At 40.5% G+C, this 144,179-nt stretch overlaps 1 non-coding gene across 1 annotated transcript; it reads left to right on the top strand.

Moving 5' to 3' along the window:
* The first annotated feature begins 98,708 nt into the window (after positions 1-98,708).
* On the top strand, positions 98,709-98,781 carry TRNAG-CCC (transfer RNA glycine (anticodon CCC)). The gene has a single exon. It is a non-coding gene; the product is annotated as a tRNA-Gly (tRNA).
* Positions 98,782-144,179: the final 45,398 nt, after the last annotated feature.

The following is a 144,179-nucleotide window of genomic DNA, read 5'->3' as shown; positions in this document are numbered from 1 at the left end:
ATGAGCAACATCAATCCAGCCTGAAAAAGTTTACTGAACCCCAAGCAGGACCTATTCAAGTCACATTGTAGGACAACTTAATCTGCAGGAAATCTTAATTAATAGCCGCAACATAAGAAAAATACATTATTTTTAAAGAAGCAGCAAGCCTGAAGCTTACTTTTAAAATAATGGAAGCCAGAAATTGATGGCATGGCATTTTTAAAGTGCTAAAAGAATATGACTAAAATTCTGTATCTAGTGGGAAAAAGCTTTTATAAATGAAATTTAAATTTTTAAAAAAGTGTTTTTCAAGAAATAAAAATTGTTTATGTTATGTAATGAATCTATTAGAAAGGCGTCTGAACAATGTTGATGCATCCATCTCAGGAAATTAAAGAAACACAGTAATTCAAATCTCAAAAATATGTAGATTGTGTATGAAAACATTAATTAAATCTATAAATACTTGCAACACTGATCAATGAGAGAATGAAAAATCAAGATGCCTAGAGTAGAAATGCAAAGAGTATTCATCACTGTGAGCATTCAGACCTCAGAAAGTATTGACATTATTAACCACTTAATGCCAACTCATGTATAAAGTTATATGAAATGGAGTTTGGGGAGGAAATAAATAGCACATTGAAAATCTTAATAGTTTCATATCTATTGAAGAACTTGAATCTGTTATTCGAATCACTCCCACACAGAAAACCCTAGACGTACATGGCCTCAACTTGAGTTCACTCGAATATTCAAGAAGGAAATAATACTAGTATTAAACTAACTTATCCAGAGAGTATCAAAAAAGAGGGAACACCTCCCAAATCTTTTCTAAGACCCAGGGAAACCCAGCACCAAAACTTCACAAGGACGTTAAAGGAATGGAAAATTACAGACTAATTTCTTTCAGTCCTATAAATGCAGCGATCCTAAACCCAATCCTAGAAAATCAGATCCAGAAACATATAAATAGGATAATATATCACGAAGCATGTGGTTTATTCCAGGCATATAAGGTCAATTTAACATTTGGAAAAATGCATACATATGTTCACCAAAAGACGGGCCCATGAATATTCATAGCAGCAGCATTCATCAAGCCAACCTGGAAACTACCCAAAGGCCTATCAACAGTTGAATGAATAAATAAATCCTGGGATATTCACACAATGCAATACTACAGCAATGAGAATGAACAAAATATAGCCACTCTCAAATATAGTGTTGAGGGAAACAAGCCAGAAAGAGAAAAGTACCTATTTAAGCTGCAATTTGCATAGTACAAAAAAATAGGCAAAATCATCCCTGGTGTTAAAAGTCTGGATAATGCCTCCCCCGAGGTGGCAGAAAGATCAGGATTAGGAAGAAGCATTGTGGGGTGAGGGGTGGCATCCGTGTGTGTGGCACATTGTGTGTGAAGCTTGTTTGCTGCTGCTGCTGCTGCTGCTAAGTCACTTTTCACCTTAGTGTATGTATAGACAGTTATTAGTAGATGAAGGAATAAATGGGTTCTATATGGGAAAGATGTCTCGCTTCAGCACTGAAGGTCTAAAAACAAAGATTGTTTAGTCCCTTCTGCCACCCCACTGCTCCGCCCATCATGTTTGTTATTCTAGTGACAATACTCAAGAAAAAAAAATAGGTGTGGGATGAGACTAGTATTTGAAGTATTGCACTCTGTTTATGATTCATTTACTTGATCAAGGACTGCCTTTGCTTTTCACAAATGATTATAGGTTTACATTTTCAGCAGGTAGAATCATTCACAGCAGGATGTGATAGAAGATATCCATTGATCAAAAGTAAGAAAAGATATGGCTGTGGAAAAAAAAAAATCTCCTCTAACAAGTCCATTATAGAAGTAGTTTAACTTTGTACAGCATCATTTACAGAATCAATCTTATAATTTTCTCTTTTGGCAGATTTTCAAAGTTTTCAAAATATAGCTAGTTCTGTAATTTAAGTCCCACAGCTGTGGTGCTGAGTTAATTTTCTAATTTCTTAGGAAGAGAGTCAATCTGCATAATCAGTTTCTGAAACAATGGTGGATATTTCCCTGTAAAATATCTGCTTAAAGGGAAATATTCTTTGATCTGTGACTTATAAGGGAGAAAGATAATGAAATTGAATACAGTTCATTCAGAGTGACACATATTCAAGAGCTTATAAAGTGTGCTGAATCCAAGCACTGGAAATGTGGTAGTATTTTATTAACATATTAACATGGGCTACTAATTTGTATATAAATCAATTAACGCACAGAGTAATAATTGAAACCAATTAAGTGAAGAAAGCTGATCACCGAAGAATTGATGCTTTTGAACTGTGGTGCTGGAGAAGACTCTTGAGAGTCCCTTGGACTGCAAGCAGATCCAACCAGTCCATTCTAGAGGAGATCAATCCTGGGTGTTCATTGGAAGGACTGATGCTGAAGCTGAAACTGCAATACTTTGGCCACCTCACTGGAAAAGAGTCTGATGCTGGGAGGGATTGGGGGTGGGAGGAGATGGGGACAACAGAGAATGAGATGGCTGGATGGTATCACCGACTTGATGGACATGAGTTTGAGTGAACTCCAGGAGTTAGTGATGGACAGGGAGGCCTGGCGTGCTGTGATTCATGGGGTCCCAAAGAGTAGGACACAACTGAGTGACTGAACTGAACTGAACTGAAGTACAGAATATATAGACAGAGAAGCAAGAATTTAAGTTCATATTATAGAATCCAATCAGGAAATATATTCATATACATTCTTTGAAAAGAAAAATTAAGAGTTGCCAACCTAGAAGAAACATGTTGAAAACTGTTGTGTTCTCATGAAAATGTGAAAAGAATGTATTTATTGGCCAGTGAAGCAGTTAGGAATACATTGTCAAAGCACTTTGACTTTATTTACTTCTTTATTATTTATTTAACATTTAGGCTGCTTGGAATTTTTAGTTGCACCACATGGGACCTAGTTCCTTGATCAGGAATCGAACCCTGGCTCCCTGCATTGGGAGCATGAAATCTTAGCCACTGGACCACCAGGGAACACTCTGACTTTCTTTAATGTGTCATCTGTATCAGCAGATTCTCAGCCTCGGGCACAGCGTAGGCTAGATCCATTATACCTTTGCATGCAATGACTCAGCAATAGATCTGAGTTGGGGTGGAGGTAATCAGGAGTAGTGGCAGTGAATAAATAGAGGATGACCACAATGCAGTGTCCATGGGGTCACAAAGAGTCGGACACAACTGAGCGATTAAACTGAACTGAACACAATGCAATGCACAGTAGAGTAATACATTAGGCAAAGTCTAGATGCCAAGTTCTCAGTCATATTTGTGTGTTTGTGTGTGTGTGTTGTTTCCATTCGCTTTACTGGTTGACAAAGTATGGAGTCCTAGTTTCAGATCTGGGAGTAAAAATATCTGGAAATCCTTCCAATATAGCTGTAATATACTATATTTAAAAATATTTCCTGAAAATGAATATATTACCCAAAGTAATTTATAGGTTCAATGCAATCCCTATCAAGCTACCAACAGTATTTTTCACAGAGCTAGAACAAATAATTTCACAATTTGTATGGAAATACAAAAATCCTCAAATAGCCAAAGCAATCCTGAGGAAGAAGAATGAAACTGGGGGAATCAACCTGCTGGACTTCAGGCTCTACTACAAAGCCACAGTCATCAAGACAGTATGGTACTGGCATAAAGACAGAAATATAGATCAATGAAACAAAATAGAAAGCCTAGAGATAAATCCACGCACCTATGGACACCTTATCTTTGACAAAGAGGCAAGAATATTCAATGGAGAAAAGACAATCTCTTTAACAAGTGGTGCTGGGAAAACTAGTCAACTACTTGTAAAAGAATGAAACTAGAACACTCCCTAACACCATACACAAAAATAAACTCAAAATGGATTAAAGATCTAAATGTAAGACCAGAAACTATAAAACTCCTAGAGGAGAACATAGGCAAAACACTCTCCGACATAAATCACAGCAGGGTCCTCCATGATCTACCTCCCAGAATATTGGAAATAAAAGAAAAAAGAAACAAATGGGACCTAATTAAAATTAAAAGCTTCTGCACAGCAAAGGAAACTATAAGCAAGGTGAAAAGACAGCCTTCAGAATGGGAGAAAATAATAGCTAATGAAGCAACTGACAAAGAATTAACGTCAAAAGTATACAAGCAACTCCTGCAGCTCAATTCTGGAAAAATAAACGACCCAATCAAAAAATGGGCCAAAGAACTAAACAGACATTTCTCCAAAGAAGACATACAGATGGCTAACAAATACATGAAAAGATGCTCAACATCACTCGTAATCAGAGAAATGCAAATCAAAACCACAATGAGGTACCATTGCACACCAGTCAGAATGGCTGCTGTCCAAGGGTCTATGAGCAATAAATGCTGGAGAGGGTGTGGAGAAAAGGGAACCCTCTTACACTGTTGGTGGGAATGCAAACTAGTACAACCACTATGGAGAACAGTGTGGAGATTCCTCAAAAAACTGGAAATAGAACTGCCATACGACCCAGCAATGTCACTCCTGGGCATACACACTGAGGAAACCAGAATTGAAAGAGACACATGTACTCCAGTGTTCATTGCAGCACTGTTTATAATAGCCAGGACATGGAAGCAACCTAGATGTCCATCTGCAGACGAATGGATAAGAAAGCTGTGGTACATATACACAATGGAGTATTACTCAGCAATTAAAAAGAATACATTTGAATCAGTTCTAATGAGATGGATGAAACTGGAGCCTATTATACAGAGTGAAGTAAGCCAGAAAGAAAAACACCAATACAGTATACTAACGCATATATATGGAATTTAGAAAGATGGAAATGATAACCCTGTATACGAGACAGCAAAAGAGACACAGATGTGTAGAACAGTCTTCTGGACTCTGTGGAAGAGGGTAAGGGTGGGATGATATGGGAGAATGGCATTGAAACATGTATATTATCATATGTGAAACGAATCGCCAGTCCAGGTTCAATGCATGATACAGGATGCTCGGGGCTGGTGCACTGTGATGAACCAGAGGGCTGGGATGGGGAGGGAGGTGGGAGGGGGGTTCAGGATGGGGAACACATGTACACCCATGGCAGATTCATGTCAATGTATGGCAAAACCAATACAATAATGTAAAGTAATTAGCCTCCAATTAAAATAAATTAATTAAAAAATAAATTAAAATGAAAAAAAAAAGAGATTCAAGGGTGTATTGGACAACATGAGGAAACAGCCAACGTTTATAATGGCAAATGGAGAGTAATCTTTAAAAATGCATTTTATAAAAATAGTATTTAAAAAAGTATATATTCCCAATCCTCAGTGTTTCTGATGTGCTGTGTAAACATTCACATGAGACTCCTGTACGTTGTGGTAGACAGTATGGATGTGCATTGCTATGCATCCTAAGATAACTGACCCCTTGCTTTTTGTGCCATAATTATGGAAATTATGTGCATGCCCCAAAAGGAATGAACCATTACTGTCTTGGCTTGTGACTCTGTTCCACTGGACATAAAGTAATCTTTCAAGATAATATGCAGTCACTGCTTTGGCCCTCCTTGCTACCAGTTCTTATGCATTGATATAACATCATTTAACACAAGTTGAAGAAACTTGCTGCATTCACCTTTTAAAAATTTTATTGAAATATAGTTGATTTAGAATGTTGTATTAGTTTCCGCTATACAGCAGAGTGAATCAGTTATACGAATACACAATCTACTCTGTTTTTGATTTTTACCCCCATAGGCCTTTACAGAGTATTTCCCTGTGCTTTACAGTAGGTATTATTCGTTATGTATTTCATATATAGTGATGTGTATTTGTCAGTCCCGACCTTCTAATTTACCCCTCTCCTGCCCTTACCTCCTAATAACTATAAGTTTTTCTGCATTTGTAACTCTGTTTCTGTTTCGCAGATAAGTTCATTTGTACCCTTTTTCTTTATATTCCACATTCAAGTGATATCATATGATATTTGCCTTTCTCTGTCTGACTTAACTTCACTCAGTATGATCATCTCTAGGTCCATCCATGCTGATGCAAATGACATTATTTTGTTCTTTTATGACTAATATTCCATTGCATATATATATACCACATCTTCTCTATCCATTCCTTTTGCTGAACATTTAGGTTGTTTCCATGTCCTGGCTATTGTAAATAGTGCTGCAATGAACACTGGGGCACTTTTCAAATTATGGTTTTCTCTGGATATATGCCTGAATGCAGAGTTCCAAAGAATAGCAAGAAGAGATAAGAAAGCCTTCCTCAGTGATCAATGCAAAGAAATAGAGGAAAACAACAGAATAGGAAAAACAAGAGACCTCTTCAAGAAAATTAGAGATTCCAAGGGAACATTTCATGCAAAGATGGGCGCGATAAAGGACAGAAATGGTATGGACCTAACAGAAGCAGAAGATATTAAGAAGAGGTGGCAGGAATACACAGAAGAACTGTACAAAAAAGATCTTCACGACCAAGATAGTCACGATAATGTGATCACCGACCTAGAGCCAGACATCTTGGAATGTGAAGTCAAGTGGGCCTTAGAAAGCATCACTACGAACAAAGCTAGTGGAGGTGATGGAATTCCAGTTGAGCTATTTCAAGTCTTGAAAGATGATGCTGTGAAAGTGCTGCACTCAATATGCCAGCAGATTTGGAAAACTCAGCAGTGGCCACAGGACTGGAAGAGGTCAGTCTTCATTCCAATCCCAAAGAAAGGCAATGCCAAAGAATGCTCAAACTACCGCACAATTGCACTCATGTCACACGCTAGTAAAGTCATGCTCAAAATTCTCCAAGCCAGGCTTCAGCAGTATGTAAACCGTGAACTCCCAGATGTTCAAGCAGGTTTTAGAAAAGGCAGAGGCACCAGAGATCAAATTGCCAACATCCGCTGGATCATGGAGAAAGCAAGAGAGTTTCAGAAAAACATCTATTTGTGCTTCATTGACTATGCCAAAGCCTTTGACTGTGTGGATCACAATAAACTGTGGAACATTCTGAAAGAGATGGGAATCCCAGACCACCTGACCTGCCTCTTGAGAAACCTGTATGCAGGTCAGGAAGCAACAGTCAGAACTGGACATGGAACAACCGACTGGTTCCAAATAGGAAAAGGTGTACGTCAAGGCTGTATATTGTCACCTTGCTTATTTAACTTATATGCAGAGTACATCATGAGGAACGCTGGGCTGGAAGAAGCACAAGCTGGAATCAAGATTGCCGGGAGAAATATCAATAACCTCAGATATGCAGATGACACCACCCTTATGGCAGAAAGTGAAGAGGAACTCAAAGGCCTCTTGATGAAAGTGAAAGAGGAAAGTGAAAAGGTTGGCTTGAAGCTCAACATTCAGAGAACAAAGATCATGGCATCTGGTCCCATCACTTCATGGGAAATAGATGGAAAAACAGTGGAAACAGTGTCAGACTTTGTTTTTTTGGGCTCCAAAATCACTGCAGATGCTGATTGCAGCCATGAAATTAAAAGACGCTTGCTCCTTGGAAGGAAAGTTATGACCAACCTTGATAGTATATTAAAAAGCAGAGACATTACTTTGCCAACCAAGGTCCGTCTAGTCAAGGCAATGGTTTTTCCCGTGGTCATGTATGGATGTGAGAGTTGGACTGTGAAGAAAGCTGATCGCCGAAGAATCGATGCTTTTGAACTGTGGTGTTGGAGAAGACTCTTGAGAGTCCCTTATACTGCAAGGAGATCCAACCAGTCCATTCTAAAGGAGATCAATCCTGGATGTTCATTGGAGGGACTGATGCTAAAGCTGAAACTGCAATACTTTGGCCACCTCATGCGACGAGTTGACTCAGTGGAAAAGACTCTGATGCTGGGAAAGGTTGGGGGCGGGAAGAGAAGGGGACGACGGAGAATGAGATGGCTGGATGGCATCACCGACTCTGTGGACATGAGTTTGAGTGTACTACGGGAGTTGGTGATGGACAGGGAGGCCTGGCGTGCTGTGATTCATGGGGTCGCGGAGAGTCGGACACGACTGAGCGACTGAACTGAACTGAACTGAACTGAACTGGATATATGCCCAGGAATAGGGTTGCTGGATCATATGATAGTTCTATTTTAGGGAACCTCCGTACTGTTCTCTGTATAGGCTCTTCCAGTTTACATTCCCACCAACACTGTAGGAGGGCTCCCTTTTCTCCATTCCCTGTCCAACATTTATTGTTTGCAGATTTTTTGATGATGGCCATTCAGTAGGTATGAGGTGATACCCCATTAGTTTTGATTTGAATTTCTCTAACAACAATGTTGAGCCTCTTTTCATGTGCTTTTCTTCTTTGTAGAAAAGTCTATTTATATCTTCCTCCCATTTTTTGATAAGGTTGTTTGTTTTGTTGATATTGAGCTGCATGAGTTGTTTGTATGTTTTGGAGATTAATCCCTTGTTGTTCTCATTGTTTGCAAATATTTTCTCCCATTCTGTGGGTTTTCTTTTCTGTTTCTGGTTTCCTGCCTATGTTTTCTTCTTAGAGTTTTATAGTCTCCAGCCTTACATGTAGATCTTTAAACCATTTTGAGCATTCTGTTAGTAAGATAGAGAAGCTGAAACAAATACAAGTTGGACTATTATCTTAGACTATGAGCTCAGTCTCCTAAGAATCTGTTGTGAGGCTAGTCACAGAGCAGAGGGCGTACTTACTGAACTAAACTGCCTAGCAGAACCTGTATCATTTAACATATCAGAAGTGTTTTTGGCATAGGAACTAGAAGTACTCTAGGGGCCTACTTCCTGCAAATTGGCCAACAGCTAGTCCTATTCTGATGTTCATGTCATCATGCTTTCCGTCAACTTAAGTTATTAAGGCCTGGTCATTGATTGACTGAACTTCACAGGGAGCAGTTTTGTCACAGTGAAGTACACTATCATACAGGGATATGAAAATCAGAATTTTATACCTCAGTCTATTCATGTCCTAGGTTAAGTCACTGGCTTTTTAGACCCTTAGATTTGCCATTTAGAAATGTCATTCTCCTCACTGAACTACTTTTTACCTAGAGATTTCTGTGAAGGGTGGTATGGTTGTTGGTAAGATCCTTTGAGATTCCTTACAGAAAAGATCTGCCATGTGAAGCCCTATTGTTTTCTGAAATCAGAGAGTCAGTCGGAAGATTCTAGTTCAAGAAATTATCAGCAAAGTAATGCTCGGCAAGATTCACAGAGCAAATGTCTAAGAATGATGCATGTGAAGCAAACTTTCCCCCATTTTTCACACTTCCTCTCATGTAGGCAGCAGTAAAAAAAAAAAAAAAAGTCAGCACTAGCAAGAAAAACCTCCCTTAAAAATTGTCCTATTTGCAAAATTAGAGTTTCATCTAGATCATTAAGAAAGCCATCAGAGAGTTGGGTTTTGGTAATGATGAACATTAAACACTGAAGACTAATTTCTTTAGTCTATTTTGCATTTTTTTCAAAAAATCACAGAAAAAATGCTTTATTTTTCTAATTCTGTGGAAGTCTTCTTTATAAAAATATTCTCCTTTCAAATCACTCTTGAGATATTAGTTTAATTGCATCAAATAATTGAATGATTTCGCATACACAAGTAGCATTTTATTACTTGGCTGTGATGTGGCTTCTATCCTTTGTTGAAAAAAATATCCATTATCATCTAATTGAAACAGAAATTAGATAAATGAATGTTAGTTCCGAGTTTTAAAATACAAGGCACTATTAGTACTTTTTAGATCTAATATTGGTAGGCCTACTAAATATTCATTACTTTCCTGGCATCTGATCCATCTGGAAGTTCATTGCACTGTTTCCCTTTCCTCCTTGTTGCAGCCTAGGGCCATTGTAACAGTTGCTGTCCCTGACGATGGAGTTTTGGTCAACTGCCTACTCCTTATGCTGCTCTGCAGGAGTGTCTGTTGAGTTTCCCTTTAAAATACAAGGGAGTTGAAAGTGCAGGAAAAGAGAAAGGAGTGGAATTCAGTAGCTAGCCAGTAACACACCATGTAGTTGGGTTGTATTGGTATTCTAGAATTGCTTTGTTATTCAGTCTCTTAGTTGCACCGGACTCTTTACAACCTCGTGAACTGCAGCATGCCAGGCTTCCCTGTCCTTCATTGTCTCCCAGAGTTTGTCCAAACTCATGTCCATTGAGTCAATGATGCCATCCAACCATCTCATCCTCTGTCGCCCCCTTCTCTTTCTGTCCTCAATCTTTCCCAACATCAGGGTCTTTTCCAGTGAATCAGCTGCAGAATTGCTACCTGTCCTCAAATTCTCTTGAGCTGAGATTTGCCAAAGGAGATAAGCCACTGGCTATACTATTGATTTTGCTGACCACGTTAATTTTTACCTTAGTATCCCAAATGTCCAATATCACATATCATCTGTGGTCCCTGATACAGATGACACGCACCATGGGAAAAAGCTTAAAAATATCATTGGTGGCAACACAGTGATAGTGGCAGTGATGATGACAGTGATGATATTGATGACGGAGAAGAAAAGCTTACATCACTGAAAGAGTTCCCAGCAAAAATATTCATTTAACAATAGCTTCTTGAAAATATATATGCACCAAAAGATTTCACCCATTAAGGAAGACTGAGTCTGGGGTACAAACAGTGGTAAAAATCACAGCACAGTTCATGTCACATGAGAAATGTGTAACTACAACTCAATCTAATCTATCTGTAAATATAATTTGGCTTTCAACTGCTGTTATTGATTATTTAAGTGTCCTCTGAGTATCTGCAAGCTGCAAGGCTTCAGAAATGGAATGTGGTGGGTTGTCTGTACTTCGATGTCCTGTCAAGATAACAATTTTGATCTGCCGTCAACAAAAGGGGTCTGCAGATGAAGCAATGGTAGCATCTGGAAGTCAGTTGATAGTGTGTTGCTGATCATTGGATGAGCTTCTTATTTTGAAGAGCTACTGCCAATCTCTCTTCCCACAACCAAGCTGTCAGGAGCCTTTTGTAATCGTGTTTAAACTAGTACATTTAGGGATGTGTCTGCCCGGCTGTTTGGATGATGAGGTCTCAGGCCTCAGTGTAACCTGAGTGAGACTACTGGAAAACAGTCCGACCTTGCTAAGTGTTAAATAACAGAAGTGGTTAGGGAGCTACTGAAAGAAAAAAAAAAAGTTAAAAGGGAAAAGAGGAAGGGAGGGAGGAGGAAAGATATTGCATGACTGTATATCAGACTTCCTTGGCTAAAAAAGTCCAGATTAGCATTTTAAAGCTGATAAAAATAAATGCAAAGCATTTATGCAATGAAAATTTTTCTGGTAGTCACATTGAAAGTGTAAAACAAAATGGGTGGGATTTTTTGAAGAATATATTTTAGTTAATCCAAAATGTTACCCTTTCTACACATAATCAATGAAAAAGTATTTGTCAGGCATTTTACCCTTTTTTATTTTTTTGGCACTTTGTCTGGGAAAGTGAAAACATTAGTCCCTTAGCTGAGGCCACCTATTTGTGACCCCATAGATTGTAGCCCACCAGGAGTGGGTTGCTATTCCCTTCTCCAGGGGACCTCCCCAACCCGGGGATCAAACTCGTGTCTCCTGCATTGCAAGCAGATTCTTTACCAACTGAGTCAGCGGCATTTTATACTTGCAGTACATCTCAGCTCAGGTTGCTCACATTTCTGGTGTTCTGTTGCTGCATGTAGCCAGCAGGTGCTGTAATGGACTCTACACCTCTACAGCTCCTTATAAGATCCCGCTAAACGCGTTCTCCAGCTGAGCCTCATCATTGCTTAGCTTCTACCCCTGTCTTTTCTGCTTTTCTTATCGATTTTTCTCCAAACACGTCTATACAGAAATCTCAGGCTCTGCTTCTAGAGAAATAGACTTAAACCAATGCTTTATTAAAAGTTAGTACTTCTTACTTAATGAGGGATCAAATAGACTTCTTCTTGATGCTATTTCATCCTTGCCATACCTCCTATCTCTTTTTTCCTCAGTGTCTTCTCATTTCTTTCCATATCCCACTTGGATCAGAGAATGTATATGTGGCAGGAATTTCTAGAGTCAACAGCAGTTACCTCATCAGTTCAGTTCAGTCGTTCAGTCGTGTCCAACTCTTTGCAACCCCATGGACCACAGCACGCCAGGCCTCCCTGTCCATCACCAACTCCCGGAGTTCACTCAAACTCATGTCCATCGAGTCGGTGATGCCATCCATCCATCTCATTCTCTGTCGTCCCCTTCTCCTCCTGCCCCCAGTCCCTCCCAGCATCAGAGTCTTTTAACTCTTCACACGAGGTGGCCAAAGTATTGGAAGTTTCAGCTTCAGCATCAGTCCTTCCAATGAACACCCAGGATTGATCTCCTTTAGAATGGACTGGTTGGATCTCCTTGCAGTCCAAGGGACTCTCAAGAGTCTTCTCCAGCACCACAGTTCAAAAGCATCAATTCTTCAGCGCTCAGCTTTCTTCACAGTCCAACTCTCACATCCATACATGACCACTGTATCAGTTCAGTTCAGTCACTCTGTTGTGTCCGACTCTTTGCGACCCCATGAATCACAGCATAGTATCCATTAAAAAGCAAATTCTTAATCTCTTAGTAAAGTAACACACAGTCAAAACAAACAACCAGAATTCCTGATTTGGACTTTGACTTCCAGTTTGGAACAAACTAATCTGCAAAGTGTTTGCCACACTTCTGCTTGTGGAGTGCACTTTGTCTGTTCTTAATTTCTCAAGATCAGATCCCAGGGTCAATCATTGTGTTTGGAATGAGTGACAAATGCACTCAGGGAAAATGTCAAAACAAAAACCCTTTTCAAAAGACAAGTGTCAAAAAGAGAAAGAGATTTTGACAACGCCTTGTGAGAAGTATTTGAATATAGTCCTTTAGTTGATTCCTTTTTTTATTGTTCACTCAAACTCCATTAAGAGGAACAACAGGCATTTGGTTTCTCTCATCATTTCTGGACAAAATAAAAGATCTTTATAACCATTCTCTTGTTTATGCTACCCAGGCATAGTGATGTATGGGTGGCTAAGTGTTTCCAAGATGGCAGAAAATTGGCTAACTAGGAAAAATGTTATGCTCCCTCAGACAGCAACTGATTCTGGGATAACATTAAAGCTGTCTGTCTGTTAAGTAGCTATTCAATTTTATTTTATTATACTTTTTTTTTTTGCTTGTTTTTTGTTTGTTTATTTTTTAGGTTTAAGCAGAAACAAACTGGCAAGTTGCAAACTCGCTAACTGGCAAGTTGTTGAGGACATTGACAGCATTTTAAAATCAGTTTAGTTCAAAAGAAGTGAACAATAGAAAGGAAACTCTTTTGGCTGTCTGTGAATTTAAGTCCAAATAGGCCTGTAGTTTGTCCTAATCCATTTTAACTCATAGTAATCTGATGTGTACTTTTACTAAGGAATTGTTCAGACTTGCTTATATGGGGAGAAAGGAAGGTTGATGAATTCACATTTTTGTAGTCTGTCTTCTCTTGTACTTTTTTAGTGGATCGGAGCACATCAGGTTGTGACAGTTATTATTTTTGCATGATTTACCTGAATAGATAGAGATATTTTATAGGACAACTTACCGTTATGTCTAATATCACCCATTCGATATGTCCAGAAATATAGCTTTTTTAAGTATTTATTCATTTGCTTGTGCCAAGTCTTAGCTGTGGCACACAACACCTTGGATCTTCATGCTCCATGAAGGATCTGTAGTTGGGGGCATGTGGAATCTAGTTCCTCAATCAGGGATTGAACCCAGGCTCTTGGCATTGAGAACATGAAAGACAGTTTTTAGTTTTTGTGGGTTTTTTTTTTTTTTTTTGAGAAATTTACCTTATAACAAAGTGGAATATTTTTATGGATAATAATCAATTAAAATAGAGGGTAAAGATCATAATACAAAATAGGGGGGAAAAAAAGAAACTAAATTAAAACAAACCAGACTATTAAGTGGGAGGTAGAATATCAGTCTCAATGAGTGTCTTAATTTGTTCAGGCTTCTCTACTAAAATGCCACCCAGGCTTATAAAGAACAGAAATGTTTTCCTCACAGTTCTAGAAGCTGAAAGTCCAAGATCAGGGCACAGATGAATTCAGTGTCTAGTGAAGGTCAATTCCTGATGCGCAGAAGATCAGCAGTCTTTTCCCAATGTCCTTATACAGTAGAAGGGTCATGAGAGCTCTTGTGAGCCTCCTTTATAAGAGACCCCCCTCCTATGAGTAAATCACTCCCCAAAGGCCCCACATCCTTATATCACCACACTCTGGATTAGATTTCAGCATGTGAATTTTAAGGAGACCCAAATATTAAGTCTATAGCAATCAATTGCAAACTAGGAATTAGAAGATTGGCCCTCTTGTCATATATGTGGCCTTGTGTGAAGCACTGGGTCTCTGGGAGCCATGGTTCTCATCCTTAAGTGAGGCAGTTGGATTAAATGTTCCTTCAACATCCCTTCCCAGTAATCCTACAGAACCTTGTGCCATGTCAGCTCGTATAAAGATGCTTGGCATTGTACTGCTTGCTTTGCTCTGATTGGAGGCATATTCCTGGGTCAATAGGTATGGTGGAAAGAGTTTTGAGAACAGATAAATCAAAGTTTAAATTCTACACCTACCACTTAACTATATGACCTTGAGCAAATTACTGGCTCATCTGAAAAACAGAGATAATAATACCTACTTCCCAGAGTTTTGCTGATGCCCTTGAACAATGTCTGGAACAAAATAGGCTGGTGAAAAATCTTTTTTTTTTTCTTTTCAGTTACTGAGAGGCCATTTTTTTCTGACACGTCTCCCCAGTATATGAGAAAAATAGTTCTCCACAGGAAACTGGCCTTTCCCTGAGCCTGTGCAGAGAGGATTGGTAGAAAAGCAGAAACTGGGTCTTGATCTGAGAAACAACTTCCATTCCCCCAGGGAAAACCAGGCCTTACGAAAGATCTCCCTGGAAACCCAGGGACCCCAAGAGGACCCAATGACTGTTTAGGTAAATAAGTAGAGAGATACAAAGAAATGGTTCTTAAGACTCAATCTATAGCAAAAGAGATCTGGAGAAATGATACAGGACACTGCAGGGGTGGAGTAGGAGAGAGAAGAGGGGAAAAACCAATGCATGGATCTGTCTGACTCTTCAGCAGAAATCTTGGCAGCTTTTTCACGTGGGATTAGGACACAAGCGACTTGCAGCAAGGTTGGCATTTTGATCCACTGGCAGAAGAAAAGATTTGTGACTTTTCCATGTCAAGATTGCAAAAAGAATATTGCTTTTTCTTTCTTATCATGTAAAATAAAGCCACTGGCATTGTAGTCTGTCTTCTTCGGCAAGTTTTTAGTGGATCATCAGCACCATCCGGTTGTGATGGTTATATTTTTGCATGATTCATCTGAATAAATGAAGATATCTTACATGTCAAATTATCTACTGTTATGTCTAATATCTCCCATTTAATGTGTCCAAGATGATAGGCTTTTTGTTTGTTTGTTTGAGCAATTTGCCTATGCATATTGTCTCATTGTCTTAATACAATACTGTTTGGGAGGCTGATTCCTAAATACATGATAGGAATACAATTACCCTGATGAGGTCTGGTTTAAATGATCAGAAAACTTTCTAAATGTGTTTACATACTGGTTTGTATAAAATAGTCATTAAAACAAGATTTAAGGATTGCGCAGAAAGGTTGTATGGCTTCTTAACTAGGTTTTCTTATTTTTCCTTTTACACGTGTAATGGCAGAATGTTCTCTATTAACTGTGCATTATGTCTAGACTACTAATGCTCTGTCAGGGAAGGTAAAGAAAGGGAAAGCAAGAGAAACCTGATATTTAGGAGAATTACTTCAAGGCAGAAAAATTTTTTGTTTGTTTTTGAGAAAATCAGATTTTTGCTAAACATCAATACTAAATATAATCTCATTATTTTAGCAAAATTTATTTAGCATGAAGCTCTCCATTTTAGGGCTTTCCAGGTGGTGCTAGTGGTAAAGAACCTACCTGCCAAAGCAGGAGATGTAAGAGACACAGGTTCAATCCCTGGGTTGGAAACATCCCCTGGAGGAGGGCATGACAACCCACTCCAGTATTCCTGCCTTTAGAATTCCATGGGCAGAGGAGCCAGGCAGGCTACAGTCCATGGGGTTGCAAAGAGTCAGACAAAACTGAAGCAACTTAGCACAGACACATGCACTGCTTATAGAATGAGTCTTAGCACAGATGTTCCATGTGTATTACAGATTACTTGAGGACTAATAATCAGTGCAGACTAAAGGAACATAGATTGTTCATCACCTTATAGAATCATTTTTTCATGTAAGTATTCATTCATTCAAGAGAACATTTACTGGGGACTTCTCTGGTGGTCCAGGGGCTGAAACTGTGCTCCCAATGTAAGCAGCCTGAGTTCAACCCCTGGCCAGGGGACTAGATCCCTCATACCGCAACTAAAGACCCCACGTGCTGAAGCAAAGATCAGAGATCCCATGTGCTGCAAGGAAGACCCGATACAGCCAAATAAATAAATAAAAACAAATGTTTAAAAAGAGAAAGAGGATGTTTTCTGAGCGCATGCTATGGACCACACATAGAGCCAGAAGCCAGGCAGGCAGTGGTAGTGATGCACAGCCTGTGCCCTGCAGGAGTCCCCAGCGTAGCAGGACAGGCAGATACAGGAACAGTTCCCATTGACTTCTGCGTGGCTCAAAGTTGAAGAGCACGCCTTCTGCTAAAAGCCACCATGTTCTCCTGGTCATAATTAACATGCCTTGTTTCTCTTACCAAATGCATACCAGTGTTGGTGATTTAAGACCTTCTTATATTCATAAAGGTGCTTCCCTAGTGGCTCAGATTGTAAAGAATCCTCCAGCAAAGCAGGAGACGTAGATACAATCCCTGGGTCGAGAAGATCCCCTGGAAAAGGGAATAGCTACCCACTCCAGTATTCTTGCCTGGGGAATTCCATCGACAGAGGATCCTGGTGGGCTACAGTCCAGGGGATCGCAAAAATCCAGACTCGACTGAGCAACTAACACACACACATACACATTCATAAAGACGTGACAGTGATTCACTGTCACCAGGGTTTGTCTTGTACAGCCTGTATCCAGTCAGTGTTGCTCCTTTTCTGTACAAACACTGAATAAAACTTCAGGGAAGCGAGGAAGGAAAAGGCTGGGGAGAGGAGGAGGGAGGATCCTTCTCCTGTTATACATAATTAGAATGTACGGAGCTTGGTGTCGGTAACATCTAAGATTTAGTTCTCTCTCATCAATTTCTGGGAGAAGGAAATGAGAACCCACTCCAGTATTCTTGCCTGGAGAATCCCAGGGACAGAGGAGCCTGGTGGGCTGCTGTCTATGGGATCGCACAGAGTCGGACACGACAGAAGTGGCTTAGCAGCAGCAGCAGCAACATCATCAATTTCTTTGAAGAAAAAGCATTTCAGCTTTCAGAGGCTCTTTCCTTGTTCCCACTATGAAAAGGGAGATAGCTATGCCTAGTGTTGCTGTAAGGAGTGGGAAAGGTAGCATGTGTAAGTAAGGAAGGCGTGGAAGACTGAGATACAGCAGAGGCAGGAGTTCTGTCTAAAAAAGGCAGAACTGGACAGCATCTGATCTGTCTGAACTGCATGGGCCACAGAACTGAGTCAGAATCCCAGTCTCCCTCCCCTCAAGAAGTCTTCTTGGAACTTCCCATCCATCCAGCCTACTGAAATTTCCAGACGCAGCTTTGACTCCATTCTATCACGAACGATGCCCTTTAACACCCCATCCTCCCACAAGCTCCTCTTCTCTGAACAACCCCAGGTGAGCAGTACGTCATCTGTGAGATGAACAAATCCATACCCAGGAGGAAAGGTGACAGCTTAACAGAAGAAACACAAACTAGACTCAGAAAGGTAAATGCTGTGTGACATCACTTATATTTATGCCTTTACATATACTTATTTTTCTAACGAAGTGTCTTCTCTTCCCTTGGCTTATATGTTATGTGTTCAGTCCAGTTCAGTTCAGTCGCTCAGTCATGTCCAACTCTTTGCGACCCCACGAATCGCAGCACGCCAGGCCTCCCTGTCCATCACCATCTCCCGGATTTCACTCAAACTCATGTCCATTGAGTCAGTGATGCCATCCAGCCATCTCATTCTCTGTCGTCCCCTTCTCCTCCCGCCCCCAATCCTTCCCAGCATCAGAGTCTTTTCCAGTGAGTCAACTCGTTGCATGAGGTGGCCAAAGTATTGCAGTTTCAGCTTTAGCATCAGTCCTTCCAATGAACACCCAGGACTGATCTCCTTTAGAGTGGACTGGTTGGATCTCCTTGCAGTCCAAGGGACTCTCAAGAGTCTTCTCCAACACCACAGTTCAAAAGCATCAGTTCTTCGGCCATCAGCTTTCTTCACAGTCCAACTCTCACATCCATACATGACCACGGGAAAAACCATAGCCTTGACTAGTTATGTGTAGTGAAAGGTATATGCGTTTCCAGGGAAAATGAAATCTGTATGATGTTTCTTCTCATCTTACCCTTGTCATCATGGTCCCCTTTCCTATAGTGCCTTTCCCTTTTTATCTACTTGATAAACTTACTCCTCTTTTAAAATATAATTGTTATCTCCCAATTGGCCTATCTGTGCTCGATCATTCCCTTCTATGAAAATAACTGTAGGTGAAACAATTATGTCAGTCTCCATGGTTGCTCACATCCTTGTGTATCCATCAGTATTGATTGTGGGTTTTAGTATCTGATAATACATGAAGACAGTAGAAATAGCTCTGCTGAATTGATTGATAATAACACATTTATCCAAGCTAAATTGATGCCATTAATAAGAAATACTTTATAAGAATACCCCAAACAATGATATGCTGTCTCTGTTCAACTGATACAGAAACATGCTGGAAGGATCACTGAACCCCTCGGATCATTTTTTGACACTGGTTGATGAGGTAGTTGGTTTACTGGAAACCAGAAAGTTGTGATTCTCATCTCACGCCTTAGATTTAAAGGACCTGTGACCATGAGAAAATTTAACTGTTCTAAAGTTTTCCCAATTGTGAGATTACCTGGCTCACATACAATCACATGAGATAACACAGGTGACATGTATGTTGTAAACAGTGTAATAAAGATATTGCCATTGTAATGATGATTGCTTCCTGGTTTATCTGTTCAGTAAATAGTTTCTGAAAATCTGTCCTTTTTCTGTCCTGTTAGGTACAAAGATTATCATCCCTTCCAACTTGTACAACTTAGTAGACACATGAATAGAAGTTTACATTTCAGGAATATGTTCAGATACTCATTTTTAAAAGATGAAGTGTTTAGTGTGTAGCAACCTGAATGACAAATTAATGTGACATAGAAGGTTAGTCCCTTATATTACTGCTCAATAAACATGCTGAAAATTATGCATGCATTCTCTATTCATATAAAATCTTCAAATCATCCTTAACCATATAATGTTCTTTACTTTCAGAGTATCAATATATTAACTTCATCCTTTCCCCTCAGATACTGCTACAACTCTTTTATCATTTCTCATCAAGATTACAATGTTTTTGATGGATTTCTTATGATTTCTCCTTCTGATCCACTTTCCATGATTTTTCCTGGATGGAATGCTCTTTCTAAGATTCAAATATGTCATCATTTTTCTCCATGAACACTTCCATCCTGCCTTAAGGACTGTGGGTCATTTCCTTTCTTCACTGGCTTGCATGATCATGATCCTACAACTCACTTCTAAATCTATTCTCCCCAACTCTTGCATTGTGATAGCCAGCCCATCCATGTGTCCAATTACCCTATGTAGAAAGTTTGTTTAGATATTCTACTTCCTCTTTACAAGTATCCATTATGACCTCTTTTGACTGAGGCTAAACTTTTGTCATCAAGGCTAAACCGAACCTAACCTCAAGTTTTACTGAGCCTTCACAAATAAGGACTAACCCATTAGTCTTACAGGATTCTCTTCAATGCGATCTTTGTTCTTTTTTTTTTTAATGTATTGGAGTATAGCTGACTTAAAATGTCTTAGTTTTTACTGTACAGCAAAGTGAATCAGTTTTACATATACATATGTCCACTCTTGAAAATTCTTTTCCCATGTCGGCCATTACAGAATACTGATTCGGTTCCTATGCTATACAGTAGGTCCTTATTGGTTATTTATTTTATATATAGTAGTGTGTATATGTTATTTCCAAACTCCTAATTTATCTCTACCCTCCTATCCCTCCTGGTAACCATAAGCTTGTTTTCTACATCTGTGATTCTGATTCTGTTTTGTAAATAGGTTTATTTGTACTATTTTCTTAAATTACACATATAAGCAATATCATGTATTTGTCTTTCTCTGTATGACTTACTTCATTCAATAAAATAATCCTGAAGTCCATCCGTGTTGCTGCAAATGATGTCAGTTCATTCTTTTTATGGGTGAGCAGTGTTCCATTGTATATATGTACTACACCTTCTTTATCCACTCCTCTGTTGATGGATAGTTAGGTTGCTTCCATGTTCTGGCTGTTGTAAATAGTGCTGCAATGAACATTGGAGTACATGCATCTTTTTGAGCTATTGTTTTCTCTGGATATATGCCCAGCAGTGGAATTTCTGGGTCTCGTGGTAGTTTTATTTTCAGTTTCTTAAGGAACCCCCATGCTGCTCGCCATAGTGGCTGTTACCAATTTACATTCCTACCAACAGTGTAGGAGGGTTCCCTTTTCTCTACACACTCCCCAGCATTTATTATTTGTAGACTTATTGAGGATGGCCATTATGACTGGTGTGAGTTTATACCTCCTTGTAGTTTTGACTTGCATTTCTCTAATAATTAGTGATGTTGAGCACCTTTTTATATGCTTTTTGGCCATCTGTATGTCTTCTTTGGAGAAATGTCTGTTTAGATCTTTGGCCCATTTGTTTTAATTGAGCTGCATGCGCCGTTAGTAATTTTATAAATTAATCCCTTGTTAGTCACTTTGTTTGCAAGTATTTTCTCCCATTCGGTAGGTTTTCTTTTTGTTTTGTTTATGGTTTCCTTTCCTGTGATCTTAGTTCTTAATATTGAGAACTTCCCAGGGACCTGAATGTCCGCAAATGACTGCAAAAACCTCAACATGCAAAGGACTTAAGCTTTAGTAACAAGAGACAACACACTTGGTATTTGGGAGCAGAAGGTCCTAATGCACATTATTGAATTACCCTTTCCTAGTTCTCCTGGCTAATCATAATTTAAGGCACTAGTAATCCCCTATGAGATGCCAGGTGACTTCTTTATAAATATTTCGCAGGGGTCAACTAGGGATTTGTTTCAGAATACTGAGTCTGTCTTTTTTTTTTCCCCTATCTTCATGTATGGGATGAAGCAGTGAATGGCATCATCCTAGGGTTGCAATGATTAGGAGTTTCAATTTTTAGCAAAAGTAGTACTTTGAATTTCACCAAAAGTTTGACCCACTGCTTCTCAAGTAGGATAAATAAAATTCAGATTTGCAGTTTTATATCCAACTGTATTTGCCTATACCAAATAAAAGGATAGAACGACTTTTTTCAAACAGAGCTGAAAAACCTACACATCTCTTCAAAGGCTTGTGACTTAAAACATGCTTCTAAATTTCAGTCAAAGTTTTGTAAAAAGAATTTTTCTTTTGGCAAGAGATTTTACAAGAAAATGTTCACATGGGGGAAAAAAAGAAAAAGCTTTTAACAGAAAGTTAATAGGGTGGCCTAAATGGAAACTTAGATGGAAGTGTTCACCCCACTAATGTGTCTCTCCATGAAACTTCAAAAGAAAAGACAGCAGGATAGCCCTTCACTAAATGCAACAGTAAGGGTGGGCTGCCATGTCATTAGCTGAGGATGGTCACTTCTTTTCTGAATGTATTTTCTCTGCACCTAAAGCAGTTGCCCACAGTATTTAGATTATTTAGGCACCAAAATAGTCTTTGGCTGAAAAATTAGTATTCCTTTCTGTGGACTTCGTTCTCTGCTTGGTGGAGAGAATATTCATGTCGAGCTGTCATTTTTCATCATAAAGAAAAGGTACTCTGAAAAAAACCACAAGCTATTAGAGACACAGTCTTGTACTCTTAGAAAAATACCTGATAGTGTGACATTTTCCATTCTGTTCCCAATCTTTGTCATGATGATGAGTGCCCCAAATGTGGATATGGGTTATCTAAATGCCAGCAGTGGTCTCCTACATTTATCAGAATGAATGTGGATGGAATATCTACTTGTTGTGCGAACAGTGTAGCTCTTGGCTTGGTGGGAGGTGACACTTTGAATATTCTTCAACCTGAATTAGAATTCATCCTCAGTCTTGCCCGAAGTCTAATATATGAAATACCATTGTGCTGTGTGCTGTGCTTAGTTGCTCAGTCATGTCCAACTATTTACAACCCCATGGACTGCAGCCCTCTGTCCATGGAGGTTCTCCAGGCAAGAATACTGGAGTGGGTTGTCATGCCCTCTTCCAGGGGATCTTCCCAACCAAGGGATAGATCCCAGGTCTCCCGCATTGCAGGTAGATTCTTTACCATCTGAGCCACCAGGGAAGCCCAAAATACCTTTGAGTATCTACGTTATTGAATCTACCTGTTCTGGGTTTTTAAAATTTTGGCTTCAACTCCATTCATAATTGAATGATTTCATATTGGAACACAAAATACAAAATTTAATAACCCGATATAGTTTCCACTCAGAATAATGTTTATCAGCACTTGATGCACATCCAAATGCTTAATAAGGAATGTTTAATAAGGAATGTTTAATAAGCTCTTGTTGCTATACTCCTCAGTCAGTTCAGCCGCTCAGTCATGTCCAGCTCTTTGCGACCCCATGAACCGCAGCACGCCAGGCCTCCCTGTCCATCAACAACTCCCGGAGTTCACCCAAACCCATGTCCATTGAGTCAGTGATGCCATCCAACCATCTCATCCTCTGTCATCCCCTTCTCCTCCTGCCCTCAATCTTTCCCAGCATCAGGGTCTTTTCACATGAGTCAGTTCTTCCCATCAGGTGGCCAAAGTATTGGAGCTTCAGCTTCAGCATCAGTCCTTCCAATGAATATTCAGGACTGATTTCCTTTAGGAAGGACTGGTTGGATCTCATTCTTACCCAAATTCCTCCTAATCAAAAAAGAAAGAGCAAAACTTAAGATGAGCTCTCAGGGCCAAGGAAAGGGCATTCCACTGACCAAGACAACCAGATAAAGAGGCTCAGTGAGATGTATCATGAGAGAAACACAAGTGAAACCCTTGCTTTGTCCAAAGGAAAGCACGGGGTTCGGTCAGGAGGGCTCACAGCCAAATGGAACCAGGAACACAGACATTTATAAAGAGCAGTGCACAGTCAGGAAAAACTATAAGGTTATTCATCTTATTGGTGTCAGTAGAATGCTGTAGGGTATGCTGGACAGTACTATCTGAAAAGGCACAGAGATAGAGCAGATATGGACTCCTTTATTCAAACAACTTTTTGCAAAAGAAACAGCCATACCTGAGTGTATGGGGGACAAAATGACTGAGATATGCACAAGATATATTTTACTAACAGTTATAGTGTCCAAACACAGAAAGCAACTTCCCTAGGGAAGTCTTTCTTCCAAGTGAGCTTGTTCCACTGATTTCAGAGTGTGAACTTCATGTGAGCTACTTACTAGTTGAACGACCGTGGACATTGGTGTTTGTTTTAACATCTCTGCCTTAGTTTCCTCATTTCCAAAACTGGGACAGAAATAGTGCGTCTCTCACAATGTTGTCATTAATATTAAATGGGTCAACATATGTAAATGATAATAGCATAGCATTATCATTTGATATGATAGGTGGACTCCGACTGCTTGATGCTCCAAAGCCAATAAAGAGCCAAGGTTGGAGGAGAGGAAAGTTTTCCTCTTTTTGGAGGCTGGCAACCAGGTGGTAGGGTAGACTCATGTCCAAAGGCCAGTTCCCTCCGCTGACAAGCAGGGGTCAAGCACTTTAAAAGGGGAGTTTAAGTAGAGTACCCTGGATGAGGAAACGTCAGCCAACTCCAGTATTCTTGCCAGGAGAATCCCATGGGCAGAGGAGCCTGGAAGGCTACAGTCCGTGGGGTCATAAAGAGTTGGGCACTGAGCAACTGACCACACGTGGAGTATAGCAGAGGAAGGGGGCTATATGTGGAGACAGTCAGCTCTGGCAATTGTCTTGAAATTGGTCATTGGTGTTCTGGTCAGCATCACCTTGATTGCTTTAAGTTCAATTAATCTTCGGTTCCAGAATTGGTTTGTTCCCATTTCTTTGAGGAGAGTTTTCAAAATTGTGGAAGCTTATGTCATGGCTACAGGCTAGTCATCATGTAGTTAACTTCCACCACTGTGTGAGGGTTTCAGTATCTATAAGACAGCTCACAGGATATGGCTCAGAATATTATCCATAGCCTTCAAGAAGAGAAAAATTTAGCAGACAAAAATGAAACAGAAATAAATTTATAGAAATGTTATATATATAACATAGGATGTTATAGGAATGCTGCTACATACCATACATATAAATATATATGAGAAAAACTATAAAACCGTAATAAGAGAAATCAAAGAACAAAACCCATGGGGAGATAGTCTATGTGCATGTTTGGGAAGATTCAACATTGTGAAGATATCTCTTCTTACCAAATTAATCTATAGATTCACAACCCTAATCAAAATTCCAGAAAGTTACTTTGTAGATACTGAAACTCTGATTCTAACGATTAAATGGAAAGGAAGACCAAGATATACATAGTCTTTTTTCCTCCTTGTGCTCCATATGTACGAAAAGGAAAGACTGAAAAGAGCTCGTTCACCAGTCTTTGTGTGGCTCCTTTTGTAAAAAGAGACACTGATGTAATACATACAAAGTTCCCTTGGTGTCTTATTTCTTAGCTGCCTACTGTAGCTTTCTTTCTCATACACCCATTCACCTTTTTTTAATGTGTCTCTTTGTCTCTTACATTTGTCATCTTTGGAGTATTTTTAGCCAGATTTATTAACCAAGAAAAAAAAAGACAGTAACAAATGTCTCACTAGGCATGTGTGGTTTAGCTTCAGATGTGAGAGAGCAATGCAGTTTAATAACACTTTTCCTAGAGTCCCTCCTGCTGAGGGAGAGATCCACTCCATCACTTTAACCCTCCAGACAGTTCTATATCCAGACTCTAAATTTACTATTAAGAAGGCCAAGGCACTTAGATCACAAAATAAAGAAAACACATTTATAAGGAAAGTTGACCTGCATTCATGATTTCTTTTTCTGCTCAGAGAGGTGGCCTAGTGGCAGCCCACCGTGGACTCTGGGCCTGCCAAGAGCCAGGCCTTGACCATGGCAGTGCCAGTCCCTTAATGTCTGAGTCTCAGTTTCCTTCCCTGTGAAGTGCAAAGGCAAGACCTACCTCTCAAGGCATATGGGATTAATTGCAGTGCTTATTAAGCACTTGACAGGTAGAAAATGCTCAGTGAACCATAGTTTGCACTGTTACACTTGTTGCAATAATTACTGCTACAGAAAAGGGAATTTGTCACTGTTGAGAATCACATATTTTTGGTACTGGCTAGGCTTCTGTCAAGCACAAATTACAAACAAAATCCCTTCTCCAGGGATATTTCCAACCCAGGAATCAAACCTAGGTCTCCCACATTGCAGGCAGACCCTTTACTGTCTGAGCCACCCCACCAGGGAAACCCTGACTAACATACAAGCTTCTGTCAAACACAAATTACATATCATTCTTGGAACTGAGAAGGAGTAGGTGGGTAACGTGTTTACTGTAACCATTTAATGCTTTCAAAACTTCAGACTCTCTCAAGACACTTGGTGAAAATTTAAGTTTCTGTGTTCCAACCACAGAGCTTTTGATTCAAAAGGTCTGCCATGGGACCTGGGAATCTATGTTGTAAAAAGCAGTCTTCTCCTATAGGTGATTGCTGGAACATATTTGGGGATATGCAGATTTATTTCTACAATGTGCCCTGTAGTCTACATTTGTTATTTAATCTTAACAATAAGCTTGCTGCTGCTGCTGCTGCTGCTAAGTCACTTCAGTCGTGTCCGACTCTGTGTGACCCCATAGACAGAAGCCCACCAGGCTCCCCCGTCCCTGGGATTCTCCAGGCAAGAACACTGGAGTGGGTCGCCATTTCCTTCTCCTATGTGTGAAAGTGAAAAGTGAAAGTGAAGTCGCTCAGTCGTGTCCGACCCTTAGCGACCCCACGGACTGCAGCCTACCAGGCTCCTCCATCCATGGGATTTTCTAGGCAAGAGTACTGGAGTGGCTTGCCATTGCCTTCTTAGGAGGTACAAAAATTTTTGAATTAAATATATCCATCAAAGGGCTTCCCTGGTGGCTCAACCGGTAAAGAATCCACCTGCAGTGCAGGAGACCTGGGTTTGATCCCTGGGTTGGGAAGATCCCTGGAGAAGGGAACTGCTACCCACGCCAGTATTCTGGCCTGGAGAATTCCACAGGCTATATAGTCTGTGGGGTCACAAAGAGTCGGACATGACTGAGCAACTTTTCACTTTCATATCCATAAAAAAGGGCCTGTTTCACATCATTGCATAACCCACTCAGGGCAGTTCTGTAACAGAGCAGTATGAGGCCTGCCAGGCCTAGGCAGAGGGTCACGCATCCACTCGGGTTTTTCTCGATCTGGGTCCTCGAGCAAAACCTACCAGGTTCACAGACATTGATGATCCAGCAGATCCTGAAGCACTGAGCAGGCTTCATGGGCATAGGATCTGCACAGCCCCCAGTACTTTGCCCTAAGAAGTGTCCTGTGTTCACAAGAGTCCTGTGCTTGGGTTAATTCTCTGCCACTGCCATCTTGAAATTTTCAATAATTTATGCACAAGGGGCTCTCACACTTCATTTATCACTGTGTCCCAACAGTGTGTAACTTGATCCTGCTGAGAAGATCAGTCATATCAAAGAACTAAATTATTCTCAGGTGCTAAATGAGGTGACAGAGTCTCAGATACAGATTCATTTGCCCCCAAATCATACTGATCAAACTGAATAGAACCAGGATTTAAATTCAGGTTGGTGATTGTTCATGAGACCCTCATTTTGCGGGTAACTGCAGAGCACCTGGGGAAACTTCCACATTCAGGCGAGGACAGCAGGCAGCTCTAGAGTCAAAGGTCCTCAGCCCAGCGGGCAGGGACCCTTCTGTAGGTTGGAGTAACTTGTCCTAGAAAAGCACAGCTAGCAACCCTGGCCTTCCTTCCTGGTGGAATCCATCTCAAATCTTTCCAGCTGTCATTTTAAGCCTGTTTTCCTGGGCTGCTGCCTCAGGAGAGAGAAAGATATCCAACTATATTGGGTTTTTTTTGTTGTTGTTGTCTGCATTCTTATCTTATTATTTTTTGAGTAAGAACAAAACAATTTGATTCATATTTCCCTCATAAGTGCAGATTCTGATCAGAAAAGAGAGATAAAAATGGTTTCATGAGTCTATTCCAAAAAGATAATGTGGGTTCACTCTATGTCATTCATATAGATTCTCATACTAGAATCTTTCTCACCACTTGGACTCCTGACCTTGACTTCAGTTGGCACACCCTTATTTTAAATTTAAAAATATTAATTAATGCTTGTCCTACTCCCATGTTGATTAAAGCAGAAAAAAAAATAGGTTTTTCTCCTTTATATGTGCCACTGTCCTCTTTTGTTTTACATTTGACCTGCAAAGCCTGCCAGGATAAACCCCATCTTTCTCTTCTTCCTTCATCTTCAATGGCATTTCCCAAGGGCATTTTTAAAGTGCAGATGAAAAAGTAACACTGCCCTCTGTGAAAGAAGAGGATATAAATGCCAAGTGATTAAGAACTGTTTTACCTTTTTTTTCCATGATCTGTGTCTGAAACAATAGCACCAGTTATGTTTCGGTTATAAATAGAACTAAGCAAACTCAGCAACGCCTATAACTTTAAAGCCCTAAATTTCTGTCCCTGCAAAGCAGAAGTACAGTACAGACCTTACAGACAAAACAGGAGGCTGACACACCTGAGGGAGTGTGGTGTGGGATGAGCAAGAAGAAATTTGCAGGCGGGTAAAAATTGGGTTGGTTTCCACATCAAGCATTTGAGAATTATGTCACCTTGGGACTTGTTTGTCGTGAGCTTCTCTCAGTCTGTTTCTTCATTTCTTCCAGAAATGGCAGCTGTGTTAGATATATTGGAAGATATCAATCTGTAAGTTTACAGATTGAGAGTAGACAGAACAGTGCTAATTACCCTCCCCAGGGAATGCTGGCCTCTTAGGGCTTTTGCGGATTCAGGGCTTGTTTCATCCTGAGACCTGATAGAAAGAGTAATGGGAGAAGGCAAGGTTGAGAACAAACCAAAACACCAAGGTAGCTAGGAGAACCAGTGGGAGAAGGGGATTTGGGCTGGTCACCCAGTGAGGGTGAGGCCCGAAGCAGGTCTAGGAGCTGGAGAAGCAGAGCCATAGAGATTCCAGTAACGAGTAGTCTCATATAGATGGAGATCAAGGTCCCCAGGTGGGGCGGACTTGGGGTTATTTGCCAAATATCAAACTTTGCCCTCACTCTCAGTCCCTGATACTTTAGACATTTCTGCCAGTCCTTTTCAGTTTTATATGGACAGTGTTCAGTTACCCAGAGGAATATTTTACACAGAGGAAATGGAGACATCCGGAGGGAGAGTAGGATGCCTGTGACCTTGGATGACGTTCCTCCTGGGAAGATGCTCGGAAATAGTGTTCTTTAAATGCAATATGCATCAGAAAGTTCATTAAAACTGACTGCAGGGCCCCCCGCTCAGAGTTTTGGATTCAGTAGATAGGGCCTGAGAATGAACTTTTCTAATGGCTCCCAAGTGATATTGTTTCTGATAGTTCAGGGACCATGCTTGCAAGAAACAACCACTTCTTGAAGAGATTTATTGAAAGTGAAAGTCACTCAGTCGTGTCCAATTCTTTGCAACCTCATGGACTATACAGTCCATGGAATTCTCCAGGGCAGAATACTGGAGTGGGTAGCCATTCCCTTCTCCAGGGGATCTTCCCAATCCAGGGATTGAACCCAGGTCTCCTGCATTGCAGGCAGATTCTTTACCAGCTGAGCCACCAGGGAAGCCCCAGTTTAGCTGAAATTGGAAGCAATTGTTAGAGCTCCAAGGATTATCAATATTGGTGAATGTCAATGATCTGCAATACTGGCAGTATTGTAAGTGACCTGTCTGCAAGTGTCCTATTTTCAGTGTCCAGCTCCAAGAGTCATCAAATTGCTGTCAGAACTTGCTGGACATTCTGGTCCCCAAAAATGCCATCCTAAAGTTGGTATTAATCTTCAGAATTTGAAATCTTCCCTTTTTATGTCTTAAGTGTTTGTTTTTTTCCCCTACTTCAAAGGCCTATTTTGTTTTGCTTTCAGCAAAAGTTGCTTAGAGAAAAATGGGTGAATCTTTCTATGGGAGTAGAACCTTTCAAAACCCATTACAGAACAGAGCAGAGCCTCTGAAAGGTGCATTAGGAGGACAGCTGTGGGAGAGGCATTTTTGAGGAGATCTCTAAGCCTGCAATTTGAAGGCCCTTTTAACCACCTCCTGTGTCCAAAAGACCTCAAGCTTTCATTATTACAGATAAAATAATGTTTCCAGGTTTTTCCTTTGGTTGCCTTAAACTTTAACATACCAACACATGAACCCTTGTTTACTTTTTTTATTCTTTTTAGTTCTCACTCCTGGAATTGTACTTAGAGTTAGCTCCAGGCAGTCTGTATATAAGGATGGTCAGCAGACCCTAACCATCTTCCAAAAATATAAAATAGCATTCATGTGACATTAAGAATAAAGTCAAAGGGTAAAGCCTGAAACAAGAAAGTGTTATCTTGAGTAAAGTTGATATTTGCATCTCATCTCAATGGATTAATTTGGCAGGTGTTTGTGGGAATGGCTTGCTCAAGTTGGGACAGTATAGAAATTAGGCTTTGTCATGATTAATAACTCAAAGTGGGGGGAAACAGTGAATCTTTTTGTGGTTCTGTTGGCTGGAAACCAAGGCTTAGTAATATGTCAGTGAAAGATTTATTTTGCTCTAGTATACTTACACTGCATCTTGTTTCCTATCCAATGGATGGGAACATTCTCCTCGGACTCTTTAATAGATTCCTGTAGCAAATAGAGAACAAGATATTGGCGACTGTGCCAATTTGAAAAACAGCAAGAACTTCCAAAGTATTAATTTCTTACCAACTTTTCCAAGCTGTCAGATTATTCTTAGTGTACCTTGCAAGCAGATAACTATGATCCTTACATTGTTTAACAGAACACGTAGCATGGGCAGGAACCAATCAAAATGGGCGCTGTAGCTATCCTGGCACACATGAGCTGAATAGCCATTCTGATTAGAGTGATAACAGACAAAAAGAAAGCATCCTCTTACCACCATCTTTATCACAATAGCTAGTATATTTTATGCTTATACATTTTGCAGTACTGGTTTAGGAGAAATATATATGGCTAAGCATTATCTCTTTTTTTTTTAATTTACTTATTTTAATTGGAGGCTAATTACTTTACAGTATTGTAGTGGTTTTTGCCATACATTGACATGAATCCACCCTGGGTGTAGTGTGTTCCCCATCCTGAACCCCCATCCCATCCCTCAGGGTCATCCAAGTGCACCCACCCTGATCACCCTCTCTCATGCATGGAATGTGGACTGGCAATCTGTTTCACATATGATAATGTACAAGTTTCAGTGCTGTTCTTTCAGATCATCCAAGCCTCGCCTTCTCCCACAGTGTCCAAAAGACTGTTCTATACATCTGTGTTTCTTTTGCTGTCTCACATATAGGGTCATTGTTACCATCTTTCTAAATTCCATATATATGCATTAGTATACTGTATTGGCAGAGAAGGCAATGGCAAGCCACTCCAGTACTATTGCCTAGAAAATCCCATGGAAGGAGGAGCCTGGTAGGCTGCAGTCCATGGGGTCGCTAAGGGTCGGACACGACTGAGCGACTTCACTTTCACTTTTCACTTTCACACATTGGAGAAGGAAATGGCAACCCACTCCAGTGTTCTTGCCTGGAGAATCCCAGGGACGGGGGAGCCTGGTGGGCTTCCGTCTATGGGGTCACACAGAGTCGGATACGACTGAAGTGACTTAGCAGCAGCAGCAGCATACTGTATTGGTGTTTTTCTTTCTGACTTACTTCACTCTGTATAAAAGGCTCCAGTTTCATCCACCTCATTAGAACTGATTCAAATGCATTCTTTCTAATGGCTGAGTAATATTATGTTTGTGTACCACAGCTTAAGCGTTATCTCTTGCCTCCTCATCTTCTAACCCTTAAAACATGTCAAAGTTGAAGTACATTGACCTAATACAAATAGAATGTGTCAGCTAGTTCTCCAGCAATGATGGAATTATTCAGGATCAGTAGAGAATTGCAATTCAAGATCTGTATTCTTGGTGAGTCATATGCAAGTTCCCACATAGGAAGGAAAGGAGAACCCTTTTATACAGAGGAAAAGGAAGTTGGGAGGGCTGGAGTAAACAGAGAGCCCATGGATTTTCATTGGCTGAGCCCTTCCCAGGAAAGAAGAAGGGTTTTCTTTTTGCTGTTGGGCTCCACCCTCATTACAGGGCATGAAAGCTCCCTTTTCTGGTCTCCCAACTCTATTTAATTAAGGTTTCAGTTTATTAATGTTTTACAAGTATAGATACTTAAAGACTCTAAAAGATGAAACTTTGATAGGACTCAACTGATTAAGGAAGCAACATCATAAAACACACAAAGAGTACTTCCGTGAAAAATGACAGTAAAAGGAGATAGTGATACCATTTGTGTTTTCAGTCTGGATATTACAGAGACCAGGGATAGGATGAGTTAACTTGTATTTAGCTCAATAATTGGTCCCATACTGATTCTATTCAGTCAGAGCAGTGAGAGCAGCACTGAGACCAGTGAGGCAAACAAAAAGTCCATGTAGAAAACAAAACAAAAAAGCAAAAGGATAAGAAAACACACATACCCAGATGTGAGCTACTTGTGAGTACCCATATGAAGCATGTCTTTTGTTTTTCCCCGATTGCTGAAGGTAGATCAAACTGCATGTGCAGGAGAATCTCGAATAGAAAGATGAATGCATAACTAATGCAATTAAAAAAAAATAGAACAATAGCAGCATACAGAATAAATGACAAAGGAACCAGAGTTTTTCCTCTTAGATGAGGAAAAAGACAGATTTGCCCATTCTCACTAGTAATGGCAGTCTTAACCAGAGCAATCAGGCAAGAAAATGAAATCAGTTCAGTCGCTCAGTCGTGTCCGACTCTCCGCGACCCCATGAATCACAGCACGCCAGGCCTCCCTGTCTATCACCAACTCCCGGAGTACACTCAAACTCATGTCCACAGAGTCGGTGATGCCATCCAGCCATCTCATTCTCCGCCGTCCCCTTCTCCTCCCGCCCCCAACCTTTTCCAGCATCAGAGTCTTTTCCAGTGAGTCAACTCGTCGCATGAGGTGGCCAAAGTATTGCAGTTTCAGCTTTAGCATCAGTCCTTCCAATGAACACCCAGGATTGATCTCCTTTAGAATGGACTGGTTGGATCTCCTTGCAGTCCAAGGGACTCTCAAGAGTCTTCTCCAACACCACAGTTCAAAAGCATCAATTCTTCGGCCATCAGCTTTCTTCACAGTCCAACTCTCACATCCATACATGACCACGGAAAAACCATAGCCTTGACTAGACGGACCTTTGTTGGCAAAGTAATGTCTCTGCTTTTTAATATACTGTCTTGGTTGGTCATAACTAGTACTGGCCTAAAAAGAAGCAGAAACAAGTGGAACAGAATACAGAACCCAGAAATAAATCTATACTATGTAGATTTATAAATAAATCTACACTTATGTAGTCAACTAATATTCAACAAGGAAGTAAAGCATACTCAATAGGGAAGATATAGTCTGTTTAATGATGGCGATAAGAAAACTGAATATTCATAGGCAAAAGAATGAAACTGGACCCATTTTTCCACCACTTACAAAATTAACTAAAAAATGTATTAAAGACTTAGACAAAGACAAATATTGTGTGTTTTCACTTATATGTGAATCTAAAAAATTAAACAAATGAATAAATAAAATAGAAGTAAAGGCCCGGATTCAGAGAACAAGCTAGAGGCTACCACAGAGATACAAACTACTAGATATAAATAAGCTATAAAAATTTAAAATACAGCACAAGGAATAGGGTCAATATGTTATAATAAGTTAGTATGAAATATACTCTATAAAAATATCAAATCACTATGTACACCTGAATGTAATATAATACTATTAAGATTAGTCAACTCTGTTTCAGGTTTTTAAAAAAAGACTTAAATGTAAGGCGAAACTCCTTATCATTGGTCTTGGTAATGATTTTTTTATATATGGTACCAAAAATACAAGCAAGAGCAGAAAAAATAAACATAAGAGATTAAAATCTGGTTACTATTTTCCAGCCACATCCTTTGGAGAGTTGGAGAAGAGAAGGAGGGATACAGAAATTTGTCAACATTTAAGTAGAGACCAGTTGAGAAGAACTCTGAATTACCTCAATTTGTTTATCTCATTTTTAAAATGATTTTTAGAGCTAAAGAGGCCAGATTTTAACATCCAAAATAAAATTTTTATCCAGGAGTTTACAGAAATTTTATGTATCCAACAAGGTGCAGTTTTTATAATGCTTAAAGTCTAAAAGAGATTATGGAAAATCATTATCTCTGGAGAGGATGAGTTTTGGGGTAGAGGTGGGACATATATCTTCTCTGTGCCATTTGATTGATAACCACACCAGCTGAAATAACTTGAATTAGAAATACACCTGATCTCCAGAGTGAAGCATCTACAAACCCTCAGGACCCATGTCCTTGCTCTCCTCCTCGGGTTCATTTTCTGGTTCTCCTTGGCTTTCATGGATGCCTTAAATTTTTTAAGTGTCCTGATCTCATAGGCATTATTTTTCTCAGATCAGATGCCTGGAATCACAGTCATTGGAAACCCCGAGGATGGGTTTCCTGGGACCAACCTCCCATTTGGTGGCATCCTATTGAAATGCCAATCAAAGTTCTAGGCAGCAGGGGAAGAAGGCTTCCCTGGGGCATTTATATTCTGAAATGTAAATTATAGTTTGCCTTAACTTCCACTGCAGTCTTTAAGATGTCCTCCTCCCTTTGTTCAGAAAACATTCTCAGTGCAGCTGGGAATACTATTTCCAATTAACAGACAAATCTGCATGTAAGGAAAGGAAGACTATTAAATTATTGGAGTTAAACTTAGAGGCTTTTTTGTTTGTTTGTTTTTCTCTCATAGGCCATGTCAGCTTTGCAGTATCTTGAAAGAATCAGGTTTTGGGTGGAATATGATCAATTCAGAATGAAATGAAAATTTACTTGGAATCATGCTTACTAGTGTTTAGGAATCACCAACAAGCAACTCTTGCCAACTTATTCAGTTTTGTCTACATTCATAATTAAAGAGTGTTTTATAAGTAGAAATTGATAATCTATTTTGTAATTCAAATTGTCTATTTTAAATATTTATTTTTCACAAGGAAATGTTAGAAATAATGAGTGATAGTTGCTTCTGAGGAAAATCAAAGCTATCTGTACTTACTTGTGTATGGAAACACTGACTTCCCTGTCCACCTGGCTTTTGTGCCATTCCCTAACTGTGGTAGGTTGAACTGTTAGCTTCCACAATCCATCCCATTGTGCCATCAGTTTGTTACTGAGTCCGAGCTCACTCTGCTCACCACAGGAGAGGCCAATAAATACAAAGGATGAGGTGCTGAGACGAGGACTATCACTTTATTCAGCAAGCTGGCTGACTGAGAAGATGGCAGACTAATATAACAAAATAACTGCCTTGTTACCAAAGTAGCCAGAATGAACCAAAACCTAGCCAGCTGGAAAGTCACACTGTGACTTCCCAGTCCCATTAGACCTGTGACCTTTGTCCAAAGTGCCTTATAAACAAAGTTTCCCTTCATAGGGAAAACACTCCAAATTGGAGCCAAAGCCTCCTACCCCAAGATGGGAGCCAAAGCTCTCCATATAGGATAAGGTCAAAAAGGCCCCAGTAGGACCCTGATATCAAGCTATTCTGGGTAAAAGGTTATTTGAACATTTAATTTACAAAGGAGAGTAATATCCATTAGAGAATCAATCAACTTGTTCCCTACTGTCAAAGTTACCCAGAACTCCAGTAGGGGAAATTAGAATTGTATGCTTCAAGTCCAAGGAAACCCCCAGGCCTGCTTATTATCAGAATGTCCCTCTCCTTTGAAGGTTCTTCTAACTATGAGATTGTGTAACTGTGAACCATTCAGGGTCCATTGCTCTTCTGAACTTAATATGCACCCCAAAGAGCTTTCCTTCAGGATAGATGAAATTGCCTTTTTAAAATAAGTTTGATAACACCAAAACACAAAAAACATACGTAAATTTCAACAGAAATGCCTCAAACAGATTGTATCGATGCACAGATGAGCTGACTTCCAACTCAGGTAAATAAATTTACCCTACAAACAAATGAACTAATTCCAACTAGGCAGCCTACCCCATGAAAACTTGTTCCCCAATGAACTAGTTCCAACTGAACCAGCTCCCAATTCACGTAAATAAATCTACCCTACAAAATAAATCTATCCTACAAAACAAATGAGCTAATTCCAACTAGGTAGCTCACCCCACAAAAACTAGCTCCCCAATGAACCAGTTCCCAGAGTCCAACAGCATCTACGCCCTCTGACAGGGTACCTCAACCAAATTGACTTGTCAATTGGCTAAAGGAAAAGCCCAAATTGAGGAGGGGGCCATGTTCCCCGTGTGCACACCAGAGTGGCTTATGCTACAAAATTGAGCCATTGACTCATAACACAAAAAGGCACACAAAACCACAAGTGAACCAGCTATCAAACTGGGTGGACTTAGCCTAAAAATACGTTTTGCCGGTTCTTTGCCTCAACTGCCAAGTGCTAAGGCAGTCAGTGCCACTTCGGGGAAACTTGAAAGGAAGACCCTCAGGACAAATGGTCCCAGCAACTGCTTAGGGCCTTGTCTTAATATTCCCTCATCGGGGCTGGCCAGACACAAGCAGCAAGGCTCCTGCACTGGCTCACCAGATCTGTTACTGAGTCCAAGCTCACTCTGCTCACCACACGAGAGGCCAATAAATCCAAAGGACTAGGTATTGAGGCAAGGGAAATGACTTTATTTGGAAAGCTGTCTGACCAAGAAGATGGCAGTGGATGGCATCTTGTCAGGGCCTGAATGCCAGGTTTTTTATGGATCAGAGATGGAGGGAGGGGATAAAAAAGACCATTTAATTCTTGCAAATATTTGCTAGAATGGCAAGTCTCAGGCAGGGGGATGTGTTATTTTCATTTCCTTACATTCACAGGTGGTCAGGGTCAGATTATCTCCATGTGAGCTAAACAGAACCATGTTAGTTTAAGGGTCAGGCATAGCGGGCAGAATTCTCTGAGGCAGGCTATTATGTATGATTATAATAACAGAAACGGCAAAAACCAGGGTTAAAGTCACAGAAATAGATCCAGCATGAAGTGAGAATTAACCCTTCCAGGTTACATTCTGACTGAAGGTGGAATGTGTTTTATTACTGCCTGATTTTGGGCAATGCAGTATTTGCAGACCTAATGCAAGAAAAGACTCAAAGTGAATGTTCTCCTTGAAAATGTTCAGCAACCAGCTCTCAACTTGTTAAACAATGTAGGTGAAAAATCAATTGCTAAAAACGTGAGGAAAAATGTTTTGATTTGTAGCATTGGCTATTTCCCGTGGTATCAGTATTCCCACGACTGCCAGCTTTAAGCTACCGGGAGACAGTGGTGAATGCAATGCTGGGAAGAGACATACGGGCACACACCATTTATAGTATTTCTGCTGTACAAAGAGAATAGACCTAAACCACCTTAAGATTCTAGATGCTAAGGGAGTGTAGAAACATACTGAGAAAGTGATTGTTAAATATTTATTTTGTTGTTAATGTATTATACTTCAGTTCAGTTCAGTTCAGTTCAGTTGCTCAGTCGTGTCCGACTCTTTGTGACCCCATGAATCACAGCACGCCAGGCCTCCCTGTCCACCACCAAATCCCGGAGTTCACTCAGACTCATGTCCATCGAGTCGGTGATGCCATCCAGCCATCTCATTCTCTGTCGTCCCCTTCTCCTCCTGCCCCCAATCCTTCCCAGCATCAGACTCTTTTCCAGTGAGTCAGCTCGTCGCATGAGGTGGCCAAAGTATTGGAGTTTCAGCTTTAGCATCAGTCCTTCCAATGAACACCCAGGATTGATCTCCTTTAGAATGGACTGGTTAGATCTCCTTGCAGTATAAGGGACTCTCAAGAGCCTTCTCCAGCACCCACCACAGTTCAAACAAGTTACTTACTTGTAACTTATTATAATATAGCTTTTAATAATGGCTGTTTTTTATATTTTATTTATTTTTAAAATTTATTTATCTTTTATTGAAGGATAATTTCTTTACAGAATTTTGTTGTTTCCTGTCAAACCTCAACATGAATCAGCCATAGGTACACATATATCCCCTCCCTTTTGAACCTTCCCTCCCATCTCCCTCCCCATCCCACCCCTCTAGGTTGATACAGAACCCCTGTTTGAGTTTCCTGAGCCATACAGCAAATTCCCGTTGGCTATCTGTTTTACACGTGGTAATGTAAGTTTCCATGTTACTCTTTCCATACATCTCACCCTCTCCTGCCCTCTCCCCATGTTCATAAGTCTATCCTCTATGTCTATTTCTCGATAATGGCTGTTTTTAAACAACCAACTCACAAAACACTAAGATAAAGCAGTCAACTCTTGTAAATTAGTACAGTTAACTGTAGATGGTTGGATGGCATCACTGACTCGATGGACATGGATTTGGGTGGACTCTGGGAGTTGGTGATGGACATGGAGGCCTGGCATGCTGCGGTTCATGGGGTCGCAAAGAGTTGGACACAACTGAGAGACTGAACTGAACTGAGCTGAACTGTAGCCCATCCCTTCATGAACTTTTCAGGTTGGCCATCTCTTCTGCACTCCTGCCATCACTGAAAAGGGCATGCCTCTTAACCAGCCCCCTCTTCAAGGAGGATAAACACTCAGGGAACAGCTTCTCCTTGACCTGCACCTTGAAGCAGAGCCTCCTTACTAATCCCTGCCAAGGGGAACAGACCCAATAATGCTGCAAATCCATGGAAATGAATGATTGCTTCTTTAAGCTACTGAGTTAGGAGGTAATTTGTTACATAGTACGTTTGGAGTACTATATGACTAATATAGCTACTTCTTTCTGAGAAGAATCATAACAAAATATCATACTGTTTTTATTACTATAAGAGCCAGTAGGGTGTTTATTATTATTATCTGAACTTAGTGCTATTTTTATATTTTCTGTGGAATTTAGTCTAAAAAGATATAAACTGTATCCTTGATCATGTGACTAGCCAGTTTGCTACCAGGGATGACCTCATAACTCTAACAACTACATTTTATTGATATTTGTGATTATTTTGATGCCCAGTGAATATCCATGCTTCCTTGGTAGCTCAGTTGCTAGTAACATTTATCTATTAAAGTGTTGGTAAACAAGGCTAGGGGCTTCCTTGGTGGCTGAGCAATAAAAAAAAAAAAAATCTGCCTGCAATGCAGGAGACATAGGTTTGATCCCTGGGTCAGGAAGACCCCCTGGAAAAGGAAATGGCAATCCACTGCGGTATTCTTGCCTGGGAAATCCTATGGACAGAGGAACCTGGAGGGCTATAGTCCATGGGGTGGTGAAAGAGTCGGACACGACTTAGTGACTAAACAACAAGGACAGTGACAAAACAAACCTAACTGACACTAGCATGGCATGTTTTAATGTCAGTTTGATAAAATTCACCCCAGATCTATAACTGTATTAAATTATCAGCAGTGTACTTCTCTTTGTGCAGTGATGGTTCAAAATGGAAAGATAGTACCACAGGATCAGACTTTCATGTTTAACATCTTTCATCTTTAACTACATGAGACACTGTCTTGACACTGTAAAAATGGCAGTGTAACCAACCATTAGAAGTAATTTTATTGCAGTTGTCTAAAGAGAAAAAGAACGGGAAAGAATTTGTTTTCTATTCTATATGCAACAAATGGAGGTCATTGCATGTAGGGTAGCCATAGCATGTGGAACAATGGTGGTTTCCCAGTGGTCTAAAAAGAGAAAAAGAATACTTATGCATCAGAAAGGACCTTAAAATTGCCTCAGCCTCAAAATCACATATGCATTAACAAGTAAATTGCATATTCACATCACAACCAAAACATTTTGTGCCAGAAAAATATCATTTCTTCCAGCTTCCACAGCTCCAACCCTGGTCTAAGTCACCAGCAACTCCCACCTGCCCCCTCCCTGGGCACCTCTATGTCTGCCCTTGTTTCCTGTACTGATCTTGCCAAAATAGAACTCAAATCAGGACACTTTTCTGCTCAGAGCCTGATGGAACCTTCCTATCTCACTAAAATTAAAGGCAGCATTTCCTGAAAGGGCTTCCTAGTTTCCTCTTCCCTCCCCTCCCCTTCCTCTCCAAGCCCATTTCTTACTCCTCTCCCTGCCCTGATAGTACAGGTCACACCCCAGACAATCAGGCTCCATCCTATTGAGATGTCTGCTTTCATTCTTACCATTCCCTTTGCTGTGAGTTTGCTCCCACATCATTATTACCACTGACTTTCTTCCCTCCTCCATGCTTTAATCAAATCGGCAACATGGTGAGACTTTCTCTGATCGTCCTACTTAAAATTAAATACCACCCTCATGAACTTTCAGCTCCTTTCCTTCATTGTTTATGTCAACACAAATACAACAAAACTGTATGTTATATTATACTAATGTATTTTATTTATGCTCTCTCCTCCCACAAAAAGGTAAACTCTGGGCAAGAATTTGGATCTGTTTGGTTCACTGTTGTATTTTCAGCACCTAGGACAGTGTCTGTGCTCACTAGAAGCAAATTGCTTAAAAAGTAGTTGTGGATTAAATAAGTCCTTGATCATAAATGAGGTCATCTATGTACAAGTTTTGTGTCTTTCTTGTCATATAGAAACATCCCAACACATACTAGCGACAATCATAGTTTTCTTTATCTTTTTGAAAGTCAAACATAGGTGATAATGTGCAGAAGAGGAAAGAATAGCTGAAACTTAAGAGACAGGCACATTTGAAAGTGTTCTAAATAAATCTCTAACAGACCTGATGATTTTTCAAAACTATTTAGAAGTTCTGGACCTAACATTATAAAATAGCAAATTTCAAATTCACTCAGATCTATCTCCATTTAAATTCTCAAGGGAAAGTAAATACAGTGACAGATGAAACAAATGTGATGAAAGGCTTACATTCTGGGGTACTTCTCCTTATGTTCGAACTCAATAAAAAGCTGACGTCTCTGGAGCCTTTGCCAACAAATAAACACACTTTTCCTTTGCTCACTCTCCTTTCTACCAGGCTCACTAACTCTGCAGCGTTTCAAGGCCCTTTGGTTTTTTTTTTTTCCCTCCTGTCCCTCAGTGAACTCACTGCTCACATGTTTTCAGCTATTGCCTGTGCTCAGATTATCTCCAATTTTCTTTCAACACTTATGTGTTTCTTGCTGTCGCTAAGCTATCTTTATATCTAAACATCATAACTCTACTCGGAAATATGAAACACTGTCTCCAAGATGTCAGTTGCTTAAGTGCTTCTACTGTCTCCATTCGTCTGTGCTTTTGTTGACCTGAAGTGCCTCATTAAAGATCTCAACTCCTTTTTTCCCTTATATTACTTTGTGGATCTTTTCTTTCCCTTTCTACCGGCAGCTGCATTTGCAGTAGAATATATTAAAATACATTTCCCATTGCTTTCTATTTATTATTATTACTATCATATATGTCTGTGCTATACAGCACATTGAGAATGAGTGCCTAATATGCCCACCCGCCAGGGTAAGAAATAAAATATTGGGGGAAAAAAGACTTATGCATACTTTTACAAGCATATTCTTTCTTTTTCTATAAACAACTGATCTCCTAAATTTATGGTTTATCTTTCTCATGAATGACTTTTCAACAGTAAAGTTAAGTGCTTGTTCCTATTTGTTTCCTTCAAAAATAGCTAATTTTTTTTCATATTTTACATTTTATGTACATGTAGTCATGCTGTTTTTGCTCTCAGAATCACTCTTCGGCAGTTCATCCATGGTGATTAGATTAGATAGTTTCATTTCTTTTTCTTTTTCATTGCTCTATAGTATTCTGTCATATATATACACCACAATTTATTGTTACAGTATGCAATAGGTTCTTGTCTACTCTCTTAGTTCCTATCATCTTTAATGTCTGATCTACCCAACAGCTGCTTAATAATCTTTCTTAATTGCCTTCTTAGTCAATCTCCTGCCTGGTGCAAGAGTGTAAGTGGCTCCATATTGCCTGTAATATCAACAGTTATTCTCCTTGGCTAATATTTAAGATACTTCACCACATGGTTATTTCAATACCACCATTCTTCCAAATATGTTCTCTATACCTTGGTAAAATAAACCTTATTTCCATGCCCAAAAGCAAGCTTGCAAATACCTTGTGGAAAACTAGACTGCAGAATGTTAGTTTTCTCTTTCTTTCCTTTGTTTCTTGTTATTTTAAAATGACTCAAAAATACAATTTTTCATGACTTTTTCCTGGTTTAAACTTGTTCCTCTACTTTCATCCCCAGCTCTTTTTCTTTCCTACCCCTTCCAACATGCTCTTTACACTAATGCTCAGTCATATTTACCATGTAAATATTCTTTTTCATGAATATGCAGGAAAGTGCCCATTCTATTCAATGAGTATTTAGTGGGCATTTGCTGGAAATGGGTGGAATACAAATGTAGATACAGAGTAAAACGTAGTCCCTTCCTTTTAAGACTCAGACTAGTCATGTGTCCATAAAAGACAATGAGAGTTCAGCATGCGAATATCATGTTCAGCTTTTATCTGAACTGTTATGGAATTTTAGACAAAGGTTCTTTTCCCACATTTGGAAGAAAGGGAAGAACAGGTTTTGAGGGACTAATAATACATCTAAAATGAGTTGTCAATGATGAGTAGTCAGTTAAGAAGATAAAATAGGAAGCAGATGGAAGTCATACCAAGCAGAGGAAGAAATATGAATAAAATCTCATGATCTATAAACCATATATATACATTATATAGTGAGAATGGCAAGTTTTGAAATTTGAAAGTAAGACAGTAATGAAATAATACTTTCTAAGAGTGTGATGAGAATGAATGAGTTATTATGTCTAAAGCACTTAGAACAGTCCCTGACACCCAGTAAATAATAACTGATATTTAAATAATGGATATAATTATCTATTATCTATTTCTCTAATTGTTAGTCAAATAATAGAAAGCTTTGAATGCCAGGTAATAGAACTTAAATTATGGAGGGTCTTTGATGGGTTTTAAATAAGAAAATGGCATGGTAAACTTTAATTTTTAGAGAAAGTACTCTGAAGACACTGAAAGAATAAGACAGGAGGCAGAAAAATTAATAAAGATGATATTGCAGTTTCCACCAAAAGATGGCAAGGCAATGGAAGAAGTAGTAGTGACGGAGATGAGGAGGAAGTGGATTCAGTGGTCTTTTAAGCAGTTGACTGTGGTCGTTGAGGAAGAAGGAGGAAATCCCGTGATGATAGATTGTATGGCTGAGAAAAGAAGGTGTCATCCACTGAAATGAAGACATTCTCTCTAAGAGACTGCGTTCCTCACTAAACTATGTCATACATCATCCCCAGTCGTGTGTATTTTCAACATGGCCGATTATGACTGAGACTTTGAAACCGTGTTCCCTAACAAGGTGTATTATGACATATGACATTAATGGATCATGTGCATTAAAAGCAATCACAGTGGAGCCCATCAGTAGAATGAGTGTGGTGTTTGCTGCTTAAAGAAAAGCAGGCATTAATCTTCAAAAACAAAAACATGCGTCTGACGGTGATTAAGGATTGAGACTGAAAGCCATTTGTTCTCTGACCGGAAAAAAAATTTTGTCTCCAGAGTGTTATACTAATTGTGGCTGTCAGGATTGAGTTTTTTAATTGTTCTGTGAGATGAATATGTGCTTTATAATGGCAATTTCATAATTAGACTTAAAATACAATAGGGAACGTTTCATGGCAACTTCCTAACATGAAGTCCGGGATCTAACTAGCCATTTTAATTCAGTAGCTGTTAATGCAACTTTCTTTTCTTTTTTCTTTGTTGACTATGAGTAAGGAAATATTTTAGGAAATGGAGAAACAAGCACAAAAAAGCAAAAATTCTGTCTGGCATTAGGTCACAGTTAAACCAGGATAGACAGACAATTAAAGCAGAGAAAAACCTAATTGTGATAGGAGTATGCCTAAGACGTGAGCACAGTCTGCTAAAGGTATGGGATCCAGAAAAGGATGGAGAAGTTCTGTATTTTAAGTGGAAGTGATAAAGACCTGAGGTCCATTTTTAAGAGCGTCTTTTGGCTGCAGTGTGGAGAGCAGATTAAGCAAACCCAGTGGGAGGGGCAGAGGGATACGACTTGTTGCCATTTGACTGCCCAGGTGAGAGAGAATTAGGACCTAAACTAAGACAGTGATGGAATATGGGGAAGAAAAGATGGTGGCCAAAGGCATTTTGGAGAAAGGCAGAATAACACAGAAGTGGTGGCCTGTTGAACAAGTGGTGATCTAGCAGTATAACCGCCATCTAGTGTCAATTGGATGGACAGTTACATGTCAATGAGGTGATAAGGCATGCTAAGAGCAAGCTCTGCTTGACTATAAATCCTAGAATTGCCACTTTTATAGCAGAGTGTCCATGGGCTGGTTAGCTGATACATACAAGCCCACCGTTTTTCATGACACAACAGTCATCAGAGACGTTAGTCTCTATAGGGGATAAAACCAGCCAAGTTGGCCATCTATTTTGCATATGGTGATGTAAGTTTCCATGTTACTCTTTCCATACATCTCACTCTCCCCTCCCCTCTCCCCATGTCTATGTCTATTTTGCTGTATGGCTCAGGAAACTCAAACAGGGGCTCTGAATCAACCTAGAGGGGTGGGATGGGGAGGAACATGGGAGGGAAGTTCAAAAGGGAGGGGAAATATGTATACCTATGGCTGATGCATGTTGAGGTTTGGCAGAAAACAGCAAAATTCTGTAAAGCAATCATCCTTCAGTAAAAAATAAATTAATTAAAAAAAAAAAAACACAGCCAAGTTGCACCAGTTGCCATCCTTGAAATGTTCCCTCTCTAGTACCTACCTCATTGAGTCACTGTAAGGATTTGGAGAGTTAAAATACAAAAGTGCTAAAAATAGTGTCTGACACATAGGAAGCGCAATGTGAATGCTGATGATCATTATGATATCCCACTATTCAGGTACATGGTTCTGGGAACAGCCTGTTGCAGTTCTGGAAATTCACAGAGGATATTCACATCCTAAATGTGGATGGATGATGCTTTCCTGCCAGAAGGAGAAAGTGATCCCCAGGGAGAGGCTGGCACTTTGCACGGCTCTCAACACCCCAACCTTGCTCCCACTCACCAGAACTTCTTCCTCCCTCTTAATTAAGGCCTTGCTCAGCATCATTCAGAAAAGTACCTCATGCTTAATATGTGACTCATAGTCCAACCATTTGAACAGCACAAATGTTTCCTCTGCAAGAAGGAGCAGATGCTCTGGTGGAAAACAAGTAGAGAGAAATTAAGCAGGGAGCCTCAAAAATGCGGTGAAAGTTGGGGCTGAAAAAAATCACAAGTTTCCATAGACATGTTAGCTTATAGAGGCCCCTTATTTTTTAAGACACACCCATCATCAGAGACCTTTGTCTCCCAAGAAAATAAAACCAGCTAGAGTTGCATCAGCCGCCATCCCTGGGGTGTTGATCTGCCAGAGGAAGCTACACAGGGCAGAAAGGCTTCTCTCTAGGTAGCAATAAAAGAGTTATCATCTCACTCTGGTACTCCTTTGGGACCCAGAAAGGAAAAAAAAATAATCTAAGTCTGGCACCTAGGTACTTTCCTAAGTGGGTTGTCATGGCAACAGGGTATAGCAACTATTTTCAGGATTCTAGGACTTTGGCAATCCTCATGCGTTTCTCTGCCTCGGCTTCTATGTATGCAGAGACATATGGGTACCAGAATTGGTGCCAGAATGGAGAGGAGGATTTGAAATCCATGCCAGGATTCCTCCGGGTTACATGGGACCTCAGCCGACCTCACAGAGTTTAGCTTGCTCGGCACCACGGCCGATAGCATGACCCATCTGGTCGCACTGCCTGCTGGGGCTTCATCGTTCCAGCTGTAAAATAAGGAGACTGGACTCAGCAAGTGCAGAGGTTGATGTCAGCTCCAGAATGCTTAGAATCTCAGTAATTTATAGAATTTACTTTTGGAGTTCTCCATGGTTGAGCTTGAATATGCTGTTGTAAAGAAAAAAATCACCTTCATTGGTATCATTGTGTAATTACCTCCTCTTGATCAAGAACTTTATTTTTATTCAAAGAAAGCAGTTAGCTCATTGTGTATAACATACATAGTTAAGAAGGCAAGATTTATATGTATTGTGCACATATGTGTGTGTACTCACAGAAGCCTGTTTGCAAGGGTATGCGTGTCACTAGTTTTTCTTATGAAAATAATTTTAGATTTGTTAAAAGGCCCCAAAATAGGACCTCTGAGAGAGTAGAGAGACATCCCGATGTTCACGTATTTTCACTTTTTCATTAAATTTCATTTCTTTGATTTATGACTCTATGACATGCAATACCGTATGAACTGTATGTGAGTGTGTCTTTGTGTATGTGTGTGTGTTTGTGTGTGACACTGTGTATATACTGTGAGAGGCTGCAGCTCTGAGTCAAACTATTTCCCTCAAATTGAGAAATGACTGTGCTATTTATGAGCTCAGTAATGCACAACATTTTATCCTTGCACTTTGGACAGCATTTGACAAATAGCACATAATTAATAAATATTTGGAGGGGTAAATAAATGAATATAGGAATGAAATAGAGTAGGCCTACTTGAGTTTCTTGGCATCTGCTAAGAATACTCTGGGTGTCCCAGTTATCTGTTCCTGTGTAACAATCTTAAAACACAGTGGCAAAAAAATCATTTAAAATTTTATGCTCATGGACTCTATAGGTTAGGAATTCAAGAAAATACAGTGAAGGCAGATCTTTTGTGTCCCATAGTGTCTGGAGCCTCATTTGGGATGACCCTAGCATCTGCGGATGATTTTAAGGGCTGGAGATGACCCTAACAGCTGGAGATGACCGCAGTAACTGGGGATGCCCCTTGCAGCTGGGGGCTGGAAGATCTGGGGCTGAGGGAGCCAAGCTGGGTTCTTCACTCGTAATTTTGGTGCCTTGAGGGATTGCTTGAAGGCTTGGCTTACCTGGAACTCCTGTCCAGAGCTCCTACATGGGGATGGAGTTTCTGTGGGGACTGGCTTTGGAGAGGGAGGACCTGGAGCATCATCAGAACAGAAGCTGCTGGACTTCTTTTGACTTAGTGTTGGAAGAAACAGTGTCACCTCTGCCACCTTTCATTGGTTGTAAGTCACTGAAATCAGCTCAGATTCAAGAGGAAGTGAGAGTGCACAGCAGTGGCCAGAGGCGGCAGGCAGGGTGGGCGGCAGAGCACAAAGGACTCTGGTGAAGAATATGGTGCCTCGCTAACTTTGGGTTCTTGGCACTTGGTCTGCACCTTTTCAGAAAGCTGGTAGAGTGTACTTTTTGTCTTTATTATGGGATTACACTTCATTATGTTGAAGTGTGGATTTCTCCTTATTAGCCTTGGTGAATATCCCACAGTCAATTGAATCTTCCTTTTTTTTTTTTTTTAATGTCTCTTTAATTATGGGAAATTTTATTTTAATCAGATATTTTATACCTTCCATTTTTTGGCTCCTGGAACATTGTTTAGCTTTTGGCACTTCTGCTTCCACTCTCCCTGGCTTTCCTTTGATCGTGAATGCTATCTTCTTTCATCTCGTCTTTCACTTTCACTTTAATAACCAAAGTTGCAGCTGTGTCTTTCTGGTATTTACACCATCTGTTGACTGTTCTATTTTATTTGCTAAGTATTTGATACCAAATTATTTCTACTTGTTTCTTTCATTGTTTTAAGTTACTTTTATTGGAATATAGTTACTTTACAGAGTTGGGTTAACTCCTTTGCTGAGTTCTTCCCATCTTCCTGAGTCTTAGGACCAATTCTTTTCGGTATCTTCTGCATTGCAAAAGGCTTCTCTGGCAAAGATGCACTCTATAGAAATTGGATTAACAACTAAAACTTTCTCTTTGGTAAATCAAAGGAGGAGGACATCTCTGAATAATTCCTCATTAATGTGTTTCCATCACACACGTATGGTCTCATTTAGGTCGCTAGACACTGTGTGTTTGATATAATAACTATATTTTTCATGAGGACAGTCAGTCTCAGAGAGGTCAGGTTGCTTGCCCAGGGTTGTCGCAGACTGTCTTGGGAGTGAAGAAGTGGGGATTTAGAGGTAGATTATCTGATGTTGATGCCAGTGCTTTGATTGTGTGTGCTCAGTCGCTCAGTCTTGTCTGACTCTTTCCAACCCAGTGGACTGTAGCCTGCCAGGCTCCTCTGTTCATGGGATTTTCCAGGCGGGAATACTAGAGTGGGTTATCATTTCCTTCTCCGAGGGATCTTCCAGACCCAGGGATTGAACCCACGTCCCTTGCATCTCCTGCATTGGCAGTCGTGTTTACCACTGCACCACCTACAGTATTGCAACACTACATTCCCGAAAGTACATCAAGGTCCAGACTCTCATATAAACTTTGATCTTCATTTGAGCACTCTGACAAGGAAGATAATGTATTTAAGAGAACCTATCTGAGCACTGTGATTTTGCTTCTGCTTGCTCGAGTGTATCTCCTTTCCCAGAGAGCTGCTCACCTGAGGTCACCAAAGCAGTTTCTGTCTACATAGTTTAATAGACCTGTGACCAGCGTAACAGCTATTAACAGCCTGTTAGTAATTATTCACTCATCTCACATGCTAGTAAAGTCATGCACAAAATTCTCCAGCCAGGCGTCAGCAGTATGTGAACCGTGAACTTCCAGATGTTCAAGCAGGTTTTAGAAAAGGCAGAGGAACTAGAGATCAAATTGCCAACATCTGCTGGATCATGGAGAAAGCAAGAGAGTTCCAGAAAAACATCTATTTCTGCTTCATTGACTATGCCAAAGCCTTTGACTGTGTGGATCACAATAAACTGTGGAACATTCTGAAAGAGATGGGAATACCAGACCACCTGACCTGCCTCTTGAGAAACCTGTATGCAGGTCAGGAAGCAACAGTCAGAACTGTCCATGGAAAAACAGACTGATTCCAAATAGGAAAAGGAGTACGTCAAGGTTGTATATTGTCACCCTGCTTATTTAACTTATATGCAGAGTACATCATGAGGAATGCTGGGCTGGAAGAAGCACAAGCTGGAATCAAGATTGCTGGTGGTGCAGATGACACCACCCTTATGGCAGAAAGTGAAGAGGAACTCAAAAGCCTCTTGATGAAAGTGAAAGAGGAGAGTGAAAAGATTGGCTTGAAGCTCAACATTCAGAAAACGAAGATCATGGCATCTGGTCCCATCACTTCATGGGAAATAGATGGGGAAACAGTGGAAACAGTGTCAGACTTTATTTTTTGGGGGTTCCAAAATCACTGCAGATGCTGATTGCAGCCAGGAAATTAAAAGACGCTTACTCCTTGGAAGGAAAGTTATGACCAACCTAGATAGCATATTAAAAAGCAGAGACATTACTTTGCCAAGAAAGGTCCATCTAGTCAAGGCTATGGTTTTTCCCATGGTCATGTATGGATGTGAGAGTTGGACTGTGAAGAAAGCTGAGCGCCGAAGAATTGATGCTTTTGAACTGTGGTGCTGGAGAAGACTCTTGAGAGTCCCTTGGCCTGCAAGGAGATCCAACCAGTCCATTCTAAAGGAGATCAATCCAGGGTCTTCATTGGAAGGACTGATGCTAAAGCTGAAACTCCAATACTTTGGCCACCTCATGCGAAGAGTTGACTCACTGGAAAAGAGTCTGATGCTAGGATGGATTGGGGGTGGGAGGAGACGGGGACGGCAGAGAATGAGATGGCTGGATGGCATCACCGACTCGATGGACATGAGTTTGAGTGAACTCCGGGATTTGGTGATGGACAGGGAGGCCTGGCGTACTGTGTTTCATGGGGTCGCAAAGAGTCAGACACGACTGAGCAACTGAACTGAACTGAACTAACTGAGTAATTATTCAGGCAGAGCTAGACAATCTCTTGTACCAAGGCTTTTATCATGAATTTTAAGTCATTAGATTAATAAATAATAAGCTACCTACCAGCAATATTCACTATAAAATTCCACACTTCAAATGTGCTGGCATATGTCATTAAATATATTTATGTTCTCCAACTGAAGATCTGAAGCAGCTTTCTCGGAATACTGCCATGCCCTTGAACTTAAAACAAGCTCAGGGAACACAGTACTCTTCTTCTGACACCAGGATTCAATGTCCAGTTGCCTTGAGGTCGAGAATGAAGCGTGTGTACTCATTCAAGAAACACTGCTGCAGAATATCAAGTCTCCCTCCCTTTACACGTCTTACTATATTCAGTAAGCTGAGGAACCAAGAGAAAAAAGGGGGGGCCTTCTTAAGTAAGATGCTTTATTTGGACCTGTGGGCCAAATTTCTAACAGCAGAGGAGAAGCAGAAATTTGGACAGTTACCTAGAGAATAGTTGGCCTACCTTCATAAGCAATTCTAGATAGTATATACCAGGAAAACAAATCAGCTCCATTTTCATTTCTGATATGAAGTACAAGGATTGAGAACTCTTAAGTCAAGTGTTTAAAACCTGCAAATCTATGAAAACTTTAAGACCAGATATCAGGCTCTTTTTATTTTCTTTTTTTTGTCCTCTTCAGTATTTCACATCAAAATAGTCGACTTCCTGGTATTCAGTAAGTAGCTAATGCATGAATGAAAAAATAAATGAACTTTATATCTCCATAGTGTTTTTGTAGTTAACAGAGTAAATGTACTTTATGTACATTATGCCCTAATAAAAGTGGCAGAAATTAGTGCTTTTGTCTCCTCACAAATAAGCAGGGCACAAATATGGAGGGGAAAAAAAGAGTTTTGGAGCAAAGCAGGCCTATTGTAAATTTTACCTCTCTCCCTATATTAGCTTTTAGTTTGCAGTTTGTTCTCCAAGCTCTGTTTCCCTTTGATAAAAATATAAAATTCTATAGTAAAACATAAATAACAAGTATCCATCCTGTAAATCCCCCCAAAAATCCTGTAAATCTCTCTGTCCCAAATGCTCTCTTAACGTATGGAAATCTTGGTCTTGTCTTAAGACAATTGAAAGGGTGTTTAGTTACTGTTTTTGCTGTTAGATACAGATTAGAGTCTGTCAAGCTTGAGGCATGTAAGAGAGTCTGGTCAGTTCAGTCGCTCAATCGTGTCTGACTTTGCGACCCCATGGATGCAGCACGCCAGGCTTCCCTGTCCATCACCAACTCCTGGAGCTTGCTCAAATTCATGTCCATCAAGTCAGTGATGCCATCCAACCATCTCATCCTCTGTCTTCCCCTTCTCCGCCCACCTTCAATCTTTCCCAGCATCAGGGTCTTTTCCAGTGAGTCAGCTCTTTGCATCAGGAGGCCAAAGTATTGGAGCTTCAGTATTGGAGCTTTTTTGGAGCTTCAATATTGGAGCTTTATTTTGGAAAGACTGACAGGTTTCTTCAGGGAAGTTTCCCCTTTTAATTGAATTACAAAAGATATATCATCGAAAATTTGGAAAAGGAAATTTTAAATAAACCACAACCCCATTGATTTTAACACAGAAATTTTATTTTCTGTGTACTATATTCATTTTAATGAGCATTATAGCAAAAGCCTCTTATCCTTCTCCATCAGAAAGCAGACAGAATAAAAACCACAGCCACAGAAAGCTGCTGCTGCTGTTGCTAAGTCACTTCAGTCGTGTCCGACTCTGTGTGACCCCATAGACGGCAGCCCACCAGGCTCCCCCGTCCCTGGGATTCTCCAGGCAAGAACACTGGAGTGGGTTGCCATTTCCTTCTTCAATGTGTGAAAGTGAAAAGTGAAAGTGAAGTCGCTCAGTCACATCAGACTCATAGCGACCCCATGGACTGCAGCCTACCAGGCTCCTCCCTCCATGGGATGTTCTAGGCAAGAGTACTGGAGTGGCTTGCATTGCCTTCTCCGCACAGAAAGCTAACCCTAACCAAACTGATCACACGGACCACAGCCTTGTCTAACTCAATGAAACTATGAGCCATGCTGTGTAGTGCCACCCAAGACGGACGGGTCATGGTGGAGAGTTCTGACAAAACGTGGTCCACTGGAAAAGAGAATGGCAAACCACTTCAGTATTCTTGCCTTGAGAACCCCATGAACAGTATGAAAAGAGAATCTAATGGAAACTGTTAATTCATCTTCCTTGCTGACCTAACCTTTCCTTATTACTCATGTATTCCTACTGAAGGGCTGCGTTGAGTCAATCAGAGTTCAAGACAAAAGCAAATTTCAGTAATGCTGATCTTAACTTAAAATTTTGATATGTGTTTTAACATAAATTTTTTGCATTAATTGTTATGCTTGAAAATATTACATTAAAATTATTTACTTTATTTATTTTTCTCATTTGACCTCCCTGGTCTTTGTTGAGGCACACAGGCTTAGTTGCCCTGTGGCATGAAGGATCTTTGTTCTCCAACCAGGGACCGAACCCACGTCCTGTGCATCTGAAGGAGGGTTCTTAACCACTGGACCACTACGGAAGTCCTTGTTTATTGTTTTTTTGCACTCTTAAATTTTATACCTAAGGTGACTGCCTCACTTGACTCACCCAATCCAGGCCCTGCCATCCCACTTTCTCCTCTAATATGTTCAGTCTCATTTTTCATCTAGTATAATGTCAATCTAAATCTGCCTTCAGCTAGCAGATACCAGAATTATTCTAAGAATAGGTGAGACTTCTCCCATTGGCTCTTACAAGCCCTGGCAATAGAATCTCCTACTTTTTCGTGACATTGAAAATCTCCAGGCAGAAATTAAGGACTGCTAAACCCAGAGTTTACACTGGGAAGCTTTTTTTTTTTTAAATTATTGTATAGTTGATTTACAATGTTATGTTAGTTTCTGCTTACAGCAAAGTGAGTCAAGTGTATGTGTGTGTTTGTGTGTTTATATATCTCCCCTCTTTTTTAGATTCTGTTCCCATATAGGTCATTACAGAGTATTGAGTAGAGTTCCCTGCTGTGCTGTACAGTAAGTCCTTATTAGTTATCTGTTTTATATATAGTAGTGAGTATACGTCAGTCCCAATCTTCTAATTTGTCCGTCCTTTCACCATTTCTAAGGGGCTTCCCAGGTGGCTCAGTGGTAAAGAATCCGCCTTCCAATGCAGGAGATGAGAGAGATGCAGGTTGGATCCCAGGGTCGGGAAGATCCCCTGGAGGAGGAAATAACAACCCACTGCAGTATTCTTGCCTGGAAAATCCCAAGGACAGAGGAGCCTGGCAAACTACAGTCCATGGGATCACAAAGATTCAGATGCAACTGAGCACATGTGCCCACCAACCTTTCTAAAATGGGAGTCTTTTGCTTGCTTTGATTATTTGCAAGGGATTTTTTTTTGGGGGGGGGAGGGGAGTTGTTTGTTTGCTTTTTGTTTTTATTACTTTTGCAACAAGCTCTGGGCTGTCTCAGTTAGGGGTTCAGGATTCCCTTCCCTCAAAGCAGCCATGTATTGTTGTGCTAATCACTCCCCAGAGATGGGGCTTATAAGACAACAGACGCAACAAGTCTCATGTCTCCTTACCCTTTATCTTGGGGCAGCAAGATTCAAGATTCTCAGGGTTGTCCAGAGCCCTAGACATCCCCTCCTCCATTTTTCCAAGAGTATCAACTGAAAATGCAAGTCAAGTAGACAGGAACCCAGCGACACTGCATGAGCTCAGCTCTGTGCTTCTTGCCCAGGATCAGCACAGCCAGAGTCAGAGCTTGATAGATTTATAGCTGGGATCACAGAGGGTCACTTCATTGGCTACCTTGCTGACAAAGAAATTAAATGCTGGGCTTAATACTGATAATAGAACTCATTTTGGCAGAGGCTTAAAAATGAGAAACCAAAATTGACTCAGTAAGGGAAAAAAAAAAACTGAAGTATGACCAGTAAGAATAATTTGGTGGTAATTCACAATAATTAGCATTCATTACCTACTTATGAGGAGTCTAGTACCGCTCTGAGTTGTTTTGATATAGTTGACTGTTGCAGTGACCTTAAAAAATAGTCACTATTTTTAGATTTGCTGGAGGTCAGTCTTTTGGATCATGAGCTCTGGTGACTCCAGAATCTTTGCTCTAGTCACTGTGATATATACCCCTAAAGATATTAAGGAAAAGGTGCTTTAGGAAAATTCCAACAAGCATTGTTAGCATAGAATTTTGGTTAATGGATACTATTATGGAATGAATGTTTATGTCCCCCCACAACTCATATGTCCCAGTCCTTAATTGCAAACATGGTGGTTTTGGAGGCAAGGATTTTGGGAAGAAATTAGGGTTAGATGAGGTCATGGAGGCAGGGCCCATGGGATGGGATTAGCGCCCTTATAAGAGGAAATACAGGCACTCTGTCTCCACCAGATGAGAACACATTTATAATAGAAGGCAGGTGTCTGCGAGCCTGAAGAGGACCCTCCACAGAAACGGGATCTGCCAGCATCTTGACCCTGGGTTTCCCAGCCTCCAGACTATGAGAAGTCAGTCTGTTGTTCCATCCCCCTTGTCTATACTGTTCTCTTATTGCAGCCTGAGCTGACAAAGACATGTTTGGGTATCTATCTGAGGACAGTGGAGAGTTCCAAGGTCAAGATTTTGGAGGACAATGTCAAGCAAAGTTAAAGATCATTAGCCTTTTAATTGCAAATCTTATCAGAGCCTTTAATAGGCTTTTTAAAAAGTCAAAATGTTAGTCACTCAGTTGTGTCCGACTCCTTGCAACCCCACAGGCTATAGCCCAGGTCCTCTGTTCATGGGATTCTCCAGGCAATAATGCTGGGGTGGGTTGCCATTCCCTTCTCCAGGGCATCTTCTTGAGTCAGGGCTCGAACCCAGGTCTTCCACACTGCAGGCATATTGTTTACTGCCTGCACCAACAGGGAAGCCCAGGTGAACCATTATTCTTTAAAACAGGGGTTTTGAGTGCAGTCAAAAGGTATTTGACTTGGAATATCCCTCTGAGATGGATCGCTCCTTCTAGGTTGCAATTCAGTTTGCTCTGGCACCTTACGGTTTAACTCCCACTCACTGGATGGCAACCAGAAGGTCACTACCAAGGACAGTGGTACACAAGTGCAGTGTGGAATTCAGCCTAATTCCAGGGTGTCACACCAGCCTCTGTGTGCATGAGGGATGTTTGACTAAGTTGGGCACATGCACCAGCCTCAGCCAGAAAGAGAGAACCATGAGGTAGGGTGGGGGTAGCAGCTGAAGGAGCAGGTGATGGCTCAGAGGAGCACACAGAATCACTGGAGTTTCCGAATGGGCTCTCGCTGCCCCCAGCAAAAGGAAAGGAGAGATTAAATGGAGCCCGCTGTGTCTGTGGCTAAGTCCCATCTTCAAGGAGATGACTGCCAGGGTGATATCACAGGTCAGTGGTGTAGAAATTTGGCAGAGGTGGCATCGCTGTGTTTACCAGCATGCAAGCTACGAGCGGAAATCCCAATATGTAAATGTGGGAGTGTGTGCAGATGGGTGTGCGTGTGTGCACATGCTGTTTGTTAGATCCGCTACCCACGAAGCAGGAACAGAGTTTAAAAGGTGAGACTTAACATGACATTCAATGCACTAGGATGTAGTTTAATTCTTGCAATCACATTTATTAAGCGAAATCCCCACATGCACAGTCTTCTCACACATACGTGAAAGAAATCAAATTGCCCATGGCACCCATGGGAGAGCAGTGCTATAACTCAACTTCCAAAGCAGTTGTCAGATCTCTGGTAATATCTCAGACCAGAGCCTTGCCTTTTATGTGACAAGAACTCTTAAAAGCCTGATAGCTTGTTCTAGGGGGAAAAGTAGAAAATGGAAAGATGGAGTTTATTTGAAGTTAAAGTTGAGAGAAGAGGAGAGGCAGACAGTTCATATGAATACGTGACATTTTCTCCATATGCATTTTTATTCTTTGTTTGTCAGGCAGAATGGTACCCCAGGTAGGGCTGGTCTCAAAGCAGGTGCTCAGAGTAGCTGAGTTGTATTGAATTAACTTGAGTTGAAGCTAATTGAATCATATAGAATCAGATAGATTCTGAGTGTTCACCTCTGTCCAGGGAAATTTGATTCAGGATTGATCTTAGATCAAAGAGAGACACACCCAACACAAGGAAGAAGTGAGATTTGTATCCCAGGCAAGAGTTGCTAGTAAGCAAGAGAAGGTCTCAGTTCTTCAATCCAGAACACCAGCCAGATCAGAAGAACATTTCAGAGAGGACACAGATCTGAGGGATAGAATAACCTGGAGTTTGAGTGTGGGGGAAATGCCAGAATCCCCGAGCTCAGGGCAAACCTTGTTGGTAACGTATGTGTGTGCTAAGTCACTCAGTCATGTCAGACTCTTCTGCGACCCCATAGATTGCAGCCCACCAGGTTCCTCTGTCCATGGGATTTTGTAGGCAAGAATACTGGAGTGGGTTGCCATTTCCTACACCAGGGGATCTGATGGTGGTAGGTTATTTGAGTAGAATATTTATAGTAGTCTAGTCACTTGGTCAGGAATGCTAACCAGAGGACCTGATATTCAGAGTACGCAGCACTACTTGTAGCTCATTGTGGTGACCAGTATTTTCCAAAATTGAGCAGCGAGTGCCAAGAGAACTACTGGGCAAATGAAGTCAGGCTAAGGGTGATTGGAGGCACTGATCTTGACAATCCTCACCTCTCTCACCGTACATTAGCCAGAACATTTATAAATGATAGGCCTGCTTCCTTCCTGTGCATATATGTGGTTGAAGCACATGAGCCAAAAAACCCATCTAGTCTTGTTAATTCAGTTGATTTTCACAAAAATAATTGATCCGTCAGTTTTGCTACTTATTTTCCCATTCGGAAGCGGGGGTTCATTTGAATGTTGAAAATGGTGCAGCTCTGCAGTCTTGCACCAAGTCAATCACAGAACCCCAAATCCAACATGCTCCTTAAAAGAGTGAATCCTGGGGCTTCCCTGGCAGTCCAGTGGTTAAGACTCCAGGCTGCCAGTGCAAGGGGTGCAGGTTTGATCCCTGGTCAGGGAACTAAGATCCCACATGCCGTGTGACATGGTCAAAAGATTAAAAAAAAAAAAAATACTGACTCCGTCCTCCCACCTCAAGGCTGTATTGAATGGACCTCAGAACAATTATAAATGTGCCAGAATCATTTAAAAACCTCCAGCATTGCACGTCCCTGGGTGAACTACTACTTAACCTCTCAAACCTTCCACTTTCTCATTTGTAAAATTTGGCCGAGAGTAATCGCCAGCATGCACCTGATGGTCACTGTGTGACAAGTACTGTTCTAGATACTCTGTATAAGTTCAGCTATTTTATGAATTCACACCCCTGGAGGTTAACTGATTAAGACCTCACTTTCCACTGCCGGAGTAGTGGGGTGGATCCCTGGTCAGGGAGAAAAGTTTCCACGTGCCTTGGTGCGGAAAAAAACACAAAACATTAAAAAAAAAAAAGGAAAAAAAACCCAGAAGCAATATTGTAGCAAAATTAATGAAGACTTTAAAAAAATTAAGACTAGATGTGGAAGTGTGGAAAGCCTAAAGAACTCATCCCAGCCTGGTAACACTGCATCTAGGTGAGGACAGCAGCATTTGAACCTAGGCCGTCTGGTTGCAAACAGCACTGGATTATGCTTCCTCCCAGGTAAAGTGACTCGTGTGTGATATGAACATACGAGATGCAAAACAGGCACACAGGAGGACCCAGAAAGCATTCTTTTCGCCTCCTCTTGTTCAGGCCTTCCTGCCAGTCTCATACCAGATTACGGGCAGGAAAGAAACCCTGAGGTCCCTGTGCATTTTAACTCCCCAGGGGATTCTGTCAGAACTCCAAAATTAAGAACCTTTTTGTCCTGTGAACCCATTTCACAGGTTTAGAACACTCATTCTCAGGAGACATTTTCCTGACCTCTGCCTCATTCAAACTTGAGGGACTTCAAGGTGTTCCTCTTTTGTTCTATGAAGAATTCTGTCACAACATGCCTGGGAGTTTGTGATTATGTCAAACATGCCAAGTTTGGTCGAAAATGATCTGGATCTCTGAAGACTTTATTTTCTTCCAGTGTTTGCTCGTACAACCATTGTGTGACTAGATGAGCAGATATTTCCTGACAGCAGTACATTCTGCTTCTTGAGTTGCCAAGTACTATTTCCAAAAATTAGGTCTGAGTGTGATGAGCTGATGCATTCTGATTGATCCATTACCTGTGGATTCATATGCTCCATTGCTGGGTTTTAGTTATTCTCACCAGCTGGGACTTCTTTATAAAAATCTTAAGGCATTCATTGCAACCCTAGCAGATACCCTAAAAATATGAAAGATGTCAGATCAATCTAGAACCATTCAGTGTCCTCACAGATTACTGGGAGTTTAGAGGATTGGGCAGCTTTCCTTTCATGATCAAGGATGAGAAATACACTTAGAAGTACCATCATTTTTTTTTAATAACTATGTGACTCTAACCTCTGTGAATGCTTATGAACCATTTCAAAGCATTTTAGTACAGTGGAAAATAAGACGAATAAATTAGAATCATATATCTATGAGGAACTTAAAGATTCATGTTTTATTTGAATAAAATTGGTAAGTAGACATTCTGTAATATTTTCAGAGCATGAAGAAAATGCTACCCCTCCTTCCCCCATGGATGATGACATTTTCAGTAGGACTTTGGAAAATTCTCTTAAGCCCTAGAATTAATATTCATAATTTTATCATCACATTTTGTGGGGAAGAGATTCACACCTTCCCTCGGCCAGCCCCAGATTCATCAAATGGCATGTGACATAGTGAACTAAGGATGCAAAGCTAGAAAAAATAGATGCGTGATCAATGTTCATGTCTGTACTGAATGGGAATTTGGCCTGCACGTATCTTGCTATTTTTTTTAAGTGGTTCTTTCAAAGCCCTTTGTTGAGTGTCTAAAATGTACCAGGCATAGTGCCTGGTGCTCAGAATGTTGTGAAAGTTCATATCCTTTTCCTTAGGACCTAAGTCCTAACCGGGAGCTCTTTGCAGGTTTGCATTCATTCCTCCACGTGCTTGCCTCCCAAGCTGGCTATTACTCCAGTCTCTGTGCTTTCTTGTCATTCAGGGTGGCTTCCCCGACTCTCACATGCCCTTCCCTTTTCCTGGACCTCTCTGAGGTTCAGGAAATGATGGGGTGGGTTTTGATATTTTTTCAAGTCTGGGAAGAATCCAGACTCTCTTCTAGCATCATAAAATTCAAGAGTGACAGGCAGAGAAAGTTAATCTTCACAGTGCAAAATATCTGATCGTATGTTTGATGCTCCTGTGTGATTTCACCCCTCTGTGAAGACCTAAGGCCCCGAATTCTTCCATTCTCAAACTTAAACCCCTACCTCCATTCTAGCTTTATCTTGAAGACCTTTGAGTTGGACTTTGGAGTTGTAAGGAAGGGAGATGGTAGAGAAGAACTATGGAGCCTCTTGCTGACTTGGGGACGTGGAATTACCTAAATCTGTTAACGAAATGAAGATCATGGACCATGGAGAGAGGAAAGTCACCTATATGCTGAGTAGGCAGAAGTCATTTTGAAACTTCCACCATCAAATAGACTATAATTTAATATTTGATTGTTAGATAAAGAGCATGTTAAACAGTTTCTAGAAATCTGTGTGTACCCCATGATGTAACAGGTCAGTTACAGAAATACTACCACCTCGTTCTTTTACAGTGTAACTAATTCAAGCAATTCAAAAATCAATTCTTGAGGTTGAAACGTGGGAGTCAGTTAGCGTTAGTAATCTTTAGATAATTGATTTAATAGTACTTTTGCCAAAGTTGAAGAAGCAAGTGCCCTGTCAAGGGAGGGAATTGGCATAATGGTACCAGAAAACCTAAGCCAAAGGTAGTTACAACTTGGGACTTCCCTAATGGTCCAGTGGTTAAAACTCTGCACTTCCAGTGCAGGGGGCATGGGTTTGATCCCCAGTCAAAGAATTAATAGTTGGCATACCACCTGGTGTGCCCCCCCCAAAAAAAAATAATTAATTAAAAGTTACAAAAACTACCACTTGAACTCTGAACTTTAAGGGAGGGAGAATGAAGGAAATAAACCATGAAGATACTTAATAAGTAACAGAGCCCAATTCATGGCATGGTGGGAGAGAACTTTAAGGATAAAATTCTATTCCATCCATTTATTCTGATGAATCCATGAAGTTAGCTCTCAGATTAAAGTTAATTGCAATGGCAATTTCACATTACAAATCAATTTCCCCCTAAATATTTCTCTGTGTCATTGACTCTGAAATATTTAAATCCAGTGCTCATTTCGGCTTAAGGATCCACAGCTCTTGGGAGATTTAGCTGCTGCTGCTGCTCTCAGGTCTAATGTTGCCCTAATTTTTCTATTTTCTTCCACTGCACAAGTCCTCAGTTTGAGCATTTGCAAGGTAGAATCTCTTAATTATGCCAACATTTGTCTCTAAAAGGAGAGTCGACACTTCCCAGTCAATGCACTGATTTTTTCACTTAAGATTTTTTCTGAAATGGATTAAGGGAAGTTTGCTCTGGATTTCAGATTATATCAACTGGAATTTCAGATTATATAAAATAAAATCGTCTATGTTCATTCAAGACTCCATAATCTATCATTTTGACCAAGAACATAATAGGGAATGTTTCTATTTACTATATAATATTCTTGCAACATCTGTTTTAGAGACAAGGATACATTCCAGAAAGACATTGTTTCATATCGGTAGAGTCTCTCAGAAGCTTACTGTTATTTAGGCCACTGTTCGGGAGAACAAGATGAATCAGCAGTTTTGTTTCTAATCCTTAAATCAGGCAAATATCAAACAGTCTTACTAGTGACTCGGTTTCCATCATACAGATTCCAAGCAACTCTCATCCTGCAAGTCTGCTAGATTTGGAGGCACCGTGAGCCGAAGGAATTGCATCCTCATGTAGGAAGGAACTTGACAGGACTGGGGCAAACTGTAAACCACTTTCCAAGCCACCCTGTAACTCACTGTCATGGAGGACCCTTCCGTACTTGATCTTACAGACCGAGTACAATTCCTAAGACCTCAGGTCCACCTAAAGCCAAGTGAATGTCCTTGGTTCAGCATAGCTGTAGGTCATGCACAGCTGGGCCGTATCTCATCCACCGTTATTCTGTGCTGGTCTCCTGTGATGATGCATACAGTAAGAGGTTACCTATGTTTCAATTTTGAGGCTTATATTTTGATAGGATTTACAAATAGCACTTTTAGAGAGTGATTTTAAAATTTCTTTATCATTCATGGCAAGCACCTCCTGTCCTCTGACATTCTTACAAAAGCAATACATAATACTAGGATTCAGAATTCCGCATGTTCTCCAGCGCAGAGCACCGAATAAAGAAACAATTAGACAAGTGACTAAGACCTCGAAGCCGAAATGGGTCTTCCATACTTCCAAATTTTCCTCTTCACTTCCTTTGTTACCCCCACCACAAAGGAAGGAAAAATTGCTTCTTCAACTAAAGAAGCAAACGAAGGACACACACACACACAAACAAAAGTACTGAATCTCAATGTGAGGAACCTCAGCCACGTCTCCCAAGGTATCTTGGCTCAGATCAAAGTGGGACCTGAGCGTGTACTCCCACAAAAAGCTCACGGAGTGAACAAGAGACACAGGAGGATGGGCATCATTCTCAGGGGAGAGGTATTCGCTGCCCAAATTTGAAGCACATCTCCTTTCTTTAAGGCACAGCAACTCTGCCCAGTAGCCGGATAGGAACCGAGGTGCTGACAGTGAAACGGCAACTCTTTCCCTTTTGCTTGGAGAGTAAGGGCAGGCCTGACATACGAAGAGAAAGCAAAATTGCCCTTGGCAAAACCCCCTCTCTTTTCTTCTTTTAATCCCCTTAGCTTAACACTCAAGCCTATATTCAGTCACCAAGTGGAGAGGCGGAACAGAACAACTGTTGGTGACTCGTGAGGTGTTTCCGCAGTTTATATCCCCACTGTCATGCACAGTTCAGTACGGAGCAGCCCGGACACCATAGCCCAAATGAAGGAGAAAACCTGGGAGAGGATTAGATTCCCTTTTCACACGTATTGGGACTTTCCTGGTGGCTCAGATGGTAAAGAATTTGCCTGCAGTTCAAAGACAAATGTATCCCCTTGAGTCTTTCAGTTGGACTAACATAGGCATCCCAGAGACAGACAAGTCCATATTCAGTCTGTCACAGGTCTGTGAACCCCAGATTGAGGTTACTGGCTCAGATGAGACGAAAGGACTCTAGGATTATCTTTCCCTGGCTGAAGAGCTTTCTCTGTACACACCTAGGATTGTTTTTTTTATGTTCCAAGAGGCCATTTCTACAAGTGCTGCCACCCCCCAAGTAAAATTCCACTCTGGGTATTTATAAATAGAGCATGGAACTGCAGTTAGCCTTTGCCATGTTTTCAAATAGGCTCTTGGTCTTTCGTAACCAAGAACAACTAACATCAGCACATTTGCTCTAACTTTTTCTTTTCTACTTCTTTCTCTTTCCAAACCAGTATTTTTTTATCTTTGATGCTATGTGTGCCAAGTCACTTTGGTCGTGTCCATCCCTTTGTGACTCCATGGACTGCAGGCCGCCAGGCTCCTCTCTCCATGGGATTCTCTGGGCAAGAATACTGGAGTGGGTTGCCATGCCCTCCTGCAGGGGATCTTCCCAACCCAGGGATCGAACCCACCTCTCTTACGTCTCCTGCATTGGCAGGCAGGTTCTTTACCACTAGCACCAGAGTGGCTATTTCAGAGGACAGGGTAATGAAAATACTTAAGGAGGAAGGAGATGGGAGGAGGTCTGGGAGAAGACTATTCCAGAAGGAAGAGTGAATACAAAGACTCTGGGGTGGAAATGCACTTGATATTTTTCAACCAACTCCAAGAAGTGTGGAGAGAGGAAGGCAAGACAAAGCAACATATCTTGTAGTGTCTTCAAGACCCCTGAGAGACTTTGGCTTTTACCTCAAGTGAGATCACCTTTTGACTTACATATTATCAAATTGCACTGGCTGTTATGTTGAGAATAAAACGGGAGTGGGTAGTGGTTGAGCAACCAGCAGCTCTAGTGGACAAATTAGGAGACAGGGAGATAGGTGGGAGGTGATATTGGCTTGTTCCAAGATTGTAACAGGAAAGATAACAAGAACACATCAACTTCATTTTGTTTGGGTCTATGATGTCTTAGTCACAGCATGTGGGATCTTTCAGTTCAGTTCAGTTCAGTTGCTCAGTCGTGTCCGACTCTTTGCGACCCCATGAATCACAGCACGCCCGGCCAACCTGTCCATCACCAACTCCTAGAGTTCACTCAAACTCATGTCCATCGAGTCGGTGATGCCATCCAGCCATCTCATTCTCTGTCATCCCCGTCTCCTCCTGACCCCGATCCCTCCCAGCATCAGAGCCTTTTCCAGTGAGTCAACTCTTCACATGAGGTGGCCAAATTATTGGAGTTTCAGCTTTAGCATCAATCCTTCCAATGAACAACCAGGACTGATCTCCTTTAGAATGGACTGGTTGGATCTCCTTACAGTCCAAGGGACTCTCAAGAGTCTTCTCCAGCACCACAGTTCAAAAGCATCAATTCTTTGGCGATCAGCTTTTTTCACAGTCCAACTCTCACATCCATACACGACCACGGGAAAAACCATAGCCTTGGTTGGCAAAGTAATGTCTCTGCTTTTCAATATGCTATCTAGGTTGGTCATAACTTTCCTTCCAAGGAGTAAGCGTCTTTTAATTTCCTGGCTGCAATCAGCATCTGCAGTGATTTTGGAGCCCAAAAAAATAAAGTCTGACTCTGTTTCCACTGTTTCCCCATCTATTTCCCATGAAGTGATGGCACCAGATGCCATGATCTTAGTTTTCTGAATGTTGAGCTTCAAGCCAACCTTTTCACTCTCCTCTTTCACTTTCATCAAGAGGCTTTTGAGTTCCTCTTCACTTTCTGCCATAAGGGTGGTGTCATCTGCATATCTGAGGTTATTGATATTTCTCCCGGCAATCTTGATTCCAGCTTGTGCTTCTTCCAGCTCAGCGTTCCTCATGATGTACTCTGCATATAAGTTAAATAAGCAGGGTGACACTATACAACCTTGACGTACTCCTTTTCCTATTTGGAACCAGTCTGTTTTTCCATGTCCTGTTCTAACTGTTGCTTCCTGACCTGCATACAGGTTTCTCAAGAGGAAGGTCAGGTGGTCTGGTATTCCCATCTCTTTCAGAATGTTCCACAGTTTATTGTGATCCACACAGTCAAAGGCTTGGGCATAGTCAATGAAGCAGAAATAGATGTTTTTCTGGAACTCTCTTGCTTTCTCCATGATCCAGCGGATGTTGGCGGATGTGGGATCTTTAGTAGTGGCATATGAACTCTTAGTTGTGGCATTTGGGATCTAGTTCCCTGATTAGGGATTAAAACTGGGCCCCCTGCACTGGGGACACAGAGTCTTAGCCACTGGATTACCAGTGAAGTTCCACACATCAACTTCTTGAAACATTTTAAATGTAGAGCCAACAGGACTTGCTAATGGGATATATCCATTGGTATGAAATCTGTATCGGAGAAGGCAATGGCAAGCCACTCCAGTATTCTTGCCTAGAAAATCCCATGGACGGAGGAGCCTGATAGGCTACAGTTCATGGGGGTAGCGAAGAGTTGGACACAACAGAGCAACTTCACTTTCACTTTTCACTTTCATGCATTGGAGAAGGAAATGGCAACCCACTCCAGTATTCTTGCCTGAAGAATCCAAGGACAGGGGAGTCTGGTGGGCTGCCGTCTATGGGGTCGCACAGAGTCAGACATGACTGAAGCGACTTAGCAGCAGCAGCAGTGGCAGCATGAAATCTGTATACCATATATTGTATCAGTGAGCACTGCCCCCTTATCCTACTCCAACACAGAACATCTGTTCTTTTTTAATAATTTTGAGTGCAAGAAGGAAATAGAAATATTTTTATATAGATGAAACTTGGCATCCAAAATCTTGGGTTGGCATCCAAAATCTTGGGTTTGCATCCAGGCTAAATCAGCTGTGCAACCCTAGACAGAATAGTCCACCCTTTGGTTTCATGGTTTTATCAGGAAGATGAAATGAGTGTTTAGAAGGAATTATGAACTTTAAAATTCAAAGAAAAATACATTAAGGAGAAAACAAAAATAATAGTTGGAGGTTTAAAGTGAGAATACGGTGGAGTGCTTGGAATTAGCTTAGTAGGTATATTTAATTATATGAAAGAGTATAACCCAAACAGGCAGATTAAAAAATTCAGAAAGATAGTGCTCTAAATATCAATCTTTGCACTTCCCTGGTGGTCCAGTGGCTAAGACTCCATGCTCCCACTGCAGGGGGCCTGGGTGCATTGCCTGGTCAGGTAACTAGGGGCTTCTCAGTAGTGGTAAAGAATCTGCCTGCCATTGCTGGAGATGCAGGAGACTCAGGTTGGATCCCTGGTATGGAAGATCCCTGGGTATGGAAGATCCCCTGGAGAAGGGAGTGGCAATCCACTCCAGTATTCTTGCATGGAGAATCCCAAGGACAGAGGAGTTTGGCGGGCTACAGTCCATGGGGTTGCAGACAGTTGGACACGACTGTGTGACTGAGCGCACACACAGTGAACTAGACCCCACATGCCATAACTGAGGATCTGTGAGCCCCAGCTAAGACCTAGCACAGTCAAATAAGTAAATGCAAATAAATATTTTTAGAATGTCAGTCTTCTCCATGGATCGTTATTAGGAGTTTCCAGGGTAATAAGGATGCTCATTAAAAGAAGAGATACAAAGCCTCAAACCAAAAAAGTATGAGTCAAAATCCTATCTGCCTTGTGCTCTTGTTTAGGCTTTAGTTTGTGATTGGAAAGAACAGAAGAGAAAGGGAGTGAAAGAGATGCTGTCTGGGACACATTTTAACTGCTGAGGCGGTTTCCCAAACACTTCCTTATTCGGGTCACTGCAGTCCTGGATCTGGAGCTCAGCTTTCCTAGTCAGGAAGTCTGATGTTGTCCTGGTGCTGGAGCTGACTCAGAGGAAGTGACTGTCTTAACTGAACTCCCAAGTGGCTCATAAGCAAACCAGGAAGCTAATTTAGTTTTCATGGCTTTGAATTGACCCAGTTTTTCATATCCATCGAATTATACACATCTTGAGGGTAAGCAGAAGCCATGTTAGACCAGAAGGCATCTGGTAAGCATGATATCAGGGCACTTACAGGAGGAAGGAAGATAAGGAAGATAATGGATGGGGCGTAACTCATCCATTCAAAGCCAGCTGCAGTGTTTTTACCCACCATTGGAGTATTTTTCCAGGATGCAGAACTTTGATTGCCTTGGCCAGTGGGTCTCCCTTGGATGGTCTTCTGCAGCCACTGACTACTTTTTCTTTCCCCTTCTTTCTTTGAGAAAAATTCAAACAGCCTTCTTTATTTGTAGTCAGAAGAACGTGAACTTATAAAGTGCACTGTATAATAAGTTTGGGAGTTAGGCAGATAGCATGTACTTATGAGGAGGGTGACTTTGAACAAGTTTAAACAATTTGATTCCTTCCATAGCCTGCTTCATTATATGTGAAAAGCAATACCTAGTCTTCAAGTATATTGTAAGGATAAAGGAAATAACTCAGTTCTATGCTTCTCAGGGAGTAGACATCCAATAAAATAAATTATTTCTTCTGGTTACATCATTCTCTCCCTTCCTCCTTCTCTAAAGGGATGGAGTTTTGTCCCTAAACTCAGCTCTGCATTGTTTTCATATAATCATTCAGCCCAGTAACTATGCTAGCTTTCTGTGATCAAATGCTAGTACTTACAGGTGACAGGAAACAACTCTAAGAACTGCATGCATTTCAGTTCAGTTCAGTTCAGTCGCTCAGTCATGTCTGACTCTTTGCGACCCCATGAATCACAGCACGCCAGGCCTCCCTGTCCACCACCAACTCCCGGAGTTCACTCAAACTCATGTCCATCGAGTCGGTGATGCCATCCAGCCATCTCATTCTCTGCCGTCCCCGTCTCCTCCCATCCCCAATCCCTCCTAGCATCAGACTCTTTTTCCAGTGAGTCAACTCGTCACATGAGGTGGCCAAAATACTGCAGTTTCAGCTTTAGCATCAGTCCTTCCAATGAACACCCAGGATTGATTTCCTTTAGAATGGACTGGTTGGATCTCCTTACAGTCCAAGGGACTCTCAAGAGTCTTCTCCAGCACCACAGTTCAAAAGCACCAATTCTTCGGCAATCAGCTTTCTTCACAGTCCAACTCTCACATCCATACATGATCACGGGAAAAACCATAGCCTTGACTAGACAGACCTTGGTTGGCAAAGTAATGTCTCTGCTTTTGAATATGCTATCTAGGTTGGTCATAACTTTCCTTCCAAGGAGTAAGCGTCTTTTAATTTCCTGGCTGCAATCAGCATCTGCAGTGATTTTGGAGCCCAAAAAAATAAAGTCTGACACTGTTTCCACTGTTTCCCCTTCTATTTCCCATGAAGTGATGGGACCAGATGCCATGATCTTTGTTTTCTGAATGTTGAGCTTCAAGCCAAACTTTTCACTCTCCTCTTTCACTTTCATCAAGAGGCCTTTGAGTTCCTTTTCACTTTCTGCCATAAGGATGGTGTCATTACTCAACTTGTTCAATACATCAACTGTTTTGAACTGAATAGAGATTAAAATGTGAAATGTGCTATGAATTGTTGGGCGAGAATTTCTTTACCTTGTTAAATATTTAAAAATTTTCCAGGTTACAAAAGTATGTAAGAACTCTGAGAAACCCTGGAAGAATTGCCAACAAAGTTAAGAGAACTGATACAGACCAGGACTTTCAGAAGAGACTAACCACAAGGAAGGTCAGACAATCCTAAAAGAGAAAAAAGAACAATTGGAAATATAGAGAATGATGAAATAAAGCCTGACTAATCAAGAAGGGATGCTAGATGTCAATAGTCCAACAAACTGTAATCAACAAGGGAAAACAAAATGTGAGAAAAATGTATCACAACCATGACCCATGTAAGGCTAGAGATTGGGGACACGGGTTAATAACAGTAAATCCACATACATGTTGCTGAGAAGGAAGATTTTTCACTCAAACCATTCGCTGTCCAATATTTGGTCTATTCTGTTACTTGTGAAACACATCTATGCACAGAGCAATTTAGTGACAGTGACTGAGATTAATTTACCTCCAGAATCTAGTCACAGATACCTATGTGCTATGTCCCAGGAATTTAATCATGCACTCCATAATTTCAGTATTTGAGAGGAACAGGCTCGTTAATTGTCTTTACAATGTAAATTAATTAAGGGCATTGGTATGTACCTCTGTTAGGCGATGGTAGATCTGTGTGTTTTAAGCTGGATAGAGCTGTTGTTCCTGTGGTTAATGCTTTTTGATAAAGGACTCCTCTGGCCCAGTAATTAGAATTGATTATGATGGTGTCCATTTTATTCATTTATTGTAATTGCTCACATAATAGCCTTTATACACCTTCAGATATGTGGCTACATCTCACCTTCCTGAGACTTTGCCCTGGGCACTTTGACTGACACAGACTTTGTCACCTCTTCCCAGTCAGAGCTTGACGACTCTTCCTGAGAGTAGGTCTTTGTCACCAGCTTGCTACTTATTCAAGTTTTTACCTAAATTTGACTTGCTTAACGTTCTGTGGTTATGATGATTTCTTACATTTTCTTAAAACACTCTATATAGCATGAAGTGTTTCAAAAAGGATCATTGTGATCTTTTTTATCACAGTGGGATTAAGTTGAAACAAAATGATATAACTAAAAATATATACTGGCTAATATGGATAATATAAATAATATAAAAACTTTAGACACTTTCAAGTAGATGAGTGAGACTTTTTGCAAATAATTAAAACTGTACTCTTCATTTTTCTTTGAGCAAGAAGAGAAGCGTGATTGGTTCAGTTACATTGTCCTTGATAGGCAAAAGTAAAAATACAGTAGATATTCCTCTGGAGGAGGGGCTCTTCTTTGGGGGAAGAACTACTTAAGATTAGTCTTATTTCTGTGTTTTGTGATGTGGGGGTGGGAGGCAAGCTTCACTTTGTGAAGTCAACTTGAATGATGTCATAATACCGCACATTGCCTTCAAAGTATTCCAGGATGTTTCCACTAACGTTTTCCGAATTTTCCTCCTGCCACTCTTCCTTGTAAAAGTTGACTTTGAAAGTTCAGGCATTTTTAAGTTTTATCCATGTGCAAAGCATATCTTGAATTTCTTTAATGTAGCTTGCAAGCTTGTGCTGTATTTATTTCACCCTTGCATAACTCAAAAGTAGTGGAACAGATTGTGCTCAGATTGGGCAAAAGCAATTACCCAAACCCATAGACTAGGACTCATCATGGCCCCAGAAAATAATCTGGGGGGAAGCCATGATGGCACAAAAACACAGGGTTATTAGAGGTTTCTGTTGACAGCTCTGCTGCCTCACACTTTCTAGCATAGATCTTCTCAGAAGGATCTGCAGTGTCATTTCAGAGACTGGGCGGCACGTTCTACACTCTGTGTTGACTTTGGTCTTAGCCTGTGCGCCTGGCTCCATGTGCATTTCAAATTATAACTACAATGAAAACACTCAGTAATAAATACTGGCTTAGCACTTGAACATGGGCAAAATGCTTTCAATATTACAAGAGATCCTTACATCCCTGTTTTTCTTTCTGCAGATAGGAAAACCGAGATTCATCAAGTTAATGATATGACCCAAGTCCTCATCAGCTCTTCTAAGGTAAGACTCTAATACAATTCTTCATTCATTCAGTAGTTATAATCGTGAAAGCCTAGTGTGTACCAAGCACTAAGCCGGAGCAAGGTAAGCCGAGTTTCTTTCTAAATGATCATGAAATCATGACTCATTATACGGTTACAAGTCAGGATGTTCCAAAGGAAAAGGTCAGTGCACTCTGGGAGGGGAAAACAGGCACCTGATTGCCATCAGGTGGACTCTGGGAGGAAGATGCATGTGCATTTAAATTGAGATGAGAAGGAGCTAGTAGGCTCCACAGCTCACTTGCAACATTATACTCAGACCATCTTGGAATGATGATCTGAAAATAACACAAAAAATACAGACATTTAAAAAAAGTACTCATGTTTATCTTTATCGAAAAAATAGAAGTACTGGGTACCAGTCAAAATTCACTTCACTGTTAACAATATCCAAGGTAATAGGCCAGAATTTAATTGCAACAGTGGCCTTCTTTCAAAAGCACCTATGGCTTCTGAAACCAGAGAGACAAATGTCCTCCTGAGGCCTGTGTAACACTTAGTCTAGTCTCCTCTTCAGACACTTATGACTGCCTTGGGTGTAATTAGTTCTGCCAAGTCACAACATCCACGAGGGCAGAGATCACAAGATTTCCACATCTTATTCTCAAAGTGTGCTGCTTCAACATTTGGAGTAGACTTCAGTTGGTAGATGGAGTTATATAACCTGTGCATGAGAAAAATCCAAAAGAAGCCGCATGGTGTAGCATCAAGAAGGGGTCTGTAGTGTCTGGTTGGTCTGGATTCAAGTTCTCACCCCCGTCTCTCTGACTGTGCTCACTTAATCTTCTCTGAGCTTTGGACTCCCTGTCTGTAAAGTGAATATTGACATCCCGCTTATAAGGCTGTTGAGGAAGGGAAAGCACAATCTATTCAACGCATAACAGTGAGGAGGGTTGATTCAATTGCTCACAAATTGTTAGTTACTCTTTAAGTGTTCTCCTTCTCTTCTGATGAATGTTTATCCATCTCCTAGAGTTATTTTGAGTTTGGTTAAGGAAAGTGGTGGGGGGAATTCTGAGTGTTAGAATATTTCACATACTATGTGGATGTTTGCTGTGTATCAAGGTGTAATAAATGATAAAGAGACTAAGGCATAATGATTGTTTAGCAAATGTCACTGTGAACAATCAAACAGTATAGCGTTCTTGTCCAATCGAAATGTATTATAATCTGAATAATACTGTTTCCTAGGTTTTTAAGATTATTGTTGGATATATCTAAAAATATTACAACGTAGCAGGACTGTGTGAGACTGAAATCACTTCAAATCTTTCTACGTATGTTAGATTACCTCTCCTTGGTTCCTGTAAGGGCATCTTTTTTATCCACTATCCCTGATGTGTTTTTCCTGCTGGCTTTGTAACTGATGAGAGTAAACAAACATGCTGTGTCAACCCCAGAGCCCTTCTCTGATCCACAGGGCTGGTGGGGACGGGAGGGCAGTCACCAGCATGAACGCAGAAAGAAATGCGAGATCATGTTATTAAGCCAAAGCAGAGCTGTTAATCCCCAAAGTGCATGGAGAGAAATCAATAGAGTCAAAATACTAACAACAAATAGCCATCTTCTTCCTGGTTTCACACTCACCAAAGACAACATGATCAAGAGAGCCTATAAACAGAGAACGTCTTATTAGCAGCTCATGGCTGTCCCTTTAATACTAACAGTATTTGCCCTTGGAGAGAAAACCAGTACTACAGACATTTAAATTTAAATTACTTCTAGCTGTTGATACACTGTCTCCACTGAAATACTGCCTGTCTGGAGGTAGCAGACAGTGGTCTGGTGATTGCTGTCATTATGATTATTTTCCATCTCTCCCTGGGGTCATCTTCAAGTAATCGGGAGATCAGGTGTCTCCAGCCATCCCAGAGCATTTCTGTCACACGCTGAGTGACCACTCATCAGAGCTGTCCTCGTGGGGTGCTTTGACATACACATTTCCTACATTTGGTTGCTCCAGCAGCTGTTGCTGGTGCATCCCTCTTGGTGCTCAACTGATAATCAGGGGAAACATGGCACCTTCTTTCCCACATTCAGCTTCAAACACTGTGGTTCTCATGCACCTGACTGATACTTTCCACTCTTTTGTCAGTACCAACAGTTGAGAAGGATGGTAAGATCCTAAGTACTGATTGTGAGTCAAAGCTTATAGGAAAGAGCCTCAAGCGTGGGACAGTACGTCTCAAGTTCCTTTGATGCCAGTTGGGTCAAGTTATTTGAATGGAGGGTACCCGACCCACATCCTCCTTCTCTGTGGCAGCCATTGAGTTCTCAGCATGGTTTATGCTGTGTTGTGTGTGTCTGTGTGTGTGTGTGTGCGTGTCTGTGTGTCTGTGTGTGTGTGTCTGTGTGTGTGTAGGGGGCTGAATGTCTGTAAGAAATACTCAGGGAAAGAGAACCTTTCAAAGTTCTGAAACCAAAACTTTGACACAGGCCCTTCGCTGGAGTTAATGAGCTGAGAAACATAGCACTAAAAACCTTGCAATTGTTCTCTGGTATTGCAGCCAAAGTGGGTCAGTTGAGGGTGGTCTGGGTTCCAAGCATCTATGGTAACTCTTCAGGGGGACGGGACAAAAAGCACTGTGTGAGTCCTCAAAGGTTCAGCACTCGCTCTGCGTTTGCGGGTGTGGCTGTGTCTGTGTGTGTGTGTGAACACGCACACCCTCACTTTGTGCCCTTCTTCCCACTCGGCCCTCCCTGCAATTCCTGCCTGCTTTGGACCTGCCTATTTTTAAAGCTCCGTGAAACATCACTTACTCTGTACTGTTAACCTTCTGCTCTTCAACCAAAAGCAATTTTTTCCTCCTCTGAATCCATGGCGTCTGGTCTGATTCTCTCTAAGGGCATTTTTTGTCTTGGCTTTAACTTGAGTGAACATAGTTCATTCATCTTCCAATAGAACAGACTCATAATATTCATATTTGATGCATTGTTGACCCCCTAAAAATGAATGTTAAATGAAGGTCAAACACTCATGAATATCATACTGCCTGTTTAAACCCTGATATATGTGTGGTACAGGTAATAGACAGCAAAGTAATACTACCCCATTAAATGCTCAAAACTTTCTGATTTCTTGAAAAAAATCGGCCCGAGTTGTTCAGATATTGAGGGGCTTCAGTGGAGGAATCTGTGTTTACTGCATCCTCATCTGGTAGACAAGCCAGCCCAGCTGGCCGTGTGCCTCCCCTATAACTCTGCACCATCACACAAGCCCAAAGAAGCAGTGTCTTCACTGCAGTGAGGAGCAGGAACAAATCAACCGGAGAGTGAACACAAAGGCCAGCTTGAGAAAAAGACTTTGTCATTCTTGGCAAAAGAGCCATGGCTTATTTAGTGTTGACTTTAGATATTTTGGGGAAGGAAATGGCAACCCACTCCAGTACTTTTGCCTGGAAAATCCCATGGATGGAAAAGCCTGGTAGGCTACAGTCCGTGGGGTCGCAAAGAGTCGGACACGACTGAGCGACCTTACCTTACCTTAGATATTTTGGTAGTCTGTGTTCTCATTTGTTCACAAACATTTATTGATAACTTTTCTGGGTTCTGTGGGAGGGAATCAATTAGCAAAAATAAAAGGACATCATTGCCAACAAGTGGAACAATTGGACACACATACACATATATATATAAATCATTCAGTGCACAATTATATTTTAACACAGCTATCTCTCAAAGGAACCCAACTGCACCCTCAAAATCAATGTTATTTCCACCTTACTTTCAGCATGTATTTAGTTGCCATATCAAAGTTTATATTTTGCTCGCTTATTTGTTTGTTTGTGACTGCTCTATTCACTTTAAGATGTTAGCAGTGGCTTGTGGGGCCTCACATAGTTTGTAGTCACACTTTAAATACGTTGCAATATCCTTTCTATGTTACAAGGTTTCTGCCATATTTTCCTATATTTTTGTTCCTGCTGTCTGAGCACTGGATTTGAATATCATGTGGTCCAGGTTTCTCCCAGATGGATAAGTGCCCTTTTCAAGAAGCAGACAATCTCTGATCAATATGTACGTGACAGTCTCCAGTGTCAGGAGCTCACTAAATCCTCAGGTAACAAACAGCAAATTCCTCTTCTAGACAGCTTTCACTTTACTGGGCAGTGTGCTACTTGGTTGGCTGTTTTGTTGGTTTGCATTATTTATCTGTTACCTAAGTTTTTCAATGAAGACTCTATCTTTAGAACAGTTTTAGATTCATGGAGAATTGAGGAGGAGGTAGAGAGGTTTCTCAGATATCTACTACCCCACAAATGCATACATCATAATCCTCCCAAGTCCACAGTTTCTTATGGTTCCCTCATGAGGCTGTACATTCTGTGCGTTTGGACAGAGGCATACTGACATGTATCACGCATGTACCAGCATTGCAGCATCATACACGGCAGTTTCACTAAAGATCCTCTGTGCCCTGCCTATTCATCCTGTCCTTTTTCTCCTGACAACTAGCAATCGCTGGCATTTTTAATATTCCTGTAGTTTTACCTTTTAAAAAATATCATATAGTTGAAGTCATACAGAACGTAGTCTTTTCATATTAACATCTGTTGCTTTGTAAAATGCATTTCAGTTTCCTTCATGTCTTTTTGTGGCTTCACAGCCTGTTCCTTTTTAGCTCTGAGACTGAACTGAACTAAACTGAATAGTCTGTTGTCTGGATGTACCACGGTGCACTTATCTGTTTGTCTACTGAAAGACATCTCGGTTGCTTCCAAGTTTAGGCGCTTCTAATAAAGTTGTATCCATGTACGGGTTTGGGGGTGGATATAAATTGTCATTCGGGCTTCCCAAGTGGCTCAGTGGTAAAGAATCCACCTGCCAAGCAGGAGGCACAAGAGATGCCAGTTCAATCCCTGGGTTGGGAAGATCCCCTGAAGGAGGAAATGGCAACCCACTCCAGTATTCTTGCCTGGAGAATCTCATGGACAGAGAAACCTGGTGGGCTACAGTCCTTGGGGTCACAAAAGAATTAGATACGACTTAGCAAATAAACAACACTAACAACAAAGTTGTCAACTACTTTGGGTAAATACCAAGCAGCACAACTGGATCATGTGGTAAAAGTAAGTTTGGTTTTTTAGGAAACAGAAACTGCCTTCCAAAGTGACTGGGCCAGTTTGCATTTCCATCAGCAATGAAGGAGAGGTCCTGTCACTCCACATCTTTTCCAGAATTTGGTGTTACCAGTGTTTTGGATTTCAGCTGTTCTAATAGGCATATGGCGGTATCTCATAGTTAATTTAATTTGCATTTCCCTGTTGATATAGGATGTGGAGCATCTTTTCATGTGCTTATTTGCTATCTGTATATCTTCTTTGGTGAGGTGTGTCTTAAGGTTTTTGACTCATTTTAAAATCTGATTGCTTGCTTTTCTCCTTGAATTTTAAGTGTTCTTTGTATATTTTGGATAGCGGTCCTTTATCAGATGTTTCTTGCAAATATTTTCTCTGAGTCTGTGGCTTCCTTGACATTGCCTTTCACAGAGCAGACATTTTTAACTTTAATGAAGTCTAGCTTATCAATTATTTCTTTCTTGAATCATATTTTGGTCTTGTATCTGAAAAGTTATTGCCATATCTGAGATCATCTAGGCTTTCTCCTATATCACCCTCTGGGAGTTTTATAGTTAGGTTTGACCTATTTGTGAAAAATGTAAAGTATGTGTGTCCAGATTCTTTTTTTTTTTTTTTTTTGCCTGTGGATGTCCAGTTGTTTCAGCACCATTTGTTAAAACTTCTATCTTTGCTTCATGCTGTTGCCTTTGCTTCCCTGTCAAAAATCTGCGACTAAATATTTATATGAGTCTGTTTTTGAGGTTTCTGTTCTGTTTCTCTGATCTAGTTGTATGTTTCTTCACCCACTCCACTGTCCAGATTGCTAAGTGACTGTATGAATTTTGGAAGAAAATAATGACTTGAGACTTTCAGTTCATCTGAAAACACACTATCATGAGGAATATTTGGATGTCAAATGATGTTGCTAGTTTGCCCCTTTGTGTATGAAAAGTTCAAGAAAAGCTGTTTTGGGTGTCTCTAGGCTGCAACTAAAAACAAAACCTTTTTTTTGGGGGGAGGCTTTTTTATAGATATATAGCAATTATACTTAAGAGGTACCTTCCCGGTGCTCCCACACTCCCAGATTTATCACTAACGTGAGGCTAGCTTCTCACAACTGGGACCCACCTAGTAGATACTGGAGAGGCCTCTCCCATTTGTTCAAACATCTCTCATGTGGCACACACCACATAAGTCCTTTTTTTTTTTTTTTTTGCTAGAAAACACCCCTTCCTACACTATATTTTTTTATTTTTATTTTTAGTTGGAGGATAATTGCTTTCATTATTATCCTGGTTTCTGCCATACGTCCACATGGACCAGCCATAGTTACATGGATGTCCTCCCTCTTGAACCTCCCCTCCCACCTCCCACCTCTCTAGGCTAACACACTCTTTCCTGTTTAAAACTCAGTGAGCTTGAAATAACAACAGAGCCTGTCCCCAGCGGGGTGTCTGTGGAAATATATCTGTCTTGTAACTGGGGAGGTTGTGACATCCAGAGACCTCCGGCCTGTAATCTCCCATCACCTGTGTGGTGAACACAGACGAGAGCTCATCACTCATCACAATGGCTAAATGAGGAGCAGCATGGACAGTATTTGCTGGTGTAGGATTTTTCATTTAATTAAGCCCGAGTTTCTATCTGCCCAAGGGACCTCACTGTTAAAGGGAGGATGCTGAAAAAGCCTTGTTGGTATTTAAGCCTCACAATAACTTTTTCCCTATGTAATTAAAGTCTGTCCATTGATTTCAGCTCTCAGGGAAGGTTATTGTTTTTGAACCAACACTGTCATCATGGTTTTGTATTTATGGAGCAGCCTTCATTAGTTAAGTGACCTTGGGCAAGTCACTTAACCCCTGTGACTTTTGGTATAGAGCCGAGTTATTAATACCTGCTAAATAGAACTGTTGTCAGTATTACACAAGGTAATGAATAATAGCCTCGTTACTTAGAAGGGAGACAACCTGCATTCTCTCAGTTCATGCTCACAATACCAGTGGGAGGATAGACCTGTTTATTGGGGTGTATTTGTGTGTGTGAGTATGTTTAACCCTAAACTCCAAATGAGGGTTCAGGCTCAGTAAACTGTCTAACATTGCAAAGCTGGGAAATTGCAAAACAGAGATTCATCTCTAGCTATTTTGACACTCATAAGGCATTGGGCCCTACATACATTTCCTGATACTGAAGCCTGACCTCATTCAGAAATCTCACATTGACTCCCGTTATGTTGGCAGAAATCAGACATTTAAAAAAGCAAACCAAAGACAATAGGAACCTATCAAAACTGACCTGGAACTGAAAGTGCACACTTTAGAAAAGAATTTGGGGTGTGTGGGATGGGTTCACACCACCTCATGGGGTAAATTGTTAGAAATTTTCTAAGTTAGTTGTTAAACACAGCCGTTGTTAAAAATGAAATTATAAGGGCTTCCCTGGTGGATCAGTGGTAAAGAATCGGCCTGCCAATGCAGGAAACACAGGTTTTATCCCTGATCCGGGAGGATCCCACCTAGCGCAGAGCAGCTGAGCCCGTGCACCAGAGCTACTGAGTTCATGCTCTAGAGCCTGGGAGCCGCAACAACTGAGCCCCCGTGCCCTAGAGCCTGTGCTTCACAATGGAGAAGCCCTGCAGCGAGGCACCTGCACAGCGCAACCAGAGCATAGCCCACACAGCAGCGAGGGCCCAGCACTGCAACAAATAAATAGCTAAAATAACTGCTCCTAAAAGAGAAATTATATAGTTCATTAAAGTATGGTACAAAGGTGATGAATACTGAAAACATCACTTTCTAGATATTTTTACCACATTTTACTATTTTCAAGCATATTGTAACTGTAAAATGGTCACTTACCACACACATGGCAGAAGTGATGGCATGTCCCTTGGTATTATAATAGAGAAGAACAAATCTTACTCCATATTGGATTTGTTTCTTTTACTTTAACCTTTGGTATTCTGTAGCTTTGGCTACAAGTTAGAAATGTTGCTTATAACCTTAAATATACGGGAGAACTCATCCTGAAAGCTCTGACTTGTAAAAGTGTAAGGCTTTCCCAGTCACATAGAGATATCAAGTTGCAGAACAGAGAATAACATTTTTCTTCTTAGAGAAGTTACAGGAACATGGTGACCTGCGCTACATGGACAGATGCAAGAACAAACACTTCTGACCAATAAGAAGTTTGCAACAACCAGCCACCCCTCTTTCCCTCTTAGTATCAAAGAAGCCTGAGTTGTAATTCAGGTAAGAGTTCTTAAGACATGAGTCCACCACCTTCTCAGTCTTCTGACTTTCCAAATAAAGCAGCTCTTCCTTGGCTCGACAGCTTATCTCTCAATTTATTGGCCTGTTGTGTGACAAGCAGTATGAGCTTGGGCTCAGTAACACCTTCTGATATTAGGTGAGTAACACCTTCTAATATTAGATTATCAAAGACTGTAGATTCCATCTTAGATTTCTTTCTCTCTGTCTCTTGGATATCTCACTCTCGGAAAGTCAGCTGCCATGACTTCAGGACACCCGGGCAGCCTATGGAGAGGCCCATGTGGCAAGAAAATGAGGTCTCCAGCCTATGGCCAGACAGGAACTGAGGCCTGCCAAAACCACATGAGTCTGGAAGTCTTCAAACAACTACATTCCCAGTTGACAGCTTCATGGCACCTCAGGAAAGACCTCAAGCCAGAACCAGCCAGTCAAGGTGCTCCCAGTAATCAATCACTATTCCAGCGGCAATGCATCTCAGTATCACCTCGATGTCTGATTTTAGAGCGATTTCCATAGAGGTCAAGAAGCCTCTCTTTTCCCCTAAATGTTACAAAATTATGGGCAAACTTAAAATTATACCCACTATTAGTAGAAATATCTGCCCTTTTATATTTTGCTATTTAGTAGGTTCAAGCAAAAACAACTCTGCTTTCTGAACCTGTTTAATTTGGGGGAAAGACATATTATTTCAAGTGTGAATTTGGATTGGAAACAATATAGCCTACTTGACAGTCTTTATTTTTTCTCTTTAAATATGAACTATCAACTATCAAATTTAAGGCAGCATTCTCCAGGAAAGTCTCTCAAGGTTAGTATAGGGTGTGAACAGTTTCTTTCTGACAGAGGTAAAAATTATGTGGTTGTCCTGAACAGGAAAGGGAAGAGGGTGGCCAAGAAAGAGTGTTAATAGCAACATATAGTGCTGGCTAGTACAGAACCAACCGAGAAGCATAGGGTGCCTTCAATAATGGAAGGAAGTTTAGTGGAGTCGCTGGAACGAAACTGGAACTTTCACACATTTGATTCTTAATGTAGCAAATGCTCCTTGCTATACCAGGGAGAATCTTTGCTACTTACAGGAGTAGCAGAAGTTATATCCTCTTAACCTAAGTAACCAAAAGAGCAGAAGTTTTATCCTCTTAACCTGCACCTGAGCATCACTAGAAAAGATACCTACTGGGACTTGGGTTTCCCCTCAATCATATCCTGAATATCTTTAGCGGTACCCAGGCTTCAGATCCATATCCATTATCTATACTTGTATCTTTAGATAGACACACATATAAATGAGAAATGCTGACATAAACTTTATTCTACAGTAATAGGTCAGGAGCTTCCCTGAACCACATCATATTTGTCTTACTGAAAAATAAATCATCTACAACTCCACTGGACAACCTCTTGCTTTCAGGCACACACACCAAAATCTGCAAAGTTTCGTAAAATATGAGAAAGATGTACAGAATTTTAAATGCTCCAAAAACTTGCCAAATGAGATCATTTCCTGAATTGAAGCCCTATGCCAAAAGCATTTTAAAGATAAAATCCTGAATAAGAAAGTTCTTGAGTCATTGGTTATTCTATAGTCTAAAAGCAGAGGAAAAGCTAAGACAGCCCAGAAACAGTAAAATAAGTCTAGCACTCCCAGATTTTCTCTCTGGTCCTTTTATTTTAATTGTTGTTTTGTCTTTTTTTTTAATGTCCTAATAATTTTGAGGGGATGGAGGGATTTCCTACACTAGATCTTTTCACCTGTCTTATTTTTAGGAAGTGATATTTTCTTAAAGCAATTTTGTTTTTTTTTGGAGGCAGAATATAGGAGATTATAGTAAGGCAGTATTTAAATTAAACCTGGGAGACATTTTATTTTTATGCATATTTATACATGTTAGTTATTTCAGTCTTTCATTTTTCCCTGTCAAGAAAGATGATGGTAGAAGGTTGTTTTCTAGGCAAAGCCTCTTGCTTTCCCCTGACACGTAGAGAGACTAATTCCATCACATTTAGCTTATTTATGGAAAACCTTATTCACCCTCCATCCTCTGATTTAAAGAATTAAAATAGGTCTAGGAAAGGTTTTTCCCTGAACCCTAAGCATCTCATTTCTACTCTTGAAGAGGAGAGCTCTCTCTTGGGCCCTTGGGGATGCTCCCCATCTGTAGAAGTGTAGTGTGCTGGCTCTGTCTGAGCTCTGCAAATACAGATGTACATTCCAAATTTGCTCCTTCTGCTTTTCTGTTTGGTTTCAACTACCTAGAGCAGCCATTTCTCTTATCGTGTGGCTCATATATTCAGCTTGCTCCATGTTTCACTGAATCCACATTTACATTTTTATTTCTGATCTTCCTTGATGTTTTGAGAGGATTTCCCAAAAGGGGCAAATGCTGATTTTATACCAGTATTTTAATACTAGATGCCCAATGATTCTGTTTGAAATGTGTAGAATAAACAGTTGGATCATTAATCTGTTTGGATCATTATTCTCTAGTTTAGAGACTGGATTAATAATACAAGTATATATCATTAGGTTACATCTAACATTCCTAGATTATAATTCTTCTTACCTTTTAGAGTTGAAAGACATTGGTATATATCTAAAGTATTTGCAACAGTGGAGGAAATAGTGCTGCTAATATAGGGTTATGAAATTCTCTTCATCTCTGCTTTCTGCTGTGAGCAAACCTCGGTAGATAAAACCACTTACAAGGTTTAATACTATAGTATTGGTACTAGAAAAAGGAAATAGAGACACCTCTGTTATCTGTGTTGTCTCAAAATTATTTTCAACATAATTTTTAATATTCACAGGGATATTCTCAATTGAGCATTTTTACTCCAAATATGCAAATTTTATGTTCCTTGAATTTGAATCTATTTTTGAAGTGCTTCTGGTATTGGAATTCCTTTATAGCAAGCAGTGACATTCTATGATTCATTAAAATAGAGATCACATGAGGTAAAAAAAAAAAAAGTATGAGAAATTGAATTCCACTTAAAAATAGCTGTACTTTTGAAATATAACAAGTAGGGAAGATTAAAAATCAACAAGTCTAGATATCTGTGGAGTTGTTTTTTGTTTTTTTTTTTTTTACTTAAAATACTCTAGTATTTAATCCGACATTGAATAGTAGTTCTAGACAATCTTCTCTATTTCCTTCTGTAGTAAATAAATGCTTAGTAAAAAGGTTTCTGGGCAAAATATTCTAATATTGATGCTGTTGTAAACCAAGTCTCACAATGATGCAAGAATCTCTCTTGTCCAGTTAGAAGTTTTGTTTGTCTGCGTGTGTGTTCCCTTTCTGTCCAGTTTCAGGTAAATCTGGTTCCAAGACAAAAATGTATGGATTTTTAACAAACAGGTAAAAGTGTGAGAAGGAAAGATCACTTCCAGTGACAAGTGGGTGGGTCCTGGTTTCTCCTAGGGAAAAAGTCTCAGAAATGACACTCCTGCTGAAACCCAGGATGTCCTAAGAGGGAACATCCCTTCCAGGGCCCAAAGTAGAGATGCATGGAAAAACCTTACCAGTGCACAGGAGGAAACAAGAAGCAGTAGAATCCCTGAAAGATAGAGGGGTGTGTGCACACCAGCCCTGGCCATGAGTCCACAGAGACGGGTCAATGTCAAGAACAATCCGTGTACAGAAGTTTCTGTGTAGCTCAAGAAGTTTCTGATAGCTGATAAAAGTGGAACTTAGATGACTAGAAATCTAATCAGTGGCAGCACTGGTACTCTAGCCAAGGCAGCTCAATGTTGTTACAGTAAAATAGAGAGAAAGCTTGAAAATCCCTCAAACAGAACCATGTAAGCCATGTAAGGAAAACTAAATCTTGCTTATTTCATGAACATAAGCAAAACTTAACTTATTTCTTGAAAATACCTCTTAAAAGAAACATAATTATTCTAAAATGGTGCAAGATAATTGGCCCCCTTCCATCTGGAAACCGCCGCAGTAATAACCAATCATTGTAAAAGTTTAACAACTTCCTCATCCTCACTTATGAGCCATTCTGTGATGTCATGCTTCTGGACTTTATATTAGTTTTAGATTTGAAGACTTAGTGTGCAAACTCTTCTTTTTGCTCAGTACAGTCTTCCATGTTGTTCATTGTGGTTGTTCAGTCACGAAGCTGTGTCCAGCTCTTTGCAACCCCATAAACTGTAGCACACCGGGCTTCCCTGTCCTTCATTATCTCCCTGAGTGCTCAAACGCATGTCCTTTGAGTCGGTGATGCCATCCAACCATCTTATCCTCTATCACCCCCTTCTCTTCCAGCCCTCAAACTTTCCCAGCACCATGGTCTTTTTCAGTGAGTCAGTTTTTTGCATCAGGTGGCTGAAATATTGGCGCTTCAGGTTCAGCATCAGTTTTTACAATGAATATTTACGATTGATTTCCTTTAGGATTGACTGGTTGGATCTCCTTGCAGTCCAAGGGACACTCAAGAATCTTCTCCAACACCACAATTCAAAGCATCAGTTATTCAACACTCAAACATCTTTATGATCCAACTCTCATATCCATACATGACTACTGGAAAAACCACAGCTTTGACCATACAGACATTTGTTAGCAAGTTCAATTCAGTTCAGTTCGGTTCAGTTCAGTCGCTCGGTCGAGTCCGACTCTTTGCAACCCCATGAATCACAGCACGCCAGGCCTCCCTGTCCATCACCAACTCCCAGAGTTCACTCAAACTCATGTCCATCGAGTCGGTGATGCCATCCAGCCATCTCATTCTCTGTTGTCCCCTTCTCCTCCTGCCCCCAATCCCTCCCAGCATCAGAGTCTTTTCCAGTGAGTCAACTCATCACATGAGGTAGCCAAAGTATCGGAGTTTCAGCTTTAGCATCAGTCCTTCCAATGAACACCCAGGATTGATCTCCTTTAGAATGGACTGGATGAATCTCCTTGCAGTCCAAGGGACTCTCAAGAGTCTTCTCCAGCACCACAGTTCAAAATCATCGATTCTTCAGCGATCAGCTTTCTTCACAGTCCAACTCTCACATCCATACATGACCACGGGAAAAACCATAGCCTTGACTAGGTGGACCTTTGTTGGCAAAGTAATGTCTCTGCTTTTCAATACGCTATCTAGGTTGGTCATAACTTTCCTTCCAAGGAGTAAGGATCTTTTAATTTCATGGCTGCAATCAGAATCTGCAGTGATTTTGGAGCCCAAAAAAATAAAGTCTGACACTGTTTCCACTGTTTCCCCATCTATTTCCCATGAAGTGATGGGACCAGATGCCATGATCTTTGTTTTCTGAATGTTGAACTTCAAGCCAGCCTTTTCACTCTCTTCTTTCACTTTCATCAAGAGGCTTTTTAGTTCCTCTTTGCTTTCTGCCATAAGGGTGGTGTCATCTGCTAATCTGAGGTTATTGATATTTCTCCCAGCAATCTTAATTCCAGCTTATGCTTCTTCCAGCCCAGCATTCCTCATGATGTACTCTGCATATAAGTTAAATAAGCAGGGTGACAATACACAACCTTGACGTACTCCTTTTCCTATTTGGAACCAGTCTATTGTTCAATGTCCAGTTCTAACTGTTGCTTCCTGACCTGCATACAGGTTTCTCAAGAGGCAGGTCAGGTGGTCTGGTATTCCCATCTCTTTCAGAATGTTCCACAGCTTATTGTGATCCACACAGTCAAAGGCTTTGGCATAGTCAATGAAGCAGAAATAGATGTTTTTCTGGAACTCTTTTGCTTTCTCCATGATCCAGCGGATGTTGGCGATTTGATCTCTGGTTCCTCTGCCTTTTCTAAAACCTGCTTGAACATCTGGAAGTTCACGGTTCACATATTGCTGAAGCCTGGCTTGGAGAATTTTGAGCATGACTTTACCAGCGTTTGAGATGAGTGCAATTGTGCAGTAGTTTGCACATTCTTTGGCATTCCCTTTCTTTGGGATTGGGATGAAGACTGACCTTTTCCAGTCCTGTGGCCACCACTGAGTTTTCCAAATTTGCTGGCATATTGAGTGCAGCATTTTCACAGCATCATCTTTCAGGATTTGAAATAGCTCAATTGGAATTCCATCACCTCCACTAGCTTTGTTCATAGTGATGCTCTCTAAGGCCCACTTGACTTCACATTCCAAGATGTCTGGCTCCAGGTGAGTGATCTCACCATCATGATTATCTTGGTCATGAAGATCTTTTTTGTACAGTTCTTCTGTGTATTCCTTCCACCTCTTAATATCTTCTGCTTCTGTTAGGTCCCTACCATTTCTGTCCTTTATCGAGCCCATCTTTGCATGAAATGTTCCCTTGATATCTCTAATTTTCTTGAAAAGATCTCTTGTTTTCCTATTCTGTTGTTTTCCTCTATTTCTTTGCATTGTTTGCTGAGGAAGGCTTTCTTATCTCTCCTCGCTATTCTTTGGAACTCTGCATTCAGATGCTTATATCTTTCCTTTTCTCCTTTGCCTTTCGCTTCTCTTCTTTTCACAGCTATTCATAAGGCCTCCTCAGACAGCCATTTTGCTTTTTTGCATTTCTTTTCCATGGGGATGGTCTTGGTCCCTGTCTCCTGTACCATGTCACGAACCTCTGTCCAGAGTTCATCAGGCACTCTATCTATCAGATCTAGTCCCTTAAATCTATTTCTTACTTCCACTGTATAATCGTAAGGGATTTGATTTAGGTCATATCTGAATGGTCTAGTGGTTTTGCCTACTTTCTTCAATTTAAGTCTGAATTTGGCAATAAGGAGTTCATGATCGGAGCCACAGTCTGCTCCTGGTCTTGTTTTTGCTAACTGTATACAGCTTCTCCATCTTTGGCTAAAGAATATAATCAATCTGATTTGTGGTCCACTGGAGAAGTGAATGGCAGACCACCTCAGTATACTTGCCTTGAGAACTCCATGAACAGTATCAAAAGGCAAAATGATAGGATACTGAATGAGGAATTCCCCAGGTCAGTAGGTGCCCAGTATGCTACTGGAGATCAGTGGAGAAATAACTTCAGAAAAAATGAAGGGATGGAGCCAAAATGAAACAAATACCCAGTTGTGGATGTAACTGGTGACAGAAGCAAGGTCCGATGCTGTAAAGAGCAATATTGCGTAGGAACCTGGAATGTTAGGTCCATGAATCAAGGCAAATTGGAAGTGGTCAAACAGGAGATGACAAGAGTGAACATAGACATTCTAGGAATCAGTGAACTAAAATGGACTGGAATGGGTGAATGTAACTCAGATGACCATTATATCTACTACTGTGGGCAGGAATCCCTTAGAAGAAATGGAGTAGCCATCATGGTCAACAAAAGAGTCTGAAATGCAGTACTTGGATGCAGTCTCAAAAACGACAGAATGATCTCTGTTCATTTTCACGGCAAACCATTCAATATTACAGGAATCCAACTCTATGCCCCAACCAGTAATGCTGAAGAAGCAGAAGTTGAACGGTTCTATGAAGACCTACAAGACCTTTTAGAACTAACACCCCAAAAAATTGTCCTTTTCATTGTGGGGGACTGAAATGCAAATGTAGGACGTCAAGAAACACCTGGAGTAATGGGCAAATTTGGTCTTGGAGTACGGAATGAAGCAGGGCAAAGGCTAATAGAGTTTTGTCAAGAGAACGCACTGGTCATAGCAAACACCCTCTTCCCACAACACAAGAGAAGACTCTACACATGGACATCACCAGATGGTCACCAACGAAATCAGATTGATTATATTCTTTGTTAGCAAAGTGATGTCATAATCTTCCTAATGCTATTGTATTGATCTGGATTTTTTTTTTTACAGTCTGGTTACTTTTTTTGTTAAATTATTTAGTTATGTTTTCCCTTGATTTTGGTTTTTGTTTTAAGTTTTTTTTTTTTTATTGGAGGTTAATTACTTTACAATATTATATTGGTTGGTTTTGCCATACATTGACACAAATCCGACCCAGGTGTACATGTGTTCCCCTTCTTGAACCCCGCTCCCACCTCCCTCCTCCCCATATCCTCCCTCCGGGTCATCCCCGTGCACCAGCCCCGAGCATCCTGTATCATGCGTTGAACCTGGACTGGTGATTCATTTCACATATGATAATATACATGCTTCAATGCCATTCTCCCAAATCATGCCACCATCGCCCTCTCCCACAGAGTCCCAAAGACTGTTCTATACACCTGTGTCTCTTTTGCTGTCTCATAATCAGGGTTAAGGTTACCCTCTTTCTAAATTCCATATATATGCATTCCGTTCCGTTCCGTCACTCAGTCGTGTCCGACTCTATGCGACCCCATGGACTGTAGCCTACCAGGCTTCTCCGTCCATGGGATTCTCCAGGCAAGAATACTGGAGTGGGTTACCGTTTCCTTCTCCAGGGGATCTTCCCGACCCAGGGATCGAACCCGGGTCTCCTGCATTGGAGGCAGACGCTTTAACCTCTGAGCCACCAGGGAAGCCCCTGTATTGATGTTTTTCTTTCTGGCTTACTTCACTCTGTATAATAGGCTCCAATTTCATCCACCTCATAGAACTGATTCAGATGTATTCTTTTTGATGGCTGAATAATACTCCATTGTGTATATGTACCAAAGCTTTCTTATCCATTCGTCTGCAGATGGACATCTAGGTTGCTTCCATTTCCTCGCTATTATAAACAGTGCTGCAATGAACATTGGAGTACATGTGTCTCTTTCAATTCTGGTTTCCTCAGTGTGTATGCCCAGGAGTGCGATTGCTGGATCATATGGCAGTTCTATTTCCAGTTTTTTGAGGAATCTCCATACTGTTCTCCATAATGGCTGTACTAATTTGCATTCCCACCAACAGTGTAAGAGGGTTCCCTTTTCTCCACACCCTCTCCAGCATTTATTGCATGTGGACTTTTGGATAGCAGCCATTCTGACTGGTGTGAAATGATATCTCATTGTGGTTTTGATTTGCATTTCTCTGATTATGAGGGATGTTGAGCATATTTTCATGTGTTTGTTAGCCATCTGTATGTCTTCTTTGGAGAAATGTCTGTTTAGTTCTTTGGCCCATTTTTTGATTGGTTTGTTTATTTTTCTGGATTTGAGCTGCAGGAGCTGCTTGTATATTTTGGAGATTAATTCTTTGTCAGTTGTTTCATTTGCTATTATTTTCTCCCATTCTGAAGGCTGTCTTTTCACCTTGCTTATAGTTTCCTTTGCTGTGCAGAAGCTTTTAATTTTAATTAGTTCCCATTTGTTTATTTTTGCTTTTATTTCCAATATTCTGGGAGGTGGGTGTTGGAGGATCCTGCTGTGATTTATGTCGGAGAGTGTTTTGCCTATGTTCTCCTCTAGGAGTTTTATAGTTTCTGGTCTTACATTTAGATCTTTAATCCATTTTGAGTTTATTTTTGTGTATGGTGTTAGGAAGTGTTCTAGTTTCATTCTTTTACAAGTGGCTGACCAGTTTTCCCAGCACCACTTGTTAAAGAGACTGTCTTTTCTCCATTTTATATTCTTGCCTCCTTTGTCAAAGATAAGGTGTCCATAGGTGCGTGGATATATCTCTGGGCTTTCTATTTTGTTCCATTGATCTATATTTCTGTCTTTATGCCAGTACCATACTGTCTTGATGACTGTGGCTTTGTAGTAGAGCCTGAAGTCCGGCAGGTTGATTCCCCCAGTTCCATTCTTCTTCCTCAAGATTGCTTTGGCTATTCGAGGTTTTTTGTATTTCCATACAAATTGTGAGATTATTTGTTCTAGCTCTGTGAAAAATATCATTGGTAGCTTGATAGGGATTGCATTGAATGTTTAAATTACTTTGGGTACTATACTCATTTTTACAATATTTATTCTTCCAATCCACGAACACGGTATATTTCTCCATCTATTAGTGTCCTCTTTGATTACTTTCACTAGTGTTTTATAGTTTTCTATGTACAGGTCTTTTGTTTCCTTAGATAGATATATTCCTAAGTATTTAATTCTTTTCGTTGCAACAGGGAATGGAATAGTTTCCTTAATTTCTCTTTCTATTTTCTCATTATTAGTGTATAGGAATGCAAGGGATTTCTGTGTGTTGATTTTATATCCTGCAACTTTACTGTATTCATTGATTAGCTCTAGTAGTTTTCAGGTAGAGTCTTTACGGTTTTCTGTGTAGAGGATTATGTCATCAGCGAACAGTGAAAGTTTTACTTTTTCTTTTCCAATTTGGATTCCTTTTATGTCTTTTTCTGCTCTGATTGCTGTGGCCAAAACTTCCAGAACTATGTTGAATAGTAGTGGTGAGAGTGGGCACCCTTGTCTTGTTCCTGACTTTAGGGGAAATGCTTTCAGTTTTTCACCATTGAGGATAATGTTTGCTGTGAGTTTGTCATATATAGCTTTTATTATGTTGAGATATGTCCCTTCTATTCCCACTTTCTGGAGGGTTTTTATCATAAATGGATGTTGAATTTTGTCGAAGGCTTTCTCTGCATCTATTGAGATAATCATATGATTTTTTTTCAGTTTGTTAATATGGTGTATTACATTGATTGATTTGCATATATTGAAGAATCCTTAATTCCTGGGATAAAGCCCACTTGGTCATGATGTATGATCTTCTTAATGTGTTGTTGGATTCTGATTGCTAGAATTTTGTTAAGGATTTTTGCATCTGTGTTCATCAGTGATATTGGCCTATAGTTTTCTTTTTTTGTGGCATCTTTACCAGGTTTTGGGATTAGGGTAATTGTGGCCTCATAGAATGAGTTTGGAAGTTTCCTTTCCTCAGCAATTTTCTGGAAGAGTTTGAGTAGAATAGGTGTTAGCTCTTCTCTAAATTTTTGGTAGAATTCAGCTGTGAAGCTGTCCGGACCTGAGCTTTTGTTTCCTGGAAGATTTCTGATTACAGCTTCTATTTCCGTGCTTGTGATGGGTCTGTTCAGATTTTCTATTTCTTCCTGGTTCAGTTTTGGAAAGTTGTACTTTTCTAGGAATTTGTCCATTTCTTCCAGGTTATTCATTTTATTGCCATATAATTGCTGATAGTATTCTCTAATAATCCTTTGTATTTCTGTGTTGTTGGTTGTGATCTCTCCATTTTCATTTGTAATTTTATTGATTTGGTTCTTCTCCCTTTGTTTCTTGATGAGTCTGACTAGTGGTTTGTCAATTTTATTTACCTTCTCAAAGAACCAGCTTTTGGCTTTGTTGATTTTTGCTATGGTCTCTTGTTTCTTTTGCATTTATTTCTGCCCTAATTTTTACGATTTCTTTCCTTCTACTAACCCTGGGGTTCTTCATTTCTTCCTTTTCTATTTTCTTTAGGTGTAGAGTTAGGTTATTTAGTTGACTTTTTTCTTGTTTCTTTAGGTGTGCCTGTATTGCTATGAACCTTCCCCTTAGCACTGCTTTTACAGTGTCCCAGAGGTTTTGGGTTGTTGTGTTTTAATTTTCATTCATTTCTATGCATATTTTGATTTCTCTTTTGATTTCTTCTTGTTTTTAAGTTTTTGGTTTATATTGGAGCATTGCTAATGTGTTAGTTTCAGGTGCATAGCAAAGTGACTCTATTATACATACACACATATCTATTCTTTCTCAAACTGTTTTCCCATTTAGGTTATTACAGGATATTAAACAGAGTTCCCTGTGCTATCCAGTAGGTCCTTGCTGGTTATCTATCTTGAACATAGCAGTGTGTTCATGTTAACTGACAGTCTGGATACTTTAAAACCCAGAGAGCCCTGAAACTTGCCCCTGGAAGAAGTAGCCAAGGAGAAAGTGCAGTCTTGAGGTCAGAGACCCACATCTCTAGAGCTTGGACCCCTGTCCTCAAACAATGGGTCTCTGGTCTAAAAGTTCCTGGTTTTATCTAGCAGCAACCAAATAAAGGCAAGATAATAAATAAACACAAGAACTAATACTCAGCAGTGATTCTCATTTCCACCAAGGCAGTACAGCCTTTTAAGAAAATTACTTGTGAGTGATGTATGCAAAAATCACACAAAAATCACAAACAATTAACTTAGGCACTTACATTTGCTAACATGTCAATATATAGGTGCCTGTTTATACACATGAATTTCTCTCCCCATAGTCATCATGGAGTTTCCAGGCTAATGGAATCACTTTAAGACCAGTCTGCCTGGAGGGATGTGAGGAGGACTATTTAGCTGGTGGTTTAGGTTTGGCTTCAGTTTCCCAAGGCTAGCTCAAAGAGAACTATTTCCTGTAGGTGTAAACATTGTATAAGGCTTTTCTCATTCCCTTAAAATTAACCCCCTTTCCTTTATTTTCACAGTGAGGGCTGTTATCAAGGACTATAAAAAAGACAGCACTTCATATTTATCCTTGGAGGCCTTTCTGGAACACTTTGGCATCTTTTGCTGAAATTCGGCCCTTTTCAACTAATACTAAACGTGTATTCAAATGAGTTGATGGCTCCTAACATCTCAGTTTAGGAAAAAAATTGTCATAATAACCTCTGAAGAATCTTAGCATGATCTCATAATGCCCCAATCGGGGAAGAACATGTAAAAACTTAAGTCAAAATGAAATGCACAAATAATGCAAAATGGCAGTTTAATGAAATGGGGATAGAGGTCAAAGTTTTCGGGGTGCACATAAATCCCAAGAGTTCAGGGCTGGGACCAGGCAGCTGAGTGTGCCACAGCCTCCCCCACTTGTTCCCAGAGCTACCCGGGTGACTGCCTGTGAAAACACAATTTAGAAGATGCCGTTTGACTGTCCTCAGAAATACCTCATTAGTTAATTAAACTGTAGCTATTTAAGGACCTGTAACAAGTAATGGGAATTTCAGTTCTATTGATAAAAGAATCTTATTTATAATGAGCCTCACCGCCAAATGAGTTCTGAATGCGGAAGGCTCACCATTAGACTGTGGCTCGGAACACTGCCATACTGTCTGAGCCACATGCTCAGACATGTGAGTTAGTGAAAGAAAGCATGAGAGTTAGTGAGCCTGCCCACAGGAATAGCCGGCTCTGTGAGGGGCAGTCGTCTTCTCTGTTTGTTGGGGTAGAAATGTGAGGAGGGAAATTAGGAAAGGGACATGGCTTTGTTTTTCCTCCCTCTTAAAATTAGATTCAATGGAGAAGCCTATTTTTTTTTTTTTAATATTGTTGAATATTCTGAGTTCTCCCTCTAGGGAATATCAGCAGCAACTCTAACTTCTAGGAAAATCATGCAATAGTAGAAAATGAGTAAGATCAGGGCTCCTTGGCCCCCATAAATTTTTTTAAACGATTCTTTCCTCTGCCACTTAAAGCCAGCTTTAAATTTAAGATGGGACACTTACCTGCTGATCCAGTGGTTAAGACTTTGCCTTCCAATGAAGGGGATGCTGGTTCAATCCCTGGTCGGGAAAATAAGATCCGACATGCCTCATGGCCAAAAACCAAAAATGTAATGCAGAAGCAGTACTGTACCAAATTCAATAAACAGTTTAAAAATGGTCCACATTAAAAACATCTCAAAAACAAAAGTTTAAGATCTTCATAAAGCATCTATTACCTTAAGCTGCTGAATAAGCTAGGATATCCAGGACTCAGGATATTCACTCCCTTTCTTGAAGATTTTAGCTCTAGCATTGCAGTCACTCTCCTTTGTACTCTGCCTGCCCCAGTCCTTGGTGATGCCAGCATTCACATCAGCTTCTCCTATAACTGTCTTCACTTCTTGGACTTCTTCTCCTCAAGTGAACCTCTCTTACACCCTAACAGAGCCATGGTCATACCCAGAACTTTTCATTGCCAGTGATCAGAGTCGATTTACAATCTCAACCTGTTGTCTCTCCAGTTCACTTCTTTCCGTACCTACCAGCAACCATCCTTCATCCCCACTGGGACTCATGAAACATTCATTACTGATCACATCACCTTTTATTCTGATCCTCAGCTCCTCATGCTTTCAAATGTTTCCTTATGTAATATAGATTTCACAGTTAATGTTACATCTTCAATTAACTTTTTTTCTTTATTTTTCTTGTGTGTGAAAGTGTTAGTCACTTTGTTGTGTCTGACTTTGTGATCTCATGGACTGTAGCCCATCAGGCTCCTCTGGCCATGGATTTTTCCCAGCAAGAATACTGGAGTGGGTAGCCATTCCCTTCTCCAGGGGATCTTCCTGACCCAGGGATCGAACCTGGGTCTCCCACATTGTGGGCAGACTCCTTACCATCTGAGCAACCTCTTACTTTATTATACACTCATTTGGAAATCCAGTAACCGCAGTAAGATGCAAGTTTCCACCTGTTCCATGCATCCACTCCCAAGTTTTGTATGATAGAAACTCAGGTGTGTGCTGACGGGTCTTAGCCAGTAATCTGAAGTGGACTTACAGTGCTGCTCTGCAAGCACCACCTCTCCATATAGCATTTGTTTTCTCCCGTCTTCTTCCCAGCCTCACTCTCAGATGATGACCTTGTTCCTTCACTGGCAAAAGGCAACCAATTAGAAGAGCCTTTTTGTAAGACGCATATCCATACCTCCGTATGAACCCGCACACGGAAAATCTGCCTTCTTTCCTGTTACGATGGAGCCCTGATTGTTCTCCTTGCTTGGGCCTCCCCTTTACTTGTGCACAAGGATGCATCTTACCCCACCTCTTAGGAACATCAGTGTAGCAGCGCCTCACTCTCCCTCTGGATCCCTTTGGACCACTTCACTGTAACTACACAAACATGTTGGGATTTGTGTCCCTGGCCTGGGAGTTAAGATCCCACATGTGTCCAGGATAAAAAACCAAAATGTAAAACAGAAACAATATCATAACAAATTCAATAAAGACTTTAAAAATGGTCCACATCCAAAAAAATCTTTTAAAAAAGTAGGCCCCTAATCCACTTGATGGATTTTGCTTACATTGTTTCATAATTTTCTTCCCAAGTTTTCTTCTGGAAAACTCTATAAAGTAGAAAACTTTCTAACTCTCAAAAGATTCCATTCTGGAATCTGAATTAGTTGTTCAGTTCTGGAACTGAATTAGTAGTTTTTTATATATTTTATATATATATATAATGCATATATGTTATGTATACAAATATATATTATGTATGTTTATATGTTATATTAGTATTATATAATATTAGTAATATAATAATGCAATATATTATTACTATAATATAAATTTTTTAAACTCTAAGTCAAAATTTTATTCCCTGAAATATTTATTCACTCAGTCTAATGAAATCACACAAAGTTCACTCCAGACTTTAGAACACAGAAAGACAGTAACTATTTCCAATGTAAACCCCTGTTCTGTGTTAGACATTCTCACTTGTAAATGACCCACCGCACTGTAATTGGCTTTTGGGGCTCTCTGCGACTTTATTATTTCCCTTAGAGATATGCTAATAGTAGTTAGCAATGTCCCTTACAAAGCACACATCTCATAATGAGTCGTCACGGCTCTTCTCATCATTTATTCTGAGCCAAAAGTAAAAGGCACAGCTCTGTGAGTCTATGTCTTTCCATGGAGGACAGGCCTAGAGTATTTGAAAGAAAATAAAAATTAAAAGCAATGTTTTCTACAAACATAACAAATTTTCTTTTAATTCACCGTACATACTTGGGTTGTAATTGGGAATTCAATTCTTTTGGCTACTGACAACTCATTAGTCAACGCTGGTAAAAATGACCCTAATCAGTACAGTTGGTAAAGGGAGTTTTTTGTTTGTTTTGTTTCTGAATCTGCCAAACTGACTTGAAACCTCTGCCCTATTTTTTCATGAGAGTTAATGTAATGAAAGTTCCACTGTGAAAAAAAATAAACAAGAAAAGTTGTGGACAGTTAATAAAGGGTAAAAAATATTAAATATTGTCTTGTCTATAGAAGCAGTAATGAGAGGACTTGGATTGACTATGTTTAATTGTCTAAATCAAAAACAAATTATCATTGTTCCCTTAAAAGCATTTCTTCTCATGTGAAGAGCAGGAATCACAGTAGAAAATCTGTACTTTGACATCAGTAAAATGCCTGTTAAAGAGTGTCATGAAATATGACCCAGAAAATCGGTCTAAATTGACTTGCAAAAGGACACAGAAGCATACGTTAGAAAGTAGCTAAGTCAAGAGAAAGATCAATGATCGTTACAACCGTTGGCCCCTCTCTGTTTCAGGTCCCAATGAAGAGTTGACCTTCTTATTAGGGATATTTTCATCACTGCGCCTGCAAATGTAGTAGTTTAGAAAGTGCCGCATTCAAACTGGTGCTCAGATAAACTGGTTGAATTTAAGCTGATCACAGATTATCTGGCCCTCTTTCCATCAACACTAGGGATTTATCTCCTCTCCCCATGAAGACAGAAAGGTCTGTGACTGCTTTCACCAGTAGAATATGCAACCTTGTGTGATTTAAAATCTTCCACTCCTTTTTGTTTGCCACCTCTGGGATCTCGGCCACGAGACTGTGAGAAACCCAGATATCACAGAGGAGACCTATCTGGATGCTGAGAAGCCATCCAGCCCCACAGAGATTTTGCATGATACTAACCCAGCAAAGAGTCGGACATGACTGAGCAACTTCACTTTCACTTTTCATTTCATGCATTGGAGAAGGAAATGGCAACCCACTCCAGTGTTCTTGCCTGGAGAATCCCAGGGACAGAGGAGCCTGGTGGGCTGCCATCTATAGGGTCGCACAGAGTCAGACACGACTGAAGTGACTTAGCAGCAGCAGCAGCAGCAACCCCAGGGACCATTGGAAGACAAATATTAAACATAAGAGCTCTCAAGCAGGATACCCATAGAGAACCCTTGCAACTCACAGACTTGTGAGAGATTATAATAAATTGGGGGAGCAGAGAGGTCATTACACAGCAATATATAACTACAGCCACCTTGAAATAGTGGCAAATGTGTACTTAAAAACAGTGTTATACTCCTGCCACAGAAGCGGATGCTGTCCTTAATTTATATTAGAAAGCAGTTGAAGGTGCACACACTGGGTCTTGAGATAAAATCTGTAAACAAATGTCATCCTCCCCCTCAAAAAAGGAAATCTTTCATGAAATTATTTTTTACATTTTTCTCATTGAATTCAGCAGACAGGAAAGAGACCTTTGCTGTATCTATCTACTCTATAGTCTGATTTAATGAATACCTGGTTATATTTTCAGTTCAGTTCAGTCGCTCAGTCGTGTCCAACTCTTTGCGACCCCATGAATCACAGCACGCCAGGCCTCCCTGTCCATCACCAACTCCTGGAGTTCACTCAAACTCATGTCCATCAAGTCAGTGATGCCATCCAGCCATCTCATTCTCTGTCGTCCCCGTCTCCTCCCACCCCCAATCCCTCCTAGCTCAGACTCTTTTCCAGTGTATATTTTAGTAATATCTAAAAATGGTATTATATTACTTGTTTTATTATAGATGACTTTATTGTACAGATCTTAGATGATATTTTTGTTAGGCATACTGGGGTTAAGCTGTATTTAAAATTGTAAGAAAAATTTCCAAAGCAAACCAGAATTTCTGCAGTAAAAACATAATATGTACTGTTGCAAAGAATACGTGTGAAACACGTGAGACAGTGACCTGCAGAATAATGGTCTTTTTAGCCCATAGTAGGCACTCAGTGGGTTTCCCAGGTGGTGTTAGTGGTAAAGAGACCAGGGTTTGATCCCTGCCTGGGTCGGGAAGGCCCCCCTGGAAGAGGGCATGGCAACCCACTCCAGTATTCTTGCCTGGAGAAGCCCATGGACAGAGGAGCATGGTGGGCTACAGTCCATAGGATTGCAAATAATCTGACATGACTAAGCAAGTACACAAGCACTCAACAGCTATATGTTACTCAACTGATGGATGGTCTGGCCTCACACAGAGGTTCTATGTCATGAAGACAGACAATCTTTGTTCATCCTTGGTTACATCTTGCATGCAAGGAAGTGCTTCAGGCCATAAGGTGTACACAGTTATATAAATCAAGACCTCGAGGACCTCTCTTAAGTCTTTCTATCATCAATCATTATCTAACTCTCTGACAGTCTATGTCATAGTATTAAATGTCCCAGGACAATCTAGGTCTGGATTTTAGACATGGTAAATGATTTAAGTCTGTCTCCGATTATTTCAAGAGAGGAAAGAGAAAGAGAGAATTGAGTGAGCTTATTATTTTTTTTTCAGGACCCACAGCAAACATACATAGGGATTCAGATGCTGACCTTTAAATAGTTCATAATACTTTTAGAACTATAATAATTTAGATTTTCTTTTTGCAAAATCTTTTGAATTATAAAAATTCAGAAGAGCAACCAGGCACTTCAAAGAGTGTGAACTTTGAAATTGCCACCTGCATTAAAAAAAAAAATTTTTTTTTTTCTCTCTCTACTCTGGAATTGTGATCAGCTAACACAATCCTTCACTGACTCCAGCTGGGACTCGAGCCAACGTGGCAAATTGCCACCTTATCAAGACCTCTTACCCTCTCTCTGTGTGTGTTTCTTTGCTTCAGAAAGATGAGTTTGAAAGAAAAGAGAGTGGGTTTGTATAGAAGGTTAGGCTGGTAAGAAGAATGAGGAAGGGAGTAATATGGGAGCTCCAAGAATAGATGCTTTGTTGGCATCCGCTGCCTTTCAGTGTGTGTGTGTGCAGGATTTTTCCTTTTTAGTATATCCACCAAAGTAAAGAGGATTTGCATAAAATTGGAATAAAAGAAAGAATTTTGCCTGCTGACATTTCCTTTAGCCCAAAATATGCTTGAATCAGAAAGTAAAAGATACTTTTCCTGCTTTCTGTACATACCTTTTTTTCTCTCTTTTTAAGCCACTGCTTGTAATGAACCTTGTGATACACTTTGTGTGTGTGTGTGCATTCTTTAGCAGGGGTCCCCAATCTTTTTGGCACCAGGGTAAGTTTTATGGAAAACAATTTTTTCCACAGATGGCAGTAGGGGATGGTTTGGGGATGATTCGAGCACATTACATTTATTGTACACTTTATTATTATTACATGAGATCCACCTCAGAGCATCAGGCATTAGATCCCAGAGGTTGGGGAACCCTGCTTTAAGGCACTTCATCCCTGAAGTTTTAAAGTACATGGTGAGGGTACCTAACGGAGAAACACTGGCATCAGACTTCATTCACACTGTATATGAGGTGATGAACATGACTGTTTTGGTATGTTTCCTTGACTCTCTGCTGAATGATATATATAGTCATTATTCACCTAAGTGAGGCAAAAATGAATCTGCAAAAATGAAACATGATATTAGAGATCGACTGAATTTCAAGGTGAAAAAAATGTTTCCCGGACCATCCACACAAAATGTACAAGACCACTTTTGGACCCCGCAACCCCACTGGTAGATTTTATCAAACAGTGAAGTCATCAGCTGAGTTCAGTAGCTCACTCATGTCCGACTCTTTGTGACCGCATGGACTGCAGCATGCCAGGCCTCCCTGTCCATCACCAACTCCTGGAGTTTACTGAAACTCATGTCCATTGAGTCGGTGATGCCATCCAACCATCTCATCCTCTGTCTTCCCCTTCTCCTCCCGCCTTCAATCTTTCCCAGCATCAGGGGCTTTTCCAATGAGTCAGTTCTTTGCATCAGGTGGCCAAAGTATTGGAGTTTCTGCCCCAACATCAGTCCTTCCAGTGAATATTCAGGACTGCCTTTCTTTAGGATGGACTGGTTGGATCTCCTTGCTGTCCAAGGGGCTCTCAAGAATCTTCTCCAACACCACAGTTCAAAAGCATCAATTCAGTCCCATACCAACTTTTCTAGGAAAGAGGTAGAAGGAAATACTGATTAGTTTGTTTCATGGGGCCAGTATGACCTTCATACAAAAATGTAGTAAATACACTGCAAGAAATGACAACTGCATGCCCACTTAAATTTAATCAAGGAATACATAAAGTGGATACTACCATTTATTTATTTATTTTTTAATTTAGTTTTGGCTATGTCAGGTCTCAGTTGCGGCACGGGGACTTCTCTCTCGTTGTGACGGGGGCTCCAGAGTGCACGGGTTCTGTAGTTTGTGACACAGGGCCTCTCCAGTTGTGGTGCGTGTGCAAGGGCTTAGTTGCCCTGCAGTATGTGGGATCTTAGTTACCCCATCAGGAATCAAACCCACATCCCCTGCATTGGAAGGCAGATTCTTAACCACTGGATCATGAGGGAATTCCCGCCACCATTTATTTTAAAATGACACTCTTAAGAGAAAATAATAGGTAGAAAGATACACTGGGTTCATAGAGTCTATCTTAGTACTTTTAAGGTGACTAGTCTCCCCAATATCATTTATACATTCACTGCAACGATAAATGAAATACCAGCTGTTTTGCTATCCTGCATGAACCTGGGGTTAATCCCATGTGTAAAGTGTTCAGTCAGTATTTGCATGTGTCACAAACTCATGGATCCAAGAGTTAAATCTACCATGAATTGGCTAAGTGAATGTAGTGGGAGCTGGTTTGGTTCGTCTCCCATATGCAAGGATAAGTAAAAATCCTCTCTCTCCAAAGGTTTTTTGTTTGTTTGTTTTTCCCATCTATCTATCTACTAGGATCAAAAGACCAAAAGAACAGACATAATTATATCTACCAGACATGACAAAGCATAGTCTTTTTGGTTTATTTGCCATTGATTTTTTGATTATGGCTCCATTACAGATTAGAGCGAATCACAAACTCTAAAAATATAGAAAGTTTTTAACATTAACCTTCAAAAAGTAGATAAAGAAACGATGGTTCTTTTTGTATCCCTTTTGGTAGGTAAAGGACTATTGCAGTGCATGGAAGTTGACAGTCTTGTCCTTAGTTTTCCTAGGACCATCAGAGAACTCGGCCTTCACTTGTGGCTCAACAGTAAAAAATCTGCCTGCAAAGCAGGAGATACAGGAGATGAGAGTTCAGTCTCTGGGTTGGGAAGATTCCCTGGAGGAAGACATAGCAAGCCACTCCAGTATTCTTGCCTGCAGAGCCCATGGACAGAGGAGCCTGGTGGGCTACAGTTTGTGGAGTCATAAGAGTAGGACACTACTGAGGCCACTGAGTATGAGCACAGTCACAGAACTAAGGTCCAAGGCTAATTGTCAGGCCCGAAGCTAGGAAGACAGTGCATCCAGAGAGATATGGCACCAAGGTCTGCTTAGCTGGAGAAGAAGCTGTGCGAGAAAGTTATTGTGGCCATGGACTAATAAGGATTTAAATGGGAGACTTCCCTGGTGGTCCAGTGGCTAAGACTCTGTACTCCCAATGCAGGGAGCCCAGGTTCAATCCCTGGTCAGGAAATTAGATCCCACATGCCCCAGCTGGGACCTGGTGCAGCCAAATAAATAACAACATATATGGTTATCTTCATGAATTGCTGGAGGCTGAGTGTGCAAGACAATAAAGTGTGTTCAGTTCAGTTCAGTCGCTCAGTCGTGTCCGACTCTCCGCGACCCCATGAATCACAGCACGCCAGGCCTCCCTGTCCATCACCAACTCCCGGAGTTCACTCAAACTCACGTCCACAGAGTCGGTGATGCCATCCAGCCATCTCATTCTTGGTCGTCCCCTTCTCCTCCCGCCCCCAACCTTTCCCAGCATCAGAGTCTTTTCCAGTGAGTCAACTCGTCGCATGAGGTGGCCAAAGTATTGCAGCTTCAGCTTTAGCATCAGTCCCTCCAATGAACATCCAGGATTGATCTCCTCTAGAATGGACTGGTTGGATCTCCTTGCAGTATAAGGGACTCTCAAGAGTCTTCTCCAACACCACAGTTCAAAAGCATTGATTCTTCGGCGATCAGCTTTCTTCACAGTCCAACTCTCACATCCATACATGACCGTGTGTAAATCCTGGGAAAGCAGCGTTAGGAGAGCCTCCAGTACAAATGTAGGCTCCTCCATCAGGAATTCCACCAGGTTCTTCAGGTAAAGAAAGAAAAATCCCCTTATGGCCCTGGCTAAGATGGAGAATAACCATTTCGAACCAGACCCAGACCCATTTCCTACTCTCTAAGAAAGGGCTAGACCAGAGTGCAAGTTTAAAACCTTATCTCAGCTGTGTGAATGGAATTCCTCCATACTCTAGCTCTCTCCCCATACTCTGCCTTCGTGGTAGAAAACGTATAGAATTCACATTGCTTTTTTCTGTTGCTTCAGGGAGATAGATAGAAGACATGAGCTTCTCTGTTGTCTCATTGGTTAAGAATTCACCTGCAATGCAGGAGATGGAGATGTGGGTTCAATCCCTGGATTAGGAAGATCCCCTGGAGAAGAAAATGGCAACCCACTCCAGTATTCTTGCCTAGGAAATCCCATGTGGCAGAAGAGCCTGGCAGACTGTAGTCAATGGGGTCACAAAGAGTCAGAGATGACTTAGTGACTATACAACAATAACAACAAGTAGATAAGATATTTTTCCAAATTTTACTTTTTAATTTAAAATATGAAACTTCTAAGTAATATCTGGAATTTAGGGTCATTCTACTTTTTTTTTTCTGCTTCAGTGCTTTAAGAATTACTTATCTCCTAGTAATGATAACAATAATATAACTCTTGAACTGACTCTGCTAGCTTTCTCTCCTCCACTAGTTTTTGGTTAGTGATATGATTCCTTGATAGCTCAGCTGGTAAAGAATCCACCTGCAATGCGGGAGACCTGGGTTCGATCCCTGGCTTAGGAAGATCCCCTGAAGAGGGGAATGGCTACCCACTCCAGTATTCTGCCCTGGAGAATTCCATGGACTGTATAGTCTACGGGGTTGCAAAGAGTCGGACATGACTCAGAGACTTTCACTCACTGATGATTATTTTAACAGCATCATGATTTATAGAATTTATATTTGGTTTTCTACCCACATTCACAGAATATGTTAGTTTCAGTTTAATATTTAAATAAGTTAATATACAACGCTAGTTCTTTTACCAAAACTTGGGCATTTTTGAGTTCCTTACTTTCACTCATCTTTTGAATATGTGAACTTCATTTTATACTATCTTTTAAAACAACTATTTTTCAAGAAAGGCTCACCTATAGCACACTCCCTAAACCCTTCCTGTTTGACCTTGTCAGGCCATAGTTTCTACAAGTGACACATGACTTAGTTAGGGACAAAACTTTTGTGCCACCCTGTGGTTTTGATGCTAGTTGATATTAGAAATCCATGCTCCTCTTTGATATGTCGATATAAATCTCTCTCACATAAGTGCTGTCTTAGAATTGTTGAAGTTTCTGTCCCTGTTTCTATTTATTTCATTTTCATTTCCAGGGATAATCTCATATATTTTTCTTCTCCTTTATCTCTCCTCTCCTTTATCTCTCTTCCTTATCATTCTTAGCTACTCATGCTTTCTCTTTCTCTCTCTTTTCTCTCTCATTTCGTGTAATTTCTTCACATTTTCCAGGAAGCACCGACTGTGAGCACAGACTTCCTTTCTCATTTACTTTCTCTTGGTGTGGCTTTCATCTCTGAAGTGAATTCATTTTTCTTTTCCATTTCTGTCCAGATTTGTTGAGCTCATTTTGATCACCTTTGGTTTTGTCTGATCATCCTACTTTAATTTATCAGTATCACTCATTTGATCCCCCTTTTCAGGGCAAGTAGATGTTCATGCCTCTCCCCCGGCCCTGTGGAAGAGCGTATGAACTCCTTCGTCTCCTGGAGTAAATATTATTATTCTGATGTCTGCTTTCCCTTTTATTTTTGCCCCTCTTCTTTTTCTCTTTCTTGTTTTTATGAAATGTCAGTGTCTGTGCCTAGGTCCTAAGAGGATACCCTCTTGTTCCTTCTAAATATGGAATTAGGATATTTATTTAGCTACATGCTGGGAAAGCCAGTGAGGGATGCAGGAGGGGTAAGAGCTGGGATCCTCTGAAATAAATAAGGTGGTGGGAATGGCAACTCACACCAGTATTCTTGCCTGGCAAATCCCATGGACAGAGGAGCCTGATGGTCTGTAGTCCATGGAGTTGCAAAAGAGACAGATACGACTGATGTGACTTAGCAGGTGTTGCCCAAAGCTTTATCAAATCTTATAGGCCCTCTGTTCTGAAGACACATTTCCTCTGGGTTTTTGCTACCTGGAAGGTTTGTGAGGCTCATGAGGAATCCCAACCAGTTAAACAAGCTTGTGTTGTGATCTGGCAACTTCCTTTGCCCCCTTTGTCCTTCACTGGGAAGCATTTCAGCCATGTCCCTTAACCAGGAGGCTGAATTATAAATAACAAGGCAATGTACTTCAGTTTCTTTTTTGCTTTCTCTTCCAATTACCTGCCATTCTCCACTCTTGCCTTCATTCTGTCCTTGGTGACCAGTAGGATTAAATCACAGACTCTGAGAATAAAGAAATCTAAAGCAAAGGGACTTTCATTGGGAAACTGCAGAGACAAAAACGTCAGAAAACTTCAAATCTGGAGCGATGATTGATGTTTCTGCTTCCTGAGAATGATGTTCTGCTTGAATTATATTGATTTCACAATATATTATAAAGGTAGGATGGGATTCAGCATCCTCACGAAAGAGCATAGCTATAAGCTGGTGATGGGAAATTCTTAAAAATCTTCACACCAGATACTAGCATGAAATGTACAGATGCTGTTCCCAGAATCAGCGAAAACGTATCTTCCTGGATGAATGTGGATACTGGCTATCTCAAGGAGTTCATCCTTGGAGTTATTTTAGTTCTCATGCTTGTGTCTGTGGCAGTCAGGTACACAGTAGAATTCTTGGGTCACTAACTATTGGTGACCCTGGAGGTTTTAAACATGGATGAATTAATTGTGCTTCTCTTCTGTTTTTTTTTTTCAATCTCAGCAAGTTAAACCAGGTCTTAGGAAGTCACTGTGACATGGCGACCAGTTTATGGGTGTTTTCACTGAAAGGATAAGCATGAGATAGGGTATCTCAGTTCTTAACATACATGGTTTGTTCAGATGATATTTCTCAAACTTTACCAAACTTTGTATTCATTGTGCTTCATGATTAAGTTTTGAAGAAAAGATATTTTAAAATATATAAGCAAAAATAAGAGAAAAATATGTTCAGTCTATTACCATGTATGAACATTAGTTTGTTATGCACATTCTTTTTTGCTTTAAATGATATATGTTAGGGATTATTTTTAATTTTAGTTTTTCAGATAAATATGTAGCAAGTAATGAATTTCTCTATCAACCTACTGCCTTTTATAGCTTTATGTATTTAAGTCTCTTAGTAGTTCATCTTATTTTTTAATGTATTTTTCTTATCCAGTGTTTACGTTTACTTTAGAGATTCTCCCCTATTTGTTATTTTATACAGATTTTCAAAGAATCTTTTGCTTCATCACTTAATGAAGTAAACTTAGAAAAGGAACTTTAGGTTAAAGGGAATATGAATTTTTAAGGCTTCTATTACATTTCAGCAAATTGCCTTCTACAAAATTTGCACTAGTTTGTAATTCTAATTTATGTGAGTCTGTGTATTACCTTGCTCTGTCTCTGGCACTAGTGGTTAATCAATAGTTATATCTTAGCCAGAAGTCAGAAACTGAACATGGGGTAGCTCTGCTATTTTTGAATTATTTTAAGTAAGAAAATATCATTATAAATTTAACAGTGATTTACAGTTATGTTTAATTACTTGTGTAAATCCTTTCACCATTTTTTCCTTTATTTTTTCCTTTATTTTCCTTTCCTTTATTTTTTTTGGTAAATAAGTGTTTCAGATTGTGTATGTGTGTGTGCATATATACATATATGTACATATATACACATATCATGTAATCTTTCTTTAAAATTGACCCTTCTTTGTCAAATAAATCTTTCATTTTGTCACTTACTCTTAAATTGGTCAGAGCATTTTACATTAAGAGAAGTGTTAGTTTTTAGGTAATAAAATCTATCAGTATTTTATATTATGATTTCACAGTCTATTCTCATAATATGAAATATCTTCAGAAATCCAAAATTACATCTCTACTTTCATTTTTTATAAATGTATTTTATTGCAGTTGGATATTAATACATCTACACTTAATTTGATGTTAGATAGAATTCTTACATATCTTTTCAACTTGTCCAAACACAATTTATTGAATTAATTATTTTTCCCATTGCTTGAAATTCCAATTGTATTATACAATAAGTTGTTATAATAAGTTCTTGGATCTATTTCTCAACTGCATAGTCATTTTCACTGCTCTGTTTGTCTTTTTCTTCACCAAATCCTGCCCTCGTTCTTCTTTTTTATTCCTAAGGTTTCAAGTTCCATCTTTTTTTTTTCTTTTCTTGAAAATGAACTGTATAATAGTTTTGTCAAGTTATTCATATAATCTCAATGAATTTTTAAGTGAAGTTAGTTTATGTTAAGAGTATAAGGACTCTGTCGATTCATTTTTTGTTGTTTTTTGTTTGTTTGTTTTGTTTTTTTTGCATGTGGATTTCTAGTTGTTCCAGTACTTTTGTTTAGGATTCACAACTCCATATATATATGATACATATATATGTATTGCTCCATTGCGTTGCCTTTGCTCCTTGTTCAGTGATCAGTTGGCTATATATTTTTCAAATTATTTTTCATTGGAGAATAGTTAAGTTACAGTGTTGCATTAAATTCAGGTATACATCAAAGTGAATCAGTTACATATATACACATACGAGCAAACTCCAGGAGATGGTGAAGGAAAGGAAGCCTGGCATGCTGCAGTCCATGGGGTCGCAAAGAGTCAGACACAACTGAGCAACTGAACAATAGCTATATATATATATTTATATAATATATTTTCTTCTTTGGATTCTGTTCCCATATAGGTCATTAGAGACTGTTGAGTAGAGTTTCCTCGGGCTATGCAGTAGGTTCTTACTAATTATCTGTTTTATATATGTGTGTGTGTGTGTATGTCAATCCCAAGCTCCCAACAGTTGACTGTATTTGTGTGAGTCTATTTCCGGAATCTTTGTTCTGTTCCATTGATTAATTTGTCCACTCATTCATTCATATCACTCCACCATCATCATTATGGCCTTATAATAAGTCTTTTTAGCCGTTTGCGTGTTTATTTTTAACGTTCGTGTGGCTGCCCTGGGTCTTTCTAGTTGCGGCGCACAGGCTCAGTAGCTGTGGTACGTGGTCTTAGCTGTCCTGTGGCATGTGGACTCCTAGTTCCCTGACCAGGAATCAAACCCACGTCCCCTGCGTTGCAATACGACTTCCTAACCATTGGACCATGAGGAAAGTCCCCATAGAGGAAGTCTAAATGTCAGGTAATGCCACTCCTCCAACTGCCACTTCTCCTTTAACATTATATAAGAATTGATGTACTGATACGGCCCTTTCCATCTTGATTTAACTGTGGCGTTAATTCACCAGGAATTCCAAATGAGAACCGGAAGGACATATTGAGTCCCTTTTCCTTGACAGGATCTGACTAAACTTTTCGATCCCCAGCACTATGAAACTGCTAAAATTCTGTTTTGTTTTTCAGCCATTGTCTGAATAGCTTCTGGGGCCTCTCTCCCTGGGAAACAACCATCAGCAACTGTTCAGAGAAAAAGAGACCAAAGATATTGGACTCACTTTTCTTTCTGGGGTATAGCGCTCTTTCGGAGAAGGCAATGGCAAGCCACTCCAGTACTCTTGCCTAGAAAATCCCATGGACGGAGGAGCCTGGTAGGCTGCAGTCCGTGGGGTCGCTATGGGTCGGACACGACTGAGCAACTTCACTTTCACTTTTCACTTTCACACATTGGAGAAGGAAGTGGCAACCCACTCCAGTGTTCTTGCCTGGAGAATCCCAGGGACGGGGGAGCCTGGTGGGCTGCCGTCTATGGGGTCACACAGAGTCGGACACGACTGAAGTGACTTAGCAGCAGCAGCAGCAGCAGCGCTCTTTAGCCCGGGATGCCTTGACCAGAAATGCAATTTTTGCTTCCCAGTGTTATGGGATTGCTGAGAGCTCTTCTGGCTCCGTGACTCTTGGAAACAGCTCTCTCCTCAAATTCTCAGCCTCTCTCCTTCGACTAACTGGGAAAATTCCCTGGAGGGAAAAGCGATGCATAGAAACTTGGGCACAGAAAATTTTACAGTTCTCTCAAACTAATCAAACTACAACTTTCCTCTCTTTTTTATGAGAAAAGGGATATATTCCATTCACGTGTGTATGTATGTGTGTGTGAGTGTGACTGAGTACTGTCAACTCCAAACTGGCACTTACCATGGGCACTTGCCATTACTAAATGATGAGCTGCTGCAGCTGCTGACTTTCGACACCCCCTGAAAGGAGTTCAGGGTGGAGAACAGGAATGAGACACTCTGTGCTGGGAGGAAAAATGGCAAAACAGGGCTTCAGATAGTTACGTATTTTCAGGAACTGATTTTTTGAGCCTAATTATTGTATCTCCTCCTTATCTAGAAAAACACCAAATTCCTTCACAGCGACAACTTCTCCTTGTGAACTAGCAGAAAGCGTCTGCAAAAAATATGTGCTTGATTGCCTGTACTGCCCCTGCACCAAAATCCACGTATATGTTGACCTTTCCCCCTGCCTCTTTGAAGCAGTTTCTCAGAGCTATCTGAAATGCTATCTCCTGGGCTATAGTCCTCATTTCACCCCATATAAACCTTAACTCCCTTAATTCCCAACTCTTACATTGTGAAGTTTTTTTGTTTTTTTTTTAAGTTGACCATATATAGGAAAAGTAGAGCTCAGACAGGTAATTTGTGTTCAATAGTGTCACATAGTATATTGGGGGAAAGGGGTGGGAAATACTAATACTCTAACTCTCCAGACTTGCAGCTGTCTTTTCTGATATTTCTCATTTTTCTAATGTCTACTATTTAAAATATATATATATAAATATATATAGTAAAATGAGCCCCAAGAGGAAAACTCTTGATTTTAACAAAGGGATGCATCTGAGGAGGGACACTTTGGAGGTGGTCAAGCCTCCCTGGGTGGGACTCACACACCACCTGCCTGGAGAAGAATCATTTGTAAATTCCTCCACACCTCAGCTTTGCAAGGGGCTCCTAAAGTTAAGACTGTTCTTTTCTATTAAGGAGTCTTTGCAGTGGCAAAGCGGTCATCAGCTTATGCAAATTCCTGTGGGTACAGAAAAAGGACCTTTTAAGCTGCCTATTACTTTATTATTGGTGAAAGAGAGAAAAGAGACGCAGAAAGGGAGAGGGGGTGGGAGAATTAAGGATCTAATAACAGTGAGCGCTCACTGCCCAGGTTGTGTCTCTTGCTGCGTTTGAATGATTTTTCTTTGTCGACAGCCTTGCACTTGGCTATTTTTAGCATCTCTTTAATAATTGAGCTGTAGCAATTGTGCTCAGCAGCTGGAACAGGCAGGGGAAATAGCAGCTCAAAGAAACAGTGCAGCAGGGTCATAATTTAAGTCAAGTTGCATTATGAAGCATACCTCTCAAAGGTAGAATGTTTGAGCCGAGATGGCAGGGTTGGGGGTGGAGTTGCAAAGAGTAGAAAGAGAGGAAGACAACATGAAGTGATGGATGGGGAGGTTTTTGTTTTCCTGATTTTTTTAAATAAACCTTAGAAGGTGCCCCGCTGGCCAGATTCTTTTGAGGGTAAAGAAATGGGCGGGAGGGACCAGTGCCTTAGGTGGCACATCGGACAGGAGCCTGAGGCTGCCAGCAGCACTGGTGTTCTCAGCCCCCAGGCTGCATGGTGGAAACACCCCTACAGGACACCGGGAACCTGTGACCTGGGAGTGGCAGGAAGCTGAAAAGTTGGGAGAAGAAACTTTGGTCACTCACAGAGCAACTGACTCATGAGGTGGCCTCACAGTCCCTCATATTTCCCTCTCTTGAAAGGCTGAGAGCAAGGAGCACAGGCTTTTGGAAGATACAGTTGGGTTTTTTAAAGTCCAGTTCTCAGCTCCATCATGAAATACTCGATTTAGGTTCTTGAGACGTTGGGCACAGTGTACACCTCACCTCACTGAATTCATTGACTTTGGCTCCTTCCAGGCAGGGTCTGCAGAGTTCAGAGTGAAATGGATGCTTAATAAGTGGAGACAGACTAAGTGCTCATATGCCTGGTCCATGGAGACCTTCAACCTGAGTAATTCAGGCAACCTAAATAAGCAATCAAAATAGTAGATGGTGTCTCCAATTAAGTGATCAGGCTCACTAGACAGCTGCCAAATTATTGAGCAGGACACTGTGGGGCCTTCCCAGGATTAACCCCATCCTTCCAGCTCCTCTCTGAAGTACCCAGAGAACAGTATCTGACACACATTTCCTGAGTTGTTTCACTGATACTAAAACTGTTGCAGGGAGGGGGGTCCTCTTCCAGGGCCCAGGAGTGGGCTCTTGTCTAACACTCAGAAATGAATCATCCAAGAAGACACACATGCTGACAAAGCAAGAGACTTTCTTGGGAAGGGGTACAGCGGTGGAGAGCCAGGAGGCCAAGGGACCCAGGAGAACTGCTCTGCCACGCGGCTCCAGTCTCGGGTTTTATGGAGATGGGATCAGTTTCTGGGTTGTCTTTGGCCAATCACTCTGACTCTTGGTCTTTCCTGGTGGCGCACACATTGCCCAGTCAAGATGGGTGCCAGCGAGAAGGATTCTGGGAGGTGGAAGATCACGTGGTGTCTCCTTTTGACCTTGCCCAGACTCTTCTGGCTGGTGGTGGCTAATACTTCCAATATTCCTAACCAGGACGTCCTATTGTGAGATAACTCCTGCAAGCGGTTTCTATGGTGCCTGGCCAGGGTGGGCAGTTTCAGTCAGTGTGTTTCCCCTAACACAGCTCCCACTAAATGGAAGAAGTTAAGTACTTGATGATCAAGAGCACATAAATCCCAGACCTAAGGACTGATAATGTTAACCCCTGTGACACCACCCTGTAACCAGTTGATAATTACCTCACTATCAACCAATCAGAATTTTTAACACCCTGCTGACCCCACTCCCTCTTCTTGCCTTAAAAATGTTTCCCTAAGGGCTTCCCTGGTGGCTCTGAGGTTAAAGCGTCTGCCTCCAATGCGGGAGACCTGGGTTCGATCCCTGGGTCGGGAAGATCCCCTGGAGAAGGAAACGGTAACCCACTTCAGTACTCTTGCCTGGAGAATCCCATGGACGGAGACGCCTGGTAGGCTACAGTCCACGGGGTCACATAGAGTCGGACAGGACTGAGCGACGGAACGGAACGGAACGGAAGGCTGAGATTAACATATACACACTGCTGTGTATAAAATAGGTAACCAACAGGAATTACTGTATGGCACAAGGAACTAAACTCAGTATTTTATAGTGATCCCTAAAGGGAATGCCAAAGAATGCTCAAACTACCGCACAATTGCACACATCTCACACGCTAGTAAAGTCATGCTCAAAATTCTCCAAGCCAGGCTTCAGCAATATGTGAACCGTGAATTTCCAGATGTTCAAGCAGGTTTTAGAAAACGCAGAGGCACCAGAGATCAAATTGCCAACATCCACTGGATCATGGAGAAAGCAAGAGAGTTCCAGAAAAACATCTATTTCTGCTTCATTGACTATGCCAAAGCCTTTGACTGTGTGGATCACAATAAACTGTGGAACATTCTGAAAGTGATGGGAAAACCAGACCACCTGACCTTCCTCTTGAGAAACCTGTATGCAGGTCAGGAAGCAACAGTTAGAACTGTACATGGAACAACAGACTGGTTCCAAATAGGAAAAGGTGTACGTCAAGGTTGTATATTGTCACCCTGCTTATTTAACTTATATGCAGAGTACATCATGAGGAACTCTGGGCTGGAAGAAGCACAAGCTGGAATCAAGATTGCCGGGAGAAATATCAATAACCTCAGATACGCAGATGACACCACCCTTATGGCAGAAAGTGAAGAGGAACTCAAAAGCCTCTTGATGAAAGTGAAGGAGGAGAATGAAAAGGTTGACTTGAAGTTCAACATTCAGAAAACGAAAATCATGGCATCTGATCCCATCACTTCATGGGAAATAGATGGGGAAACAGTGGAAACAGTGTCAGACTTTATTTTTTGGGGCTCCAAAATCACTGCAGATGCTGATTGCAGCCATGAAATTAAAAGACGCTTACTCCTTGGAAGGAAAGTTATGATCAACCTAGATGGTATATTAAAAAGCAGAGACATTACTTTGCCAACCAAGGTCCGTCTAGTCAAGGCTATGGTTTTTCCCGTGGTCGTGTATGGATGTGAGAGTTGGACTGGGAAGAAAGCTGAGCACAGAAGAATTGATGCTTTTGAATTGTGGTGTTGGAGAAGACTCTTGAGAGTCCCTTGGACTGCAAGGAGATCCAACCAGTCCATCCTAAAGGAGACCAGTCCTGGGTGTTCATTGGAAGGACTGATGCTAAAGCTGAAACTCCAATACTTTGGCCACCTCATGCGAAGAGTTGACTCACTGGAAAAGACTCTGATGCTGGGAAAGGTTGGGGGCAGGAGGAGAAGGGGACGACAGAGAATGAGATGGCTGGATGGCATCACCGACTCTGTGGACGAGTTTGAGTGAACTCCGGGAGTTGGTGATGGAAATGGAGGCCGGGCGTGCTGTGATTCGTGGGGTCGCAAAGAGTCAAGTCACGACTGAGCGACTGAACTGAACTGAAGGGGAAAGGATGTGAGAAAGAATATGTATATATATATGTATACATACACACACATATATAACTGAATTGCTCTACTGTATACCTGAAACTAACATGAAATCAACTATACTTCAGTAAATAAATAAGTAATAGTAAATCCAAATAGGACAACGCCAAAATAAATAGTCTCCCTAAAGCCCATTGGGAAGTTTCAGCTTTTTGAGCACCAGCTGCCTTGGATTCCTTGTTCAGCGACTTCAGTAAGCACTGCACTTTCCTTCACCACAACCCAGTAGCTGGCTTTATTGCCCACAGGCAAGCAGACCCAACTGTTTGCTTTGGTCGCAGAATTGCTCTGTCCGTTTTTGAGGAGGCACAGATTGCTGAAGAATGACCACGTTGTGAATTTTCTTCCTCAGCACTTCAACGGAGAAGGCAATGGCAAGCCACTCCAGTACTCTTGCCTGGAAAATCCCATGGATGGAGGAGCCTGGTGGGCTGCAGTCCGTGGAGTCGCTAAGGGTCGGACATGACTGAGCGACTTCACTTTCACTTTTCACTTTCACACATTGGAGAAGGAAATGGCAACCCACTCCAGTGTTCTTGCCTGGAGAATCCCAGGGACGGTGGAGCCTGGTGGGCTTCCGTCTATGGGGTCACACAGAGTCGGACACGACTGAAGTGACTTAGCAGCAGCAGCAGCACTTCAAACATTTTGCCTCTTGCATTTCCCTTCTCTTTACCTCTGCCTTGCTGTATCCTGGCCTTCACTACCTCCATCCATTTTCCTCTCCTTCCTTCCTTCCACACCGTATTTCCCTCTGCCTTTTTACCTTCCCTCTGCCTCTTTCTGTCCCCTCTGCTTTCTAGCAGGGTTTTATTTTTTTTTAATTGGAGGATAACTGCTTTACAATATTGTGGTACTTTCTGATGTACAAGTACATCAGCCATACATACATACGTGCATCCCTTCCCTCTCACCCACCGCCATCCCACCCCTCTCGGTGTCACAGACTGCCCAGTTGAGGTCCCTGTGCTATACAGCAGCTTTCCACTAGCTATTTATTCTATTTACGGCGGTATGTATATGTCAGTGTCTAGTGTTTTAGACTAGAGCCTTAGGCAACAGGATAAAGTTTCTAAGCTAAACTGAGCTGGTGAGACATTCCATCCAGCAGAGGTCAATGTGAGAAAGGGAATTTCACACTACCTTGGCATACACACAGCCTATTGGCACAGTGTAGGGAAGGGGGACCTGAGATTATTTTCTCACAGGAATGTTAATTATCAAAATAGCCATTTTCTTTAACACTCATCTTCAGGAACTTTGAAATAGAAAGATTAAAGAAGAAATAGTTTTCATGGATTTCTTAAACCTTAGGGTCAGTGTTAACTCATATTTTCTTCTAAATAGAAAAAAAAAAGGTCTGTTTAAAATATCAGTCCTTATATACAGATTTAAATACTTAACATACATTTTAGGTCTTCAGGAAGTCAAAAAGGGTGTTGGAAACTTGAACAACAATCAGAAGAATTAGGTTGGATCAGAGTGAAATCTGGGACATAGGTCAGACCTCACTTTTTCCTATGAATTCATTCCGTAAGAATTGGTAGGTAAATTTAGAGGAACAATCGATTAGGACTGCTTGGCTGGAAAACACAGATCCAAAGAATACTAGGGGATATGTGTAGGGTCGTCTTCAGATTCTGTGTGTGTGTGCGTGTTTTCTGCCTGAGAGTTGCTCAGCACATAGAATATGCAGGTGCTGTGTTCTGGCAGGCAGGTAGAGATATCCATACATCATTACACTTGCAGGCATTTAGGAGAATGCCAATTTTCAACCTCAGAGGCTTTCCTGAAGGTACACTCTAGCAGCCGATGGGTTCTATGAAATTGAAAATGAGATCTGACAGGTTTGAAAGGATTAGAACTTCGGAGAGTGTACTTGTCCACTCTACCTGATGCCAGCCACAGAATTTAGCTGCACCCTATATTACTTACCTGGGCTTCCGAGGTGATGCTAGTGGTAAAGAACTCACCTGCCCGTGCAGGAGACGTAAGAAATGTGGGTTCGATCCATGGGTCGGGAATTTGCCCTGGAGGAGGGCGTGGCAACCCACTCCAGTATCCTTGCCTGGAGAATCCCATGGACAGTGGAGCCTGGTAGCTACAGTCCACAGGGTCGCAAAGAGTCAGACAAAACTGAAGCGACTTAACACAGCACATATTACTTTCCTAGAGCTTCCAGAACAAATTGCCACAAACAGTGGCTTAAAACAACAGAAATGTATCTTATCATAGTTTTGGAGGCCAGAAGTTCAAAAATCAGTCTCACTTGGCCTAAAGTAAGCTGTTAGCAGAGCCCAGTTCCCTCCAGAATCTCTGGTGGGGGAGGGGAAGGGGACATTCCTTGCATCTTTCAACTTCTGGAGTGAAACCAAGCAGAACTCTGTGGGGCTCCAGAGTACAGATCCTTTCCGTTCCCTACCCCACCCACCAGTTTCTTATTTGAAGGATATAGCTGCATTCAACCTCCTAGACCTTTCTGGAGTTCCAAAGGGAAGATTCAAACAGCTGCTAATCAGAGAAGGGAAGAAACGCAAGAATAAGAGAGGAGCAGTGAAGAAACAGTAGTGTCGTTTTGGGGCAGGGTCCTGGTTCCCGCTCAAGGAATATACATAATATATCTTTGAGTTCTTCTGTAGTTACTCAGGCCCCCACCCACCCAGGCAGAGGATGGTAACTTCAGGCTGAGCACAAGATTCCTGGAGCAGCACCCTGCTATCTTGCTACCAATCAATCAGAGGAAAGCCACTGTAGCCCTCACTCCAAATTTTGCCCATTAAAAACTTTTCCCCCAAAACCATCGGGCAGTCCAGGGATTTTGAGCATGAGTGACACATTCTCCTTGCTTGGCCCTATAATACACGTTTCTCTGCCCCAGGATCTGCCATTTTGGTTTGTTTGGCCTCACTGTCCATTTGACACATGAACTTGTGTTTTGGAACACTATAAGCCTGTCCTGGATTTTTTAAAACAAACACCAGCATACACAGTTCTTTCGTTCACTTACAGATTAAGAAGCAAAGGAGATAAAATGAGTGAAAAGGGACGAGGGTGAGAGGTGAAAGAAGACAGAAAATACATGTGTGTGTATATGTAGATATGCCTGTGTATTTCACATGTAAATGCACACACAACTTAGACTTTGAGTAAATTGTGCTATTTTAGTAGTAAAAAAGTTGGAAGAATAGGCAGGGAAGGGATTTTTACTGAGTTGTACAGTAAACTATGTCCCAATCATCTATTAAAAAACAGTAAATCACAGCCTCAGAGCAGGAAACAAGTAATCATTTTTCCTCTGATGTTTTACTGTTCTCTGTTGTTTTCTGTTTTACTGACCTTGCTTATTGTCCCTTTTTAAAAAAGTTTTATTAAAGTATAGTTGATTCACAATGTTGTGTTAATTTCTGCTGCTCAGCAGAGTGACTCAATTATACACACACACACATATATATATTCTTTTTTATAGCCTCATTATGACTTATTATAGGATATTGAATATAGTTCCTGTGCTATACAGTAGGACCTTGTTGTTTATTCAGCCTACGTAGAATAGTTTGTATCTGCTAATCCCAAAACTCACAACCCTTCCCTCCCATTGGCAACCACAAGTTGGTTCTCTGTGTCTGTAGGTTTGTTTCTGTTTTGTAGATGTGTTCATTTGTAATTTAGATTTCACTTGTGAGTGATATCATATGGTGTTTTCTTTCTCTTTTTGACATATTTTGCTTCGTATGACAGTCTCTCAGTCCATTCATGTTGCTGCAAATGTCATTTCATTCTTTTTAATGGCTGGGTAATCCTGCATTGTATGTATGTATATGTTTGTGTGCATACGTGTGTGTGTGTGCGCATATATATACATATGTATGTATGTGTGTGTATACATTGTTTTGCCAAATGTTTTAACTTTCATCTTAGGTTCAAAGGATTTGTTAGCAAAAGAGGCTAATCATTATACACAAATAAACAATTCCAGCATTTCATACAAAATGATGTCTTACTTTAGATACACAATCATTGAAATAAAAGAGAATAAATGTGTAGTAGAGAATATTTATCTTACTTTCAATATACAGTCATTAAAAGGAACAAGAAATAGAACAGTAAGGGAGAATAACTGCTCATACATCACCAAATTGGGTTTTGAAGGACAACCAAACAGTGCTGGGAAGTCCCATGTAACAGCAGTCGGGAGTCCCAGTTGGCTCCATGGGTGAGACTTCAAAATTGCGGTTTGGGGATTGCCAGTTATAATCCCAGTCCACAAAAGAGCACACTGCAACTCTGGTTCTATGTTAATCTTTCTTTACAACACTGTTTTGTCTTCAAATCTTGGAAAGTTGTTAAGCCCCAGGCATGGTTGGCCAGACCCCCTCCATTTGTTGTCACTAAGTTGTGTCCCACTCTTTGCTTCCCCAGGACTGCAGCACACCAGTCTTTCCTGTCCTTCACTGTCTCCCAGAGTGTGCTCAAACTCATATCCATCGAGTCGGTGATGCCATGCAACCATTTCATCCTCTGTCGTCCCCTTCTCCTCCTGCCCTCAATCTTTCCCAGCATCAGGATCTGTTCTAACGAGGCAGCTCTTCCCATCAGGTGGCCAAAGTATTGGAGCTTTAGTTTCAGCATTAGTCCTTCCAATGAATATTCAGGATTGATTTCCTTTAGGATGGTCTGATTTGATCTCCTTGTAGTCCAGGGGACTCTCAAGAGTCTTCTACAACACCACAGTTTCAAAGCCTCAGTTCTTCAGTGCTCAGTCTTCTTTATGGTCCAACTCTCACATCCATACATAACTACAGGAAAAGCCATAGTTTTGACTATATGGACCTTTGTCGGCAAAGTGATGTCTCTGCTTTTGAATGCACTGTGTAGGTTTGTCATAGCTTTTCTTCCAAGGATCAAGCATCTTTTAATTTTGTAGTTGTAGTCACTGTCCTCAGTGATTTGCTGCTGCTGCTGCTAAGTCACTTCAGTCGTGTCCGACTCTGTGTGACCCCATAGACGGAAGCCCACCAGGCTCCGCCGTCCCTGGGATTCTCCAGGCAAGAACACTGGGGTGGGTTGCCATTTCCTTCTCCAATGTGTGAAAGTGAAAAGTGAAAGTGAAGTCACTCAGTCATGTCCGACCCTTAGCGACCCCATGGACTGCAGCCTACCAGGCTCCTCCATCCATGGGATTTTCCAGGCAAGAGTACTGGAGTGGCTTGCCATTGCCTTCTCCACCTCAGTGATTTAGGAGCCCCCAAAAATGTAATCTGCCAGCATTGCCCTTTTTTCTCCATCTATTTGCCATGAAGTGATAGTATGGATTTCATGACCTTAATTTTTTGATTGTTGAGTTATAAGCCAGCCTTTTTACTCTCTTCTTTCACCTTCATCAAGAAGCTCTTCAGTTCTTCTTTGCTTTCTGCCATAAGGGTGTCATGCAGTTTGCCTTTACAGCTGGTGTATAGACAGGGCAGTGTCTAGGCCGGTCGAAATCAAGGGCAGAGGTCTGTGCTGCTTTCTTTGTCTCTGAAGCCTGAACAAGGCTATTGTCATTTAATTTCCCTAACAGTACACAATCCTGAGAAATCTGTGTGCAGCATCAGTTAGAACTGAACATGGAACACAGACTGGTTCCAAATTGGGAAAGGAGTACGATAAGGCTGTATATTGTCACCCTGCTTATTTAACTTATATGCAGAGTACATCATGCAAAATGCCGGGCTGGATGAAGCACAAGCTGGAATAAAGATTGCCAGGAGAAATATCAATAACCTCAGATATGTAGATGATACCACCCTTATGGCAGAAAATAAAGAGGAACTAGAAAGCCTCTTGATGAAAGTGAAAGAGCAGAGTGAAAAAGTTGGCTTAAAACTTTTTTAAGTTTTGGCTCAACATTCAGAAAACTAAGATCATGGCATCTGGTCCCATCACTTCATGGCAAATAGATGGGGAAACAATGGAAACGGTGAGAGACTTTATTTTAGGGGGCTCCAAAATCACTGCAGATGGTGACTGCAGCCATGAAATTAAAAGATGCCTTGCTCCTTGGAAGGGAAGTTATGACCAACCTAGACAGCATATTAAAAGCAGAGACATTACTTTGCTAACAAAGGTCCATCTAGTCAAAGCTATGGTTTTTCCACTAGTCATGTATGGATGTGAGAGTTGGACTATAAAGAAAGCTGAGCACTGAAGAATTGATACTTTTGAACTATGATGTTGGAGAAGACTCTTGAAAGTCCCTTGGACTGCAAGGAGATCAAACCAGTCCATCCTAAGGGAGATCAGTCCAGAATATTCATTGGAAAGACTGATACTGAAGCTGAAATGCCAATATTTTTGCCACCTGATTTGGAGAACTGACTCATTGGAAAAGACCCTGATGCTGGGAAAGATTGAAGGCAAGAGGAGAAGGGGACGACAGAGGATTAGATGGTTGGATGGCATCACTGACTCGATGGACCTAAGTTTGAGTAAGCTCTGGGAGTTGGTGATGTACAAGGAAGCCTGGTGTGCTGCAGTCCATGGGGTCACAAAGAATCAGACACGACTGAGCAACTGAACTGAACAATACACACACACACACACATACACACACACATATGTGTGAGCATGAGCTCAGTAGGTTCAGTTGTGTCCAACCCTTTGTGACCCTATGGACTGTAGCCCACTAGGCTCCTCTCTCCTTAGGATTTCCCAGGCAAGAATACTGGAATGGGTTGCCATTTCCTCCTCCACGGGATCTTCCCAACCCAGTGATTGAAACTGTATCTCCCAGTTCCTCTCATAGAAGCACTTAAATACATTTTTTTAAAAAAAAATACAATTTCTAAAGCTACTGTCTTCCCTGTGACCAATCCTTCTCTTGTCTTTGAAATTCTCTCCTTCCTTGACTCTTAAAACTCCAAGACCTAATTCTCCTCCAACCTCTTTGCCAGTCTTCTCACTTATGTCACCTGCTTCTAAATATCCTAAATTCTAAATATATTCATATTATATACACACACACACACACACACATACCACATCTTTTTATCATCTGTCAGTTGATGTTTAGGTTGTTTCTATGTCTTGGGTATTGTAAGTAGAGCTGCTGAGAACATTGGGTACATGTATCTTTTTGAATTATAATTTTGTCCAGATATATGCTCAGGAATGGAATTACTAGGTCACTCTATTTTTAGTTTTCTAAGTCACCTTCATACTGTTTTCCATAGTGGCGGCACCAGTTTACGTTCCCAGCACAGCGTAGGAGGGCTCTCTTTTATCCATACCCTCCCCAGCATTTGTTATTTGTAGACTCTTTAAAGATGGCCGTTCTGACTGGTGTGCCATGTCCTATGTTTTACACCGTACCAGGACCTGGAGATTAGGGATGTCTGGTCCTCTGGAAACAAAGCTACAAATATGTAGAGTGAACCACTGAAAAGAAGACATGGTGATGCCCCCAAATGTCATTTGTTTTTAATGTCACCTTTTGGGAAAATTGTATCTCTGCCTCCCATTAGGATGCAGTGATTTCTTTCTGAAATACCATCTGCTCAGGTAGGATACCTGCTGAAAGAAACTGCGACTTCAGTTTTTTTACATAAGCTTTGTTTTTGTTCTTGTGGAAACTGCTCTCTGTTCTTGTTTGCAAGCAGCAAAATTTTAATCATGATACTTGACTTTTAAGAAGCTTACATTTTTAAAAAAATAATAGCATTTTTCCTGCTGACTTAGAAGCAGTGAGTATTCACTATAGGAATTTAGAAATTTGGACAATTGAAAAGATGAAATCATCCAGTAATCCTAATACCCAGAGATGACCACTATTGATAATTGCTAAATTCCTTTCACTCCTTCTTTGTATTTACATATAAATATTATAAAATGCGATGATGTTATATGGAGAGTGTTGGTTTTCATCCTTTATACTTGACATCAAATAAGGTTTCCTGAGCTTAAATATTCTTCACAATGTGATTTTCAGAATAAGATATTCTTTGTTAATATATGTAAAGGATTCTCCAGAGAAATGGAACCAATAATGTTTATATTACATATTACATATTAAGAACCATATATATGTGTGAACATATATATTCGTGTATATATATATATATGTGGAGAGAGATTTATTTTAAGAAATTTGCTTATGTGAGTATGAGGGTTGGTAAAATCTGCAGCCAGGAGACACAAGGAGAGCTGATGTTCAAGTTCAAAGGCCATCAGTCAGGAAGAGTCAATACTGCTGATGAAATCCAAAGGCAATCAACTGGAGAATTCTCTCAAACTCAAGGGAGAACTGGTCTTTTTGTTCTAATCTGACCTGCAATTGATTAGATGAGACTATCCTGCATTATGGAGAACAGTCTGCTTCACTGAAAGTCCTTTGATTTCAATGTGAATCTCAGGCAAAAACACTTTCCCAGATACCCCGGGATAATACCTGACCACCTATCTGGGTACCTCATGGTCTAGTCAAGTTGACACATACGATTTACCATCACAATGTGTATGCCTTCATTCATTTAACCAAATTTTATGAGGGACTATTGAGGTGATTTTTAAATACATGGACCTTTACAACCAATCACCCCTCCTTCACCCATGACAGAGGCATATTTCATCACACAGCTCTTCCTTCTAAAGGAGAAACAGAGCTTGTTTTTTTATTTAAAATTTTATTTATTTATTTATTTTTTGGCTATACCACGGGGCATGTGGTATCTTCATTCCCCCACCAGGGATTGAACCTGTACCACCTACAGTAGAAGCACAGAGTTTTAACCACTGGACCACCAGGGAAAGCCCCAGAGCTTTTTCTAAGCACAGCGACTGAAGACTCCCGCTGTCAGCCGGAGTTGATGTGTCATCAGAGATGTTTCCTCCTTCTCACTCCATTTGTTTCTGATCAACTGACGTGACGTCATTGTCTCTCCCCACCTTCTGTTCCTCTGAGATGATACAGTGTATGGACTGTCGCTGCCTTCAACATGCCCTTCACGTCGGCACCTCCTGCTTCAAATGTAGGAGGCTCAGACAGTAAAGAATCTGTCCGCAATGCGGGAGACCCGGGTTCGAGCCCTGGGTTGGGAAGATACCCTGGAGAAGGAAATGGCAATCCACTCCAGTACTATTGCCTGGAAAATCCCATGGACAGAGGAGCCTGGTAGGCTACAGTCTATGGGGTCGCAAAGAGTTGGAGAAGACTGAGCGACTTCACCACTGGTCAAGGTGTAGTGCCTTGCTGTCAACCTATCCCTGCCCTACTTCTCAGCCTATTATCTCCCTGATTCTTGTTATGAATTAATATATTTTTTTGGTTTGTTTCTTTTTTATTTCTTTTGAATTAATATTTTTTAAAGTAAAGATGCAAAATGCTGGACTGGATGAAGCCCAGGCTGAAATCAATTTGTGGGGAGAAATATCAATAACCTCAGATAAACAGATGACACCACCCTTAAGGCAGAAAGCAAAGAAGAATTAAAGAGCCTCTTGATGAAACTGAAAGGGGAGAGTGAAAAAGCTGGCTTAAAAACTCAACATGCAAAAGACTAATATCATGGCATCCGGTCCTATCACTTCATGCCAAATAGATGGGGAAACAATGGGAACAGTGACAGACACTATTTTCTTGGGCTCCAAAATCACTGCAGATGGTGACTACAGCCATGTAATTAAAAGACACTTGCTCCTTAAAAGAAAAGCAATGAAAAACCTAGATGACATATTAAAAACTCAGAGACATTACTTTGCCTACAAATGTTCGTCTAGTCAAAGCTATGGGTTTTCCAGTAGTTATGTATGGATGTGAGAGCTGGACAGTAAAAAAGGCTGAGTGCTGAACAATTAATACCTTTGATCTAGGGTGTTGGAGAAGACCTGAGAATCCCTTGGATAGCAAGAAGATCAAACCAGTCAGTCCCAAAGGAAATCAACTCTGAATATTCATTGGAAGGACTAACGCTAAAGCTGAAGTTCCAATACAATAATTTGGCCACCTGATGCAAACAGCCAACTCATTGGAAAAGACCCTGATGCTGGGAAAGATTGAAGGCAGGAAGAGAAGGGGATGACAGAGGATGAGATGGTTGGATGGCATCACTGATTCAATGGACATGAGTTTGAGCAAACTCACGGAAGTAGTGAAGGACAGAAAAGCCTGGTGTACTGCAGTCCTTGCGGTTGCAGAGAGTTGGACACGACTGAGTCACTGAACAAAACAAAAGTGAAGATGAGGGGATAGACCTCAAGAGGCTCTCCTGAGGTAGAACCATGTTCAGACGTCTCAGGAGGCAGCCCACATTGGGTAAAAGAGTAGGAGAGGTGCAGCGGGCATGTCATTTTTTATGATTTACATTTTTTACTGTTTCATGAGGGCAAAACCATGGGAGACATACTTTGGCACTTTTCTCCATCTACCTCCCAAATCCTGTCTTAAGAAGAAAATTCAACTTATGTCACGAGGTGTATTTCAGATACATCTGTGGCTGTGTTTTAATTTCTAATCCAGCCCAATTGGCCTCATTGTTAGAATAAGTTCTCTCCAAATTCCAGAATTAGCTTTTCCATCTGTGTTTGAGAGATTTCGTCTTTATTCATATTTTCTTAAGTAGGGAAGTCAAGAAAGACCATTTTTGAACCTGCAAATCAGACCCAATTTTAACCACTGACGTATGTTTTAAATAGGAATTCATGACACTGTTATCTTAAGCTGTGTGCCCACTGCAATCCGGGAAGGCCAGTGACCTAACAAATTGAAGTGACTTGATAAAGTTATTTCTTAATACTCTATTGTACATTTTACATTTGCAACTGTAGCTAATTGTATCGAATGTGAAATCTAATTAAAACCTCATTGTACCATCTGTGTTCTTTGGTTAAAGGACATGTACTATTAAACAAGTGTTGAAAAGGAGGTATTGAAAGAGTTACTTAAAATTCAATTCCTTCTATTCTCAAAGACTGGATGGTGGCAGAATGTAATACGCCATTGTTGTAGGCAGTCTTTAAAAGCTTCCCAGAGTCATAGTTAATTTTCCTGTTAGTTGCAGACTAGAGACTGCACCACCAAATTCAATCTCATAGTTTTGGCAATGGAGAGAGAGAAAATACACACATACACACACATAAATAAATCTATCCAGTAAAAAATTAAGAACCTTGGTAATGCACAGACATAATAGTTTTTCAAGGGTTTCATCTTTTCTTCTCTCACCATGTTGAATGCAAATGAGAAGTATTTTGTTAAACGGAAGACTTTTAGAATTCCATCTGCCAACAAATGGACCAACCTGTCAATAATTGTAATTTCTCTGTGTTACATGGTACAAAAGTCAGAGAGTTGGAAAGGAAGAAAATTGAGAAAGGATACTATTGGTGTGAAATCCACACGTCTGCAAAAAATTAAGTGGCTACTCTAGTTTAGCTCACACCAGCATGGCCGACACTTAGTTCATTCCTCCTGTAATGGTCACATGATGTCTGGAAAGAAATGACTGGCACTGATTCTTAGTTGAAATACTAAAAGTTAGTTTCAGTGAAAGTTTTCATTCTCCCTCTCTGCTAAAAAATCTAAGACATATTAAGGCATTTCTTCTTTGTAGGTCTTAGGCTTTTAAAAAGCCCCAGGGTGGCTTCCAGTTTATTTATATACCAGCAGCTGCAGTCATGACATCAAGATGCAATAAAACCATCTCTCAGTAATGCAGGCACCTGTTGTTAAAGAAAGAAATCTAGGACACACAGGCAGGGGCTCTTGGATCCTAAATGATGGTGGGCACCCTGAGAAACTAGATGCATTTTTAGGGCAGAGAAGCCGGGGGTGTACTCATCAGTGGCCAAATGTCCCCTGCTTAGGCTCTTTGTTAAATTGACCTCCTTATTCACACATAGAAAGATGTCAATTTCTTTGTGCAATTCACCACAAAATTGTGATGGGACACAATGATGGGAAAACAGTTTGTTTTCTCTTTGTTTTTGAAGCTGTGTATTCTGTTGTAACAGAGAAGGCAATGGCACCCCAATCCAGTACTCTTGCCTGGAAGATCCCATGGACAGAGGAGCCTAGTAGGCTGCAGTCCATGGGGTCGCGAAGAGTTGGACATGACTGAGCGCCTTCACTTTCACTTTTCACTTTCATGCATTGGAGAAGTAAATGGCAACCCACTCCAGTATTCTTGCCTGGAGAATCCCAGGGACGGGGGAGCCTGGTGGGCTGCCGTTTATGGGGTCACACAGAGTCAGACACGACTGAAGTGACTTAGCAGCAGCAGCAGCAGCATTCTGTTGCAGAGGACCCAGAAACACACAACACATCCTTGACACATATTCATGAGCAACCAGAACTTTCCACCCTGAGATGATCCAGTATGATGCAGTCCAGGCTTTTTTTTTTCCCCCAGTTGCATTTATTCATTTATTTATTTTTGGCTGAGTTGGGTCTCTGTTGCTGTGCACCGGCTTTCCTCTAGTTGTGGTGTGCAGGCTTCTCATTGCAGTGGCTTCTCTTGTTGAGGGCTCTAGAGCCTGGGCTTAGTTGCTCCTTGGCAAGTGGAGTCTTCCCAGACCAGGGATGCAACCTGTGTCCCCTGCATTGGCAGGTGGATTCTTAATCACTGAACCACCTCAGAAGTACCCCCGCCTTTTTTTTTAAACAGTGGCTGTCCCAAATAAGTATCAAACAGGCACATTGATAATTTTGGTCTTTGTAGCAGCCATATCTGGGGGGCAAAACAGAATTGTGTTTTCACAGTTGAGCATCCTGAGGTCCACACAGGCTGAGTGATTTGCCTAAGATCACTTACGGAAGCTGGTCCAGGAAGAACATCCAGCTGTTAGAGCAACTCTTAAGTTCCCTGGGCACACACACAACTGAGTTTGAATTCTGACTTATCACTTGTTTTCTCTCTGAAACTCAGTCTCCTGGTCTATACATGGTTTGAGGTGGGATCAAATGTAATAATCTACATCTGACACAACCAACAACAACATGAATGGCACACCCAGTCCAGTCCTCAAGTCCTTTTCTTGAGCTCTCTTTGTGTGGAATTCAAGTTAAAACATCTGTGCTTTATAAAAACTGGCAAAATATATATTATTACATGAATGCAGTTTTCTAGTGAACATTTTTCTTTCAAAAGATGATATACATGAAGGTTAAAAGTGTAAGGATGTGTCAATATAAATATCAGAGCCATTTTTTTTAAGGATTCATGATTTGTCATAAAAAAGCAAGGACTTCACCAAAGGGAACAAAAAGACAAAATAAATTGAGTCTGAAATTTGACTTTTCCCTGAGATCTTCCTTAGAAAGGAATTTGAACAAATAATTGGTTCAAGTTTTCAAGTTCAAGGTTCAAGTCTTCTAAGTTATTTGATATCACAGACCAGGCACAGTAAAAGAGAGTTTTCTGTCACTTTGCCTCAGACCTCTATGGTCTCTGCTAAGACTATTAATAAAGACATGGCGTGTTTCATCCAGATGCACAAGCTTCTGGTGGAAATGACCGTAAAAAGGGATGGTATGATGGGTCCAAACCCTGGGTTGGATGGCAGTAGTCTCAGATGATTATATATATGAGGCAATGCTTTTGTTTGTTAGTTTCTTTTTTCTTTGACCTCGCGTAGTGTACTGAAATTTCAGTCAATATAATCACCATCCTGGCAATGACTGAATTTGAAGGGAAACCAGTAGGATGCTAGATTTTAAGGACAAATTTGTATGCAGATAGACAATTAACACACCATCATAGTTATATAAAAAGCAAGTCTTGCTTTGAAAAACAAAAGATCATCAGTGAATATTCACTTACTTTCAAATGCCGTATGAGTAGACTACTGATTGATGAACAATAAAAGTCAGTCATAGACATAAAATATGAGACGGGTTTGCCTTTAGAGATCATCCAGTTCAGGCATCCCAAGTGGATCTATTTTCACTTTCCCACCCTAATTGATTGGTGATGGCTACCAGGTTAGCCATGTTCAAAAGGATTATAAGGCTTTGCGTAGAAATAGGAGAATAGTGACTGGGATGGATTAATAATGTATCCTGATCCCAGCCTCCAGTTCTAGAAGTCATTAATTCTTATAATTGTTGGGATTTAGCTGTTGAGAAAACAATCAACTTTTTTCAGTTTTAGTATCTTTTATTAAAGTATAGTTGATTTTCACTGTTGTGTTAATTTTTGCTGTTCAGCAAATTAACTGAGTTATACATACATAAATACACATACATATTCTTTTTTAATGCTCTTTTCCATTATGATTTATCATAGGATACTGAATATAGTTCTCTGTGTTGTATGGTAGAACCTTGTTTATCTGTTCCATAAATAATAGCTTATATCTGCTAATCCCAACCTCCTACTCAGTCCCTCCCCTAAACCCCTCCCCTTTGGCAACCTCCAAAGGGGTTATAAATTTCTGTTTCTATTTCATGGATAGGTTCATTTGGGTCATATTTTAGATTCCACATATGAATGATATCATTTGTCTTTTTCTTTCTGACTTGGTTCACTTCGTATGATAATCTCTAGTTGCATTCATGTTGGTACAGATGGCATTATTTTGTAATTTTTATGGCTGAGCAATATTCCTTTGTATGTATATATCACATCTTCTTTATCCATTCATCTGTAGTTGGGCATTTTGGATGTCTCCATGTCTTGGCTAGTGTAGATATTGCTACTATGAACATGTATGAACAGGAGTGCATGTGTCTTTTCAAATTATATTTTTGTCTGAATATTTGCCTAGGAGGGGGGTTTCTGGATCATAAGATAATTCTATTTTTAATTTTCTGAGGAACTTCCATACTGTTTTCCATAGTGACTGCACCAAGTTACATCCTCACCAAGAATCTAGGAGGGTTCCCTTTCCTCCACACCCTCTCCAGCATTTGTTATTTGTAGACTTTTTGATGATGGCCATTCTGCCCAGTGTAAGGTGGCCCTTCATTGTAGTTATGATTTGCATTTCTCTAAAATGAGCAATAAGCAGCTTTTCATGTGCCTATCAGACACCTGTATTTCTTCTTTGGAGAAATATCTTTTAAATTCCCTGTCCATTTTTTGATTGGGTTTTTTGTTGTTGTTGAGTTGTATGAGCTGTTTGTATATTTTGGAAATTAAGCCCATGCCAGTCACATAGTTTGCAAATATTTTCTCCTATTCTGTAGGTTATCTTTTTGCTTTGTTTTTGGTTTCCTTTGTTGTGCAAAATCTTGCAAGTTTGATTAAATCTCTTTTGTTTTGTTTTTATTTCTATGGTCTTGGGAAACTGACCTAAGAAGACATTGGTATGATTTTTGTTAGAAAATGTTTTGTCTATGTTCCCCTCTAGGAGTTTTGTGGTGCCATGTCTTATGTTCAGTCTTTAAGGCATCTTATTTTTGTGTGTGGTGAGAGGGTGTGTTCCAACTTGATTTACAGGTGGCTGTCCAACTTTCCCAACACTACTTGCTGAAGAGAATGTCTTTTTCCTATTGTATATTCTTAACTGTTTTGTCAAACATTAATTGACTCTAGGTGTATGGGTTATTTCTGGGCTGTCTATTTTGTTCCATTGCTCTATAAGCCTGTTTTTGTGCAAATACCACTCTGTTTTGATTGCTGTACTTTTGCAGTATTGTCCGAATTTTTGGAGGTTTATGCATCCTGCTTTGTTCTTTATCTGTAGGGTTGCTTTAGCAATTCTTGGTCTTTTAGGGTTCCAATAACCTCAGATATGCAGATGACACTACCCTTATGGCAGAAAGTGAAGAGGAACTCAAAAGCCTCTTGATGAAAGTGAAAGAGGAGAGTGAAAAGGTTGGCTTGAAGCTCAACATTCAGAAAACAAAGATCATGGCATCTGGTCCCATCACTTCATGGGAAATAGATGGGGAAACAGTGGAAGCAGTGTCAGACTTTATTTTTTTGGGCTCCAAAATCACTGCGGATGCTGATTGCAGCCAGGAAATTAAAAGACGCTTACTCCTTGGAAGGAAAGTTATGACCAACCTTGATAGTATTTTAAAAAGCAGAGACATTACTTTGCCAACAAAGGTCCGTCTAGTCAAGGCAATGGTTTTTCCTGTGGTCATGTATGGATGTGAGAGTTGGACTGTGAAGAAAGCTGATCGCCGAAGAATCGATGCTTTTGAACTGTGGTGTTGGAGAAGACTCTTGAGAGTCCCTTGGCTTCCAAGGAGATCCAACCAGTCCATTCTAAAGGAGATCAATCCTGGATGTTCATTGGAGGGACTGATGCTGAAGCTGAAGCTGCAATACTTTGGCCACCTCATGCGACGAGTTGACTCACTGGAAAAGACTCTGATGCTGGGAAAGGTTGGGGGCGGAAGGAGAAGGGGATGACAGAGAATGAGATGGCTGGATGGCATCACCGACTCTGTGGACATGAGTTTGAGTGTGCTCCGGGAGTTGGTGATGGACAGGGAGGCCTGGCGTGCTGTGATTCATGGGGTCGCGGAGAGTCGGACACGACTGAACTGAACTAAACTGATGAATTTTAGGATTATTTGTTCTAGTTCCATGAACAATTAACTTTTTTTAAACTAAAATATAGTAAAAATAGCTAGGTCAGGATCAAGGTAATGACTCTAAATTTTTTTGAGTATGACTTATAGAACACCTTGAAAATCTTTTTTTTAATTGAGCTATAATGTGTATATGTTACATATATATGTGTTTTATATTTTTATATAACACACAGAATATTAATCTTAAGTATATAGCTTGATGGATTTTTGCATAGATAAACACCTATTTAGCTACCATCTTGATCACTTTGATTGGCGCATTCCAGAAGTTTCCCTTGAACCCCTTCCTAGTCAGTAACATGAGCAGTAACCACCATTCTGACTTCTATAACCATTGATTGGTTTTGTATGTTCTTGAACTGCATAGAAATGGAATCACACTATGTACTTGGACATCTTTTTATCAGTGTAGGTTTATTATCTGTCTCTGCACAGACAACTGATTATTCACAGTAAGTTGATAGAGAGCCTAGCATCTTACAAATGGAAAAGTTTTGTACTTAATAAAAGAGATTGTTATGAAGAAAGGGAGGGTTGTGTTAGATCATATGCAAATCTCTAATAATTATATTATTACCTCTTTAAGACAAGGCTAAGCTAACACATACACCTTGAAAAGGCTTTGTGGAAAGGCATATACTTTGAAAAGCTCTCTATACATATAACTATAAATGTTAGATAGAATATATCAAACAACATTTTAAATTCATAAATGACCTCAATAAGCCTCCACAGAAAATTGCCAAGGATGGGGAAGGAATAAAGAAAACTGAAAACCAAAAAAAGTAATTTTATAATTGACTTCTACAGCTTCTCTGCAGTCAGGGGATGAGAGGAAACCCCAGCCCACAAGCAGGGATAGAAGATGACTTACTGGACCCCTTCCACATATGGTCCTGGTATTGAGACCTCCTGAAGCAGGATACAGCAAAAGGGCCAGTGTGCAGAGAACTGAAGACTAGAAAAACCACCTTTCAGCTGGCACAAGCAGATGACAAGATTGTTAGAGCCTGAGTGAGCTCTTTGCAGACAAAAACAAAATCTACTTAGAATTTACAGACATAGTGGCCACCTTGCCTGGATTTAACAGCCCATGTGGTGTGAAAACTCTTAAAGGGAAACTAACATACACATGGCCTTCCCCATGGAACACTTGGCAGAGGCAACTGCATACATTTAATCTGTATCTTCAGGATTGTCATGAACACGCCCTTCTAAACATGTGTTCAAGTTCCAAATTATAATTACAAGGTAAATGAATGAGAATCCAGATAAATATATATTACTCATGCAGTTTTTTTAATTAAGGAGTTTGTTTAATATATGAGATGATTTCAGCTTCAGTTCAGTCGCTCAGTCGTGTCTGACTCTTTGCGACCCCATGAATCACAGAACACCAGGCCTCCCTGTCCATCACCAACTCCCAGAGTTCACTCAAACTCATGTCCATCGAGTCAGTGATGCCATCCAGCCATCTCATTCTCTGTCGGCCCCTTCTCCTCCTGCCCCCAATCCTTCCCATCATCAGAGTCTTTTCCAGTGAGTCAACTCGTCGCATGAGGTGGCCAAAGTATTGGAGTTTCAGCTTTAGCATCAGTCCTTCCAATGAGTTGATTTAGCTTAAACTATAAGTAAAAATTATAAGAAATACATTGAATTCCATCAAGAGGAGAAAGAAAAGAACAACATAAAATTCTATAATTAAGTATATATGTTCAATCCCTGGGTTGGGAAGATCCCCTGGGGAACCCACTCCAGTATTCTTGCCTAGAGAATCCCATGGCCAGAGAAGCCTGGCAGGCTAATCATTGGTGAAATGGAACACAGATGTAAGGCAAGTTTCCAGATAAAATACTGTAGAAATTATATAACCCACTATGATGTCTAATGCAAAATAATATATATATATACACACACACACCAATGTCACCACCAATTTAGTGGCTGAAAATGATGTGCATTTATTATCTCAGTTTGTTGGGTCAAGCGTCTTGGAACAGCCTAATGGGTTTTCTCTGCTTCAGGGTCTCACAAAGCTGTTGTCAAGGTGTCGGTTAGAGCTACAGTCTCATCTGAAGTTCAGATAAGGAAGGATCCATCTTCAAGTTCATGGTTGTTGTCATCATCTAGTCCCTTGTGGGCTGTTGGACTGAGAGCTTGAATCTCTTGTGGCTAACTGCTGGCCAACAAGCCATGTGTTTCTTGCCATGTGGGTCTTCTCTGTATAACCATTTGTTCTCAAGCCTTCAACAGAGAATATCTTCTAGCAAAATGGGTTAAAATCTTATGGAACACTATTACGATCATGATATTTGCCAAAGTCACAGGTCCCATTCACAATGAAGGGCAGGAATTCCATAGAGCATGAATACCATGAAGTAAAAATCTTGGGGGCTATCTTTGAGTATGTCTACCCCAAAAAGGATTTAGATTTTTAATATATTTCATAGTTACAAAAAAGATGGTAATAAAAGTTCTTTTCCTCTCCTTCTCTTTCTCTTCTTTTGTCTTTCCACTTACACATTTGTCTTGCTGTAAAGCTGATGTTACAGGTTTCTCTGAAGTTGGGATAGCTGACACCCATGATGAGACACATGGCTAACTGTCTGCATCACAGTGTATATTCTAACTTGCATGTCATTTCAACAAAGAAATTCCACCAGAAACTTGAGAGTGAATAATGTTTTCTAATAATTAAGTATTTTAAAGAGAGAATAACATCTTTATAGAAAACAAGCTGAGTAGAAAAACAGGGCTCCAGAGAGATATTCCAAATTGTTTAGAGCTTTAACAAGTACAAGAGAGCATTGAAAGAATTAATTTACACATGTTATTGACTGCAAGTAACTCAAGCTAGGGACTACTGGGCTGACAATAAATTTCTCCTCTCATGGATTTGTCCAAGATTTCCTTACTATATTGTACATCTGCAGGATGAATTTTTTAGTGGAAGTGATCATTTATATCTATTCCATTGTCTCTTGGAAAGACTGATGTCTTTCAAACAGCCAGGGCTCATTAATTCAGACTACTTCTTAGACGGTCCAGCCAAAATATTCAGAAATAGCTATATTCGTACAAAAGAAGATCACATAAGTTATTAATGTATAAAAACCAATATTCTTTAGATTTTTGGAGAATGTAATATTATAATTTATTAAGTCCCTATATTAAGAGTGGCATTACTTTCCATAGTTAAATACAATGACTGAAGCTATATCAACAAAGACATACTTAGTTTTGGGATCAGCAAGACCTATTTTAAGAATTTATATCTTTTGCTCATTAACTTACTTCCTTTTTCCTCTTTTAATTGCCTTGGACTTATTGGTTCGAAATGACTGAATGCTTTGACATTTTGGTAATGTTAATTTAACTAAAGGATCTTTATTCTTCTGCTCCAAACCAAGTTGTTTCTGAGAAATTGGTTTATAGACTCCAGACAGTCTTAAGTTCCATCTCAAAAATTGTTAAGATGGCTTCAGTCACAAAAGAGGGAAAGTCTAGGTGTCCTTCATAAGAATCACTAGTCCGAAATCTTAGGTATTGTTTCTGCTCCTTAAAAACCTGTGTTAAGAAATCTTACAGCTCTCAGATTTGCTCCCTGTTAAACAGAGGAGTCCTGGGATAGTCTCAAACCATTTCTACTTAAGAGCACTTTCCACTTACCCCTAATTTATATGAAGGATTGCTGTATCAATCAGAGAAAGGACAGAAGTATCAATGTATCAGGAAAGCTTGAATTTGTCAGTAATGACATGTGGATGCTTTGGGATTATAAAAGCCAGATCTTGGAAAGAAGAGATGAGGTTTAACAAGGAAAAGGGTAGATTAATACCCAATTATTTATGTACCCAAAAGCTGGAGTTATATTTTCAAAAAATCCCTCTCCTTTTCTTTCTTTCTTATAGGTATTTTATCATTTTCTAGTGCTTTGGGGCAAAGTTCAAATTTCTTAAAATGTTCTGTAGAGTTTTGCTCTGCTTAACTCACATATAGCAATTGGAAGATGAGCTTAATGCTTTAATGATGGATGAAACACTATGCAATGTACCAGTCCTTATCTGGGGTAACCAAACTGCCTGAGCAGATGCAATCAGTGAAGAAAAAAAAATCTCTGTGAGCTATTTGGGCTTTCTGGACAGACCACAGGAAGGTGAAATGTCACCCTGAAGGCACTGAATTCCTGCTCCATGGAAGGGTTTGTGTGCAGCGCGCGCTTACACCAGGGCCCCTGACTTTTTGCTCTGGTTTCTCCCCAGTTCCTCAATGCAGTGTGTTCTCTTCCACCACAGTGCCCTTGCACATGCTCTTCCCTTTACATCAGAACACACTCCCTTAATTCACAACCTCTCTCTCCACCCGCTCACCATCTGTCCATCTTTCTCTTTAGTCAACACCATTCCTTTAGACCTGAACTCAATGTCTACTTGCTCAAAATAGCTTTCCCTGGCTTTTAGGAGGAGTTTTAATGTCAACTTTACAGCATTTGATGCACCTCTTTTCACTAGCAATGGACACAATTGTGATTTTCTCTAGTTTGTGTGACTGTCTGTTTAATGCTCATCTGTTTCACTAGGTTATAAGCTGCATCAGGCCCTTGTCTGTTTTGCTGATTGTTTTCAGTCCCTTCTAATAGTAGACATCAATAAACTTTATTATTGAATTAATGTATCATATCCTTACCATATGATGTCTCTAACTACTATCATATAATGTAGATGGTTACCCGGTGATGATAGAGGTTAGAACTAACTTGAAAAGAGGACACTGTACTGTCTGCACTGAGACAGGGGCTTCCTGTGATGTGCAGGTGGGTTTTTTGATGGACTCAGGGGCCGCAGGATCTTTACTTTCCATTATGAAAATTATAACCTGCTTGATTAGTCTTTGTCATCACTTAATGACCAAGAGTAAGATAACAAAAGAGGGATAATTCAGTGTGGGAGGGAATAATGGCCCCAGAGCAGATTTATGCCTCCTTCCTCCAAAACCTACCAACATATAGCAATAAAAGTTTAAAATGTACGAATATTATAAAACCCCGTATGACTCAAATTTCACTAATGCATCAGTAATGGAAAAAGACTACGTCTTTAAAAATAAAATGGAGCATAAACACCTCAGTGACAGCCCTGTGAGGAAGGATGTGAATGGAGGAAATCCACTTGCAGATCAGATGGAAAGAAGCCGAAAATTCCTTTAGGAAAAAAAAAAAAAAATTCCTGCCACTGTGGATAATTAGAGACACAAAGAAGGAGGAAAAACTTCTTTAATTTGCCATTTATTTTGACATGGCCAGGAGAAATAACAGGAGTGAGTACAAAGAAAATTCTCTCTAATCATTAATAAAAACACATGAAAAGGGCCTTTTGAAAATCTTTCTTCCAGTGATGAGTAAGTGTTCCATATTTAAAACCTTAAAGCATTGACTGTCTTCTCCTTTAAGTCTGCTCTGCTTCTCTTCACAACAAAGGAGATAGAAAAGTTGCACTGAAATAAAACTCAAAGATAGGACTTCCCTTGTGATCCAGTGGCTAAGACTTCATGCTGCCATTGCAGGGGGCCTGGGTTCAGTCCCTGTTCAGGGAACTAGATTCTGCATGCTGCAATTAAGACCCGACACAGCCAAATAAATAAATAATAATTTTTTTTTAAAAAAAGGAAGAAGACTCAAAAGTGATGGCATACACAGGGCTTAGACAAAGAACAAAATCAGTCAAGGAAGACCACCCAAAATATATTTGAACAAATAAATGGTCTGGGTAAAGATACACATGTGTTTTGTTATTTTCCAAGTGAAGATATTATAGAACACCATATAATGACACTGGTAAATAACAGCATAATTAAAAAATTTTAAAAACACACCTCCTTGGAAATACTTTAAACTTTCTCTTGAACAACTTCAGAATTGCAGAGAAAATCAAAATCCCCAGTGGTCAAAGTACTGAAAGCCAGTGGACATTGGAGCCCAGTTATTTAATCCAAGTAGGCAGCCTCCCATGGGAAAGAACAGGATAGAAACTTGGAAAGTCATGATGGAAGGGCACGCAAGAGATTTCTGACCCAAGGAACAGAATAGAAGATCAGAAGTTAGACAGTGCATTCCACAATTTTCTTGGATACAAGGAATCAGATAGATTTTGACAAACAGCCAAATACACTTAGATGCTTTGGTACATAAACTACAATGGCGGGTTCTTAAATAGGAAAATAAAACACAAAAGCTAGTGTTTCAGGAATATCAGTTTGGCCATTTTTCAGGTCAGTTCAGTTAAGTCAGTCATGTCCGACTCTTTGTGACCCCATGGACTGCAGCACACCAGGCCTCCCTGTCCATCACCAACTCCCAGAGTTTACCCAAACTCATGTCCTTTGAGTCAGTGATGCCATCCAACCATCTCATCCTCTGTTGTCCCCTTCTCCTGCCCTCAATCTTTCCCAGCATCAGGGTCTTTTCAAATGAGTCAGCTCTTCCCATCAGGTGGCCAAAGTATAGGAGTTTCAGCTTCAACATGAGTCTTTCCAGTGAATACCCAGGACTGATCTCCTTTAGGATGGACTGGTTGGATCTCCTTGCAGTCCAAGGGACACTCAAGAGTCTTCTCCAACACCACAGTTCAAAAGCGTCAATTCTTCAACACTCAGCTTTCTTTACAGTCCAACTTTCACATCCACACATGACTACTGGAAAAACCATAGCCTTGACTAGACAGACCTTTGTTGGCAAAGTAATATCTCTGCGTTTTAATATGCTATCTAGGTTGGTCATAACTTTCTTCCAAGGAGTAAGCATCTTTTAATTTCATGGCTGCAGTCACCATCTGCAAAGATTTTGGAGCCCCAAAAAATAAAATCAGCCAATGTTTCCACCGTTTCTCCATCTATTTGCCATAAAGTGATGGGACCAGATGCCATGATCTTAGTTTTCTGAATGTTGAGCTTTAAGCCAACTTTTTCACTCTCCTCTTTCACGTTCATCAAGAGGCTCTTTAGTTCTTCTTCACTTTCTGCCATAACGGTGGGGTCATCTGCATATCTGAGGTAACTGATATTTCTCCCAGCAATCTTGATTCCAGCTTGTGCTTCCTCCAGCCCAGCGTTTCTCATGATGTACTCTGCATATAAGTTAAATAAGCAGGGTGACAATATACAGCCTTGACATACTCCTTTTCCTGTTGTTCCATGTCCAGTTCTAACTGTTGCTTCCTGACCTGCATACAGGTTTCTCCAGAAGCAGATCAGGTGGTCTGGTATTCCCATCTCTTTCAGAATTTTCCACAGTTTATTGTGATCCACACAGTCAAAGCTTTGGCATAGTCAATAAAGCAGAAATAGATGTTTTTCTGAAACTCTTGCTTTTTCGATAATCCAACAGATGTTTGCAATTTGATCTCTGGTTCCTCTGCCTTTTCTAAACCCAGCTTGAACATCTGGAAGTTCATGGTTCATGTATTGCTGAAGCCTGGCTCGGAGAATTTTGAACATGACTTTACTAGCGTGTGAGATGAGTGGAATTGTGCCATAGTTTGAGCATTCTTTGGCATTGCCTTTCTTTGGGACTGGAATGAAAATTGACCTTTTCCAGTCCTGTGGCCACTGCTGAATTTTCCAAATTTGCTGGCATATTGAGTACAGCACTTTCAAGCATCATCTTTTAGGATGTGAAATAGCTCAACTGGAATTCCATCACCTCCACTAACTTTGTTCGTAGTGATGCTAAGGCCCACTTGACTTCACATTCCAAGATGTCCAGCTCTAGGTGAGTGATCACACCATCGTAATTATCTTGGTCATGAAGATCTTTTTTGTACAGTTCTTCTGTGCATTCTTGCCACATTTTCTTAATATCTTCTGCTTCTATTAGGTCCCTACCATTTCTGTCCTTTATTGAGCCCATCTTTGCATGAAACATTCCCTTGGTATCTCTAATTTTCTTGAAGAGATCTCAAGTCTTTCCCATTGTATTGTTTTCCTTTATTTCTTTGCATTGATTGCTGAGGAAGACTTTCTTATCTCTCCTTGCTATTCTTTGAAACTCTACATTCAAATGGTATATCGTTCCTTTCCTCCTTTGCTTTTTGCTTCTCTTCTTTTCACAGCTATTTGTAAGGCCTCCTCAGACAGCCATTTTGCTTTTTTGCATCTCTTTTTCTTGAGGATGATCTTGCTCCCTGTCTCCTATACATTGTCATGAACCTCCATCTATAGTTCATCAGGTACTCTGTCTATCAGATCTAGTCCCTTAAATCTATTTCTCACTTTCACTGTATAATCATAAGGGATTTGATTTAGGCCATACCTGAATGGTCTAGTGGTTTTCCCTACTTTCTTCAGTTTAAGTCTGAATTTGGCAATAAGGAGTTCATGATCTGAGCCACAGTCAGCTCCTGGTCTTGTTTTTGCTGACTCTATAAATCTTCTCCATCTTTGGCTGCAAAGAATATAATCAATCTCATTTCAATATTCAGTTCAGTTCAGTACAGTCGCTCAGTCGTGTCCGACTCTTTGCGACCCCATGAACCACAGCACGCCAGGCCTCCCTGTCCATCATAGTGGCAATCTGCTAATGTCCATGTGTAGAGTCTTCTCTTGTGTTTTCGAAGAGGATGTTTGCTATAATCAGTGCGTTCTCTTGGCAAAACTCTATTAACCTTTGCCCTGCTTCATTCTGTACTCTGAGGCCAAATTTGCCTGTTACTCCAGGTATTTCTTGACTTCCTACTTTTGCAATCCAATCCACAATTGGCCATTGTGGGCAGAGTAAATGGGAAATCAGGAAATATCAGTTTGGGCATGAAAAAAAAGAGGTTAGCATACAGTCTAGTTTGGTGGCTTTATGATTAAAATTAAGTGGTTTATACTGTGTGACCATTTTATCCAAGTGAGTGAAAATTGCTCTGTCGTGTCCGACTCTGTGACCCCATGGACTGCAGTAGCCCTTTTATCCATCTATATTTGAGCAATCACATTCCAGTCTTGGGGCACTTTTTTCTCTAGAAGAGTTTTAAAGGGTAGAAATCATTTTAGTGATATAGAGACAAATTGCCAAATTATCCTTCAGAACACTTGAATTGATTTATAGTGTGTGTGTGTTAGTCACTCAGTCATGTCCAACTCTTTGTGACCCCATGGACTGTAGCCCTCCAGGCTTCTCTTTCCATGGAATTCTCCAGGCAAAAATACTGGAATGGGTTGCCATTCCCTTCTCCAGGGGATCTTCCCAACCAGGGATGGGACTTGGGTCTCCTGCATTGCAGGTAGATTCTTCACTGTCTGTGCCACCAAGGAAGCCTGAATTGATTTATACTGCTCAGTATTAGTTATGAAATTGTCAGTTTCCCCGTGATTATCACTCATTTTCTTTTGAAGTCTCGTAGGCCACTGAGAGGTTCCTTTCAGTTACCTTAGAAGGCCCAGCGAACATCTCTGTCACCACACTCATCATATTTTTAATCTGTTCCTGTGTCTGTCCTAGAACTTCAAGTGCCTTTCACTTCAGCATTTCTGTTATCTTTGTAATTTTCTCACATTTTGTCAGCACGGGGATCTCTAAGAATAAAATTGAAGAGAAGGTCTCAGAGGAGCACGATTAGATAAATGATGTCATAGGACCAAATGAAAGAAGATGGCACATAAATGCATGGATTTGATCAGCAAGAGTTTATTTAAAGAAAATAGAATTGATAGACTAGTAAGAATGAAACTTGGATCCCCTGACATGCCTAATAGAGATAAAGCAGGAAAAATTATGTAGGCAATGATTGTCACAGTCAGAAATACATTCACCATTAGAAGGACTGGTAGATTTGGCCCCTGATTTCAATGATAATCTGTCTACCAAAATATGAAGAAACAGAGAGGCAGGATAATAATAGGAGGTGAATCTGAGTGAATGAAGTAATTGAATGAAATCGCAGGGGAGAAGATTGTTTTGGTTTAAGTTTCTGAGGAGAGATCATTAGTTAGGAATGCTGGGATTCACTAAAGTGAAGAAAGAAGAAAAAGAAAAAGCTAGTGTCTGGGAGGTATATATTTGTCTTCAAACAAACTGAGAAAACCAATAGGTCTGTGCAAGAGCAGAGAAGACAATGAAGAGTTAAACATTTGACAAAATAATGAAGATCTAGGGCAATGAAAAGAGGCAAGTGTCTTCCACTCATGTGGAGGAATAAAGTGAGATATCACAATTTCAAAGTTAAGATCATGTGGCATCATAACCAGGAAATAATTTTCATAGTCATATTGTTAGATGGTTACTTTACTTATAATTAAAAGAGGTGCCATATTTTAAATAAATGTGTAACATCTGAAATATGAGTCTATTCAATTAGACATAATATAGAATTCAATGAAACTTCTTTATTACAGTATTCCTTCATGAAAAAATAAAAATAACAGAGGAATTTATTAATGAAGACAAATGAGATGGGATTTGCTCCTACAGATCCAAAGTCTCCTGAAGATCAGAAACCTTCAGTTAATTCCGCTTGTACATCGCCATCATGTATACTCAGGACAGATTTCCAAGCTCTCTGTAGATAAAGCTTATTGCAATAATTATATACTGTATCATAGATGTTATTCCGCATGCTACAAAATTAGAATCTTATTGACTGGTGTTTCGTTCCTCAGGAAAAAACAGGCCGTTAAAATGGAATTGTTCGTGAGTATGTATTCATTAACCAAACACCTTGCAGCAGGTAGGAATTGAATACACCTGGCAGGAGTACCAGCTCAGTATGCCGGGTATTCAAGCATGCGGAAGAAGCTAACTGAGACCAGAAGGATCACAACCAGATGTTCAGTGGTGAAGAGGAATCCTTTATCTCTGTGAAAGGTTGTTGCCAGAGTCCAAGATTCTGGATCTCTCTGCTCTGCCTTTTGCTGCTTGTTCTCATGGTACCCTTGCCCTTCACAATAAGCTGCCTGATTCCTCAACTGCTCTCTCAAGTGGGAAGATAGCATTCACCTCCTCTTAAGAGAAAAGGACCTTCATTCTGGAACATGCATATCTCAACATCCATTTCTTGATGTTTTCTCAGTGTCCTGACCTGCGTTTCTGTGTTCTTCACCCAGCACTGCTCATTCTGTTGAGCATTCTTATTCCTGATTGAAAGCCTGTAGCTGTGGTAACCAAGGTCACTCAAGGGTGAACTGCTGACATCCACACTCCTGATAGAAGCCTGCCCCACACACCCTTTCTCTCAACTCCTCTGAACACTCCCTTTTCCAACTTTCCTATTTCCAGCAAAGGGTCTAATGCTTCTCTATTTGCAAAAATTGCAAACAGTAGAATTCAAGGATTGAAAACTCAAAAACAATGGGACTTCCTTGGTGGTCCAGTGGTGAAGATTCTGTCTTCAATGTAGGGGGCCCGGGTTCAATCCCTTGTAAGGGGACTAGATCTCAACTGCAACTAAGTCCCAACACAGCCAAACAAACAAATTTTTTAAAAAACCTCAAGAATATGAAGAAACATTGCAAAATATCTACATTCTACAATAGAAACTTATTTTGTTGTAAATTCAAAATTCCTTCAGTTGGTACTGGTTGTCTAGAGACCCTAGTTGATAATGAGGCCTCATTTGTACCCACTGGGAAAGCTCCATGATAGATTAAAGATGTCTGGTTCAGTCATCAGACTCGTGTGAGGTTGCTTGTACTGGAAATGACACATTCTGAATATAGCTGATTGGCCTTTTTATCAGTGCAAGGGTCTAAGGTTCTAAGCATTTAAATAACTAACTTTCGAATACACAGCTGGTGTATCTCACTGCTGAAAAGAGAAACCAGATTTTCTGAGTCCTAGGAAGATAATGTCTATGTATCAAAGGAAATCTAATTCTAAGAGTCATATTATCTTTGCTTCTTCCATATTAGAGCAGATAACATTCACAATTCCTTCAGACTTTCCCTTCTCCGGTTTTACGTTTTCCAGCCCTTGGTTCCAACTGTTGCCTTTTCTTCTCACACAAACATTATGTCAAGCTCCTGGTAATTGTTTTTCTTGTCTTTCATTCTCTTCAATCAATCCTCTTCTTAGATAAATCTAATCAATCAATCCTCTTCTTAGATAAATCTAATACACTATTAGCATAATCTTAATCTCCAGCTTTAAAAGCAATCCAAAATATAAATATTTCAAAGATAAAATAAGTCCCTCCGACTACATTTTAAGCTCTTTTATGAAGTCAGACTTTTTGTTCAGTCACTCAGTCGTGTCCAACTCTCTGTGACCCCATGGACTGCAGCACTCCAGGCTTCCCTGTCCATCGCCATCTCCCAGAGCTTGCTCAAACCCGTGTCCATTGAGTCAGTGATGCCATCCAACCATCTCATCCTCTGTCATCCCCTTCTCCTCCTGCCTTCAATCCTTCCCAGCTTTAGGGTCTTTTCTCATGAGTTAGTTCTTCGCATCAGGTGGCCAAAGTATTGAAGCTTCAGCTTCAGCATCTGTCCTTCCAGTGAATAGTCAGGGCTGATTTCCTTAAGGATGGACTGGTTTGATCTCCTTGCAGTCCAAGGGACTCTTAAGAGTCATCTCCAACACCACAGTTCAAAAGCATCAATTCTTTGGCAGTCAGCCTTCTTTATGGTCCAACTCTCACATCCATACATGACTAGTGGAAAAACCATAGCTTTGACTAGACAGACCTTGGTCAGCAAATAATTTCTCTGCTTTTTAATATGCTGTCTAGGTTGGTCATAGCTTTTCTTCCAAGGAGCAAGTGTCTTTTTTAATTTCATGGCTGCAGTCACCATCTGCAGTGATTTTGGAGCCCAAGAAAATAAAGTCCACTACTGTTTCCATTGTTTCCACATTTATTTGCCGTGAAGTGATGGGACCAGATGCCATGATCTTAGTTTTCTGAATGCTGAGTTTTAAGCCAGGTTTTTCACTCTCCTCTTTCACTTTTATCAAGAGGCTCTTTAGTTCATCACTTTCTATCATAAGGGTGGTGTCATCTGCATATCTGAGGTTATTGATATTTTTCCCAGCAATCTTGATTCCAGCTTGTGCTTCATCCAGTCCAGCATTTCACATGAATATATAACTCTGCATATAAGTTAAATAAGCAGGATGACAACATACAGCCTTGACGTACTCCTTGCCCAATTTGGAACCAGTCTGTTGTTTCATGTCTGGTTCTGACTGTTGCCTCTTGACCTGCATACATATTTCTCAGGAGGCAGGTAAGGTGGTCTGATATTCCCATCTCTTTAAGAATTTTCCAGACTTTGTTGTGATCCACACAGTCAAAGGTTTTTAGTGTAGTCAGTGAAGCAGAATTAGATGGGGTTTTTTAGAGTTCTCTTGCTTTTTCTCTGATACAACGATGTTGGCAATTTGATCTCTGGTTCCAAGAAGTTTGACTACTACTTGGGAAAAATGTATTTCCTACTGTGACCCAGCGGGTCATATAATCACTGGCTAGTTTTGTTTTGTCATATATTTGATGATGGCATCATAATTTCTACCTAGCTAAATCCTTCACTTGGTTTTCTATCCAGTTGTTGTCAGCTGCCTTTTTACCTCTTTCATGTGGCTGACACTGCCTCACTATACAAACATCCAGACACATAGATTCACAGTTTACCTTTTACACAACAGAAATCGCATGAGTGCTGCATAGGTGAGTTGAAGTAACGAGAAAAGCTAAGCGTGACATGAGGACTTTGGCATGTTAGAAACTGCAAAGAATGTGCTCTCAGATCTATACTATACATAGTAAGAAACCCAATAAATATTTTTCTGATAATGACATTGATAGAAAAAATTGTTGTTACTCAGTTTGGCCATAATTTTATTAGCTTGAAGTCTATCTACATACTGATTTTCTCCCAAAATAGACCCTTTAGACTCCCTAGACAATTCTTTTCATTACTTTTCTGAAATTGATCAATTTCATCCCTGGCTTGTTTGACAGTCACCAAGGAAATTGAATTGCTTTTCAACAAGTAAATGGGTTCCCACTCCTTTTCCTACTTGAAAGAAAATACTTATTTGCAGCACAAATAAACCCCACACCTGTCCATTTCTACAATACAAAAATTATTTGAGGAATCTGCTCAACTAGAAAATATATTGGGTTTAGAAACTACGCACAAGTCAAGAAAGGCATTAAGGTAAAAAATAAATCCGACAGGGTCTGTATCTATTTATTCCTTGTATAAAGGACAGCTGTGGCACCAAAAGTTCCAGTTATTTTGGGTATCTCTTTACCATAATCCTGGGTTGGGTGAGGTTGGAGGGAGTGGAGAGGGGAAGAGAAAATCTAAACTAGATATACTATGATTTTTTTTCATTTAATGTCTGTTTGGTATTTTTTGATTAATGTTTTAAAAATTAGAAAATATTATTTTTTTTATCTGTATCCCCTAAAGATCATGCACGGTGTCACTTTCAGCATTTAGGAAGCCTATTTGTGCACAATGTGTATAAATCTTGAATAATTGCTTTCCCTTGCTTCCATGGGTCTTATCATGGAATCTGCATCATGGTCTTCTACTCTGTGGTTAGCTCATAGCGCTGTCTCTGGGGTGACCCTTCTGGTGAAGCGGCTTTCTGGGACAGAATTCTCTGCCCATGGTGTCCTTGTTCTCTGTGCCCAGTATGATCAACTGTGGGTTTTTATTTTCCTGGGAGTTCTAGAATCCAGCTCACTATGATCCACTTGCTATCAACCCAGGAGTTATTCTCCTGAGGTGATTCTTGAGTTCTGTTCTTCTACAGCTGAAATAGGTTTGGAAGTGAGTTGTCAGTTTAGGATGTCTAAACTTCAGTTCAGTTCAGTTCAGTTCAGTCGCTCAGTCGTGTCTGACTCTTTGCGATCCCAGGAATCCCAGCACGCCAGGCCTCTCTGTCCATCACCAACTCCCGGAGTTCATGCAAACTCATGTCCATCAGGTCGGTGACGCCATCAAGCTATCTCATTCTCTGTCATCCCCGTCTCCTCCCACCCCCAATCCCTCCCAGCATCAGAGTCTTTTCCAGTGACTCAACTCATCGCATGAGGTGGCCAAAGTATTGCAGTTTCAGCTTTAGCATCAGTCCTTCCAATGAACGCCCAGGATTGATCTCCTTTAGAATAGACTGGTTGGATCTCCTTGGAAGCCAAGGGACTCTCAAGAGTCTTCTCCAGCACCACAGTTCAAAAATATCAATTATTTGGCGATCAGCTTTCTTCACAGTCCAACTCTCACATCCATTTGTGACCACTGGAAAAACCATTGCCTTGACTAGACGGACCTTTGTTGGCAAAGTAATGTCTCTGCTTTTTAATATACTATCTAGGTTGGTCATAATTTTCCTTCCAAAGAGTAAGCATCTTTTAATTTCATGGCTACAATCAGCATCCACAGTGATTTTGGAGCCCAAAAAAATAAAGTCTGACACTGTTTCCACTGTTTCCCCTTCTATTTCCCATGAAGTGATGGCACCAGATGCCATGATCTTAGTTTTCTGAATGTTGAGCTTCAAGCCAACCTTTTCACTCTCCTCTTTCACTTTCATCAAGAGGCTTTTGAGTTCCTCTTCACTTTCTGCCATAAGGGTGGTGTCATCTGTGTATCTGAGGTTATTGATATTTCTCCAAGCAGTCTTGATTCCAGCTTGTGCTTCTTCCAACCCAGCGTTCCTCATGATGTACTCTGAATATAAGTTAAATAAGCAGGGTGACAATATACAGCCTTGATGTACTCCTTTTCCTATTTGGAACCAGTCTGTTGTTCCATGGACAGTTCTGACTGTTGCTTCCTGACCTGCATACAGGTTTCTCAAGAGGCAGGTCAGGTGGTCTGGTATTCCCATCTCTTTCAGAATGTTCCACAGTTTATTGTGATCCACACAGTCAAAGGCTTTGGCATAGTCAATGAAGCAGAAATAGATGTTTTTCTGGAACCCTCTTGCTTTTTCCATGATCCAGTGGATGTTGGCAATTTTATCTCTGGATCCTCTGCCTTTTCTAAAACCAGCTTGAATATCTGAAAGTTTATGGTTCACATATTGCTGAAGACTGGCTTGGAGAATTTTGAGCATGACTTTACTCGCGTGTGAGATGAGTGCAATTGTGTGGTAGTTTGAGCATTCTTTGGCATTGCCTTTCTTTGGGATTGGAATGAAGACTGACCTTTTCCAGTCCTGTGGCAGTTGCTGAGCTTTAAAAATTTGCTGGCATATTGAGTGCAGCACTTTCACAGCATCATCTTTCAGGATTTGAAATAGCTCAACTGGAATTCCATCACCTCCACTAGCTTTGTACCTAGTGACGCTTTCTAAGGCCCACTTGACTTCACATTCCAAGACGTCTGGCTCTAGGTGAGTGATCGTTCTGACAGAATGTGGTTCACTGGAGAAGGGAATGGCAAACCACTTCAGTATTCTTGCCTTGAGAACCCCATGAACAGTATCAAAAGGCAAAATGATAGGATACTGAATGAGGAACTCCCCAGGTCAGTAGGTGCCCAGTATGCTACTGGAGATCAGTGGAGAAATAACTCTAGAAGGAATGAGGGGATGGAGCCAAAACGAAACAAATATCCAGTTGTGGATGTAACTGGTGATAGAAGCAAGGTCCGATGCTGTAAAGAGCAATATTGCATAGGAACCTGGAATGTTAGGTCCATGAATCAAGGCAAATTGGAAGTGGTCAAACAGAAGATGGCAAGAGTGAACATAGACATTCTAGGAATCAGTGAATTAAAATGGACTGGAATGGGTGAATTTAACTCAGATGACCATTATATCTACTACTGTGGGCAGGAATCCCTTAAAAGAAATGGAGTAGCCATCATGGTCAACCAAAGAGTCTGAAATGCAGTACTTGGATGCAGTCTTAAAAACAACAGAATGATTTCTGCTCATTTCAAAGGCAACCCATTCAATATTACAGTAATCCAAGCCTATGCCCCAACCAGTAACGCTGTAGAAGCCGAAGTTGAACGGTTCTATGAAGACCTACAAGACCTTTTAGAACTAACAACCAAAAAAGATGTCCTTTTCATTGTTGGGGACTGGAATGCAAAAGTAGGAAGTCAAGAAACACCTGGAATAATAGACAAATTTGGCCTTGGAGCATGGAATGAAGCAGGGCAAAGGCTAATAGAGTTTTGCCAAGAGAACGCACTGGTCATAGCAAACACCCTTTTCCAACAACACAAGAGAAGACTCTACACATGGACATCACCAGATGGTCAACACCGAAATCTGATTGATTATATTCTTTGCAGCCAAAGATGGAGAAGCTCTATACAGTTAGCAAAAACAAGACCAGGAGCTGACTATGGCTCACATCACGAACTCCTTATTGCCAAATTCAGACTTAAATTGAAGAAAGTAGGGAAAACCACTAGACCATTCAGATATGACCTAAATCCAATCCCTTATGATTATACAGTGGAAGTGAGAAATAGATTTAAGGGACTAGATCTGATAGATGGAATGCCTGATTAACTCTGGATGGAGGTTCATGACATTGTACAGGAGACAGGGACCAAGACCATCCCCATGGAAAAGAAATGCAAAAAAGCAAAATGGCTGTCTGA

This window comes from Moschus berezovskii, chromosome 24 (genome assembly GCF_049115385.1).
Source record: "Moschus berezovskii isolate FMDL1 chromosome 24, NW_MosBer_1.0, whole genome shotgun sequence".
Lineage (NCBI taxonomy): Eukaryota > Metazoa > Chordata > Mammalia > Artiodactyla > Moschidae > Moschus > Moschus berezovskii.
This window is presented reverse-complemented; position numbering and strand designations above follow the sequence as displayed.